Source organism: Epinephelus fuscoguttatus, linkage group LG18, assembly GCF_011397635.1.
Source record: "Epinephelus fuscoguttatus linkage group LG18, E.fuscoguttatus.final_Chr_v1".
Taxonomy (NCBI): Eukaryota; Metazoa; Chordata; class Actinopteri; order Perciformes; family Serranidae; genus Epinephelus; species Epinephelus fuscoguttatus.
In genome coordinates this window covers 27,498,348-27,642,526 of record NC_064769.1, presented here as the reverse complement: position 1 = coordinate 27,642,526, position 144,179 = coordinate 27,498,348, and the positions used below count along the sequence as shown (strand labels likewise).

Genomic DNA, 144,179 nt, shown 5'->3' with positions numbered 1-144,179 from the left:
ATTCCAAATTAGGCCTTTTTCCAATGAAGCATTTTCAGATTAGGACATGTTTAAGAGCATTCTTTACACAGCCGCTCCCCTTTTTAGGGTCAGCTCTGTTTGTTGTCATGGATGCATTTTAAACACACCGCCAACAGTTTGCAGGGCTTGGGTGGAGATGCAAGCTTAAAAGCAAAGTGCACATTTCTGGTGGGAAGGGGAGACACACCTACTTTTAAACATTATGAAAGACTTTGATATCAACAGGTTGCTGGGTGTGCACAAATATCGCATCATTAACCTTTTAAGAGGGTGGACGAAGGCATGAAAGTTGGAGGCTGTGCTTGCATGGTCCAACAAGTGTGACACCAGTAGGAAACTTTGAGAAAATCTTAATTTGATGCAAAGAAGCAAAACAACAAGCAGTTTCAGCTGTTAAACTTTTCAATTTTTTGACATGATAAACAACATGTCAAAGCATGTTAATCGTAGTACGTGAGGCTGCATGTAAACAGGAGTATTGGAAGAATATTTATTTTCATTAGGCATTTCATTAGGCATCTTAAAATGAATATTGTATTTTTCGGAAAGGATGCAAAAACTGGATTATTTTCTGCATGTACATGTAGTCACTGTTCCAGGTAGTTAGTCAATACATTTGCACGACATAATGAAGCAAACACAAACTTTAAAACAAAACATTTGTGGTAGGATTTAGGTACAAACACCACCTGGTTATGGTTTGGAAGAAGTCATGCTTTGGCTTAAAATACCCAGTTTTGTGGGCACAATCCTGGTGGCAAAAACAGTGAGCTCTTGGTAAAAAACAATAGCTTTTTGTGCCACTATCCCCGCCAACAGGTGGCGACAAAACACCCACATTTGCAGCCTAAAAAGCTGCTGGAAACACACATTTGTTGTTTCTTGAACAGAGGTCTGCAGTACTCTGCAGCTTGGCAGGTGTCTGACTTGGGTGACACACCAGACCATTTTTCTGTAAACAGTATGATGTTTTTGGTGGGTGGGGCTTAACTGGAGGCAAAACAATTCTCCACAGACATTAGCTACAGCTAGCTAGCAAACTCTGTTGGTTTGACAATGGAGGAAGACGATGCGAGTGGTGCATTCAGAAATACTGTTCAGTTATCCAGAGCGCCGAACTCAGTGCAGCAGAGCACCAAGTGCAGTGAATGAGTGAGTGACTTAACCCTTCGTTAATTCATATAGAAATATGAAGCTCCGTTTGTTCTACCAACAGGGCTCTCATTTTAGTGTAGAGCGTCAGACTGGATTTACAAACGCATGTTTGGCGGCAGTAGCTCAGTCTGTAGGGACTTGGGTTGGGAAGCAGAGGGTCGCCTGATCAAGTCCCCGTCCGGTCCAAAATATGGAGCGTGGACTGGTAGCTGGAGAGGTGCCAGTTCACCTCCTGGGCACTGCCAGGGTGCCCTTGAGCCCTTGAGCAAGGCACCGAACCCCCCAACTGCTCGGAGCACCTGGACAGCCTCACTCTGACATCTCTCCACTTAGTGCATGTATAGGTCCTGTTTGTGCATGTGTGTGTTCGGACCTGTGTGTAATTGACAACAGAGCGAAAAAAAAATTGAATTTCCCCTCAGGGGATTAATAAAGTATATGAAATTAAAAATTAAATTAAAAAATGTCAGGTCACTCACTCGCCGCGAGTGTTACTTGAATAAGTAAACACCAGCCAATGAGACCAGACTGGCCGACCCGTATGCTCTCACTCAGTGGATGGATGATTTGACAGGATTGCTGAAGGTGGAATGGTTGGCTCTGTGGTTGATTACTATGCCAATCTTACAAAGGAGGACGACACTTGAACAGTTTCCTTACGTTTGTTTTGCTATCGAAGCTAACGTTAGCTAATGCGCTAAAAAGTTTACAGAGAAATCCAATATTCCTCTTAATACCTTCCCAATTTCTGATTGGTTGGACATGATAACCCTTAATACACATAACGTTATTCATCCCTACAACAGGAAATACTTTCTCCCTAACCTGATATGAAGTATGTGCTGCACATGTGAGCATTTTTGATGATCGGCTTTGTCCAGTCCTTTCGTCCCTTCGCATTTAACCATAGTTGTTTTTCATTTTTGTTGACTGGCAGTGGCGTCTGGTATGTGATAAGAGTTTTGAGCCATGACTCCTTCTATTCTGGCTCCCAGTAACGCAACAAGACGACATTTTAAGACTCCTATGTAGTCTACAGCCCTGTGGTGGTGAGTCATGTTTTGGCACCAACTAATGAAATGACATCATCACATTGGCCCTAAAATGGTGTATTATGTCACATCAGGTATGATATATATGAATTGTGCAAATGTAACATATTCATGGTTTGCAGAAACATACAATGCCGACATTTTCTGCCAGTTGGTCTGTTTGTCCTCCTGAGTTAAACTAAATAACCACAAGAAAAGAAGTTAATCAAAAACAAAATGGAGATCAGGTCAAAGCTTATCTGAGAGATGCTCGGTGGTGAGTTAGTTTGTAAGATTTTAATTTTTAGTTTTTCTTTTTCTGTTTTGGTGAACATCCTGGGACCATGTTGGAAATAAGTGTTTGAACTTTAATATGTTATCCAGTGGATTCAGTGTGTCTTGTTTTTAATAAATTAATAATGTTGAGGGGGAAAATGAATAATCTTCCTGACATGGCAGAGGCTGTAATTAGAAAACAGACCCGAGAGACCATGTCGAAGGGCTGGATATTCTCAGACGTTATGACCTCTGCCTCATACACAAACACTTTAACACACACACACACACACACACACACACACAAATCAAACCGCACAAAACCCCGCAGGCAGACAGGAGCACACTCAGCACACCCTCAGCCGGTGTTTGGTCTCCTACATTCCTTCCTTTTGTGAGCCGCAGTTTGAGTTTCCCCCCCTCTCGTCCCCCTCTTCTGTTTGACATTCCTTCCTTTTATATGCCTTTTCTTTGTTAATTAGCCTGAATGTTTTTATTGCCTGGCTAATTAGCATAGCTTTACAGTGAGGTGACACCTGGTTCTGTTTCCCATGCTACAGTACAGTGCCATTAACCAGCCTGAGGATCGTTGCTGTATGGTGGCTCACAGACGCCCGCTCACATGGTTTGATGGATGAGTAACTTTGGCCCATTAGTCATGCAGTGCCACAAAACGGCACCACACCCAGGGCTGAGCAGGTCGAGACGGCCGATTATCACCAATGACAAATGAAATGACACTTGCGTTTTTTGTAAATTTCAGTTCCGAGCTTCAGCAGGGCCTCGTTCTCTCTCCTTCATTCACATATCTGATCTGTAATCTTTTTGTTGTATTGTATTCAGATTACTGTGTTTGTATTATCAATTGCCTTTTTTGTAGACATCTATATGTTGTCAACTCCTCCACATTTTGTAGCCATTGTTTAAAATAAGAAAATTAATTTCTTGTCACCCCCAACTTGTAAAACGCCAAAGCTTGATCAGTGGCCCTAAAAACCAAACTATGACACTCTAGGTACCCTTCCAGCTTTGCTTTTGGCCATTAATTTCAAGTCTATACCACCTTCCTATCAAAAGTTATTCGTGAACATATACCTTCCCGTTCTTGGACCTGACTCCTAGAGTGTCGAGTTCACCCACTTCCCGATGTCCTTGAAGGTCGAGGGTGGGCTCTATCGACGCGGAAGGGCCGAAAATGGGCGAGTAGAGCTTGGTTTCAAGTCTATACCACCGTTCTATCAAAAGTTATTCACGAACATACCTTTCCATTTGTGGACCTGACTCCTCGAGTGTCGAGTTCACCCACTCGCCGACTTCCTAGAAGGTCGGGGGTGGGCTCTATCGATACAGAAGGGCCGAAAATGGGGGAGTAGAGCTTAAGAGGCAGCCTGTCAGTTTACACTTGTTGCATGCATTGTGTCTCATTCATGAAAAGTGAGTAAATCTGTGTGTAGATTTGCACATAAAAGCCTACTCTACTAAAAACCTACTCCGGATTCAGGAACGCTGCAGGAAACTCAGATTTGATCGTAAACACATGTGCATGATCATGAAAGCCAATCCATCGTAAAGTGACAGCGCGCTCCAGGTAATCAGCAATTAGCATAAATCCCCGCCCATGAATATCCAATGACCACCATATAAGGGGGTGTAGGTGCATCCAGTCGACCTGTCAGTCATGGCGCAAAGAAAGAAAGAAAGACAAAGAGAAAGAAGAAAGAAATTAGAAAGAAAATTTTTCCAAAGCGGAGATCAAAATAATTTTGGGTGAAGTGGACTTAAGAAAAAACATTTTATTTTCTTCAGTTAGTAGTAGTGTGACAGGGACAGACAAAGCAAAGGCCTGGAGGGAGGTAACAGATGCTGTTAATGTTGTCTCCGTGGAACAAAGAACCATGTCAGAGGTGAAGCGTAAATGGTTTGATATGAAACTGGAGGCAAAGAAACACATAAGCACACACAAAAAAAATACAGCGGTCACCAAACAAACAGAAGATTCATTTGTGGGGTTTTGAATGAAGTGGGAACGGGAAACCAGAGATGTTTTGTGCGTAATGGATAAACTCTAAATCAGTGATGGCTGTTGGAATGTAGAGCTATTAACATTTATTTTAACAAATGATACGGATAACATATAGCCTACAGCAATTTTGTATGCATCGTCTTCAAATTATTTGAATCTTAATAGCCTAAAGCTCTGTTTTATACAACGTAAATTAAACATTTTTCAAATCAGATTTATTCATTCAAATGATCAAAAAGCCACAAAAAACACAAACAAAAAAACACATGTTGTCTCAAATAATTCTTTCAGCTGGCGCATGCTCCTTCGTGGCTCCACCACATGCTGCTCCTGCTGAACTCAGGCACCGAGGCCGAAGAGGCTGTGATGCGGCTGTCCTTACGGATATTCATCATCATTCAACATGTAGAAAGAACGTGTAATCTATTGAGTCGATTTACATAGATAATTCACAATCATGAACCTAATCTGGATCTTAAACCTGCTAATTGCCAACTAATTTAACTAAATGTGTTTTTTTAATATTTTTGTCATGTTTAGATTACGTGTTTCAAAGGCATCTGTGTATTGTGTGCATAACAGAGCGCAATATGAATTAAAATTGTAATTTCCAATAGCGACAAGCAATATTTATGTGCTTTACTAAATTTACACAAGCACTACGAGTGGTCAGGAGCAGGAGTAGATTTTGTTAGTAGCTACGAAAAGATCGGAGCTACTAAAATATTGATGAATGCGGACACGCACGTAAATTTCCGTCTGCGAACAGTTTACACACAAATTCCTTCTGCTCACGTTTCATGAATGAGACCCATTGTGTCTTGACAAAATAAAGTTCTGTTTTCACAGGAAATGTACATTTTCTGCTCATTAAATGCATGTAGATTCTTTTTTTGCAGAATTCAAGCAAATAAAATGAGGCAATTTTAAGAAAATACAAAGAACAAAAAATAAAACAAAGATGAAATACAGTCACTAAAGCAGGTAAGCAAAGATTGGCAACTAATTGCCCTTTAAATTGCACTGAGGAACACCAAAAATCAAACAATTAGAGTAATGCAATAATAAACATAGAATGTAAGTAAAACGTTTCATATTAAGGTTTCTTCCTCAAGTTTAGGCAACAAAAGCATGTAGTTAGGTTTAAAAGAAAAAGCAAGGTTTGGCTTCAAGTAAGTGTTATACAGTACAGGCCAAAAGTTTGGACACACCTTCTCATTCAATGCGTTTCCTTTATTTTCATGACTATTTACATTGTAGATTCTCACTGAAGGCATCAAAACTATGAATGAACACATGTGGAGTTATGTACTTAACAAAAAAAGGTGAAATAACTGAAAACATGTTTTATATTCTAGTTTCTTCAAAATAGCCACCCTTTGCTCTGATTACTGCTTTGCACACTCTTGGCATTCTCTCCATGAGCTTCAAGAGGTAGTCACCTGAAATGGTTTCCACTTCACAGGTGTGCCTTATCAGGGTTAATTAGTGGAATTTCTTGCTTTATCAATGGGGTTGGGACCATCAGTTGTGTTGTGCAGAAGTCAGGTTAATACACAGCCAACAGCCCTATTGGACAACTGTTAAAATTCATATTATGGCAAGAACCAATCAGCTAACTAAAGAAAAACGAGTGGCCATCATTACTTTAAGAAATGAAGGTCAGTCAGTCCGGAAAATTGCAAAAACTTTAAATGTGTCCCCAAGTGGAGTCGCAAAAACCATCAAGCGCTACAACGAAACTGGCACACATGAGGACCGACCCAGGAGAGGAAGACCAAGAGTCACCTCTGCTTCTGAGGATAAGTTCATCCGAGTCACCAGCCTCAGAAATGGCAAGTTAACAGCAGCTCAGATCAGAGACCAGATGAATGCCACACAGAGTTCTAGCAGCAGACCCATCTCTAGAACAACTGTTAAGACAACTGTCCAAACTTTTGGCCTGTACTGTATATATTAACGTAATGTAACATCACATGACATGTGTCATAGCTACACATAATAGCAGACTATGTTATTAAAATAACTGAACTGATGGTGTGCCCACGAGGTCACCTGGTAGAGCAGGTGCCCCATGTACATACAAAGGCTGTGTCCTTGCTGCATTCCAACCCACAGCCCTTTGCTGCATGTCGTCCCCCCCTCTCTCTGACCCTCTCATGCTATATCTGTCCTTTCAAATAAAGGCAAAAAGCCCCCCCAAACAACAATAAAATAACTCAACTGACTTTTGGTTTCACAGGGGAAACGAACAGTGAACTCCTGGGTAAAAGTCCGATGTTTGTTTGACCAGTCTACCTCATATATGCAGCTTTCTGGCTCTTCATACTGCGGCAGTTGCTCAGAGTGTCAAAAACATGCTGCCCCGAAACAGAAGTCACATTTCAGTTCATTCCCCGGGTTTAGGAGTCACACTTAAATGCAATTCTGATACAGTGGAAGTAAACCCCAAAGACATCTGTATGTTCTTTTCACAAACTATTACATGCACTGTGACAAGAATGTTAGTTTGAGATTTATGCACCACTTATTTGTCTTGCCAATTTTGTTTTGAAGGGAAACATAATTGCTGTCTGGCATTTTTTTTTTGTGTGTGTGTGTGTGTGTGTGTGTGTGTGTGTGTGTGTGTGTGTGTGTGTGTGTTTGGGAAATGCTTCATTTATAGTATTAAATGGGTGGCTGGGTGGATGTTGGGCATGCAAAGTACAAGATTTTAATCTTTGAACAACAAATATATAGCTTTATGTATATACACATAAATATTTGGCTCAATGAAGTCCTAATGATATCCTACAACACAAGGGCACTGTAGTTTTAGCAGATATAGCAGAAATAGGACATTTGTTGGGGACTATTTTATTCAACTGGCGGATTAATACACATTTGATGCACCTGTGAGTATATTCAGCAACAGGACGGCGTACGTGGGATTCAGACAAAATAAACTACAGTGTGTGTGTGTGTGTGTGTGTGTGTGTGTGTGTGTTGTTGTTGGTAATCCAGTCATCCAGTACAAGTGTGGCTCATTGATCTGTTTTTAATAGTGTTTTGGTCAACAGTGGAGCTCTATGGCATTGTCTCTGAAATGGGGGTTGAGGTACCCCTTGGGGCACTTTGGAGTACTGCAAGGGAGTATGTGAGATTTATTTTATTTTATTTTATTTATTTATTTATTGCCATTTAAAAAATACCAATGAGTGAAATAGCTATAGGTCAGATAATAATAATCATAATTAAAAAATAATAATAATTTTAATAACAATAATCATAATCATTCATCTAACCGCTTCATCCTCTTGAGGGTTGCGGGGGGGCTGGAGCCTATCCCAGCTGACATTGGGCGAGAGGCAGGGTACACCCTGGACAGGTCGCCAGACTATCACAGGGCTGACACATAGAGACAAACAACCATTCACGCTCACATTCACACCTACGGACAATTTAGAGTTATCAATTAACCTAGTCCCCAATCTGCATGTCTTTGGACTGTGGGAGGAAGCCGGAGTGCCCGGAGAGAACCCACGCTGACACAGGGAGAACATGCAAACTCCGCACAGAAGGGCTCCCATGCCCGGGATCGAACCGGCAACCCTCTTGCTGTGAGGCGAGAGTGCTAACCACCACACCACCCTAATCATAATCAAATATTTATATTAATAATAATAATAATACCACATTTGATTTTTCTTATGGCCAGCATTGTATTTTACCTCTTTATATAGGCTTTTTCTTTTTATATCAAAAAAGATTTGCGCTGGTCAGAGTACTTGCCTGAGAAAATATTTCAGAGGGAGTAAATTATGAAAAAAACCACTGCTGTAGCACAGGGGAGTTAGACATATAAGCCCATATTGTTGGATCAGTGCATTGCTCTTTTTGGTCTGTTAATGGGGTTTGTAGACAATATAACCTGACTTATCTTTTGGCCACTATATAAGTTGTGTAATGTGTTAATATCTCTCTGGTTAGAATTTTAAAATGTCCAGCTTCTAGTGTTGCATGAAAAAGAGACTATGGCAGCACTGCACATATCACACATACTGCCTTATCTCAGTTAAAGTGGACCAGAACAACTGACTGCAGCTGTCAGCAAGTGCAGAAAGAAAATGTTGAATAGCTGTCAGGAGTGATGGTTCCTGCGAGTCAGATGAATAAATTTCTCTCTCACTCACTCTCACACATTTGAGGAGGGAATACCTAAAAGTTAATTGCAGGAGGAAAAAACTATTTATATGAAATTACTCAGGGTCCGACATCTCCCTCTGCCTCCCTGTAAATTCATAAATCACATACAGCAGATCGCTGAATAATAAAATCAGCATATTTCAAAGCATTTTGAAAAGCAGCGAAAAGCTCAAATTCTAGTGCACATGCTCAAACTAGAAATAAATTTGGCTCGGTCTGGTGGTCAAAAGTTGAATCAGGAGGGGTGTGGGGCGTACAGATGTTACTATGCCTCAGTTTCTCACAGTGCTGGAATGTTCTGGAAATGTTTATAGTCTGTTTACACTGAATCATGCTGTCTAAAGACATGGACACATCCATGTCTCTCACGTCAAATCAAAGTGTACTTAAAGTCCAAAACAATGACGTTTTGCTTTTTTTCAGACGAGTCTCGGCAGTCAGCCACAGTGGCAAAATGTTCCAGTCTGCTGTTTCCATACTGTGCTGTCAGAGCTCCAGTCTATAATCCAAACTCACACAGCAGAGTGAAAGTGAATATTTGTCTTGGCTTCTAATGTGTCAGGGAGAAAATTAGCCATGTGTTAGAATAACAGCGTGTGTCAAAGTCCCGCGGTAACGTACAGGCCTGCTGCTCGGGAGGAGAGAGCCGAGATGTGTTTGAAGGGAAGTTGGAAATATGTCATGCGCTGTCAACCCTCTGGCAGTTAGGAAGCGTGTAGCCGAGGTCAGAGGTCAACCATTTCCTCAAATCAATACTTCCCCCTGCTGAACAGAGACCCTCCCTCTCCCACTAACAACCTCGGGTATACATGGTGAAAAGATCTGAGGGAAAAAGACTCTGTACTGTACCAGAATGTAAAAACACACCATTACAGGAGGAATTCAGCATTCAAGTTTCAATTTAAGATGATTTCTGCAGTAAAAAGTATTTAAGCTTTAACAGAATTTACTCTTTTCAAAAAACTGTTTTTACACAGTGTTAAATTCTTGTTGTATTAACATATACAGTAACTACATGAAGTTACAAAAAATTAATAGATTCAGAGAAAAGATTTTTTATAATTTTGAATCAGGGATTCAGGGAAAGGAAGAAAGGGGAGGGCATGAAGGAACACATTAAGGTGGGGAGGAACTGAAGATAGGACAGAGGGAAGGAAGGAAAGAGGGAAAGAAATAAGGAGAAAAGGAAATTAAAAGACAAAGAATGGAAAGAAAGGACAAACTGAAAGAAAACACAAAAGTAGAAATGATGGGAAGAAAAGAAAAGGAAAGAAAAAGGCACAGCAAAGCAAAGTCTTGTAAAGGTTCACAAAACACTTGTGTATTCAAGCTGAAAGGCTGGGATACCTGCAAAATTTATCTCATGTTGAATGTAACATTTTCATTAGTGCTAGTAGTAGTATTAAAACAAAAATTGAAGATGCAAACCAGGGGCACTCTTTACTGTCTGGATGAGACACACCAGGCTTTCAACAAACTCCAATCTGAACCCATCCCTGTCATTATTAGACGGTCAGAGCAATAGACACAGTATAAAGAACAAGACAGTCCAGTTAGGGCAAATGGAAGGGGCGATGGATGGGTCCAATGAGCACAACTTTGACCCAGGAGACCCGTGTTTGTGTCCCAAGTGAAACAAAATTGAGTTATTTGGTCATATGATTTTTACCCAGGGTACCTTGCATGTTGTATGTGGACGTGGAAAGTCCATGACCAAATGTCAATATGTGACGAGGTCGGAGTGAGAATGTGTTGGGTTTGCTGGGGGCATCTGTCTAAGTATCAAAATATGACGAGATAGGGATGAGCTAACATTGTCGTGAACATGAACACTAGTACTGTATTTAGTTACTCCTCTGATTTTGATGTCATGATATTTTGATTCCTCTCAAATTTATATGTGATGCTGTAGGAAAAAAATATTTATAGGCTCAAAAAACAGCTCAGAAACCGGTGGACTATGGTAGTTACGACGGGTCCAATAGTGTATGCACATATTGTCTCATCACATAATCAGAGACTTGGATAACATTAACATACATATTACCCAGCAATCATCATGGCATATCAGTATAGCATGAAAAATACCAAAAAACATTAGTAATTGTTCATTTAATTTAGAATAAACATAATTAAGTCATAGATGCTATTGACTATTTTACAAAAAAAAGAACATGACAGATGTGTTTGCCTTTTCCAAGGGCATATATGACAAATGGCACTGTTTCTAATTCAATGAGAGTTCTTCTTTGAACAGGCTTATTTCCAAGGTGACAAGGGCCCATTCTCCACCAAACACATTGTTGGGTCGAGGCCCCCCCACCTTACGGGCTCCAGTGCAGCTGCACTGCCTGCACTGTTTATATCTATGCCCCTGCCCGACACTGAACACTGTGTATTACAGATTACAGTAGCTCCACAAACAGTGGATTACTGGGGGGAAAAAAAGCGAGTGGGGCGGTTGGATTTCCTTCGCCCAGCATGTGCTGCTGTAAAGGATCCCACTAATATCTCACTCCGATGCAGCTGCTGCAGTTCAAGATCAGAACTTTGAGAAACAGAGCCATGCTGAAGGCCATGGTTTATAGTGAGTACATTTTATCCCCAATTCTCTGTTTTCCCATGCACACGGGAGAGAAGTCAGTGATCTGTGAAGTCGCTCAAAGGTGAAATGTTGGACGAGACTTGATCTGTGTTGGAGGAAGTGGTGCTTCATCAAGAGGAGTTATAAAACAAAAATCATTTTTTCAGTCATGATACACAAAAAACTGTGGCAGCAGGATGATGTGTCGGGATGTCATTTTCAACCCTGATTCAAACTCTTAATCTAAAGTAACTTCTTCTCACTGTCTGATGCATCACTAATGTAGAGAGAGAGAAAGCAGTCGCCCAACAGGTTGCAATATAACCACTCTTTACATTTTCCTTGATTATGTCTGGTAGTTATTGTGTGTGACCAAGTATCACTGAAGAAGAACTCTCATCAACCCAAGTCGTCAAATACCACCACTTGGTCAAAGATTTCGGCGTCATATGGCGACGAAAAACAGGCATCCTTTCGCGGCGGAATGCAAAGCCATTGGACAGCGACAGTTAATGATGCAACCAAGCAGCTAAAGCTTGAAAGGCCACCAGACAACAATGCAATTTAATGAACCGCAGGGGTCCCTTGTGGGATGGGTGGGCTTTTGCTGGTGGCTGGTATTTGCAGTACCCAGGAAGTGGACTGGGGACTGGGGCCTCTGGTTCCCAACCCAAGTCTCTATGGACTGAGCTACTGCTGCTCCCAATATATATATTATACACCATTCTGCATAATGAGTACTTATACCTTTGGTACTTTTAACATATTTTAATGCCAATACTTTTACTCATATAAAATTTTGATTGCATGATTTTCTCGCAATGGAATACATCTACATTCTTGTACTGCTACTTGAACTTGATGAAAAGTTGATGAAAAGTACTTCTTCCACCACTGTGTGCTTGTGCATGTGTGTTTCCATGGTTACCAAATGGTATATACATCATTAATACATCACCTTGACTTTCCATACTGAGACGATGGCTCTATTATGGGTTTAGCATATGAATTCATGCCTAAATTCATACATCCATTTCAGTCAGTCAAAAGCACCAGGAATAATTGAACTGAGCCTAATAGGTTAGAACAGCACCCTAAGTGCACAAGAGTAACATTTCATTGACAGACAATGGAAGTACAGCACATCCTCCTGAAACGGGTGAAGCTTGTGACTAAACATTTTTCTGTCCAGGGGTCCTGAATCAGAGCAGCAAGCTTTTTCTCCTAATGTAAAAGAGTTGCATATGAATGTAACTTGTAGGAGACACTGCTGGTATTGTCACCTCTAGTTGTTGGTCTGGGTTACAGGCCTCTTGTCAGACAGATCTTTGATATTTTCAGTGATGTAGGCAGGACTTCTAGCCACCAGCATCAGAGACTCTACGCCAGATTTAGTGTCAGTCTCAGGTTGCTTTTATCCGGCCACAAAGAACAGGCAGTGTGTGTGAAAGCAGGTCTCCCCGGCAGAATCAAAGATGCTGCTGGCTCTTTGTCAAGACAAAGACGTAATGAGATCTTAGCCATTTCTGAGTCGGCCCCTGAGAGTTTCCCCAGCCAAACGTCCGGGGCCAGCCGCAGGTCAAGCCTCTCCTTGTGATTTATGTTCTTCCTTATCAGACATAATGAGTGTTCTTACAATTAGCTGGAGACACGCTATCAAAGTCCAGCTCCTCGTCAGCTCTGACCCTCGTAGACACAGCTGCCTCGTAACAACTGCCGGGGCGAACCCAGGGTTTCGGTTTTAATGGGCGGAAATCACAAGTCGGCCCGCTGCGGCCGCGGCTCGTTACACCGCCTCATGAGAGCAGCTCACACCTCGTCACTGCAGAGCATCAGCTTGGTATTTTGCTGCCCGCATCCTGCTGCGACCTTTGAGGTTTTTAGTGGGCTAGTAAATCGGCTTTCTCTGTACCTGCTCACCACTCGTAGGTGTCAATGGTGGTGATTAAAAAGAAGTGGGAGACATGTTACAGGTGCCCTGAGTCATAAATTGGCAACAGAATGTGTGAAAGAGGTGTCATGACCTCCGTTGGTAACATTTGAATTCACTAGACAGGCTAATATGCTAACAAAAGTAGCATTTTTTTTCTTTATTTTTTCATTTTTAAAGCATTTAACACATGTGTGCATAATACAAGTAAAGCACCTACACTGACTGGGAAATATACTGTAGCAGAGAGCACTGGAAATCAACCACTTATCAAAACAGCCACTGTTTTGATAAGTATCTAGTTAGATATCTAGATATAGATTAACATCTTACCTGATTAGTAGGTTAAATGGCTGACTGAAAATCCTGGATATTGTTTATAAGCCACTGGCAGAAAGTGTACTAATGTACATTTTGACATCCTGCTATGGGCATCTCAGTTGTCAATAAGATTTAAAATAAAGACTTGAGGTAGAGAGGCTGGGAAACTTCACAACCAGCTAAGGGGATTCAAACTGAACAACAAATTTTGATACACTTTATTTCCTGGATGAGCAGTTTGACTAGCTGCCCTCTGGGAGGTATGGACGATCCAAGCAATACTGGGCCAGAATAAGTGATATTAATACTGCTACAGACATCAGTACTCCTTCAGCAGTCTGAGTTAGACAAATCAAATGGGTATCCTCCAAAGTTACAGACTGTTATGTACCATATTTCCTGTTAGTGTCTCCCCAGACAGTGCTTCCTTGCTAAACTGTGGAGGAGGGTTGGTGACATGGAAATATAGGGATGGTAATAATTTTATACTAAAAAGACAATAACATGAAAAGATGCCTGCTTGATTTGATATGAATATAATCCACATATTATATATTATATATATTATATATAAAAGCTGAACATTGTTATAGTTTTCTGACAGAAATAAGAGTGTGGATTTTGTTTCCCTATCACTGTCCTTGAAATTTGGCCAGTATGGACATGAGAAATAAGTACAGCGACCAACTATGACGTTCATATGGACATATTAGTATTGTTTTCAGACATGAAAAATGTCTTGGAGAACAATGACAACTACAGTGAATAATGACAACTACCAAGAACCATGACAACCATGACAGCAACCAATGCCGAGGACGACAATATCTACGAACAAAAACAAGTACTGAGAACAACAATGACAACTATTGAGGAACATGCCAACAATGACAACGACAAATGCAGAGGACGATCACATTTAAGTTCAATTCAAATAAACACAAGAAGTTTGTGCTCTAAAAAAAAATAAATAAATAAATAAGTAAATAAATAAATAAATAAAAAGGGATCAGCACTCAGTGAATAACCTCCTAAGCCCTACGACAAACTATTATGGCAAGGCTTAACTATACAGACTAATGAGCAGTGATAACTAACATGTCTTTGGGGTCATCGGGTGGGAACCTCCTTTCACCGGTGTTTCGTCTAGTTGGTCCCACGACACCTCCAGGAGGCTAGACAGTGATCTCTGGCGTCCCAGAGACACTCCCCTAATGCCAGGTCTCACTGCTCCCCACACTAACCGAACAACCTCCTTTACCTTACCTATATTACCACAGAGGAGGTAGACCCAGGGAGGGAAGCCTTGTTAGGCTATCACACTCCCCCGCCGGGTTAGGCTGTACAGTCTACCTCCCCAAGACGAGCCCTCACAACAATGACACCTCCAGGAGGCTAGACAGTGATCTCAGCCCAAACAGAACAGCACTGCCACCTTCAACCAAACCCAGGCTCCGTTTATGCGAGCTCCAGGCAGAAGCAATGCTGATACTACCTTTACTAGCACATTCACCATACTCTATTTCACACGCTACATAGCATAACTACAATGTAAGCTAAAGTTAAAGGAGATAAATGAACTCACAGGATCAGCAAACACACTCACTTTACAGCATGGTCTCAAACAAAATGGATTCAGATAGGCCACTCCCACACTTAAATAACCTTCCTTCCTGGATTTCCTCCTTACATACACATGGCTTTCAGCTCAAACAGCACTGCCATCTTCAACCAAACCCAGGCTCCATACATGCGAGCTCCAGGCAGAAGCAATGCTGATACTAGCTTTCCTGTCACATTCACCATACTCTATTTCACACACTACATAGCATAACTACAATATAAGCTAAAGTTAAAGGAGCTAACTGGACTTACAGGATCAGCAAGCACACTCACCTTGCCGCATGGCCTCAAACAAAATGGATTCCAATAGGCCACCCACACTTAAATACTTCCTCTTCCTGGATTTCTCCTGACAGGAAGTGGATCTCTCCACCTGATCTCAAGGAGTTATGTGCCCTGCTTAGTAGTTCCCCTGCTGGCCCTCAGCTGACATTATTTCTTCTGTAATAGATAAACTGGCTGCATTTAATTGCTTCATCTGACATTTCCCTCACTGTCTTCCTCAAACTCTGTCCTGACTCCGAGTTCCCAGGAGTGAGACAGTTGATCTTGCTATGAATCCCCTACACCCCACTTCCACTGGACAAATCCTAGTCTTCCATCCTCGCTGCTCAGCTTCTGCTCCTAAGTCTGCATATCTAAGCTTTTTTCTTTCATATGCTTCTTCCACTGAGTCTTCCCAAGGAACTGTCAGCTCGATGAAATAAACTATCTGTTGACTCACTGACCACAACACTAAGTCAGGCCTCTGCCTGGTACAGACTATTTCCTGAGGAACAACAAGCTTTCCCCCTAAATCTACTTGCATTTCCCAATCACAAGCACCTTCTAGGCGGCCACACCTTTGCCTCCTCACTAACTTATCCCTTCTGTATTTCTCCCTCACGGACAAACTGAATTACTAAACTCCTATCCTTAACACCTTCTGAATTCACCTGTCTTCGTTTCCCTTCTATGCCTGCAGCTAAACATTTCAACACCTGATTATGTCGCCATGTATATCGGCCTTGTGACAAGCTAACTTTGCAACCTGACAAAATATGCTTTAAAGTTGCGGTACGTGAACACAATGGGCATGACGGGTCCTCATTTACCCACAGTTTTAGGTTCTGGGGGGTTGGTAAGACATCGATGTAGCCCCTATCAGGAATCTAATACGATTCTCCTCCATACTCCACAGGTCCCTCTAACTAAGCTTCCTCTTCTCTACACTTTCCCAATTCAACCACTGTCCCTGTGTAGCCTGGGCCACTACCTGTGCACCCCTTACTATCTCTTCCTGTCTGCGTATCTGTTCTACAACCAGCTTTCTTTTATCTTTGAGGCCTGCTGTATTCCATACCGGTTTACCTGAGCCAAGCCCCAGGCCTCCCCGGCCAAACTGAACATTACCTACAATCTCTGCATGTCTAAGAGCTGCCTCTGCCTCCTGAACTGCCGATCTTGGGTTCCACTTCCTCCCCTTGGTTGGATTTGGAACCACACTCCTAACTACCACATCCTTACTCCCAGCTAACAAGAGCTCTGTCCTGACCTTGGTACATTTAAATTCCTCTGTTAAACTAGTTACTGGCAGCTGAAGTATCCCTTTTCCATACAATGCAACACTATTTAGGCATCTAGGAGCGCCCAACCACTTCCTAATGTAGGAGCTAACCAACCTTTCAATTCTCTCCACAACAGTTATTGGAATTTCATAAACTGACAATGGCCACATTAACCTAGGATATAGCCCAAATTGCAAACACCACAACTTCAACTTTCCTGGAAGTTCTGATTTATCTATTCTATCCAATCCTTCAGCCACATCTTTCTAAATTTCACCACCTGTTCCTTATCATTCAACTCTACATTGTACAACCTACCTAAGCTCTTTACTGACTTTTCCCTAATTGTTGGGATGTCCTCGTCATCTATGACAAACTTCCTATCACTTAATTTCCCTCTACATATCGAGATGCTTCTAGATTTACTAGGCTTGATTTTCATGCTGGCCCACTTGAGGTTCTTATTTACCTTCTCTAGTAGCCTCTTTGTACATGGCATTGTTGTGGTCACCAGTGTCATGTCATCCATGTAAGCCCTAACTGGTGGAAGATGCAACCCATTCTGCCATCTCTCCCCACCTACCACCCACTTAGAAGCCCTGATGATTACTTCCATTGCCATAGTAAATGCTAACGGAGAAATTGTACACCCTGCCATGATGCCTATTTCTAGCCTCTGCCAACCTGTTGTGAAACCTGCTGTACTTAGACACAACCTAATATCCTGAAAGTATGCTTTCACTAAGTTAACAACTACCTGTGGCACTCTGAAGTAGTCAAACGCACTCCAAATGAGGCTGTGGAACTGAACCAAATGCATTTGCAAGATCTAAAAATACTACGGTAGGTCCCTTTTGTTAATCTTCGCTGCCTGAATCTGGTGCCAGATCATGCTAGTATGCTCTAAACACCCTGAAAAACCTGGTATTCCTGCCTTCTGCACCATGGTATCTATTAAGCTATTCCTTTCTAAGTAACTAGCTAGTCTCTGCGCTACTACACTAAAGAAAATCTTCCTCCACATTCAAGAGAGAAATCATCCGGAACGGGCCAAGGTCCACAGACTCCTTCTCCTTAGGAATGAGGACACCCCCGCCCTACGCCATGCTCTTGGTATAATTTGTTTTTCCCAAACTATTCTTAGCTGTTTCCACAAAAATTTAAGGGTATCAGGCGCACTTTTATAAACCCGGTAGGGGACTCCATTAGGCCCTGGGGCCGAAGAAGCCTTTGCACGCCTGACCACCTCCTGAACTTCCTTCCACCTAGGTGGCCTGACATCCATCTCATGCTCTATCCTCCTAATGGAGGGATATCAGGTGGGAAACCTACTATCCTATTCTTCTCCAAATCTGAATATGTGTTTCTCAAATATTCTTCAACCTCTAGCCTTTCTGCTTTAAGCTGCCCTCCTTTTCCTGGCTGAACAATCCTTTAACAAACTTAAAAGGGTCCCTGAAAAACCTGTCCTAGCATATTCCTTCTTCCTCCTCTTTGTCCTGAGATGCTCTGCCCTTCTAAGAACTGCTAGCCTGCTTCTCAACTCCTCGTGCAACACCTTAATTCCCTCCCTTTCTTCTTCTGTAGCCTTTTTCCACTGCTTTCTTAACTGTCTCCTTTCCTTGACTAACTTCTCTATTTCTCTCTGCCGCCTAGACTTACCTGACTGTACCCTCTCACTCCTCTTTCTCTCATGCACCCCAAACCTCTCTACACCATATGAATACATTATATCTCCCATCTTTTCTAACCTTTCCATTGCATTTCCTCTAAGCCTACTCAAGATTACTGACAAATCTCTATTAACTATCTCCCATTCTTTACTGTCATTTGCTCTAGGCCATCTAACTCTAACCTTTGCTCCATGGTTCTCTCTCTGGCTAGCATACTGGCCTCAGTGTCACCTGCATCTTCTCTTACTACCCCCTCCTCCTCAGTGGCAGCGTTACTGATATCCTGCGAACTGTGGTTTTCTACCTGCCGCTGGACTTCATCCGACTGACTCGACTGACTTCTTAAGAAGTACTGATCAATGCGGCTACTCTGCCCTTTCTTTGCCACACTTCTTCTTTCCTGATGAGTTCTGAGGCCTTTCACTGATGTTACTTTCTGCCAGCCGCAAGGACAAACCTGAAGCATCTTGTTCTCAACTGTGCTACTTTTATCCTCTACAGATGCGCCACCTTGCCCTGACTGCTGCTAATTCTAGCACTGGTGGATAGGTCCGTGCCCCTATCCTTCACTGAGTCACAGATCCAAGTCATAGTCGTGTCCGCTCCAATGTCTGTTACCGTGTAATCCACCTGTGAGTCATCTTCCACCCTGCTCGCTGACTCTTGGGGTATTTTTCCTAAGTTGGCTGTAGCTAATTTTTGGTTGTAGTAAGGCTGCTAGGCTCACCACTGCTACCATGGGTTGCTAACCCATGCCAGCACCATTGGGGTCTTTTCCTCCTGTCAGCTGTCTTTCCAAGCGGTCACATGGTCTTTCCCTTGTTGTCAGCTGCCCTGTTCACAGCAGTCACTAGCTGGGCTAGTTCTGAATTCAAATAAACACAAGAAGTTTGTGCTCTAAAAAAAAATAAATAAATAAATAAGTAAATAAATAAATAAATAAATAAAAAGGGATCAGCACTCAGTGAATAACCTCCTAAGCCCTACGACAAACTATTATGGCAAGGCTTAACTATACAGACTAATGAGCAGTGATAACTAACATGTCTTTGGGGTCATCGGGTGGGAACCTCCTTTCACCGGTGTTTCGTCTAGTTGGTCCCACGACACCTCCAGGAGGCTAGACAGTGATCTCTGGCGTCCCAGAGACACTCCCTAATGCCAGGTCTCACTGCTCCCACACTAACCGAACAACCTCCTTTACCTTACCTATATTACCACAGAGGAGGTAGACCCAGGAGGGAAGCCTTGTTAGGCTATCACACTCCCCGCCGGGTTAGGCTGTACAGTCTACCTCCCAAGACGAGCCCTCACAACAATGACACCTCCAGGAGGCTAGACAGTGATCTCAGCCCAAACAGAACAGCACTGCCACCTTCAACCAAACCCAGGCTCCGTTTATGCGAGCTCCAGGCAGAAGCAATGCTGATACTACCTTTACTAGCACATTCACCATACTCTATTTCACACGCTACATAGCATAACTACAATGTAAGCTAAAGTTAAAGGAGATAAATGAACTCACAGGATCAGCAAACACACTCACTTTACAGCATGGTCTCAAACAAAATGGATTCAGATAGGCCACTCCCACACTTAAATAACCTTCCTCTTCCTGGATTTCCTCCTTACATACACATGGCTTTCTCAGCCCAAACAGCACTGCCATCTTCAACCAAACCCAGGCTCCATACATGCGAGCTCCAGGCAGAAGCAATGCTGATACTAGCTTTCCTGTCACATTCACCATACTCTATTTCACACACTACATAGCATAACTACAATATAAGCTAAAGTTAAAGGAGCTAACTGGACTTACAGGATCAGCAAGCACACTCACCTTGCCGCATGGCCTCAAACAAAATGGATTCCAATAGGCCACTCCCACACTTAAATACTTCCTCTTCCTGGATTTCTCCTGACAGGAAGTGGATCTCTCCACCTGATCTCAAGGAGTTATGTGCCCTGCTTAGTAGTTCCCCTACTGGCCCCCAGCTGACATTATTTCTTCTGTAATAGATAAACTGGCTGCATTTAATTGCTTCATCTGACATTTCCCTCACTGTCTTCCTCAAACTCTGTCCTCAGACTCCGAGTTCCCAGGAGTGAGACAGTTGATCTTGCTATGAATCCCCTACACCCCACTTCCACTGGACAAATCCTAGTCTTCCATCCTCGCTGCTCAGCTTCTGCTCCTAAGTCTGCATATCTAAGCTTTTTTCTTTCATATGCTTCTTCCACTGAGTCTTCCCAAGGAACTGTCAGCTCGATGAAATAAACTATCTGTTGACTCACTGACCACAACACTAAGTCAGGCCTCTGCCTGGTACAGACTATTTCCTGAGGAACAACAAGCTTTCCCCCTAAATCTACTTGCATTTCCCAATCACAAGCACCTTCTAGGCGGCCACACCTTTGCCTCCTCACTAACTTATCCCTTCTGTATTTCTCTCCCTCACGGACAAACTGAATTACTAAACTCCTATCCTTAACACCTTCTGAATTCACCTGTCTTCGTTTCCCTTCTATGCCTGCAGCTAAACATTTCAACACCTGATTATGTCGCCATGTATATCGGCCTTGTGACAAGCTAACTTTGCAACCTGACAAAATATGCTTTAAAGTTGCGGTACGTGAACACAATGGGCATGACGGGTCCTCATTTACCCACAGTTTTAGGTTCTGGGGGGTTGGTAAGACATCGTATGTAGCCCCTATCAGGAATCTAATACGATTCTCCTCCATACTCCACAGGTCCCTCCAACTAAGCTTCCTCTTCTCTACACTTTCCCAATTCAACCACTGTCCCTGTTTAGCCTGGGCCACTACCTTTGCACCTTACTATCTCTTCCTGTCTGCGTATCTGTTCTACAACCAGCTTTCTTTTATCTTTGAGGCCTGCTGTATTCCATACCGGTTTACCTGAGCCAAGCCCCAGGCCTCCCCGGCCAAACTGAACATTACCTACAATCTCTGCATGTCTAAGAGCTGCCTCTGCCTCCTGAACTGCCGATCTTGGGTTCCACTTCCTCCCTTGGTTGGATTTGGAACCACTCCTAACTACCACATCCTTACTCCCAGCTAACAAGAGCTCTGTCCTGACCTTGGTACATTTAAATTCCTCTGTTAAACTAGTTACTGGCAGCTGAAGTATCCCTTTTCCATACAATGCAACACTATTTAGGCATCTAGGAGCGCCCAACCACTTCCTAATGTAGGAGCTAACCAACCTTTCAATTCTCTCCACAACAGTTATTGGAATTTCATAAACTGACAATGGCCACATTAACCTAGGATATAGCCCAAATTGCAAACACCACAACTTCAACTTTCCTGGAAGTTCTGATTTATCTATTCTATCCAATCCTTCAGCCACATCTTTTCTAAATTTCACCACCTGTTCCTTATCATTCAACTCTACATTGTACAACCTACCTAAGCTCTTTACTGACTTTTCCCTAATTGTTGGGATGTCCTCGTCATCTATGACAAACTTCCTATCACTTAATTTCCCTCTACATATCGAGATGCTTCTAGATTTACTAGGCTTGATTTTCATGCTGGCCCACTTGAGGTTCTTATTTACCTTCTCTAGTAGCCTCTTTGTACATGGCATTGTTGTGGTCACCAGTGTCATGTCATCCATGTAAGCCCTAACTGGTGGAAGATGCAACCCATTCTGCCATCTCTCCCCACCTACCACCCACTTAGAAGCCCTGATGATTACTTCCATTGCCATAGTAAATGCTAACGGAGAAATTGTACACCCTGCCATGATGCCTATTTCTAGCCTCTGCCAACCTGTTGTGAAACCTGCTGTACTTAGACACAACCTAATATCCTGAAAGTATGCTTTCACTAAGTTAACAACTACCTGTGGCACTCTGAAGTAGTCAAACGCACTCCAAATGAGGCTGTGCGGAACTGAACCAAATGCATTTGCAAGATCTAAAAATACTACGTGTAGGTCCCTTTTGTTAATCTTCGCTGCCTGAATCTGGTGCCAGATCATGCTAGTATGCTCTAAACACCCTGAAAAACCTGGTATTCCTGCCTTCTGCACCATGGTATCTATTAAGCTATTCCTTTCTAAGTAACTAGCTAGTCTCTGCGCTACTACACTAAAGAAAATCTTCCCCTCCACATTCAAGAGAGAAATCATCCGGAACTGGCTAAGGTCCACAGACTCCTTCTCCTTAGGAATGAGGACACCCCCTGCCCTACGCCATGCTCTTGGTATAATTTGTTTTTCCCAAACTATTCTTAGCTGTTTCCACAAAAATTTAAGGGTATCAGGCGCACTTTTATAAACCCGGTAGGGGACTCCATTAGGCCCTGGGGCCGAAGAAGCCTTTGCACGCCTGACCACCTCCTGAACTTCCTAAGAACAAAAACAGGTACTAAGAACAACAACGACAACAGCTGAGAACAACAACACATACCAACAACTACCAACAACAATGACAACTAACGACAACACTAAGAACAATGGCAACTACTGTCAACAACAACTACCAAGAACCATAGCAACATTGACAGCTCCTGAGAATAATGACAGCTACCAAAAACCATGACAACAATTACGGTTTCTGAGAACAAATGCCAACAATGACAACGACACATGCCAAGAACAACAACCATGACACCAAAGACAGCTTCTGAGAACAATAACAACAACGTCAAATACAGAGAACGACAACATTTACTAAGAATAAAACAATTACTAAGAACAACAATGGCAACAGCCGAGAACAACAACAACAGCTACAGTAAATAAAAACGACAACTACCTTCAACAACTACCAAGAACCATTACAACACTGACAACTCCTGAGAACAATGACGGCCACCGAGAACAACTACTGAGGACCATGAAAACAATGACAGCTACTGACAACAACAACAAATGCTGAGAAGGACTACATCTACTCAAAACAAAAACAAGTACTAAGACCAACAACAACAACTGAGAACAACAACACATACCAACAACAATGACAACTAACGACAACTAGCGGGAACAACTACTGTCAGCAATAACTACCGAAAACCACTACAACACTGACAACTCCTGAGAACAATGACAACTACCGAGAACGACAACTTCGACAGCTACTGAGAACAAAGACAACAATGAGAAGTACAGAGAACAACAACATCTACGAAGAACAACAACAGCAGCAGCAGAGAATGCAGCAACACATACCAACAACAACGACAACTAATGACAACCACTGGAAACAACGACAACAACTACTGAGAAAGACAGGGCTTCAGCAGTGAGCTTTGCTGCTTGGACCTCTGAAAATGATGAACAATCCATGAGTAAATGAACAACAAATTTAGAGGGATATCTATATTTAACCAGTAATTACTAAAAGAAAAACCTCTTAAAGGATATGACAACTATTGTGTTTTTAGTATTTAGTATTAGTAACTTTCTATAATATTACAAAAGCAACATCCCTTTACTGAGGGAATACATGAAGTATAATGTGACCCTCAGATCAACTCATTAATGAATATAAGGAGTTCACTGCTCAGACTGTATTCTGAATGTGTGCTGTCTCCATGGTTCTGTTTTTCATTTATCATATAAGCCCCAGAAGAAACAGGAAAAAAGAGAATATTCCTCTTTCATCCACTCAGAAGAAACGAGCACTGACGGCAGAGTCACCTTTCATTTTAATAACTTTCATAAATTATAAATTGATAACCATGTTTATTACAGCCACAAATAACATTTGTTTCAATCACCCTTGATTCTTATCTCTGAGTAAAAACATTATTTATTAAAAATCACTCTCATTCAGTAATAATTCAGTGTAACAATGTCCTCATTTCAAACCAAATCCCTGACAGCAGAAATGAAATATTAATGTTACAAAATAAAGATCAATCTAAATACCACAGTAGATGAAAACACAATGTGTTTGAATTCACTGCCCAAAGAATTTCAATTAACGTTTACTGCCTGATGGGAAACCTGATGTCGAACGGCACCACCCAATCCTGCAATATGTTGGGAAATAATTTAGAAACCTGCAATGACGACTTGTTCTTGTGCCTTTGTAATACTTTGCGAACAAGCTGCTTTATTGGTTCAGGGGTCTCTTTACAGAGCCGCATTTCCTGCTTCATTTTCCATCATAAATGTAATATGAGCTGTACCGCCATAAAAATGACAGGTGGTGACATATGTTTTTCATCACAACAGATAAAAGAAACTATGTTGGCTGAATTATGGTATGTATATAAGATATTTCATTTCGTTCAAATGAAAATGACCCTGTTTAAAAGTCTCCGTTGTGCTCTCCTCTCAGTCAGCCAGTCATCTATTGTTTCCTCTGAGCTAATTAATATCTCCATGCCTCAGGCTCCCAGCATGCATCGCTGCATGTTGCCCACAGAGCCAGACTTCCTGGCAAACTGGGAATACAGAGGGACACACATGTTCACAACTATGCACAAATAAACACACACACACTCACTCACATGGAGTTGCAAAAGACAGACATTTCCCTGTGAGTCCTCTGCAGGTCTGCCAAGAGCTGCGGACATCAAACAGTGAGAGGACGTTTTAATATTTCATATTTATGTCAGAAATTCAGATGGACCACTTGTCATCCCTCACAGCTGTTTGCTTGTCAACACCGATCCCTCCTAAAAGGAGCAGTTCTCATGCAAAAGACTAATGAAATTTAGGTTTTAAACTATATTTGACCCGTTAGTTGAATGTAAAAATGGTGATCCGCCCAGCACAAGTGATTGCCATGAAATTAGCTGCAGACATTTATTGTTCCCAGAGGATGATTACGAATGTTCTCAACAGCATGCTCTAGCACTACCATCACCACGCAACTTAGGGGTCCATCACAACACATTCTCGCTCCGACCTCGCCATATATTGTCTCTTGGTCCACATCGACATATGACATGCAAGGTAGCATGAGTGTGGCTGCTGGTGACGTTCTGGGACGCCGTGTCAACTTCTGCCTGTTACTTACAATTTATCTTTCAAAATACACTTCTGTTTTTAAAGGAACTCTAAAGTTTGCCTAAGTCTCTTTCAAAATAAATGTCGGTACAACAAAAATGGTTAAGTTTAGCCAACACTTGCATGTGGTTCGGTTAAAGGCTAAAACACACTGGCGGCAAACGCAGCACATCAAGAAATATGCCTCTATTAATTTTGATGTAACACCCCACATCAGTGGCGGCTAGACATACGTCAGCGCTCCTGGGCCACTTTCTGCCATAGTCCCATTTCCAGCTTTGCTGCCCTTGGAATTAAATGGTGGGAGACTCAGTGAGGTTGAGAAACCACACAGCCCACAGTCCCGTCATTATAAAGACAATGGCCAAAAAGATATTGCCTGGCCAGACATAGCTGTGAAGATCGGCTCTTCAGGTGAGGAATCAAGTTTAATTAGGGGCTATCCATGCATGATTTTAAGCTAATGCATAGGTGGAGGAAGTACAGATCTTTCAGTAAAAGCAGTCATAAGTGTGTGTGGTCTCTTGATGAACTGCAGTGCCACGCATCCAGTGTGTGCTGGGGATGGCACTTGACGTGCATCACACGAGGCGCCGCACTGCGGTGGCGGCAGTGTGTTTTTAGCTTTAGGCAACAAAAGCATGTGGTTTGATTTAGAAGAAAAAAACAGGGTTTGGCTTTACATTTATACAGGAAGCAAACATTGACTTCTCAGGTAAAAGTCGGTGATTGCTGGACCCTACTAAGACTTCTCACTTCCTTAACTTACATTTCTGTCCTGCTGCCTTTCCCCCTGACACCATTGGGCATCGTTACACACTGAGAGTGATGGCCGCTTTATGCCGCAAGAAAGGACAGCTTTTTTGGTCAGTGTCAGACTGGGTTGCCCATTATGTTCCCACAAAATTTTCTGAACACATTCATGCTCCCCAGAGGATAAGCTACAACATTTCCGTTCTGGATGCTCTGACCTTTCTTTTTTCTTAAACATCAGGCTAAATCATGTTGACCTTTACACACAAGAAGCATCAAAGCCAGAAAGTTGTTGAGCGCACTCATGGTCTTCATGGGATGAACCTCTTATGGACCAGCCTTGATGAACTTTCTTCTAACTCAACACTAAACTCAGTTTTAAGTATGTGCAGTAAATTAATTGAACTGTACTGTAAATGGATTTGGAATTTCAACATATTTCTCCTGACGAACATGTATGTATGCCTAGATCATAAGTTTTAAATCACTTGGCAATATTCCCCCTATTTTGTTTGTTCAGTTGCCCCTTTTTAAACTTTATTTAAAAGGATTTGTTAACACCTGCAGTTGCTAATGATAACAGCAAATGTGGTTACAGGTCCCAGCATTCTGAGGGAAACACTCTTTCAGCTGCAACTTTATCAGAATGACAACAGAGGAGCAGCTGGTTTATCTGTTTACAGCCCAGCCAAACAAACTCATGTTGTTTTAATAAAAACGTCAATCAGTAATCAGCCTTTTTCCATCATACTATGAGCAAGCGCAATATAATGCACGTGTGGTTTTCCACACAACAGCAGGACATTGTACAGTTGGTTAACTTACTTTTTTAAAAACTCTATTTTGGGGGACATTTTATGCTTTGATTAGAAAGCTGATACTAAAAGATAACAGGAAATGAGGGAGAGATAGGAAACAACATTCAGCAAAGGTCCTGAGCTTGAATTGAGCTCAAGACTTTGCAGTCAGTGCAGCTGATCTGCACAACGACACCTGGGCACCACAGTGGATCATATAAATGATATGCTGTCAAAACAGTGTGGAAAATGACCATGTCTTGTTTTTTGGACACACTTTGGGTAATCAATCACAACTAGCACCAACACAGCCTCAGTGACAAATGCATTGTATTTCCTGTGACTGCTTCACAATAAAAACCACCCAGTGTTTCATTAGTTGAACAGTTTTACTGTGGAGCAGCAGCAATCAGAAATGTTCAGTTTGCATTAGTAGTAAAGCAGCTCTGACTACTGGAGCTTATAGACCATTTTAAGTGAGGGTGCCGGGCTGGGTCCACATGTGATTATAGGTGTACCGAATATATAAAGCACAAATGTTACACTCCAGCACCACTCCCATAGCTTTGGTTTGCCAAAATATAAATAGAATGTGCTTTAGCACTGAATGAATATTCTTGTGTGTGATGCAAATAGCTAATCAGCCAATCACGTGGCAGCAACTCAGTGCATTTAGGCAATGTCTGCTCTGCTGAAGTTAAAACTGAGCATCAGAATGGGAAAGAGAGGTGATTTAAGTGACTTTGAACGTGGCATGGCTGTTGGTGCCAGACGGGCTGGTCTGAGTATTTACTGGGATTTTCACACACAACCATCTCTAGGGTTTACAGAGGATGGTCCGACACAGAGAAAATATCCAGTGAGCAGCAGTTCTCTGGGTGAAAATGCCTTGTTGATGCCAGAGGTCAGAGGAGAATGGCCAGACTGGTTCAAGATGATAGAAAGGCAACAGTAACTCAAATAACCACTGGTTACAACCAAGGTCTGCAGAAGACCATCTCTGAACCAACCAGCAGCAGAAGACCACACCAGGTGCCACTCCTGTCAGCTAACAACAGGAAACTGAGGCTACAGTTCACACAGGCTCACCAAAACTGGACAATAGAAGATTGGAAAAACGTTGCCTGGTCTGATGAGTCTGAATTTCTGCTGCCACATTCAGATGGTAGGGTCAGAATTTGGTGTAAACAACATGAAAGCATGGATCCATCCTGCCTTGTATCAACGGTTCAGGCTGCTGGTGGTGGTGTAATGGTGTGGGGGATGTTTTCTTGGCACACTTTGGGCCCCTTAGTACCAACTGAGTATGATTTAAACACCACAGCCTACCTGAGTATTGTTGCTGACCGTGTCCATCCCTTTATGACCACAGTGTACCCATCTTCTGATGACTACTTCCAGCAGGATAACGCACCATGTCACAAAGCTCAGATCATCTCAAACTGGTTTCTTGAACATGACAATGAGTTCACTGTACTCCAATGGCCTCCACAGTCACCAGATCTCAATCCAATAGAGCACCTTTGGGATGTGGTGGAACGGGAGATTCACATCATGGATGTGCAGCCGACAAATCTGCAGCAACTGTGTGATGCTATCATGTCAATATGGACCAACATCTCTGAGGAATGTTTCCAGCACCTTGTTGAATCTATGGCACCAAGAGTTAAGGCAGTTCTGAAGGCAAAAGGGGTCCAACCTGGTACTATCACAGTGTACCTTCTGACATGGCTGGAAGAGCATGAACAGTAAACAGAGATTGGCATCAATGAAATAATGCAAATAGCAAAGTTATCTGGATCTAGAGCACGCACTTGCTGAGAAAATGCCAACAATAAAATGTATAAATGTGTTTTGATTTTGTGTAAATCTTAAGAATTACAACTTTAATTTAAAAATCAGGCACGTCTGGCTACAGCTGTGTCATCAGCCTGTAAAGCTGGAGAGGTTCAGAGAGAGGGTTAATATTTTTCTAATAAATGTTGAATGCTGCACAACAATAAAAATGCAGCCATAAAAAAGGCCTTGGGAGAACTTAACGTTTCTCTTATTAATCTTGTGAAAAGTAATACTCGGTGTGTTCAGGGTGGACATGAGCAACATTACATTACATGGATCGATGTAATGTCTGTTCTGGCTTTCATGTGGGGACTTTCTGTGTCCTCCTGTGACTCACTGCCTCCTCTATCTCATATTTCCTCATGTTTCCAGGCCTGCATTACCCACAGTGCAGAAACTGCTCTTTATGGATCGGCCCAAGCTTTACCAGAGCCATCAATTATAGGACAGTCAGACACAGCCGATATTTGGCCATAACTCAGTGAAGCGGCCACGCAGGAAGCAAACTCCTCCTGCAGCATTTAGCCAGCTAATAATGATTTAATGGACGGGCTTCGACAAAGATAAACAGTAACCTCATTCTTGACAAGAGAAGCTACTAATTACATCATAGAGTACAGGCAGAGAGAGGGAGTCTGTCTCTACATGAGCAAATAAGCGGGTGCATACTGTATGTCTTCCATATGGAGTCACCGAGCCCCCGGGCTGCAGCTCTGCCTCTGGAAACAAGACGACGGCAGACCGCAAGAAGGAGAACTTCCCAGGGAGACGTGTTTGAGCCGACTTTGATCATTATGAGCAGGAGGGGGAAAAAAAGGGCCGGCTGATGATCAACAAACTCATCATAATGAGCTCTGATTTCATTTATGATCATCAAAGGCAGCTCATCACAGCACGCCCATTGAGAACTTGACAATAAACTCAATGTCCCTGCGACGAGGCACAGACAAAACATGCCAAGATCCATTATTTGAAATCTCCTCTTCAGTATTTTTGTAATGAAGCATTTCAGATTCATAGCAGGGGCAGATGCTTTGGTGGTAAGTGTAGATATCCAGTATAAATTTAATGATTATGCTTCTGCAATGATGACTGTATTATGCAGTTGACATCTCTAGATAAGTAATCTACTCCATCTCCTGATGCCCTGGGAGAAATAATTTCAGTTTGCACAGATGATGATGATGATGCAGTTAATACAGTGTAGTTTGAATGTTGATCAGGCAGCTTATCATTTTCCTCTTCTCTTTCTCTCTTTAAATCAGTGGTTCCTGACCTGGGGGTAGGGGCCTGACAAAGAATCAGAAGATGGAAAAAGAGGGTCTTGAGAAACATGTAAAAAAAAAGAAATGTATATGTTTTTCAGACTTTTCTCAAATCTGTTTTTCTTTTCTTTTAAAACACAAGAGAGTTTTATCTCTTACAGCTGGCTGTTCTCATGCACTTAGTATGTTTTCCTACAAAAAGTAATGCACCACAATTCATACTCATCTCACGTAATATTGAGCCAGTAATTCATGCATCACCAGTGTATTTAGGAAGGCTGCGATCATGTGACCAATACACTGACGGAAGTAAAAAAGGAAGCGGTCCCGGGTGGTTCAGTTAGGAGGCAGGTTGGGGGTAGAAGGTGGGTCACAAAACAAGATTTTCCCCAAGAGTCCAGTGTTCTAAACATGTGAACTTTAATTCATTTAAGGGTGCTTTCACACCTGCCCTGTTTGGTTCGGTTCAATTGAACTCAAGTTCATTTGCCTCCAAAGTACGGTTCGTTTGGGCAGGTGTGAACACAGCAGTCACACTCAGGTGCACACCAAAACAACCGTACCGAGACCTTCTTGAAGAGGTGGTCTCAGTCCAGGTACAAATGAACTCTGGTGTGGTTCATTTGTGGTGAGAACATGTTTTGACCTGGATCTGAACCAACTGCAGTCACATGACACATTGTTTGGGTCAGAGTCCTGCACTGGGTCGGATACCCGCAAAAACAGCTGATTTGCGGGTGGTGTTTTAAAAAAAAAAAAATTCCCGGGTGCGGATCTGGGTGGAAAAATAACATGCAGGTCGGATCGCGGATTTTAGATAAACACATCAGTCATTAGTTCGGTAAACTACAGATAACTATCTTGGTCATTATTTACTCTCTGAGGATCGCCTCTGCTATTTCACAACGGTCATTGGCTCAGCTGTTTACACGCGTTTCACCATCTAACAACACCACCGTCTAACGAGCGCCGCTTCCAAAACAGTAAATAATTATTTAGGTATTTGAGAAATAAGTGGATAAAACGTACAACTATCACTTTATAATGTTTCTGAAGTGTTTCCCTGATGGATTACTTCTCTCCTCGATGGATTCTAAAAACAGGTGACGGCTCGTAACTGCTGAACATCGCTCTGGACAGAAAGTAAGTCTATTATTACACATGTAAAGTTCCTTTACATAGATTAAAAGTTTAAAAGCATTAAATGTAACAAATGAGTGCTTTTACACTCGTATGGGAGGAGAACACAGAGGGTTGATGATGGAGCTGAAGTCAGGTTTTTATTGTGAGAGCTGCTTCATTCAGGTCGTTGTTTACTCACTGGCACCTTAACTGTAGCGATATGCTGTTCAATATTCAGCCAATATGACCCAAAATGATTCATTTAAATCCGGGTTACGGGTCGGGCTGCAGGTTGTGTTTCAACGGGTTGGACCGGGTTGCAGTACTAATTGGCCTGATGTGCAGGTTTGCGGTTTGGGTGCGGGTTTGTACGTCCCCGGGTCAGGGCGGGCGGATCTTGAAAATTGGACCCGTACAGGACTCTGGTTTGGGTTAAACATGAGCATGTTACAGTCCTGGAGGATTATTAATGTGCACCTCCTCCTGTACTGCCTTAATATGCACATTCAGCACATCCATTGCATCAAAACATTGTTTTCTAGTTGGAGCCGCGCCTCGTTTTCAAACTGTATGGTTTGACTAAAATGAACAATGACAGCAATATAGTCCACGATGAGCAGCGCTAAAATCAACCTGCGTAGTTGTCCCTCCATTGTGACATTAGAAAGTGTCACATTTATCTTGCAAGTGTACTCTTCTTCAACGTTTGCTTTACTTCCTGGATTTTTCCAACATGGAAATTCTGACCAATCAAGATCAGCTTTCTCGCACAAGGCATTTGATTTGGTTGGCTTGTAAATGCTGCCGTGAGAACACGAACCAACTCTAGACAATTATGCAACTTTGTAACAAAATTAGTCCCTGATTCAGACCAAAGCAAGACAACTCTAGGTCTGAAAGCACCCTAAGGTACGCTCGCACCGTGTTTCTTTTCCTAAACCTAACGTCCGTAACCTTATCTTAGGGATGTACCACATTCGTGGAGCTCTAGTTCGTAGGATATCATACAAACTGTTGTGTGAGGTTACATTGCGTTGAGAGTTTTAAGGTAAAACAATCTGAGAAGAGAACCTTTACTCTTTGGCCGAACTGCTCGCAGTCAAACAGATGCAACCAGTGAAAAGGGGGAGTCAGCATAACTTGGCAGTAGAAGCTTGGAAACCAGTTCTCTAACAGTGAATCTAATAGAAAGCCGATGCAGTGCTAAAGTTATCTTAAAACTGAAACCGCAGTGTTATGGTGGTGAAATCAATTGAAAATATTACCCAACTAAGCACACTTTTCTCCCTGTGGCCATAATATGATGCTTCTTGTAAAAATAAAACTGTACAAATGTTACAGAAAGTGTTCCCTTTCATTTAATTTCCCTGGTCTGAGTTCGGCCCTGTGCAGGCCTGAAGCCCAGGGTGAAGACATGAGCCTCAGCGCTGTGGTTTGGAGCTCCAGTTGGTCATTTTCTCCTCTTATTTGTCTGCTCTGTAATGTTTGACATTCATACCACCCGTACTGAGGTATTTTTTGAGCGAGGAACATACCGTAGACCTATATTTATTCAGTGTAGTGGCTCGACAATTATTTGTTGGGATTTTGTGTTTGTTGCAGTGACTTTGTAAACATATAATTTAACACGGTTCTCTGCACTGTTTTGTGACTTTGGTTTGAAAATTGTTGACGGTTTCCTTTTTTGTTTTTGTCTGTGTGTGTGGGGGAGAGAGACAAACTTTGTTCTGTATGGAGTCCGGCAGGTGTCAGGAGCCAAATTTTATTTATTATTTTGGTTTGTTCCCAGTATTTAGACCACCTGTTCGTCACCTGCTGGACTCTGTAATTACTATTATTTTTCTACTTTATTTTTTTTTTTTTTATTGTTTTTGTGGTTTCGCTTTTGGTAAACTTGGATAATATTTCTGTCTTTGAAGAGTGTCTTTTTTTAATTTTTAAATGTTTGTTTTTTTGGTTTATGTATTTTTTATTTTGCTCAATGCAATTTTTCAATTGAATTTTAATTATAAAGCCCAGTATCACAAATCACAATTTGCCTCAGAGGGCTTTACAGTATACGACATCCCTCACAGCAAATATGGAAAAACCCCAAAACCCAGGAAAAACCCTTTCAATGGAAAAAAGAAATGTTATGTGTACAGGATTGATCAACATAATAAATTTACCGTGATCCATATGACAAAATGATGAATTAAGAGCATAGCGTAGCATAAGCATAGCAAATCAGATTGTTGTCTCTTTTTTTAGCTGAAATGTTGTTTTTCCACTTTTTCAAAATGGTCTTTTTTGCGATATGTTTAGCTTTGCACCTTAAGGCCACCATATATTCTACAATAATCAAATTTAGCTCACCTAACATTTAATGCATTGATTGAATTAACAGCACAGAGGAGTCAGTAGCGCACAACTTTTACCCAGAATGTATCACTCTGTTGAAATAGCCCCATGGAGACTGGATCATAGCAAGTGACGTATGTATCTATCAGTGTGGCCAGTGCGGTCAACAAACTGACTGGCTTTAGTCATAATTACAAGACGAAAAATATGGTGCATGGAGCCCGGTCTCTGCTGGCTGCTGTGCCTACGCTCACATTCCTGGTTAATCCTGTCATGTTGCAGTGTTTGCCTAACTAACACGATTTAGCCCGTGTGCACTGGGCCAGAGCCCTCACTCCACGCTGCAGGAGACTGAGTGGCATATTAAGTTATAAACAGACCAACACATGGAATTTGCCATTTTCCTTTTTTGCTGTGTTTTTTTTTTTTGTCCTTGTGCTTCCCTGGAAGTCGTCCCAGACAGTTATGTCTTTCAGCAGGATTACCAAGGACTAAAAACACCCCAAGAAACAAGAGAGGAGGCTTGTGCGGGCGAATCAGACTTGCTCTATTAGAGAAGTGCAGGGGATATTTATTACAGCTTTAAGCAGCCGGCAGTGGAAAAAAGAAGAGACAGGGATGTAGGGGATAACACTTTTTGAAATATTACTCTAAGTGGAATTAATTCCTGCCTGCTGAGCGCCTGGACATCCCAGGTGTTACTGTGAAAATACCATCTGGCTCATTAATTGGAAGTTATTCCAGACGATTACTGATACCCCCGAGGACCGCAGTCCACTCTCTCTGCACGCATATTGAATTGCATAAATAAGACACCGCCACGCCTCGCCCCGGGGAGCGGCTCGACCAGGTTTTTATGGGTGAACATTGATTATCAACAGTTCAAGGTAGTTTATGCACATTGAGCAAAATTCACAGGTGGGGGAGAAAATGAACCCTCTGAGTGAAAATATGAAAGAGAAACAAATTGAAGCTTTTGGAGTATCCAGACAGAATATAACTATTATTTTAATTAAGTTTACATTCACAAAGGTTGCTCTGCTGTCACTGGAAATGAGGGTTTTTTTTTTCCTGCAACGTGAAACGAGGCAACAGAAAATCAGTTATTTTTAGAACATAAAATGATTGTTTGGCACCACAGATAATTGAAAAGTTCATATTTAGATGCAAAAAGAATATACGAATACCAATCAGTGTTCTGCTGAAAGTTAACGAAGTCAAGGCAATCAGTTTCTTCACTTTTTTCGTGATTGGTAAAAAAAAAAAGCACATTTCAATTAAAGGACTGAATCTGTAGAATATTTAAAACTGTGTAGTACAATTCAGAGATTCAATAGAATGTTTCTGATCATGCTTTGTGTAGATAAATCTGATTATTTTGTGTGATTAAAAAGGTGGACAATGTACAATGAGTGCATGTATGTAAGACCACAAGAAGAAATTGGGATTGAAAACCAGGACTTTTTTTTGCTCCAGAGTTACACCATTACTTCAAAAAAGTTAGGATTTTTTTGGCCACTTGGGGGCAGCACAGTAAACTGGACACAAGATTAATCACCTTCTAAAGCTAATATGGCGAATGTATTAACAAAAGTATATATCTCCAGCAAATGGAGCAAAATTAGCATTTGGAGAAACTGGGCAATGCACATTTCTGAAAACTGCTGATACATAACATTTGTACGCTATTATGTTGCGGATATGTTGAAACTTTACGTTTCTTTACCTTTAACAATGGTGGGGTTTATGTGTTAGGTTTAGGTGCAAAAACCACTTGGTTAAAGTTAGGAAAAGATGCTGGCTAAAAAAAATCAATTTTTCATTGCAATTAAAAACAGCAATGGATTGCCACAACCAGTTTTGTTGTTTGTTAGTCTTGAACCGTGGTCTACAGGTGCCTCCCAATCCACAATCCCTTCCACCTCCAGATGATGAAGACAGCTCAGATACTATGTCACTTTAGAAACATTGGCATGATACATATGGAATCTAAAATCACTTTCTTTTTGCTCTGTTTTTGGTCTCTACCAACTCTAGCTCTTTAGCTGCTTAATGGTCCACTATGTTCACTGGCTAGCCCCTTTTCTCTTCTGTGCTGAGCAGAGACTCTACAGTGGGTTTATAAGAGCTCTTTCACCGAAAACAGCCTCCTGCTGCATCTGGAAATAAGGTTGATGAGAGCACTGAGAGTGAATCAAAAAAAAAAGTTGTGGCCATAAACTACTTGTTTGCAGCAACAGCTGGAAGAATATCAGGGATGCAGCCTTTGTCAGTTACACCCCAAAGCTATGGAACACACTACCTGTAGATATCAGTGAAGCTAGCTCGATAAATATTTTTTAAAACAAAGCTAAAAAAGTATCTGTTCACTTTAGCCTTTAACTAGCTATGACTTCCTGATACAGGTCTGAAACTTTCTTTTTTCACTTCACGCTGCTGCAACTCTTTTTTAAAATCTTACCTGTTTTTTTTTTATAATTTATAGTTTTACAACTCTATGATCAGTTAATCCATATTTTAAATTGTTTTGAATGTCTGTTTATATTAAACTGCCTTGTCTGTTTTATGTCCATTTTCATGTGGAGATTTGCTTATAAAATCAAAACAGTGAGCTGAAAGAGGCTAAAATGCTGAAAAGCTGGGGTGAACTGAAGAGTCGTGTGCTGCATTTGTAAGTACGAGCGACAACTTTCACATTCCAAACAATATTTTGATAATTTTTTCAAAGGAAAAAGATGATTAAAGCCACTTTAAATTAGAGGTTTTATATAATAATATTAGTGCTGACAAACTACAAAGTTTATAATGTCTTCATAAGCCAATGATTTTTTTCTTTTATTGGCACAATCTGACTAGTCGTGTTAATAATAGCAGTTTGCCAAATCAAAGCAGCTGATTAATTTGCAAACAAACGCTTGAAAACCATGAAATGAGCTCACCATGAAGTTTGGGGGAGGGGTCATCAGTGTCAGTTTGATCCTCATCTCAGTGGGTCTAATGCGTTTGCGGTCTACACACTCATCCCTGAAGCTGGTGGCCATTGATTAGAAAGAGTCCTGCCCTGGATCGCCCCCTGACACTCGGGGCAGGGCATCAGTTCTCTGCACCTCTAACCCCACTACTTAACTATGACCCTGAGAAACCCCAAGAAACAGACTCCCACTGTTGTGTTTTAGCTTAGCTCACAAAATACATCCATGTTTTTCTCCTTTTGCGGACAAAGAAGCTGGGAACGATTTTCGGTTTTCCTCCTGCTGTCCTTCACAATAGGAGGTCCGCCGTGTCCAACTTCAGTTCAGACTTCTGTGATTTATAAACCACTGGAAACAATCAGAAGGCAAACGTTGTCAATATGGTGGCCAACTTACATTCTTTTAGCTGATGAATTGCAGATTCACAATCGCCAAGCTTACCCCATTTTCTCCCCAATTACATGGCAATTATTTAACATTAAGTTACAATCTTAAAGAAATACAACTGACACCTAATGACTGCTGCTATAATACCAATTACAAATCCATTCTGGCATCAGGGCGTAACGCAATGTGACTAATAGAAACAGCAATAGACAATTAAAATGTGTGTTTAAGAACAGAGTGAATGTGAGGGAACGTACATAAGGAAGCAATAAAAACAGCCCCAAATGAAATCAATAAATTGTAGCCTTAGTTTTGAAAGTCTTTTTCAGGCTCAGGCTGACATTATAGGACTAATAAGGACTAATGATAATTACAACTCTGTAGTATAGGACAGATATTTGGAAAAGCTCAATTTTTTCCATAATGAGACAAGATGCACTTAGATCAGAAAATAAGAGAAGAAGAAAAGGGAATCATTTTAACAAGGAAAGAATAGGCAAATACGGATAGTTTCCCAAATAAGTCTTGCTAAATTAATTCTGATTTTGGGGTACAAACATAAAATACACTGCGCTCTTAGCTCCTGTGGAAGTCTCTCTCCGCAGACTTCATCTCCTTGAAGAGATATTTACAGGAATAGATCCTCCTTTGTTGAGGCTCATGTAACCACTGGTCATACCATAGAGAGTTTTATTAGTAAACTGTAACTATAAAATGAAAGGCTGTTTTGCTGCCTCTCACAGCAGCTGGAGTCAGAGAGAAAAATAACTTAATTCAGTGGGACGACTACTGCCAACATGTTACTCATTTCACTTTAACAACTTTCACCATCATTATGTGAACTGCATATATTCTAATCCTCACTTGAAGAAAAAAAAAGTGTTGTGGAGCGTAGTTCCTGTGGGCTCCGGCAACACTAAAGCCCTGAGCTTGCCTGAGAAGGACTAAATGCACAAACCTGCTATTTTCAAATATCCCATGGAGACAGACTCTCACTGCAGCCTGTTTTATTTTGTTCTGAAAATGTCAGCGTGCAGCCTCATTCTGTGGGCGATAAACGAGGTGCAGACTTCCATCTGTGTCACTGATAATGAGGAAATACAATGAATGCTGGATGGAGCAGTGAGTGACAACAACCCTGCCCACATTTAAGAGTACTGTTTGCAGTAGAAACCCTAGGGTCTAGGTACCATGTCTGAAGGGTTACTTTTGGTTCCAAAGGTACCATACTGAAAGTGTTTGGTGGAAATGGGGCTTAAGTGTTCCTGCAAAAATAATGCACCAAAATTGGTACATATTCCATGAAAATTGCAAGCCAATAATTTGTGGATAGCCCACATATTTAGGAAGGCTGCCATCATGTGACCAATGCACTACTGGGAGTAAAGAAAGAAGTGGTCCCTCTAAAGAGGCAGGTTGGGGTTGTGGGTGGGTCACAAAACACAGGACTTCCCTCAGGAGACCGGTGTTCAGAACCGTGTGCACTTTAAGTGAACTTCAGTGATTCATTTTCAGGTATGTCGTCACCAGGTTTCTTTTCCTACACTTAACCACAATAACTTTACTTGCCCAACCCCCTACGTAACTTTATGTCAAGTACGTAACTCTATGGAATATTGGCTGTTGCCCCTAGAGGTTTACTGTCTTCACACCGATAGCTGATGGGAGCTGACTGATGGGGCCAGTTGATCAGTATTTCCTGAAAAGAATCTCTTGAAAATTCATAATGCTGCCATAAATTTGCCTGTATGTTCTACCTGGCTCAGTTTGGTTTCTTCGACTTTACAAATGTAGATTCAGCCTTCAGCCTTCAAGTCACAACAAGGTCAACAAGAGATTGGGAAATTCCCATTTCAAGGTTCTCATTTTTAAAAACTGAAGACATCTGTTTTCACACTGGTTGCGGTTTTCAAAAATATGTATTTTCAAACCCCACAAAGAACCTGAAGACAAATATCTGGAGTCTACTTTTAGCATCATAGATACAGTCTCATTCCCTCCCTTCAGTTTAACTTTAGCTCTTCGGAGCCTCATTTGGGAGTGAGTGATAGAAACTGTCGGTCAGAGTGTTTTCACAGATAATCGATGCGATCGCCCCGCAAACAACCAATCAATCGTCCAGATCCCCGCATCATCCGCTCCATCCACCACCCTGAGTGATGGTGACACCTGTAATTGGATTCACTCCGCGAAACAACGGAACAGAGGAACGGTCCGGGAAAAAATGAGACAATTATACACAACGGCAATGCGCTGCGCGGCGGATTTAGACAAACTCATATTTATTCTGAGAGGCAAAGTGAAGCAGAAGGAGCGGCGGGCACTCTTCAGAGGTGTTTTATTGAATTTGTCAGGCTGTTTCCTTCTCTGCGGCCCAATCCTTTCCTCTATCTCTTCTATCCATCACACACACACACAAACAAACTCAAAATGATGGGTTTCTCCCTGCACCCCAGGGCTCGGTCGACCCCTGCACCAGATTAAATCTGACACTCATGACCAACTCTGACAGGGGGAGAAAATACTGTGGGTGAGGAAGGGGGGAGGTGGGAGGCAAGGGTGGAGGAGTTGAAAGGGGGCGGGTGAGGTGGGGGTTGAACGGTAAGTTTAGAGTGACAGACTAATTAAGGCTTTCCTGCGTGAAGCTTTATTTTCATATTTACTCCAGAGTATCAGAAGGCCAAACAGCTCTGTGACTGGACCAGCTTGGATTACACACACACACACACACACACACACACACACACAGAGCACTCTTTACCATAGCTGTTACAGAGAGCTGACAATAGCTGGCAGAGATAGGATCGACACTTGTGTTCGAACCAGAGAAGAAACTTGATATCGTCAAACTGAGGAATGGCTCCCTCTTCTGGTTGAGAGAGAAACAAACACATCCTCAATGAGGCATCACACACTGATCGGGTATTAAATGTCCCAAAACAAAAATACTGTTTTCCAGAATAAAAGAAATATCCAAATGGGACTGGTGTTTTCTTAACTTATAGTCTAATATCACTGATACAGCATCAAGGTCAAGAGAAAGCACAAAGTCCGGAGTAGACTTGTTATCTATCTCTGCAACACCTTTAATTCAAACGTGAACTAGAGAACATAAGATTGGCTTAACTGAAGTATTGTCACAATGTTTACACTTGGTGGAATCTACATTTTATATATTTTTTTTATGTAAATAATTTATTTTAATGTCATTTTATTCTTGAGACTCAAGTTTTTTTTACTTAAGATAATGTTTGAAATTCAGATCTATTTTATCTGAAGCTCATGTAATTGAGAATCATGAATAATAATATTAAGCTTTACTAATATAGTGGTTTTCAAAATAAATTTACAAAGAGCTTTACAAAAAATGGTTGACAGTGGGGTAGAAGTGATTAAAAAAACAGTTTAAACATTATAAAAATTGGGTAAAAGGAGCTACACGTGAGAGAGTAAAACAAGTAAAATAAATAGATCAATAAAATAAAAGTTACTAGAATGCCTATGTTTATAAATAACAAGTTATTTACAGGTAAAAGTTCAGACCACAAAGGTGATATATTTAGTCCATTTAAAAACATAGACAATAATAAAGATACTTTTTATATAAAATATTCAATAATAACAGCCATGACACCACACTAACTATCACATTGCAAAATCTTGTTTAAAAATATTGTAGTCATAATTTAAAAGTTATTCATAAAGTGAACCAAGAACAAACTCCTGTTCTTGAGCTTTGTAGGTATCATGTAGATTAGATAGTTTGGATAAATCTCTTTTCAGAATTATGGAGTCATTGTTTCTCTACATTAATAGTTTGCTAAGTATATACATATTTCAGTGCCTTTGATTTGACTTAATTTAATTGAAATTAATAATTAGTGTCCTCAAAGTTAAAAAAAAAAAAAAAAACTCTTAAAACTGAAAAAAAGAAGGGGGGTGATTAACTTTATTATCATCTTTATTCCATTCGTCCTTGGTGCCTCAACATTCCTGCCATTAGAACATTTTGATTTAATACTTTTATTATTTTTGCATAAGAACTTTTTAGGGCTTAGCTGCAAAATAAAATGAAATAATTAAATTTAATTAAATTATTTTTTTTTAAAAAATAGGGTTGTTATTATATATCTTGGTCCACAATCCCATTAAAAGAAAACTGTCACTGTATTAGTCCATCTTTGACTTTCTGACCAAGTCTATAACACTCAAATCCAAATCTTTTAAAAACTGGTTACAAATATATCAGTTTATTTTTAAAAAGCGCTCCGCAATTTCTTACACAGCTGTTCACTGTATGTTTGTGGAAAAACAAATGTACTTTTTCAAGAGATTACTTTTAGCGGTGGATTAATCCACATTTGGTGCACTAGTGAGTATTTACAGCAGCAGGACAGTGTATGTGGGATTTAGTCAAAATAAACTACAGTGTGTTTATTCATGGTAATGCAGTATCATGTCACCCACTGCAATGATGTGGCTCATTCATGATTTTGGTATTCTTTTAACAGTGTTTTTTTTTTTTGACACCTTTTTTGGATTAACCAAATGTTTTGGCATAAATCTTTTGGTACACTCTTTAAACTCGTCTTAAAGCACAGTAAATTAAGTATTCTGAGGGTTCCAAGATTCATTTAAGGAAACAAATTAGGTTATTCAAGCATGAATTACCAAACCGAGGTGATGCAGTATATTCGGAGCACAAATTTAAGCATACAAAAAAACTAATTTAAGGAATGATTTATCAAAGATTCCTCCACCTAACCAAGCTTTGTTGTAGCTACAACAGTATTTGATAGACTGCCCATGTCAAAGCATTCCCAGCTACAGCTGTAAAAACCTGTAGTCAACCAATCCTGATCTCTCCTACCAGGTTTTTATTTCCAGATTCCTCTGAACGTGGATGCAAAAACACGCTGACAGAATTTTACAGCCAGCACATGGATCCAAAGAATCTCACACGGTGCAAAAGAACAACATGTATCGGGCAAGACAATATATCACTCCAGAAACACTGTTTACATAAAACATTATATATGCACGTACGTCATGCAGTGAAGCTGCAGCTGCAGAGGAAACGGTGGTAAGTGACCAACAGTGTGTGGCTCGGTGTCTCCTGAGAAGTGGAATGAGATGAGGTCATATGAAAAGTATATCACTTTAAAGAAAAAGGAAAACATCCCCTGAGAAGGCACACAAAGGGGCACACGCACCTGAAGGTGGTATCACTGTGGAAGATTGAATGTACAACATGTTACTTTACTATGAATCATGATACATCTATTTCCTGTATTGTAGTTTGTGACTGATCTCTCCCTGAGGATAATTACAGCCTCTACAGTTTAGCTTTTCTCCAGTGATTTCCTGCCCCGTGAAATTAGGCCTAGCTGAGTGCATTTATCATCCCATTACCACAGTCCTGGTCTCTAAATATAGATCCAGGTCTGGAAGGAGTGGAGAACGAGGGCCAACAATGCCAACAACAACAACACCAGCAATCACACAATCGGTCACCACCACTTGATTACAGCACTTTAGATAACCCGCATGTTTGAAAATAAACTCGACCTTTGTCTTAACTGTGGTTTGACTAATCGTGCTGAGCTTAAAACTGCACCACCGTTCTGCAAGACCGTTTCATCTAGTACCATGAGCAAAACTGCATTGATTATTTATTAATTGATAAACAATCGATCTCCGTTAGCTTAATCTTTATGTCTTTTCTTGCTGGGCCTTTTTAGAAGCCCTGTTTTAAGCTGTGTAGAAATGTGATCTTATCCCTACTCGTCATATTTTGACACTTGGGCAGCCTTTTGCGCTGCATCTTGACGCAGAATTAAAGCAGCTGTTAGGTTTTGGCAACAAAACTACTTGGTTAGGGTTAGGGAAAATGCTAAATGGCAAATGGACTGTACTTTTACAGCACCTTTCTAGTCTTCTGACCACTCAAAGTGCTTTTACACTATGTCACATTCACACACTGGTGGCCAAGGCTACCATACATGGTGCCACCTGCTACTCAGTAACCATTCACATGCACTCACACACCGATGGAAAAGCCATCGGGAGCAATTTGGGGTTCCACATGCCAAAATAATACAAAACTCACTTTAGTTTCAAACAGGACACCAACACCAGTTTCCTGGTCAAAGTCCTGTGTTTATTGGACTTAACCACCCTCGGCAGACTTTCTCACTCTTTATACTATGTCTTTTGCTCTAAACATCTAATAATGCTGCGGTTAGGTTTAAATCGAGGTTGGTTGAAGGTCCAGTGCATCTCACACAATGCTAAACGATGCACTACTGTATGTGGCTGTATGTGACACCAGGGGCCATAGCCCAAGTGACGTCTCTTGACGCCATGTAAGTGAGACCAGGCTGTGTTATCAAGGATAACTGATTATTGAACATGTATAATGGCACAGATAGAAGACTAAACATGAAAAAAGAAGAGGGTGGCACCATAGGAAAGGTCATTAAAATCAAAAGGGTTCATACTCTGGGGAACATGATGGTTAAGAGTGAATGTTGTGAAAATCTGGCCATGGAATATTGATATTTCATGTGTAGAAATGGAAACTTTGGTGTTAGTGGTGCTCTCATCACACATGATGGGTCCACTAAAATCACTTGGATTCCTCCTCTGGTGACCACGAATGTTTACAATAAGCAGCAAGTATTTTCGATTCCTTGTCATGGACAAAGTGTTGGTTAAGGGGATTTTTGTTCCAATATTCAAACAAAAGGAAAACTCAACATTAAACTTGACATTAAATTTAAAAGGTTCATCCTCTGGGCAGCATTAATGTGTTCAGTAGATTGTATTAAACATTGTCCTTAAAGAGACAGTTAGCCCCAAAATCATAAATACATATTTTTCCTCTTACCTGTAGTGCTTTTTATCAATCTAGATTGTTTTGGTGTGAGTTCCTGAATGTTGGCGATATCGACCATAGTGTCTGCCTTCTCTCAGGTACAATGGAACTACATGGCACTTGGCTTGTGGTGCTTAAAGTGCAAATTAATAATGACAATACATTTATAAAACTCAACAGCAATGTCCCTCTCCAGAAATCATGACCTTGTTGTCAGCAGTTTCATATAGGAACTATTATATTTCACAAATTACACCTGCCATCCGTATCACTGTGCATAAGGAAGGAATAGCACTGCAGGTAAAAGGAAAAATATGTATTTCTGATTTTGAGATGAACGCTCTTGAAGATCTTAATTTTTTATAGCCGCATATGTGGAAATTTTAGACCTAATGTGTGCAGATCACAACAACAATTCTAAACTGTCTACCAAGGAGCATGGCAATCTATAGACAATTTATTGGAAATCCATCCAGCAGTTTTTAGGATACCCTGATGTAGACCAAAGTAATGGTCAAGAAGATCAAGGCACATTAAACATAAAAACTGTTCATCCTCTGTGGAGCATGAATGTGCTCAAATCTAGAGGGAATCTCCACTCTTAAATTTTGATATAATTGGGTACAAGTACAAATTTCGACCTAACGATGATGTGGAGGAGAGGTCAGGAGGTTAACAAAGCATCGGACTAGCAATTCATCCTCTGGGGCTCAAGAATATCTACAGCAAATTTCATGGAAATCAAGCCAGTAGACTCCATGTCTTGGGCCAGTGCACTCGTCAAGGTAAAATGTGTCTTGACCCTCAAACAAGGCAAACATCAAGACCTTACCAAATCGTCCTTTAAGTTGACCCTACAGCCTTGATATTATACAGGTACAGAATAAGAACATGTATAATGACATGTAATAGGTCTATAGGTTTATTTATTTCAACATGGCACCGCAGTTATGAATAATGCAAAAGGGCAATCAATATTGTGAAAGAAACAGTCCTAGAGTCAATGTAATAACCCTGTGGAGGCAGGACATTACTCACATACATATGAAGGCCTTAAATGCATATCTGGGGAGATGTTACGTGCATCTCTGGAGCTTTTACTCCCTTTGCTTTATGGTTAAAGATGAAATTTCTCAGGCGTTTAAATTATACACTGCTTCATTAAAACAAGGGCTCTTATTCAGCCTTTTCTTCCAGGAAATATGTTTCATAAGCAGTCATTAAAATTTAGTTAGCATGTGTGACAAACTCTCCAGAGAGGTGCACGCTAGTAGCATAAAATATGACCGTGGCATGTTTGACTTTAGTGGGGAAATGAGGGAACAAGCACTAACACTTAGCGTGATGTTTATTTGACAAGGTTGTCACTCCAAAAGGAACCACTGGACTGACCTATAAACACACTTCACCTGCAGTTTAAACAATGTCGAAGCTTTAACACTTTGTTTTTTCTCAGAGAACAAGCCCTCCTTTTTATTCTCTCCATTGTATCAGTAAAACAGCAGGGGAAGAGTTTATTTTGAAAAGGACAAGTAGGAAAACATCTTTGAAACGACTTTGACCTATGGCTCTCAGTTGAGGTTAGATTAAATAAGGTGGCGGCGGTCGTATCAAAAAGGCCTCCGAGGCCATCAGGAGTGCGTCATTATGTCGGTGGGAAAATGCAGAGAGGGAAGTGAGAAGTGATGGGGGTCACAGTGGGGTCGTGACATGAGGAGTGGGGCCGATTGAGTGAGAGGGCCCCAGGGGCTTCTGTCCATACATGAGCCTCCTCGACCAAACAAAATATTTCATCTGAGCACCTCAAGACTTGTGTTCCAAAACACATACATATATCCAATATGTGGACATCTAAACAAGTCAAATCATGCTGGAAATGTACAGTGCTAGACAGTGAAAGCCATTTTCATCTTGAAAACAAAACATCTGCAAGTCTCCTGGAAAGTGAGGAAAACACATTTTTCAACGACATAATTTATTTGAAGGAGAAAAAACACTGCACTGCTTAAAGGATAGTCAGGGTGGTGGACCAGTTCCCTTTCACTCCAAAAAAGCTAAACTGAAACAAACAAAAAGCAAGTTTATCTAGGTTACTCTGTGGATTGCCATAAAATTTTCTCCCAACACTTCAGGTCTCCAGATGCAGTAGCCGAATGACTTTGGTGGTCCCCTGACTCTCTCTCTGTAGCACCACCAGCAGGTCAAATCTATCGACTGTTCCCCGAACTATCATAATATCTACTTGATGGATGGCCATAAAACTTGGCACCGACATTCATGGTTCCCAGATGATGTAGCCTACTGACTTTGGTGATCAGACATTAATTGATGATGATTTGTAATAACCTCTGACTTTTCAATTAGCAACATCACTAGGTCAAAATTTCATTGTGTTCAATACTTTGGTCTATGACTAGAAATGGCATTTCCATCAAACTTAGCTATACTGTGAGTTTGGTGCCATGCCATTGTTCAGACGGCTCATAATTCCAAAGTCTCAATAATGCAAATACTGCCCCACTTAAGTCAAAGGCAATGTGTCCAACAGCCTGGTGCCCAAGAAACAAACCCACATTGCTCCAAAGGCATGATCCACCCTACCCTAACCAATCTCATGCCTAAACCTGATCAAGAGTTAGAGTAGGGTAGGTAATGCCTAATGACGGCATTCTGTATAATTAGCTATGTGGTTCTGTTTGGAAGAGTTTTGGAGAAATGCACATTTTCAGGACACTGGGCTTTTGGTCAAATTTTTGGACTACAGGGGCTTAGGAACTGTGAGCCATTGAAACAGTGGGTAGTCCTCGGGTATTTATGCTGATTAATCAATCAATAATATATTTGTCAAGGATGGATCAATGTACAACTCCAGTGAAATGTGATCCCATCAGCTCCTTTAACCTGTGCACTGTAATTTAGCCCTTTTTTGCATCTTCTTTACATTGTTTGCTGCTGTTTTGCCGGATGGTTCTGGTAATCCATGGTTTGTGGTTCTGAAATGATTTACCGTTTGTTCATCCTGACCTCAACAAGATGGCCAGATGGTTACTTCTCCCAAACATGGGCAGCCCCGCTCTGCAGCTGCCTCTGAACAGCGTATAGCAGTGATCCACAGCAGGAACAGGACAGCACCTCACAATATTGCTGTCACACCAATCCTTATTCACTGTAACACATATGCCTTCTCTGCTTCTCTTGCCAGAGTCCTCTGCTCTGTTGGATTGGCACATAGACGAGCAGCCTGCTGGTTGAATGGCACTGTCCAGGATTTAGCAATGTTTCATTAGACCAAAAGGATATTACAGTTCCTGATATCCAGTGGAAACAGATGTGGCACGGAGGTCGTCTAATTTTTTTTTTCCAATGCCTGTGCAATGGCGAGCAGGATGCTAGTTTAGCTGGTGCTCAGTCTCCTCCATATTTCCTTGATGTTAACTGATGTAACGTTTGAAAACCTCAACTTAGCCAGCTAGCAGCTAGCTCGCTAAAAGTCAGCAGGAGGAGAGGTTACAGACTGGTGAATTGACTTCCTCATCCAGTGAGTGACTGCCACATGCCACCACCATCCAACGGCAACCACAAAAAGCAGCACCAAAACTTGTCAAATAAACACAAGAGCCTAAATTTAGCACAAATGAAGCTGAGCTGACAAAGAGGCAACTGGAAGCATCCACGCTTACATCTTATATAAACACGATGAGCAAAATGTTGGCATGCTGACATATTGAAGTAAGATGGTGTAAATAATAGTAAACATTACACCTGCTAAACATCAGCATGTTAGCTCTGTTGTCATAAGCAGGTTAGCACTGTGACGTTGGTACTGAGTTTGAAGCACTGCTGCTAGCATGACTGTGGATTGTCTTGTCGGTTCGACCACAGGGTTTGATGAAAATCCTGCACATAATGGCTTTAAATACCTATTTTTAAAGAAATGTATCTAGTCTCACTTTGCACAGGTGGCAAAAAGTTTCTTACTGGCAGACTAATGAAGCTACTTGTTAGTTTACCTTAACAGCTTTGCCCCAGAGGAGTCATAGCCGGTCTTGTGATATCCACGTCATCACACATTGGAGACCAGAGATGCTGGAAGAGATCTAATGCCTCTTTCTGCAAAACAATATGGATTAGAGAGACAGGCTGAGTCTTTGAATCAAAAAAGGAAAGCATTAAAAACCAGTGAGACCAGGGAGACTTCTGGGGCCAAAACGGTCACATCTGAAAGTAACAAGTTCCACCACTGGATTAAAGAAAGAATGGAAATCTGAAAACAGGCAGTGGGCAGTAAATGTGAATGCAACAACAACTCCTGACTTTCTGCAAGACTAGAAAAGTCAGTCCTGGTAAAATAAATATAATCTGTCAATTAAAATCACTCTGATAATGTATAAAGTATAATTGGATTAATTATTTTCAATGTGCTTGAGTGTGTCTGTGCATGAAGCAGTAAACTTTGAATACCTGTAAGTCATCAATCCGTCCATCCACCACTGATCACTTCTGCAGTTATCGTCCATTTGAAGTGATCCTCATCCTCTCAGTGTGACTCCACATCAAATACACGCCCGTCCCTTTTGTCTTGATGTGAGCGAGGATCCGACCAAACCTGCTACGATCTTCTCTTCCCCCGTAAATGTTATTCCTGCTCTCTCAGATTTCCATGGCAGTATCTGTGTCGCCTCTTCCTGCCGAGAACTAACTCAAAACATGTTTGCCTGTGATCCGCCATAACGGGCCCAAATGGTTATTTATTCATTAAACAGAGGGTTCATTTTGGCTGGGAAGAAGATCTCAGAGGTTCCTGGACAGGATCAGGTATCGGTCATTCCCCGAGTGCGGAGGAGACTCTCTGGATCGCCAGGAGGGGAGAATTCCTGAGAGGAAAATAATGTGTCCATGTGAATGCCAGTCAAGTGTGTCAGTTGATGAGAAAGCATGTTTTCAGTTAAGTCCTGACATAATAAACACTGATTAAAGGCCTACAAATAGTCTGACTATGATGGTTTAGAAGTAATGAGAAAAATATTATACTCTTGATTAACTTAACAACTCTGAATAGGAGATAGAGGGGGAAAGCCAGCATTTTGGAATATGTACACAAACTGGCTCTGCAATAAAACCATAGTATCACATTATATCTATAGGGGATGTTATATCCACCATTAATCAAGAATATTACTTTTAATGACCTTTCCATCTTTTATAAAAGGAAAAAAAAGTCAACTGAGTGAACTTGAAACAAAGGAAGGTAAAGTGGAAAGCTAGTAGGTCTTTTTCATGGAAGACATTTTGTCATGTCAGGAACAAGAGTGTAAATTTGAGTGTAGATTTTCACACACAACCATCTCTACGGTTTACACAGGATAGTCCGACAAAGAAAAAATATCCATTTTTTCCATTTTCACAAATGGCCACCATCCATGATGAGCAGCATCAGAAAAACATTGATTTTTTTTTTTTCCACGCGAAGCTGCTTTTTTCAGTATTTTTACATGTTTAAATCACTGAGTCTTTTTTTAAAAGGATGAGACCTCTGCACATAACTTGGCTTCTGGTAAAAACCACCTGAACATCTGGATCATAAGTTATCAGAGAGAAAAGGTGAGCACACAATAGCAGGTGCTGGACTAGCAGCCCGTCTCCAATATCTGAAAAAGTGTAGGAGAAATATTGATTTGTAAAGTGAAACTGCTTTATTTAGTGTTTCTGCTGGTTTACACATTGTTCATTATACATTGTTTAACTTGTGTCTTAGTAGACTGAGCATAATACTTGTAGTTTGATCGTTCTTTACTCTGTTGTCATGCCATTAATCAGCCACCATGACGTCATGTTGCAGCATGATAATGCACAGCCCCATGGTGTAATGATCCGTACACAATTCCTTGAAGATGAAAACATTACAGTTCTCTCATGGCCTGCATACTCACCAGATATGTCACTCTTTGAGCATGTTCAATTCCTGCCAGTATCCAGCAAGAGAAGTGGGCCAACATTCAACGGGCCAAAACCCACAACCAGATCAACTCTATGTGAAATGGTGGTCACACCAGATACCACCTGATTCGTCACACCTGTGAAGTCATGATGCTGTTTAATCAGCATCTTGATGTGCCACACCTGTCAGGTGGACGGATTATCTCGGAAAGGGAGAAGAAAAGTCTTTTGTGTGCATAAATGTTCTAGATATTTAACTTAAAACTGTGAAAAATGAAAGCATAAACAAGTTAGGGGTACTTCCAACCCCACTGATCCACACAGGGGGACCAGTGGAGCCTTGAAGACCTTACCTGGTCCCTGTGCCGTGTTGCCTGTCTGAGTCCGCAAAGTAATCTAGTTGGGAATTCCTGCTTGGACTTTGTGTTGAGATTGTTTAATCTAAACTTATTCCTAATTTACATTTTTATTTTATTTTAGGGCATGTTACATTTAACCAAAACTGCCGAAATTCAGTGTGTTGGAGAAACATTTGACAGGCAGTGTCAGTAAATAGGCCATGGGACAAAACCCAGCTGCCACCGGACATTAACTTAATGTCACACTAATTTGGTCGGAATGAAGATCAGGTTGACAATATTTGAAATGTTAGAATTTCACGTTGTGTGGATGTTAACATTAGGACTAAGCGAGTACACCATTGTCTGTTTCTGTATTCGTATTGGTGCGACCAACAAAATGATGTATATCCATACCTATACTATGAACAGGTGATGTTAAAGCTGGAAGTGGGCAGGACCTAAGTTGGAAATGGGAGGGGCCTAACCTGAAGTTGTTATTTTAAGCCTGAAACTGATATGGGTTCATCAGAAATTGCTATATTTCTCATAAAACTATTTAGAAGACAATCCCAAATTTGAGCTTTTGAAGACAATAATATGAGCTGAACACACCTACCCAAACTAGGATTGTCTTTTATCCTCAGTATGGAAATTGACACATTTTACTCAAATGATACTCATGCTTGTGGAAAGTACATTATCTGTACCGGATATTCGTTTCATCCAAGTACTCAGCTCAACTCTAGTTATCATTATGATGTTTTGCAGACATTGGCTGTTAGTCTCCATACCTCACAACTAAATGTCATTGTTCTACATCAAGATGGCTTTTGCAGATGTTTTTGATCACTAAACAACACAACTGAAACATACAAAATGTCAAAGTTGTATGTCGCCAGTATTCTTCGTCAGATCGACGTTGGCATTAGCTGTTGTCCTGACACTGAACAACCAAAACTCAATTAAATATCAACATCTAATGACCATGGTGGTTGTGAAAGGAAAAAAACACTAAAACAACAGCAAAACTGCAGAAACTAAAAATGTACATTACAAAGCTTTAATGACAAACCAAGGACTGACAGAGGTGACCTGTTGTTCAGGTAATCCTCGTTAACAGAATGACGAGCAGCTCCCACAAATCCATTTACAGGCCTGAACTAAATGACCCACATGTGGAGTTGCTTATCCAACTCACAGCTCACTAAGAAATGCACCCTGGTCAAGGTCTCCACTGCAGCTGGCCCTGTATGTTTAGTCTGTCTTGCATGGTGTCAGAACTGATATGATTTCTGTGTTCACTGATGTCAAATGAAATGTTATCTCTTCAAGAAATACTTCACATACCATCCAATCTGTACTCAGCGACCGCTACTTCCTACTCATGTTGCTGCTGCCGCAATGAAAAAATAAACTTTCTGCCTGCAACTTACTTCCTTATAAATATTGCAGATATATTTTGCTATTATGTGAGCGTTGTGGCTTTGACCCTACAGTCTCAGCATTCAGCTGGCTCTGCTTGTTATTATTTTATCTTTCTGTTAGAGTCATTAAATGGTGTCTTCAGAGACCCAGATATAAAGCAGACTCTGGAAGAAAATTGATTGCATTTCACACTGTGGACAGCTCAGTTTACAACTGTGCATTGCTTGTAAATTTGTATGTTAAAATAGGTGCATTATAACATGACCACAGAGAATACTTTATTCTTCAGACGAATTGCTTCTGATGATCAACTCATTGCCACCTTTCTAGGTTTCCAAGTGGGTGTTGGTATGGCAGTATGTCTTGGCACTGGGGTAGCAGTAGCTGGGCTAGTACCTCAGGTCTATGCACCTCTACCCCCTCTGATGTCCCAACAAAAAGGAAGACCACATCATGTTGTCCTCCCAGAAAGGTTATCCATCTCTGAATAAAACTGGAAACACGTGGTTTCCTGCTTTGTAGTTTAAAATATTATCTTTCACTTTTCTGTATGCATCAACAAGGGCGTTCCATTTCCTGACTGACTTATCAGGACAGAAAGATATATTAAAACAGCTGTCTAACTTTCTTGCTGCATCTTTTCAAAGCTGTTTTTCATTGGCCTCAGCAGATTTAAATTATGCATTTGTGTCTTTGAGTTTTTGGGAGAACTTTGTCTTTAGTCTGGATGTGCTGCTGCATCAGGTCGATTAAAAACAGAGTTTGGTCCTTGATATAGCTCTCATTTGCTAGCATGGGCGCAGGTGATGCTAATGGGCTGGATGTGGCATCAGTGTTCTCACAACACTATTAATATTATTACCATTTTTTATGATGATGATTATTATTATTATTATTATTATTATTATTATTATTATTATTATTATTAATAATAATAATAATAATAATAATAATAATTATGATAATAATAATTATTATTATTATTATTATTATTATTATTATTATTATTATTATTATTAATAATAATAATAATAATAATAATAATAATCATATTATTATTATTATAATTATCTAACCTGTTATGGTGTGAAAGTCTCCAGCCTCAACCATGATTGTGAAGTCCTCATTCAAATAGTATGTCTGGTGCCATGTCATAATTCCGACATCCCATTATTCCAAAAATTACCCATTGTTCCGAAATCTCAATGTTTCGACATCCCATTGGTCCGACCATATTAAACCCATTGTTCCGAAGTCCCGTTGTTCTGAAATCTCAATGTTGCAATGCAAAAAGTTGAAAAAACAAGCAGCAAGGGAAAGCAGCAAGAGGCCGTGTTGTTTACTGTTGCCATGACGACAATGGTCGGTTGTTTTGAGGAAGTAGAAACGATGTTGAAATTTAGAATTTTAACCCAAACCATGATCTTTTCCTAACCTTAACCAAGTGGTTCTTGCTCTTCGTAACAATGGGTTTAGTATGGTCGGAACAATGGGATGTTGAAACATTGAGATTTCGGAACAATGGGATGTCGGAATAATGGGATGTCAGAATTATGAGCAGACCCCATATGTCTTGGGGTCTGCTGCATTTTGGTATAACTGACTGAGAAATTGAGTATTCCTCCACGGACCCACAAACATGTTCATATTCACGTCCAAATATACTTAAAAAAAACAGTACTGTTATCATATTAGCCACAATTGACGTCTAGGATCATTTACTTTGAACATGAAGAGACACTGTTTGTCCGGTCACTGTTCTAAGTCACAGATTTACTGCACACTGTTTCATAACATTTTTTTCCACATAAATAGGTATGTAAAGACCTAAGAGCAAAGATAAAACCACAATTGGTTTGACAAATCTTTACCAGTGTTTGAGGGCAAATGTAACCAAAAAGTGCCGTTGTTATTGCTTGTAGCCGTTTGCGGTATCGTCAGCTGGACACACCAGAAAGTTTGAGGAAAGTTTACAAGTGTTTTTGTAAATCATGGTTTACACATGCATTGTAAAAAGTTGCAGTAACAAGCCGAAGACATGGAGCAAAGTGAAGTTTCACGTAGTTCCAACGAGTAATACGGACAGGATGAAACAATGGCTATTTGTGCTAGACATCAACCCCAACACGCCTGTGGAAATGGTCCGGAAAATGTTTGTGTGCTCCTGCCATTTTTTACCGGAGGACTACAGTGAAAGGATGGAGCGCAGAAGCTCAGGAATGGTTCAAACGCTTTTCTTGAAAGATACTGTCATACCATCTGTCGGCATCACTAAACGAGCTGACGTGATAAGTGATCGTTGTGTATTTTCCTCAGCAATCTCTCTGCATGAAGTTAATGTTACAGCAGAGTAACATTAGCCTACAACCCAAGCATGGTAAATAAGGCTAAAATGCAAATGTTGTTGTGGTTATGTTACGAATAAGTGCTTGCCCAGAGCATACAGTGAAGTGACTGGCATTACTTCTCATTGTTGGGAATAAACAGACTGCTAGGGAACATTTTCTCGTTGTTCCGTCAGGAGTTGTGGTGATTATGACTGTGGAGTTAGCATGTTCTCCCCGTGTTCCGGTGATTATTTTGAGGCGTACTCTATATTTATATTGCACAGGTGTACCTAATAAAGTGGCCAGTAAGCCCCACATTTACACCACCGGCTCTGGGTCTCCCCTCAGCCCCTGGTTGCTCAGCAGCCTCAACCTCTCTTCTTGCTCTCTCTTCTTCCAAAACCTGTAACTCTTCCTCTATATATTCTGGCTTCTTCTCAACAAACTTGTTTTGATGACGGGAGTAACTACACAAAACATACGCTGTTTGAAATCACTCCACCCAGCAAGTACTGTATGTCTGGAATGTAGCTCCGGCTCTGCATTTGGCTTCAAAACAACTCTCTCGTAATATTACATTATTATTTCATAGCGTGGTGAATGTGTAAGCTACAAGTTGTCCACTAGAGCGTTTTGGAGTCATTTGATGGTGTATTTGATTAGTTTTGAGGGAGAGAGGGACGTGTACCGTTCACCTCCATTTTAGCAGGCAGCTCTCGATCTCTCCACCGATCTCAGAACAGCACGCACTGACAATTAAAGGTAATGTACCTACTCATATGACTGTAGGGATTACGGCAATAAGCGAATTTGCCAAAATGTTGAACTATCCCTTTAAAACTCAACCGGAGTCAGTAATGATTGATGAGTTTTAGAATAAGGTTACAGCGCTAACGTTAGATAGTAACGTTAAAGTTACTAGTAAGTGGAAACGCACAAGGAAGATAACATTAATGTTTCAGAGGCTACGCTACAGTAGGCTAACGTTAGCCATTAGCAACTGGATGCAGTCCGAGTGCAATGATTGGTTGGAGTTTTCTTAGAACCATATGAGAATGGTAATGTGTTTTTATCTCTGGTGGAATTCACTTAAATTTTAGTGTGCCATCAGCTTATTAATAGCATTTTAACCTAAACAAAAAAACAACTTTACTTAGAATTTCCACCTCCAGTAAGGTTTTTTATCCTCACAGAGTGGAGGAGGTGGGGTTTGCTCTCACCAGGTGAGCCAGGTGTTACTAATACTAGTTGATAACAATGCATTACATGGTATTTTATGTGCACAGATAGAAGGTGGACAGCACTGTGTGTATAAAAGAACAGCTTTTTTTTCATTGGTATCTGACGCCAGAAGTCTTTGCCCAAGCGCTGGTTTCGGCAACTTCAGAGTGAGACCGAGTTGCCAGGCTGTAGACTCTCAGTCTTGTTCAACTGGTATACTGTTTCTGTGTAACATCTGTATGGTTGCATATACTGTAAATATACTGTACTGTTGTTTATGTAAAAGTGCTGCTTGACAACAGATTCTTGCAAGATTCATAGTATTTATATTACAGTCAGTATGAAAATGGAAACTCAGCTCTGTTTAGTTATTTTTACCCAGCAGCAACAAGCCCTTTCAAGTCTTTTCAGAACCCTAGGCCAACATGCACAACAACCTCCTGCCTTCCTTCCTCAGGGCTAAAGAAGTGCCGGTGCCTTGGGGCCCGGCGCTCCTGGTCCTGATTGATTCTCTAATAAGGAATGAACAGCAGCGCCTGGTACTTTGGGTAATTGTCATATTTGTCACCCTCAGAAGCGAGCTGAGGCAGTGAGTGTGAGCAGCTTCTGTGATCTAATTGGACAGAGTTATCAGACGGTGAACAGCAGCAGCGGAGCAGCGAGCAGTGGTGATCCATATCCTGCTCCAAACGAGAATGAGGAGTCGTTAAGAGAGACAGAGAGACATTAGGAGCATCACACACGCATCAATTCACACACATCCTCGTAAACACACACACAAACACACACATTCACAGTATCATTTTGATTTTAGTGCCAATATGTCTGCGAGGATTTATAGCCAAGGCTGGTTTACAAATCTGCACGTGGACATTCATCCACACCTGAAATTCACACCAGAAGCAACACTTCATTCTACTAAGTGCTATAAAAGCACAAACACTGTTTTTGCTCATGCTCAATAAAAATCTGATTTTCGTTTTTTTAAGTATTTGCCAGTTTAGTTTTTTTTTCCTATTAGATTTTGCAAGAAAATGAGTTAAAGCACAAAGGCAAATAGTAACGAATGACCAATGAAGTGTATTTAGCTTCAGTTTCCAGGTCTTGGCGTTGTGCAGGCTGCCTCACAGTGACACTGTCATGACTTAATGAGACACTTGAATAGAGTAGAGCAATCAGGACTTTCCAAAACAATCCATTTAAGTGTGGAAAAAAAAAAGTTGTGAAGACAACCAATGCATCCTCATACAACGGTTCATATATATTCTAACAAAATAGTGCCCCATGAATGATGTTACATACTTTACGTTAAGTTACGTAGGGTAGGTTTAAGCAAGTAAAGTCACATAGGTTAGGTTTAGGCAATTTAAGTTTCATTTGTAGGGTTAAGGGGAAAATGGTTATTGCTGAGGCAACTAAAATCACATTGGTAAGGTTTAAGAAAAGAAACCCAGCTGGGCCTCTTTAGGTTTAGGCAATTCGAGTTATGTAGGTTAGGTCTAGATAAGTAAAGTTACATAGCTTAGGTGTAGGAAAGTAAAGCCCATTTCAGACCTAAGATTTGCGACGACATGAAACCATTTTATTAACCATTTTTGATGGTGTCTCCTGCAACTCAGCTGGTCAAATCGCTGGTGGCTGGTTTTAGAATGAAACCTCATCACCTGTTTCTAATGCCAATTGGCTTGGGGTAAAGTCCACTGGTCAAGTCGAAATGACCACAGATGGTTTGGTAGCTTGCTGCAGCAGGTGCTCCGTCCCTGCCGAGCCCTCTATTTCTGTCCTCACGGTGTACCCATGTCGGACGTTGTCCCTGCTGCTGCTTGCTGTATGTGCTTATGCCCCCTCACACATACACGTTCTCATTGACTGATTAACTGGCGCTGGTTATTTATATTATTGTGGCCATTTATTATGAATACAGTCCATCTGATGCTCATTTTGTTAATGTTTTTTGCCGCGTCATCACTACTACAATGTGGCTGTAGCCAGTATCTCACTATCACTATCCTCTTGCATATTAATTAGCAATCAACAAATTATATTCAGCCACAAAATAAACCTGAAAAGTTGCAAATCAGAACAGAAGTACAGAGAGTTGTTGGTCTGAACCAGCAGGTTTTTAGAACATTGCAGAACGGCACATTGCAAGTAGTTGTTTGATTCAACTTGCCTCATTGCCAATCTTAAGTGTGACCTGGGCATGAAGTTACTTTGGTAAGGCTTAAAAACAAGTAAAGGCAAGTAGGTTAGGTTTAGAAAAGGAAAATGGTTCGGCATTATCACATTACACACTTAATGTAAGGTTACGTAGGTTAGGTTAAGGAAAATGTACCTTAAAATAACTCAGAGTTCACTTTAAACAGATCCAAACACTGGTCTCCTGGAGAAAGTCCTGTGATGTTTGACCCATCCACCACCCAGACCTGCCTTTTTACACAGACGTTCAGTTTTTATACTACCTCCTCCTTCACTCCCGTCAGTACATTGTTCTTGTGATCGCAGCATTCCCGATAACATAGGTTATACACGTATTACTGGTTCATGATAACGTGAATTACATACAAATTCTGGTGCATTACTTTTTGAAGATACATGTACAAACAGTGCAAGAGAACAGCCTGAGACAGCATCGGGACTGGGACGTTTAATATCTGTGTTGTACATCTACTGTAAGCTTGTAAGTATATACTGGAATAAAACCAGAGAGCTACAGACTGGCAGACTGCGTAAAAGGACATGGAGCGCCTCCTCAACAACATGCAAAAAAGGAAGAGGCTACCTTGTTTGAGAACTTGTGATGAAAGAGTTTAACTAATGTGTGCGTGTCTTCTTAAATAATTTATGACCCCCTGCAGCTGTGCAAATACCAGTGTTGAGCAACATTCCTCACTGCAAATGACGGCCTGAGTTTCAGTATTATAATGACGGATCAGCGCTGGATAATTCATCTGAGGGCCCTAAAATATGCAATTACTCTGCAGTTGCTCCAGATCCATCTATCAAGGTGCTCAGCAATTTGCCTAGAAAAGGCAACGCTTTTATCAGCACAACAGTAAGCGATGTGAAGTTATGGACTCACATGTTTTGTTGTTTTGTTCTTGCTGAGAAGGACAGAGGTCTGATCCACGACAGGAAACCAACACTGAGGGAGGAAAATTGAAAAATTCCCTTGCAGTGAAAAGCCAAGTGTTCAGTTTTGACCTCTGACTCCAGCGACGAGGAGGAGTGAAAGAACATTTTCCAAAACACAATCAATCCATCCTGAAACAAAGAAAAATTGTTCCCTGAAGAAAAATCTAATGTCCAGGTCTCTTAATGTCTCATTATTCTGTCAACACAAACTCTTGGCTCCTGCAGTGCTTTGGAAAACTGCCGTGATTTGATTTCATTTTTTATTGCTGTCTGTCAGGAGTCCAACAATGCCAGAATTCCAAGGCTTTGAAAAGGAGACTCTTGCTGTAATAAGCAGAGGTATCAATCACCATGTTTGCCAGAAGAACTGTTTTTTTCCTCGCCTCTTCTGCTGGAATTAAGACTCCAGCCTGTGATTGAGACGTCTTTGTTTCTCAGTGGGAGTTGCAAAATATGAAGGATGGAAACAGCTGATGAGTGCTGATGACTAGTGTTTTCTAGGTCAGTAGTTTTTTAACCTTTTGTACCATACACCCCTTTGGAAACAGAGGAAAAGCCATGTCCCCATTCCACTAAAGCTGATATAACTTTTATCACCTATAATACAACAGTTAGCTCCGACCAAGCAATCTGATTACTCAACAGGACATTGAGAATGAGCTTAAATCAGGGCACCTTGCTCATCACTAAAATGTTACTTCACCGTTTCCATAGCAACGCTGCAACTGCCAGAGCTGGATCAAAAACCAGGGGTAAAAAACTGATACCTCATGGATCGTTTTGTGGTTCATTTTGATTTATACAGCAGACTTAGTTTTAATAAGTGTTTGAAAGAAGATGAGAAGAACAGAAAACAAAAAAACAAGATATGTTGCATTGTCAGATGAAGAGCTCAATCAAATAGAGAGGTGTAGGAATGAAGTCTGTACTGTCATGTTCCTGGTCTAAGCCAGCTTCACAGTATTTCAGACAACAAAGTTAGCAGTTTATTAGTCTTCAGAGAAGGTATACTCATTGACCCTAAACTGAAGATAAAAAAAGTGAAACAAAAAGCACATCACTAACCTAAACCCCTGCAATATGAAACAAGAGAAAAGAGCATGGCGATGCCAAACAAAAAGGGCTTCTTGCTCCGACTTCAGCTTCTTAAAATTGCTCTTAACAGTGACCAAACACAAGAATACCAGAAAAGTACTGGGAAACAAAACTCAAAATTGACCAAAACACTCTTCTAAATAACAAAGTTAATGCGTTGCCTGCAGTTACTTACAAACAAATTTACACACACAGTCTAAATGCTGTTTTTTGTTGGCAGTGACAGAGGTGAAAGGAGGGTAGAGCTTCTTTCAGCTGGAGTTTAAAAAGTCTTCCATCATGCAGTGGACCAATCCAGTGACAGCAATCTCTTTGAATGATCCAGTCAGCAATCACCAGCTGCCTTGCATCATCCACTCTAACTCAAACTCATGCACACACTCTGAGGGAAGGACAGAGACATCTGACAGATCACTGCAAAAAAAATACAACCGCGTCAATACAAAAATGAGTTGGGTACATCCTGGTGCTGCTGCTGTTGCTTTGCTACACACTGGACACGTACACGTACACAACTCATTACAATCCTGATAATATATAGCCTAATGTGTAAATAAATATTGGTAAACACACTGAAAGTCAACATTTATTGAACTAAAAAATATGAATTTCTTTTGTCTTTTCAAACAATCTGAAGCTAGTCTGGGGCCGTTAGTGGCCGTTTTGGTAAGGAACCGGAACCAGGGCGAGTGAGACAGGATCCGGAATTTGATGGATGCGCCTTTCCATCAAAATAAAAGCACCAAGCTAATGAAAAATGCGGTGAAACTTTTGATTTAAAGAATATAATTTACAAGAAAAGCCCCAAGCCATTAAGTTAATCGATTTTCTTACACCCCTCATCACCCCACATCGATGGTGTGCCAGAATTTAACGTTTTACTTTGTTGAACACTTTTACTTTGGTGAATTTGGTGAATTCCGCATCTGCTCTATAGACCGGAACCAGAATCCAGACAAAATTCAGAGTGAATAAAAACCAGGCTCTTCACTTTATGTGAAAAGCCTGGTGACAAGAAGCTAATCTGAAGCTGCTTAGCAAAAAACACCTAAAATGTGTTACTAAGATATCTTAAACAACAAATTACCAAACAAGTGCTCATGATAGGCTGTTTCTTGCAGCTGTTATAGCAATGTCGCTTGAAAATTCTAAACAAACTTCATCAATACAGGCTAACTAAGTGATTTTTTATTGAATCAGCTGTCATTAATTAATATAATTTATGGTGCTGTTTGCTGCTCGACCACTCCAGCAATGCAGGTGCATGCCTCTGCACACCATTTGGCTTTTCATCTTGGTTTTTAGGGGCCAGAAGTGACCATATTTTGACGAGAGGGTGAAGCTGACTCACAGAATTCGCAGACAGCTTGTCACTCAGGCAGCCCCATCCTTTAATAGGCATAACTTTAAGCCTTAATAAAACAAACGGTTGACTTCCATAAATGTTCACCCTCTGTGCAGTTGTCGTAAATGTTAAAATTAGCCACAGAGACCAAAACCTGTTTTTGTACCAGGCTGTAAGCATGTTTATTTCTGCTGTTAATATGCTGTTAGGCATTTTAACATGGGGGTCTATGGCGATTGAGCCAGCCTCAAGTGGCCATTCACGGAATTGCAGTTTTTGGCCTCATATTTCAGCCCCAGAGACTGAAGTTTTTTTGTTTGTTTTTCAGATCCTAAAAGTATGTGTTATTACCTTTTGTTTTGGCACTGAGCCTTCCCATTGGAAAAACTATTCAGATCTCCTTCTGGTTCCTTCTGCGGATGGCGGCATGATTGAGGGCTGTGATAATCGTCAGTAATAAATAAGGATGACAGTGTACACATTCAAACAGTCACTCCCTGAAGGCATTCCTGATGTTGCACTCACGAAAAGTAACAGTAAAGGTGGGTGAGGAGTGAAAAAGAGAGCTTGGGAGAGAAGTTGAAACCCTGCCAACTTTCATACCTCTGCACACCTGCTTTAAGTAGGTGTGTTTGTCAGATTATCAGTTTGAGAGAGTAACAGAAGTTGTCAGACACAGCTTCCATAATTCATACATGTTAAAGGTGATTCCATTATAAGAAATGAATTAAACCTTTTATCAATGTAAAATTAATTGTAATCCCCCAATAAAATGTATGCAAAGTAAATTATCTGAACAAAGGATGACAAGAAAAAAGGTCACTCAGTTTGTGAGTGAAGCAGCTTGAAAACTCAAACACAGCTTTGAGGAACAGAAGTATCTTTACTTCGAAAGCTTAAAGAGAGACAAAAGGTAAACAGGGGCACTTAGCCGAAATCAAATCTGTGAAAACGACTGGGTATTTCTCCATCTATCAGTGTATGTGTGTGTGTGTGTTGCTCTGACCTCTGTGGCGTCTCAGCAGTGCTGTAGGACAAAAACAGCTCATCAGCAAACACACCAGAGTTTATTTACTCCTGCTAACCCACTCAGCAGCGTCTTTGTACGGCAGATGAAGCCTGCTCCTTTGATATCCATTACCGCATTATTCGCCGCTAATATCTCTGCCAGCATTATGACTGTAATTATGACTGTCATTCAAGCCGGGCTTTTAACATAATTGAGTCATAAGAAATTAGCATAAAGGCTAATTTGTTTGATTATGCGTGAATTTGGGGAATTATGGGGCTAAATGATGACGGCTGTGTGGCAGGTTAAAAATGAGCTGTGGGGAAATTGTTTAAGGAGCTCGACAGAAGTGCAGCGAAGCAGCCGCTGTTCATAATGTGTCCGTCATGCCTGCACATCACCGCCGTCCTGCTAAAGCCTCGTAAATCCAGTCTTTGACTTTCATGGTTTAATATCAGCTGGAGGATCACACGCTCCTCTTTAAATCCAGCTGCTGTCAAAGGTCGTCAGCTGACATTTTGTCGACAAACACACACATATGTTAACTACCTCTAAATGACATCACCCTTTCAAAAACAAGGTAGTTCACCTCAGGAGGTTAATCCTTTAACCTTATAAAGTCTGCAGTAGAGATGGTCCGCCAGGGCCTTCATTGGCATTTTTAAATATTGTGATGTCATGTCTTGGATTACATTAAATGCTTCATATTCCTAAAATCTGTACAACCTATGCTAAAACTTTTTGTAACTCAATAAACCATAATAATTCTTAGATTTACTGAAATTGTGTCATTAAAAATTAGCAAAATCTGACACGTTTTTCATCAGATTTTGCAAAATAAATAAACAAAACATATTGATCCAAACGATCTTTGAGTGTAAAAAGGTAAACAAAATATTATTCAACACTCCATATGTATTTGAACTATGTGCATTATTTAGTTATTGAGTTATGCACATTTGTATGAGCAGAGTACAAAGCCGTTTTGATGGTTTCATGATTTATTCCTCCTGTGCTACCGTGATTTTTTGCATGTTTTTGCACCACAAATCATGTAGCATAATGACATCATCATGACTGCACAATACGATGACATGCAAGACAGAAGCCTTAGCTTTTTGCTGCAAAAATAATGAACACTCTAGCTATTATGGTTTTTGTTTTTGTTTGATTTGAACAAGATCATGCAAACATCACTCTGCCTCAGCCGTCTGCCAGACATCTGTTCTTAAAGGGTGAATTTGAAATAAATATAAACTATACCTCGTCACTGGTTGAAGGTGAGGTTCAAAACAGACTTTAAGGCATGAAATACATTTTGGTCTATATGTATTATTTTTTGCCATTTTAGCTTGTATTCTCTACACTTCTGGTGTCTTTCAGTCGACACTGAGATTTAGGCCCAATGTCCCCCATAAGGCCTAATGCCGCGTTCACAACACATGATATTTTCATCCGTTCCAACGATCACTCTGTGAGATTAGGCAATTATGGAGTTGTAAAATTGTGCTGTGATTTGGCCGACAGACATGACAGGCTAGATGTTGATTCACGACCAGTCATCCCTGGTCATCTGTCATGATGTGCGTGATGTCGTCGTTATTCTTGTCCTATTTTTATTATTAATACTATTATTTCAGTCACTGTGGCTGTTCATGTGCCAGCTGAAATGTTACTGTAGTAACGTGAAATATCAAAAAATCTGGGGTGTTGTTGCCATACAACTGTCAATGGCAGCAGATGGCTCTGTGTTACTATTGGTCAAAGTGACGGCGGGAGAAGTTGTGAATGACAAAAAGAAAGTCAAATATGCTAGACTTACTACACACTACTAGACTTACGACACACTACACAAGATAAAACAATGAATTATCGCACACAACCCACATTGTCATTCACAATCCAAGCCGATACTGTACAACACTGCTGCGGGCTATAATCAGGCTGATATCAGTCGCATAATCACATACAATGTGAATTATCCATGGTTTGTAAAAACATAGGCCATTTATTCTGTCAGTGGGTTTGCAGTAGGGGGAGACTTAGGGACCAAAAATAAACTGCTATTTAAATGACATAATGTTATTTTCAATATCTTCATGCTGACTTGCCCAAATTTGTGAAAATCATGTTTAAGCACACTGAAGTCTGAAAAAAAAAAAATCACTAAACTGCTCTCATGTTATGCAGCACACCTATTTTGTTTGCTAACACAGTATGTGCAGTCGGCTCCTCTGCTCGAGCACTCACCCTTTTCTTCTACATTTATAGACCCCACTCTCTAACCGCGGACACAAATGGAAAAACTGATGGGCTTTCCTTCACAGCTTTGTATCCATGTATAACATTACTGAGGAGCATTTCACTGAGAAGGTGTACTTCAGAGAGAGAGAGCACCTCCAGTGACACCAGGGAACAAGTACAAGTGTACTGAACCATTGCTCGCTTGTATTTTACTTCTGAATACCGTGGAAACTTTTTTTTACTACACTGGAATCAAAGTTCGGCTCCTAAAGGAAAGATGTATGAAACTTTGAATTCAATTACTGTGCTGTGTGTGGTTGAAAGAGGCACACAGTTTGTACTTCAGAGAGTCTAACAACGTATAAAATCCATTACTGAGTCTATACATGGACAGGAATCATATAATCCTAATATTGGAACGTCGACACAAAACAGCAGCAGCATGGACCATATTTTCAGCATCTTCTCGACCTCATCCACATCTTAAGTCTCTGTGTTGATGATGTGCTGTGTCTCTGTTGACACGCAGGTTTTCAAACAAACTTAATTACCATTTGGGCCACAGGGCAGCAAAGTAATGAAACATATTACAACATTAGAGCAATATGAGGTGGGAAATGAGGAATGAGCCGCTGAGAAAGGTTCAGACGGAACAGGGTTTTTACCTTGAGGGAGAATTTGTGACAGAGTGTTTTACTCAAGTGAGTTAGTCGTTACAAAAAATACTTTTTTTCTAACAGACATGCTTTGTTTTACTTTGACAGTAATACATTAAAAAAATAGCCAAAAAACGTCTCTAATCATGTCCAAAAATATTTCATCCTAACTACTGAATGAACACAAAAATACAAACAAAAACATTTTACTCATCTTGAAAAAAACTAAAATTGTATTTATTCATTTGTGGATCAATGTCCTTATCCGTTCACCTCATAAAATACACAATAAACTTATTCACACTGTTTATTGTGTCACTGTCAGCAGTTTTTGCAGCACATTTAGCTTGAAAAAGGAGGATATAGCATAGGCCTATGAATTCACATGGGAAAAAAAAAATTCAACTCATCAAATCCTTGTTCAAAACTGAAGCAAAACCCAGACTCCAGAGACCGTAGACAGAATGTGAACACTAAATTCTCCAAAAAAAATAAGGAAAAACAAAAATGTACATTCCTCAGACTTGTTTAATTATTCTTTATTCTTCCGACCTCATTATATATTTGCTTGGTCATGGACTTTCCACATTCAGATACAACGTGCAAGGTACCCTGGGTGCGTTGGTGGTTGACATCTGGGACGTCGTGTTAAGTTCTTTCAAAATACACTTCTGTTTTTACGGGAAATTTACCGTTTACATACAGTCTCTTTCAAAATAAATGCACTATGTCGGTACAACACAGCAAATTGACATTTTTTTCCCTTTCAGAACAAAAGCACATAGTTGGGTATAGGAAAAAAGAACAGGGTTTGGCTTTATAATCTGAGGGGACACAAACACCACTCTCCTGGGTGAAAGTCAGTGTTTCCCGCCCACCCCACTCACATTTTCGCCACCTTAACTTTTGTTCTTGTCCCACCACATTTCCCCGACGCTGCCAGGCGTCATTAGGCTATAACTGCAATCAGCTGCCTATCATGCTGACACTGAAGGATAGGCTCCAGCCCATCCTTCAGCTGGTCTAGAGACAGACAACCATTCACACTCACATTCACACCTACGGACAATTTAGAGTCACCAATTAACCTGCATGTCTTTGGACTGTGGGAGGAAGCTGGAGTACCTGGAGGAAACCCACGCTGACACAGGGAGAACATGCAAACTCTGTACAGAAGGGCTCGAACCAGGAACACCTCTTGCTGTGAGGCGACAGTGCTAACCACTACACCACCGTGCCGCCCAGTGGTTATGTCCGGCTGCATTACATACTGACGCCGCCCAGCTGCATATCATACCACCACGACTGGTGCCATCTGTTGACTAGCAGCATATCAACCCAAAAGATAACATCCAGCTACGTTACATACTGTTGCCCCCTGGCTGCCTATCATACCCCCATGAAAGGCAGCCATTGGCATCAGGCGTCTGACGCTGAAATCACTGACAAAGCGACGATATTCGATGATTTCAGAATAAGAACAGGCTGCCATGCCATAAAGAAATGGTTTTGAGGTGGACAAACTTAAATGTCCTGCACGGAGTTCTAACCTCAACATCATCCAACACCCCTGGGATATACTGGAGCTCCACTGTGATCCAGGCCTCATCACCCAACATCAGTGTTGGACCTCAGTAATGCTCTTGTGGCTGATTGGGAGCAAATCCCTGCAGCCAGGCTCTAAAGTCTGGAAAGTTTTCCCAGAAAAGTGGAGACTATTATAACAGCAGATTAATGGTCTTATTTCTGAGGTGTCCACATACTTTTGGCCATGAAGTGTTAATGCGACTAGAAGTAACACCACACAGCTGTCCCAAAGCAGACACGCGCTCCTTTCTTGGGAGAGTTTAGCCGTGTTGAAGCACCGCCGTCTCTCCCCAGAGTCTGTGTTCCTCACTTGCTGCAGGAGGCTTTGTGTCCTGCAACACACTGATACTCAGAGTCAGTGAAGCGCACGAATCCAATTTGCTGTGTGGGAGCATTAGAGTATTAGACTCCTGTGTTAATTTCTTCCTGAAATGACTTCCAGTCTGTTCTGTGTTCACCCTGGGACAGAGGGAGAGAGGGGGAGGTTAAAAGAGGAAGAAGGAGGGAAGAAAGATGGAGATGCAGACAGAATCGGGAGAAACAACAGAGATAAAAATAGAAGCTGCAGGAGGGATAGGCAAAATAACTTGAATGGAATGGGCTGCCGCCTATAACGTTCACTAATGTAAGCACATGGTAACAGCTGAAGGTCACTCTGATGACCGTATTACCATTTCCATCAACTCAAAGCTTCTGTCATCTGAATTTTGGCAGTTGGACAGTCGGGTGAGTGTGTTTCCACCCTCTTGTTTTTATGTGCATTTTCAATTTGCAGTTGAAATATTGCAAAAAAAAAAAAAAAAGGTTTTCGCTTGGCTGATTGTGAGAAGTTGCTGTGCAAGCAAAATGCAACAAAGAGCAATGGAAACAGACTTGGATAAATTGTGAATAAATTATAATTTACTTGAAATATGTGAAGCTTCCACTGGAGGAAGGAAAAAATTGTGGCACATCAAGTCTGTGTAGCGAGGAGGAGAGTGTTTCGTGTATTTATCTGAGGAAGCTTACAAACAGAAATGCCATATCTTCATCATATTTAACATATTTTTTTTCCATTGATTTGAAGTTTGACTGGAGCTTTTTTAATGATGTCATCACACTGTCATAAAACAATCAGAAGAAGAAGACAAAGTTTCATGGGAGAATTAGCACCACCAACTTTTGTCAAAATGTGCACATCTCCTAATATTCCTGATTTGTAAAGCCAGGTCTGGTCACCTGTTCAACTGCTCGTTAATGCAAATAGCTAATCAGCCAATCACATGGCAGCAACTTGTAGACATGGTTAGAATGACCTGCTGAAGTTCAAACTGAGCTACAGCAGCAGAAGACCACACCAGGTGCCACTCCTGTCAGCTAACAACAGGAAACTGAGGCTACAGTTCACACAGGCTCACCAAAACTGGACAATAGAAGATTGGAAAAACGTTGCCTGGTCTGATGAGTCTGGATTTCTGTTGCCACATTCAGATGGTAGGCTCAGAATTTGGTGTAAACAACATGAAAGCATGGATCCATCCTGCCTTGTATCAACGGTTCAGGCTGGTGGTGGTGGTGTAATGGTGTGGGGGAGATTTTCTTGGCACACTTTGGGCCCCTTAGTACCAACTGAGCATGGTTTAAACACCACAGCCTGCCTGAGTATTGTTGCTGACCGTGTCCATCCCTTTATGACCACAGTGTACCCATCTTCTGATGGCTACTTCCAGCAGGATAACGCACCATGTCACAAAGCTCAGATCATCTCAAACTGGTTTCTTGAACATGACAATGAGTTCACTGTACTCCAATGGCCTCCACAGTCACCAGATCTCAATCCAATAGAGCACCTTTGGGATGTGGTGGAACGGGAGATTCACATCATGGATGTGCAGCCGACAAATCTGCAGCAACTGTGTGATGCTATCATGTCAATATGGACCAACATCTCTGAGGAATGTGTCCAGCACCTTGTTGAATCTATGCCACCAAGAATTAAGGCAGTTCTGAAGGCAAAGGGGTCCAACACGGTACTATCACGGTGTACCTAATAAAGTTGCCTGTGAGTTGTATGTTAGTCAGTTCACTGCTGGATTTTTATCCTGAAGGGCCAAACACCGATCTGTAGAGCTTTGACTTCTGAAGATTGAATCAGAGTTATGAGAACGTTCCCTTCCTTCTTTGATGTCAGTCCATGAGCCATGACCTTGCTAGAATAGGTCCGTGTTTCCTTGTGATATCCAGTTTTTAAAACAGGGTCATAAATACACATGCAGTAACCTAACACGCTTTTAGTGCATATCTGTTTTCCTGGTGCTGAGGATCTATTGGAAGAAAAGCGGCTGGATGTCTGACAGAGACAGAAAAAAGTCGACAGCACTTCATTCTGAACTGTGTTTCTCAAGTGGAGCAAAACGTAGCTGTAAGTCAGCAGCGTCTCACGGTGCTTTACACTCACTCATCCGACTGTCCTCAGTCTAATGGACTGTATATGAACTCAAGTGCTTGGACATGTTCGTTGCTTGCCGTACTCCACCCTGAACAGCAGATCTGTGCGAGGGAAACACGGATGAATCTCTAACACGGTCCTCCGACCACACACAGATCCTCTATTGACTCAGTAAACACTCGCTGTGAGCTGAACACACAGGCAGACTGATGCTCCCTCGCCTCAGCCTCCTGTGTGGGTGGTCTGCTTGTTGGAACGCAGGGAGATGCAGGCTTTTCCTGCTTCCTGCTGCAGCCGACATCAGCAACAAAAACCAAAATTCAACTTTAGTGTATGTCCAGGAAAAGGTTAAAGGCATATAGCTAATGTGACATCAAAGAGTACACACTAAAAACACACACATACTAAAAATGTATGGTATGGCTGATGGATGGTAGGACTGCGGTCACTGCACATCCAGAGATGGAAACTACGTCTTTTCACTGTGCATCTTTCAGTGTGGCAGGTAGGTATGCTGACTGAAATGCTTACTATGAGATAACTGTTTGCGTTATTGTGCTTGTTAACAGCCGGGAAACATATGCAGATAACGTGTAAAGGAGGAGGGGAATATCCTCGAGTGCCAAAAAGGTATTTGAGGAAAAAGAAGGAAGAAGAGTTCAAACATCGAGCCTGATTTATTAAAAAGGACTTGAACACACTTGAACTCCTGATTTTGCACATTTTAACCGTCACATTTAAGGCTCATTTATGCTCCCTTTACGTACGAAAATGTATACGTCCGTTTCAAATGATGTTACCGTCACTGCCCACATACTTCATGCGTCCTTTACGTTGGCATGGATGTTAACCAATATATCCACCAGGAGGCAGCCCAGCGTCAAGTTTATGACAACAACAAACTCAAAAACAAACATGGCGACTGTGGAGGAGATATTGATAATGTACCTCTTGCATAAAAGACAAAAGCAGAGGCAGCGTTGTAGGAGGCGGTGGTCGGTGAGGCCGTTAAATACATCGCGACTGGAGGATGGAGAATTATTTTCTCTAGTGCTGCCGATGAGAGAAATTGAATTATTTCTTCTTCGTGTCTCACTAGAGCTACGTATTGGGTAGTGACAGCAACACTACCCCATGGTTTCCGGTGGTACTGCTCCATTTGGCCCGTATCTGTTTGCGTTATGGAAACATGCAGAAATACGGACGAAATGAACGCAGAGCACGGACAGAAGGCTCTGTCCGTATCTGGATCCATATTTAACGTTGAGCATAAATGGGCCTTAAGGACGACTGAATGAAAATGGTCATGAATCAGTTCAGGAAGGACCCAAGTGCAGAGCAGCAGGCAGGTTGAGGTTTAAACATAAAGCGAGTTTTAATGCAGCTGATAAAAAAAACATCCAGAAGAAGCAGGTAACCAGAAGTCCAGATGAAAGCAGAACCAAAACTAAACAACACAATGAACTTTGGTAAAAAATCCAAACAGAGCACAAGACAGGAAACAGAGCAGGGAACTACACCAAGAACACAGGGATGAACACAGGATGAACTGACAAGAAACAAAGGGAAACACACAGGTATATATACACAGAAAACTAATCACAAGAATGAGACACAGCTGGAGTAGGAGGACACGGACAAAAGGAGGGAAATGGGGATTGGCTGACAACAAGGGCGTGGAGGGGAATACTAGGGTGGAGCAAACAAGACTAAGAGCTGTCGTGAAGGGAAGACTCTGGGAACAGGGAAGGACTAACGAAACAGGTGGAAGACAGGTGTGACACAAGATAACATTATATCAACAAAAACCCAGGATCATGACAGAAAACAGTTGTATAGAGCTTTGTTAAGTCTGAGACAATAATCATGATGATGTCAGTGTGATGTCATCAGGGTAATCTCAGTTAGAAACCACAGTTTTTACAGCATTTACAGAGTTACAGGCTGAAGGTGTGACATTTGAAAGAAGTTGTTTATTGGGGCCGTTCTATATAGATCTTACTGCTAGTAAGACGGTAGGAAAGACAGGAAGTTGTGCAAAATTACTCAGCAACACATCATGACACGCCTCTTGGAGGCGGTTCCACCAGTAGCGGTCTCGTACAAACTCAGAGGACTACAAGTTTCGAAAGACTGACGAAAGCAAAGATGGCTGCACCCTATATTTTCCGTAAGTGGCTGTGCTCTTTACTATTATTTTTACTGTTTAGCAAATTTGAGTCTTCATTTTAATTACTCGTACACATTATAATGCCTTATGGGAATGCTTTATGATGGGTTGTTGTGCGTGGAATGTCGTGTATGTGTTGTTTAACCATTGGTGTTGGTGAAAGTAGCTAGCAGTGTTGCTAATAATAAAGGCTTGCTTTCTTGGAGGCGTCCATCTTTGTTTACCTTTAGGTCGTAAATGGTACAAACGCAAACGGAACACATACCGCCAATTTGAACAGGAAGTTACGACATTTTACGACATCATCTTGAGTCTCACCGCTCGTAGCAACGTAAATGGATCACACAGTAATGATGGATGCTATGGAGTGGCATTATGGGAAATGTAGGATCCAACATTTGTGGATCATAACCCAGGGATTAAAAGTCAGAATAACCTGGCCTCTGCTGCACCAATTTTGACCATTCTCTCTGATCTGTCAAATGCAATCTTTGAAATAGCTCCTTAAAGGAATGCTTCACTCCTCAAACGACCTCTTGTATATCAGTTACACACCCCATGGTAAGTTGAATTCTTCAAGAAAAATTTGTTTTTCATGAATGCCTCTGGTGAATGAAGAATCCAAATACTAAGAAAATTCTTGATGAATTGAAGTGAAAGGGGTCCACGATTGACAACAACAAAACGTAATCCAAATATATGCATTTACAAACTCTTATACAACTTGTGCAGTACAATCTAAGTCTCATGTATCCAGTCGTATGCTCAGTAACACACAGATCTTTCCGGCAGGGAACTGAACTGAAAGTGAAACTAATCTGTGCTCTCTTTAAAACCAGACTCCATTGACAAAAGCAGTAATTTTACCTCACTGAACACAGGAGCGGCTGGTCTACCGCTGCCTCAATCAGTTAGTTAGTTTGTGTTATTGTGTGACTTTGGGGTGGGGACTAATTCTAATACTAATAACTAACCCTGTAAAACACCAGAGTTTGAACTCCCACCCCGAGACGACAATGCTAACCACTGAACCACTGTGCCACCTCATTTAATACATCATTTCTTGAATGTAAATATGTGTATAGTATGTGCACCTTTATGCATATGTGTAAATATGCTTGTTCCTTTTCTCTTTTTCTCTCTCTCAAAAAATTTTGGCACATGAACTATTCCCATGCCTGCTCATCCTCCCAAACAGAAATCATTCATTAACAAATTAAAGTAAAGTAATAAGAAAAGTTAAGATATGTAAGGCGCCAGACTCTGTTCATATTTCATTTGGATGTAGACTGCATTATTATTTCTCCCAAGGCTCAGGGTTCAAACAAATAAAATAAATAACTGAAATATGCAAAGAAAAGACAAATATCAGAGACAAAATAATCGTTAAGAAAAATAAATGTAATCAAGGCTTTCAGACACAGAGGTATTTTAAACTGTTTGATAAGAGGCAAAGAAATGCAGGAAAACAACATCCAATATCACAATGAAAAATAAAACCAGACCAAAGCAGTAGATAACAAATTCAGTTGCTGTGGTAGAGAAATGAGTGGCTGTGTATCTGTGACACTCAGTGGGTCTGTATGTCAGTCAGCATGCTGAGTGTCAAACACACTGAAGAAACATCATTTCGTGCTCTGTGTTCAACTGAATACTAAGAATTATTTATAGCGTGCAGCTCCTTTATTCTCCTTTCTGAATGAAATGCACATGCTCATCATAGTCATTTTTTTATATGATTGTCTGATATCAGCAGTTATATTCAGGACTTGCTGTGATGCAGGAGCAGCTCTGAACCACTAGGTGGAACTGTTGCTGTGTTCATCATCCTGACTGGAGCCATGTATTAATGATGTATTACAGCCTGTAGTACCACTGTTGCACCACTAGATGGCACACCACATACAGACAACATCCATTCATTCAGCTGGGAGTGAGGACATGATTTCCCTCATTCATATAAATTCAGACTCAGTGCAGCTCTGACTCACTTGTGCTTCTTAACTTAGATTAACTTTTATAATCAGTTTATGTTGCTGATACTACTTCTGCATTCACAGTACAGGACTTTTACTTGTAGTGAAGCACCTGTACAGAATTGTATTGGTACTTTTATTGAAGTAAAGGATCTTGTCAGCTGTTCCACCACTACACAGATGTGTAGACAGGGAAAATGACCCTTCAGTGGATCTGCTCAGCACTCTAGACAGATTCAAACTTTCATCACAAATAGACACTGCTTCATGTTAAGGGCTCACACAGCTTACACATACATTTAGCCTACTCACACTTTTTAGGGTTGGTTTACCTTTGACATTTTTTCCTCAGTAATTGACAGGACATTCAGAAGGGGAACTTCTTCTCACCACCTTCTCATCACAGGAAAACAGTCAGTACAGAACACTAATGTTTTTTTAAATCTGTATTTACTGTAGTCTAATCATTGTACTGCAATCAGGCTTCTACTGTTGCATTTCTGGACTCGTTATTCTGCACAAATCAAATATGAGACCCAAAGTGATGACCAAAAAATGTAAAACGTGACATTTTGTAATCATAAATAGATAAAATAAACAGTATAAAACATTAAACACACTTCCTCTTGCCTCTTTTCACAATGTAAGGCAGAAATAAACAAGGCAAATGTTCAATGAGGATGTCCACTGTTTATGTACTTTATGACAGTGTGTAGCCTATTTGACAATTAGTATTCAGTCATTTGAAAGCAGGCTGTAGTCTATATTTCTGTTTCAAAATGCAAAATTTAGATGTTTCTTTCTATTCTTAGAGTTGTTAGATGCATCTTTTTCCACTGATTAATACCACTCTGTCATAAATTGATTCATCTGCAGAGCAATAATTCCTCTACTGACTGAGAAAAGCAAATAGTATGATTGTGTGAAACAGACCATTTTCATTCACTTTCACCAGGTGATTATGGACCTGTAGAACACCTATATCGAGCAAATAAATGAACTCCAACTCAGAGATACGTCCAACATAACTGTCTTTGGGCCACGGAAAAATAGACAGAGTCAGCTCTCACCTTGAATCCCTCTCTCTTATAACTGAGAGTCAAGCAAGAAACTTTGGTGTTACTCTGGGCTAAGATTTCAATTTCCACAGCCACATCAAATCTGTAACATAGTCTGCATTTAAAAACATTGATAAAGTCAGAGGAATAATGTCATAGCAAAGGCTCACACACACTTTTATTTCCAGTAGATGAGATTACTGCAATGGTCTGTTTGGCAACTTCAGCTTATTCAGAACGCTGCTGTTAAGGTTCTGACAAAAACTAGGAAATATGTAATATGTAATATGTAATAATCCTTATCCTGGTTATCTGTCACTCAGAGAATTGATTTCAAAATCTTGCTACTTGTGTATAAATCATTCTGTGGCTCCGCGCCCAAATATACCTCTGACGTGCTTGGAACCTGGAATAACCTCCCAGATGATGTTAAATCATTTGAAATAAACATATTACCTTTGCACCTGTTGTCTGCATGTTTGCTCATTTTAATGATTTATTTTTTTTAAATTGTAAATAATTTAGTAATTACTTTTACCCCTTATATATTTTTCTCTTTACTGTGTTCTGTAGCCTTTATTGTGTTTTACATTTCATTCCTCTTTAAGGCACTTTGAACTGCTCTTGTGTATGAAATGTGCTATACAAATAAAGCTGCCTTGCCTAAGTTATATCTAAAGTGATTCATGGAGATTTTCTTTGGAAAACACGCTTAAAAGTTGATATAGGACATTTTGGAGCCCCACATGTAGAGGTAACCTGAGGGGAAATCCAACACTAATCAACCCGACACACACACAGCATCCTGATGCACTAAAACAACAAATTGCCCTCCTCCTACCTATCTGGCTAATTGAGACACTGCATTAATGACAACACCTCTGCAGCCAATCAGAAACCAGAGCTGTGTCGCTGGGTAGAGAAAGGTGCAGAGCTTGCGCTCCTATTGGCTCTGGCTGGATTTCTTTGAGTGATTCCTGAACAGATGATGGGGCTGCACCATATGGCAGACCTCTGGGACTCCTTTGTGTTGTGACTGATGTGACTCATGTCAACTTTAAAGGCTTCCTCCTTCACTTTAAGACCCTCCTCCCCCACCCAGCCACCCTCCACCCCTGCTGCTGAGCTGCAGGATGAATGGGGAGTCAGCTCTACAGTGATCAGGCAAAGTGTGCCTTTCGTTTTGTATACAACCTCCCCCCTCCTCCTCCTCCTCGTCACCCCTGCAGCCCTGCAGCCTGCACACTCACAGCTCCAGACTTTGTTTTTGGTGAAAGGGACCGTCTCAAATGTCCCGTGCAGCCAACAGCAGCTGCTCCTGGACCTTTCCATTCTTCGGCACAAAAGAAGGGAGAGGGCCGGGGTCTCGGTGCACCTTTGTGCAGGGCCCCTCCTGTCGTTTTTCTGCTCTTTGTGCCCATTGAGGAGGGCGTAGAAGTGTTGGCTGGAGCTTTTGTCTGAGTTTTGTTTTGGTGAGGGTGTGCAGTGGATGAGGTGGGGGCAGTACAAGCACATTTAGCCATCTGATCTGGTTCTATACAACACACATTGCATGTATGCACACAGAAACTGCAATGCAAGTGCCAAAATAAATGCTTACATGGCACGTTTCTGCAAACCACATATATACGCTACATTTGTACTTTAAAATACACATTTTTGGGGGCACAATCCGTCTGAAAAAGCAGCAATGACTCAGTAAATAACAGCTGCTCTTCATGCCAATGACTCACTAAATCACAACCGTTTTTGTTTGTTAGTCTTCAACAGTCACCTGCAGCTCAGTGTCAAACCATCCACCATCCCCCAGATGGCAAAGTCAGCTCATATCCTACTATATCATTTACAAGCATTCATATGAAATGTATCGTATCAGTGGTTTGCAGATTGTCCAATGCCAACACTTTCTTCTGTCAAATAACCTGCAGACGGCAGATGTGTGCTTCAGCTCTATGCCCAGCATACTATGTAGCTTACACCGTTGTGTGCATTGATACTTGTGCGGTGGTGTGTCTGTGTCACTCTGCAGTTACACCTCCAAAACACTAGTCGGCGGTGGAATTTCTGTGAAGTGCTGTAAAGTTTTTTTGATTCAAAACACACATTAAACACACATTAAACATGGCTTAATAGAGACAATTTCAAACACAAGTACACAAATCAGATTCACTATAACTCGCAGCATTCACAGACAAACACTTGTCTTTATCTGGACACATTTTCCCCACAAATACAACATGCTAATGTTTTTAGCACAAGCCTATGGCATTTTACATTGTATAAATTAGCCTAGCAGCTAGCAGGTATTTCCTCTTCTCATATAAAACCAGGGACAACAGCAACATTTAACAAAGGTAATGTTACATAATTCGGCTCCATTACAACTCACAAGGTTCACTGACAAAACAACTGTCTTATACTAAACACGTTTTTCAAACAAATTCAACATGCTAACGTTATTAGCACAAGCCTATGGCATTTTACATTGTATAAATTAGCCTAGCGATGAGCTGAGATTTCATACACTGATATGAAGCCAGGATAAATCACACACAAGACTTAAAATGCTATTTTTGTGGAGGCTTTATTGTCTTCACAATTTATTGCTTCTTATCTGTGAAATTAAAGTAAATAAAAGCTTTGTTTCCAATAAGGGAAATGGTTTCAGCTTACAAAAGTAACTAAGTAAAACATGTACTTCTGGGGAGGTGCACATCAGGCTAGAGAATGGTGTCACCTCTGCATCGACGCAGAGTCTAAACTGTTTCAAACAATGAATTTTCACACTCAGGATTCTGCCATGTCAGCCATCTCAAACACAATAAACACGCACAGACAGTGTTGCTGCTGTTTCTGAACGAGGCCCTTGAGGGCGGCTCCAGCATTGAATTGAAGAACCAGACCAGTGTTTTGGCAACAGCTGGCAGCGTGCAAGTGTGTGTGTGAGTGTGTGTGTGTGTGTGTGTGTGTGTGTGTGTGTGTGTGTGTGTGTGTGTGTGTGTGTGTGTGTGTGTGTGTGCATGTGTGTGTACTCTCTGAGCCCACTTTGTGTTTACAAGCTGTGTCTGTTGATGTAAACAGATAAAAATAGTTTCTCTACGTTTATTTACACTGTGGTTACCTTTTAAAGATAAAATCAGATACAAACAGATGTCACTCCCAAATAACATCGAATTATCTTGCAACCATGCAGCACTGTGTGTACAAAACCACAGCTTTTATTCTGAAAACTTAACAATTACATATCAGGTTGTGACTTAAATACCAAAATGATAATGTTTGGATTATCACATGACTGTTTTTAAAGATTCAAATGGAGGAAAAAAGTGTTTGAATGAGCCGGAGAGGAGCACCCTGAGCGGCTGCAGCTTTGTTAATGTAATTAGTGATTAGATTCATCATGAGCTGACACAGGCCGAACTGATGGCTATCAGAGACAGATATTAGCATCAACAGCTGATGACTGAGGGAATGGGCGTGTTTGAGTGTGTGTGCGCATGTACACACATCTGACTGAATGTGCACGCACAGAGTTGCACGTGTGTGTGTTGTGACCCACGGCACACCAGCAGCAGGCTTATGGTAATGGCACAGGGCGACATTAGCATAGTCAAAAAGTGCATTAGCATAGCCATCAGACAGAGAGAGTCAGCAGACATTAACCTCTGAAACTACCCAACTATGAGCCAGCTTTATAAAGTCTACTTGTCCTGACAAACATTTCTCCAAAAATATAAATAGCAGAATATACAGGATATAAAATGGAGGGGATGAAGTTTGAATATTTCAGTCTCTCTTCAACTCTTAAAACAAGCAAAAATACATTTGAGCCGGAGAGGATGTTGATGCCCGTATCCTAGGCAACCTGCAAACCAAAACACCAACAATAGAAAATGAAACACACACACGCACACACACTGAGCCTGCAGGCCGTCAGTACCATCTGCTGCAGCTCTCCAGCACACAGAAAAGACTTTGGGAGGAGGAGGCTTTTATATTGAAAGGACACTTGAGAAGCAGCATGTGGCCGCAGCAGCAGAGCGTTTTATGACGTGGGGTTGAGACAGAGGGCAGCCGAGGTCGTTCAGGGTGACAGAGTTCAGGCAGAACATTGAAGTATTTTTACTTTTTTGATTAAGTTAATCAGCAAGAGAGCTGTTTCCACTCGTTTCCAGGCTCTATGCTAAATTGAGCTAACTGCAGCCTGACTCCAGCTCTGTACTTCACATACAAACATATGGAGATTTGTATTGATCTTCACATCTCACTCTGAGAAAGAAAGAAAGTCCAGAAATAAAGTGTTGAACTATTCCATTACGTATTTTGCTGCAATATTTTGTTGAAGTTTGCCTCTGCAGGGACTGTGTTGTGTTGAGCCTCTGGATGTGTTTCTGCTGACTGTTGGGGGATGATGTTGTTAGTCAGGATTTGCTCCTGAATGGATGAATGGCAGCAGGCTTGTGCCAGGCACACTGCCTCTTCCTCCTCCTCCTCCTCTCTCCCTTTCTCCTTATCATTAATTGGACAGCAGATGGAGTGAGTGTTTAGTTGGTTGTCCTGGAGATTTAAAGGGGTAATTGCATTTCAGCTGGCCCTTTTTTTCCTCTCTATTTTGACATGATGAGTGTGTGCGCGTGTGTTTGTGTATATGCACATGTGAGGGTGCAGCACGGTGAATGATGAAGCTGATTCAAGTTTTATCATAGCCTTGGAAAAAAAATGTTTTATTCTGGTGAAACGTTGCATCATATCAAATTGAATAGAGCCACTTAAAAGAAAGAGAGATAGTGAGGACAAACATTCTTGTACTTCCTTGTGAGTATCCTCACCCTAATCCCTTATCAAGGATTTATATTCCTGTGTTGAGTCGGCGCTGTGCCTATGACCTCCTGACTATTTTTGGAAGCTGAAACCATTTCCCTCAGTGGAGACGAAGCTTTTTCTTTACTTTAATTTCACAGATAAGAAACAATAAATTGTGAAGACATTAAGGCTCCACAAAATAGCATTTTATGTCTTGTGTGATTTATCCTGGCTTCATATGAGCAGAGGAAATATCCGCTTGTCGCTAGGCTAATTTATACAATGTACAATTGTGTGGAAAACGTGTTTAGTATAAGACAGTTGTTTTGTTGGTGAACCTTGTGAGTTGTAATGGAGCCAAATTTTGTAACATTACCTTTGTTAAATGTTGCTGTTGTCCCTGGCTTCATATGAGTAGAGGAAATATCTGTTAGCCGCTAAGCTAATTTATACAATGTAAAATGCCATAGGCTTGTGCTAAAAACATTAGCATGTTGTATTTGTGGGGAAAATGTGTCCAGATAAAGACAAGTGTTTGTCTGTGAATGCTGCGAGTTATAGTGAAGCTGATTTGTGTACTTGTGTATGAAGCCATGTTTAATGTGTGTTTAATGTGTGTTTGAATCAACTAAACTTTACAGCACTTCACGGAAACCCCACCGCCAACTAGTGTTTTGGAGGTGTAACTGCAGAGTGACACAGACACACTGCACAAGTATAAATGCACACAACGGCGTAGGCTGCATGCATAGGGACTGCATTGAGCTGATGCACAAATGTAAATCTGGCTTAACCGCTAACCCTAACATTACCCATCACACCTAAATGCCTATCACCAACCCTTACCCAAACCCTAACCTAAACCTAATTCTAACCTGAAGTGAGGACACCAAAATGTCCTCAGTTTCCAAACTTGTCCTCCCTCTGTTGTTTAAAGATGCACTTCAGTGTGGGCGTGTGTGTGGTGGTCACAGTGGGGCGTGGAGGCTGCAGCAGCTGTTGACTCCACAATAGTTTGCAGTGACAGGCAGCATGCAGGTCAGAGTGACTTTAGAGTTTGGATCCAAACACACAAAAGCTTCTTTAATGTTCTGAATCACAAATGAGTCAAAGAGAAGCAGAAGCAGCGTGTGCCAGGAGCAAAAGATCACCTTCATTATGCTGCACGTTCAGTGTGGTTGGGTTTTTTTTCTTGACTTTACCCATGATTATAACAGAAGTTGTAGCTTTATTTGCTGACACTGATCTCATTGTAAAGTTAGCATGACGTTTTGTTGCTGTAAACACACTCAATCACTGAGCTGCACAACATGAGGAAACATTTCACCGCTCAGAGTAACTGTCAAATAAGTCGAAAGAGATCTTACAATACCCCTGCATAAAAAATGCATTTATAAAAAGAAAAAAAAAATAGGAACTAGAACAAAGTGCTAAGATGCTCCTGGAATTTACAAGTCTAGAAATTTCTTATCGGATTATGTCGCCCCTCTGGGTGACCGTCTGCTATGTAGCATTGTGCTAATTCTGCTGTTCACCATCAAGACAGAGAGTGTGCATGCTTGTATTTGATTGGTGAAAAAAATCTATGTTTTTGACTTAAGTAAATGCACGTTTGTGCCCGAGTCAGCACCCTGCTTTGCCAAGAAAGTCATTGAAATGAATGAGCAGCCTGCATTAATGTTCATTAACATTCCTTTAAAGATTCTCTCATATGTTTGTGCAGTAAATATGCAGCTAAAAAAAGCTGAGCCAAAAAGCTCAAATTGTTATTTTTGCACTTCAGCTGTGGAACGGATTTAACAAACAAGATAAAAAGGTGTTAGATGTAGAATTGCCGGGAGGTGGATTTTGCTACCTTTGGACAAAGCCAGGTTAGCTGCTACCAACATTAATGCTAAGCTAACCGCCTGCTGCCTCTAGCTGCACACTAAGAGACATGAGTGGTAGCAATTTTTTAATCGAACTCTTAGAAGGATGGCAATAAGCCCTCTTATGTCAAACTATCCCTTTAAATTTGGTATTCTAAGTGCAAAAAAGAGCTGGATTTCACAACAATCCTACATACTATTTAGTCAAAATGCATACATATTCTAAACTACCAACGTAAATGGGTAGTTGTGGAGGATACTTTACAGATTTTGCTGAAGCATTGCATAGTTAGAGGCAGAAAACACTCATGTACACACATGTATTTCAAATCAAAGCCTCTCCAGAGCTGAATTGATGTGTGAAATTTGTAAAGACATGACATGTTTGCTGCTGTTTTGAGTAGCAGACGGATTGTCGGCCATGTTGGTAAAGGCTCATATTTGAAAGGTCAGGAAACTTTAAAGAAATCCCCCCAAAAGAGTGCAGAAAGTCAAAAAGTTAAACCAGACTGGAGCAGGTTTGCTTAATTTGGACTTAATTCGTGCTTCAGACAAATTCAACTTCATATGAAAAAGTCAAAGTGCAGACAGAGGGTGATATTGAATTCAAAAATTTTATTTCTACGCTTTAAAAATTCAGACAGGCAGTGAACAAGATACATCATTAGACATCAATAAAGCTGAGGTGAAACCCTCAGGAAGTACTACAGTTTCGGTTTCTTTCATATTTCAGATTCATGTACTTATATTCTTTTTATTTTAGCACTTTTTTTTCTATCAGTGTTAACTATCTAAAGTGAAACCTTTAGATGGTATTTTCCAATATTTTTAAGGAATATTTTTGTCAGTTAAATTTCTAAAGTGAAACCTTTAGAGAATTAAGACAATTCTGGAAAGTGGGAAACATTTCCGCTGATTGCAACTGTTGTCATGTTGCTCAGCAAAGAGGACGTCTTCAAAAAGTCCCTTTTCAAAAACGCCTCTTCCTCAGCACCGCTTCTTCTCCTGCTGCGCGTGCTTTCAACGTGCGACGTTGGCTCTGTGGCACAACTCGCATCTCCTTCCTCTCCAAACCTCATCCGCACAAAGAATGAGGGTCAATGCGTCGCTCTTGTGGCATACCCGACCTCATTCACATAAAGAATGAGAGTCATCTTGGCATGGACGGGACAAGAGGCGACGGTTCACGGGGAGGCCCCTCGGGCCGGCGCCGTGCTGCCTGGACGGGAATCCTCCTCAGGAGTGTCCAGGGATGAGCAGAAACAGGCTCATCCTCTTCATCAGGATGAGTATTTCCAGGTAAGAAGCTTCACAGCTTTTGAGCAAGAGAGGAGCCGAGGCCCAGATCAACGCTCGGGGAGGCTGATCTCAGGAACCCAGTCGTTCAGACGGCGGCTCTCCTCACAGAACAGGTGCAGCTTCTCCAGAGCAGGGTCCTCCCAAGACCCATCAGCTGGGTTCTGTTCAAACAGGAAGAGGAAACAGAGTTTAGCCACGTGTGTCTCTCAACAAAGCATCTCATATACACTTCAGGTATGATTCAGACTCATATTATTGAGCTCTACATACCGTGATGAGGACACAGTGGGCATCTTCAAGCTGCTCCGCCTTGTCACCAACAATCTCAGCCAGACGCTGCATGTTGCTCACTCTGACGATGCTGATGTCGTTGTCGAAGCAGAAGGACTGGATGAGGGTGAAGTGGATCTGCAGAGCGATGTCACACTCAAACTCCTCATCCATGGCCAGGACGCAGAAGGACACACTGTCCGGGTCACTGTGGATAAAGAAAAGTCTTGTTAGTTCCTGCTGTTTAGACGATGAACACAGTGGCTGTACAGAGATGAAGCCAAAGTTGTATTTCAGTCACATTCAGTTTACTTACTCAGTCATGATTTTAGCGCTCTCATAGACTCCAACAGTGAGTCGATCTTCACCCTGAGCACACAGCAGAGCTTCCTTTAGAGATTTTCCAGGAGACTGCATGGTGATGCTTTAGCTTACAGTTTGGCTGATGTGATCAGAAAGTCCAAAGAAGAGTGTTTGTGCTGCCTTCAAGAGTCTGCCACTATTTATACCGCTGACCCGGCACACGCTCAGTCTCTCATTGGCTCCTTGGGGTACAATGGCTACAACAGACCCGCACCCCTCTCCCCACCCTCAGGGACGCGTGCCTATAGAAAAGTCTTAGAAAGTCGGGGGAAGCTTTGGTTGAAAGGATCAGATGTAGAAACTCCCTGACCTTTAAATGATTCTTTCAGCTGACAGGAATAATGAAACCACACAGGGAGAGCAGACTGTCGTCGTCACAGTCTTTAAAGTTCTGGAAGAATTAGTACAGACCGATAACTTCCAGTCAAGAGGACCGTGTTCACATCTACAGTACTTTACATCACAGCAGAACATTTTGCAAACCATACAATTGTGTTGAAGATTTTGATTTTCTTTTGATATTCTATGCAGCCATTGATTTCCATCCATGCCATTTTTTCAGATTTGATATTTACTATGATTGATTCCCCACCTTAAGCAACTTTCAAAAGTCTGCTATTTGATTGTCATACTGTACAGAAAAGTAATGGAAGTCAATGGCTGGAGCAGTACAAAACAGTTGAAGTAAAACCTTCAGAAAATTCTTGGTTTGTTGTTTTCTTTCCGTATTGTTCATTTTTCTCCCTGTAAAGCCATTTACGTTACATTATAACTGCACAGTCACACAATTTAGGTTCAAACTTAAGCTTTTTTAACTGGTATATGTATTTACCCTCCCAGTCAAGTCAGCCATTGACTTCCATTCATTTGTATTCAAGGTGAAAATCAATTAGCAGACTTTTGAAATTAGCTTGAGGTGTGAAATCAGGTAACCTGAAAGTTCCTTTAATTCTGGTCAAATTTTAAATTATGCAGTACAAACTTTTTAATCACTGTAAAAAAGAATCCACTGGTTTAAATTTTAAAAAGTGAAGGTAACAATGTGTGTGCATCTTTTTAAGTAGTTTCAACTCTGGCATCATCGAGTCAATCCTATGAGTCTCTAATAATCTGACAAGCTGAATTTAGTATATTTAGTATAATTTAGTATTTAGTATAACCAGCATGACTTCCTTCGACTTCGAAAAGCTCAATCAAGCTGAACCAACTTCAAAAGCTGTGGTGATATTTAGTGATCACACTATTTTATTTAATATTGTAACTTATATTTGAACTCAGTCCTGCTCAGAAATGTCAAATGTTTGTGATTTTGACATCTTAAAATAACACGTTAATGAAACAAACCTATTTTTTTTTTATGGTGAAACACATACTTAGTTCAAGCCTTATCCACTACCATTTTTTAGAGTGCAGGAATCCATAGTTACAAATGATAAAGTATATAGGTTTTGACTTCAACTCTATTACCATGCAATGGTGATGTAACTTTGACAAAAAGTTGTGACCTGATGTTCACTGTGATTGAACATGTAACACTAAAGGTTTCACTTCATGTCACAGTTAACTACTTTTTAAACTGAACTGTTTTGTTCTTATATCTGTAAAACCACCACAATAAAGGTCTGAATTAAGTATTGTCCTCTGACTGTTCTTTAAGTACCTCACCTATGATTAAAGTTTGTCAGACTGAGTCTCATGCTGACTTTTGTTTGTCAAACATCACCTCTATTTTACATTTTTGACATTTTACCTCTGAATGTCCTCTTCCTGCTCACATGTAGACACTGTTTGCTAAAACTTGCAAAGCAATGTTATGGTCCTTTAAATGACTCTGATGAAGGGGCCAATTTTTCCACATCTCTACCATAAGAGCATAAAATTAAAGATAATATTTTGAAGGCTAGAGCATTGGCACGCTGCACTTCGGTAGTTGTAAGTGTCATAATGCACAGATACCAACCATCCTAATTGCACACAAAACTCATTCAACTCTTTCATACCTCATGACCGATTTCACTGCATGAACTGTTTTTTTGTAGAGTGGGCAGTGGCACGCGCCGCTGCTTTGCATGCGTAAAGCTCGGTCCCACTTGCGACGCGTGGCATCTGGAGATGCCTGCGTGCTTTATCTCTCCCGTCTGCATCACTCTCCATAGCAACCGAGAGATACCATCTGTCCCGGGGGGGAAGGTGAAGAGGGTCGACAAAGGAAGTCAGGCAGCACCTGCTGGGCGTGATGGCAGTTTTTACAATCCGCTGTAAATATGATTATGAAGTTTTGAGGTTGGACAAAATCAGAACGCAGAAGTTCAACTGAATCACTCTGAAGTTTATTGAGTTGAGTTTCACCGCTTAAAATATGTATTTGATAGATGAAAAATAACCAATGATTGTGCTTTTTCAAAACTAAACTTCTATGTTCCCAACTTCGAGTCATATCTGCACACACCAGAGGCCATATATCCAAAAATCCTACCATGCAGCTTCAGACACGTTCTGTCCTTACAAAGAGTTTCAGTGAGTCGCCTCAGGTCACCAGAAAACAGCTTTGACCACCAACACCTGTCGTGCGCTGCCGGGGAGGCCTCCGTCTGGCAGATGTGCTTCAGCAACAATAGGTCCGTATCGATTTGCACGCGCCTGCCCTGTGGCCATGCAAGCGGATCCTTCCTAAAATAGCTCAGTGTTTGATGACTCTCTGTCAGCTGGATACGAATCAAACTTTGGTCCAAATGTAAGCCTCGCGGCCAGCTGATGTTCAGATGAATGTTCAGCACGCAGACAGAGAGTGAAATAAACTAATGATTTGTTGCTGCAGTAAATGCACAGATAAGAGTTTTGTTGTTTCACAAAACACACTTTCAGCATTCTTGCACGTGTTTACAGCTCACACTCAAGGTGATTTTTATCTGCCTTTACGCGTCTGGCATCATTTGGAGATACTCTTTTTCATTGTGAAAGTTTAGACCGTAAGCTCTTCCCTTTTGGCATTCAAATTTAATCAAAACTCAGACAACAGGCTGGCGAATGTGGAGACTTGCAGACAAAAGATAGGCGCGCCCCGGGGTCGGGGCTGACCTGGGTTTAGGAGAGAGGGAGGGGGGGTCCGTCATAGCGACAGTTCTCCATCTGCCGCTCTGCTTTCCGCAGAACAATAGCGCTGAATCAATCACCGCCAACCTGTGTCTCCTGCACAGCCTCTCCACTCCAGCCCCCATTTTTTATTTACGCAGCAGTGGCAGCAGGCCTGACCCGATGCAAGATGTGTTTTGAATTATTATGCAGACAAAAAAAGAGTCAGATAAGCACGAGCTGTCGGGGAGAAACTGGGGCAGATGACTTAGAGCCGTGCGTAAAAGTTTAGCAGTGCCTAAAAGTGAGCGTGAATTAGTAGATGGTTGTCAGAAACAAGTTTATTTAAAAGCACAGATAAGTACATTTAGTAGACCCACGCACCAAATACTTAATATAACCATGTAGAGTTGTGCGTAAAAGTTTCGTCGTGCGTAAAAGTGATAGCTGGCTTTCAAAAACAAGTTTATTTAGACGCACAGATAAATACATTCAGTGGACCCACGCACCAAATACTAAATATAATCAGAGTCGTGCGTAAAAGTGATGAAAACTTACAAAAAGCTGTCCGAAACAGCTGAAATAAAACCACAGATGACGACATTTGCTGGATCCAAGCCCCAAAAACCAAAGTGCAATAAACTTCACAAGTTCTCCTTTAGAATTCAGTCCGTGTGGGCCCTGAACTCCCCAGAGTAAATAAATAAAAAAGCGAGCAAGGATTTTCTGGACAGCTGATAGCCACGTGGTCAGCATGGGCCAGCAGCGCAGATTGCGCAGCATGCACAGCGTTCTGGCACGCGCTGGTCATTTGCATTTGTATGGGGGACCGTGATAATAGAGGGCTTCTGTGCGCACAATGGGGCCGTTTTATGGCCAGCCTCTAGTCCACAGATGGCATCATCCACCTGCCCTTTCTCTCTGCTGCAGCGGGGGGAGGGGGCGCTTCACACTTTCTCCGTGTTGCTGCTGAAATACTGGCACCAAAAACTAAAATCCAAGAAACTGTTCTGAAAGTTCTCTTTTTGTTGGAGCTTAAATTTAATGTTTTGAAGATTGCTCGTGGTGCGCAAACTGAACTGTAAGTCGTTTTAGTGTCTCCAAAAAGGAACACTTAAAGATTCTGCACGTTTCCAGAGTTCTTATGAATACATATAAAGGTGCAGTGATGCTCCTCATCAGTCTCTGCATTTAAATAACACCGGCTGTGTTTCTCTCATTTGCACAAAAGTGCTGCACAGTAATCAAACTTTTTTTTTTTTTTTTTTAAATGAGGCTATTTTTAGTTTCAGTCTGCAGGCTGCTGCGCTCAGAGGGGGAGCGTGCGTGGCTCCATGACCCCCATCAATCTGCCACGAGCCGGGAGTGTGACAATAGCATTATCATACCAATACACCATTCAGCTGCGGCCAATCAGGGCGCAGCGCTTTCACTGCGCCGCACGAGCTGCAGAGTATAAAAGAGGGAGGCTGCAGGACTGAAAGCACTCTGCTCCCTTTCGGATTTTACTCTCTGACCAAACTCTAAAGATCTCCCTGTGCGGAATATCTTCATCATCTTCATCATGACTCTTGAGGAAGTTCTGATCCAGAAACCCACCGAGCGTGCTCAGTGCACCGGCCAAGCCCTGGAGGAGGTCCTGGTGTCCGCTAAGGACAACGACTCCCTCACCGTTGGCGTCTACGAGTGCGCCAAAGTTATGAATCTGTAAGTATGAGACTCTCTGTTGCAGATTTACAGCTATCTACATTTTCATTAGTTATATCAGGCAGAATATTGGATGGAATCTCATGCGCTCTTTTGTTTGGTTTCCACAGTGACCCGGACAGTGTGTCCTTCTGCGTCCTGGCCATGGATGAGGAGTTTGAGTGTGACATCGCTCTGCAGATCCACTTCACCCTCATCCAGTCCTTCTGCTTCGACAACGACATCAGCATCGTCAGAGTGAGCGACATGCAGCGTCTGGCTGAGATTGTTGGTGACAAGGCGGAGCAGCTTGAAGATGCCCACTGTGTCCTCATCACGGTATGTAGAGCTCAATATTATGAGTCTGAATCATACCTGAAGTGTATATGAGATGCTTTGTTGAGAGACACACGTGGCTAAACTCTGTTTCCTCTTCCTGTTTGAACAGAACCCAGCTGATGGGTCTTGGGAGGACCCTGCTCTGGAGAAGCTGCACCTGTTCTGTGAGGAGAGCCGCCGTCTGAACGACTGGGTTCCTGAGATCAGCCTCCCCGAGCGTTGATCTGGGCCTCGGCTCCTCTCTTGCTCAAAAGCTGTGAAGCTTCTTACCTGGAAATACTCATCCTGATGAAGAGGATGAGCCTGTTTCTACTCATCCCTGGACACTCCTGAGGAGGATTCCCGTCCAGGCAGCACGGCGCCGGCCCGAGGGGCCTCCCCGTGAACCGTCGCCTCTTGTCCCGTCCATGCCAAGATGACTCTCATTCTTTATGTGAATGAGGTCGGGTATGCCACAAGAGCGACGCATCGACCCTCATTCTTTGTGCGGATGAGGTTTGGAGAGGAAGGAGATGCGAGTTGTGCCACAGAGCCAACGTCGCACGTTGAAAGCACGCGCAGCAGGAGAAGAAGCGGTGCTGAGGAAGAGGCGTTTTTGAAAAGGGACTTTTTGAAGACGTCCTCTTTGCTGAGCAACATGACAACAGTTGCAATCAGCGAAAATGTTTCCCACTTTCCAGAATTGTCTTAATTCTCTAAAGGTTTCACTTTAGAAATTTAACAATGACAAAAAAATACTCTAAAACATAAAAAAATAATAAAGAAAAACAAGTTTATTCTCTAAAGGTTTCACTTTAGAGAATAGCTGAATTAATTTAATGTTAAAAAATAATAAGAATTTGTAAGATTGTCTTATAAACATTTAATTATGTGCTCAAGACAGTGATGTTTAAAAAAAATGAAAAGATTTGTCTGATTCTGTTGGAACAATGTTTAACACAAACTAATGTATAATTTTCTAACAGTTTCACGTCAGAAATTGTTTGAAGTGGAAAATGTGAAATAAAAAACACAGAAGTAATATCAGTGGTGTGATGTGTTTTCACTTTCTCTGCAAACCTCATGCTTGCATTGTGTGTCAAGTGTTTGGGTGGAGGTGGAGGTGGAGGAGCAGGAGGTGGTGATGGGTCAGGGAGGAGGGAGGGTGGGGGCAGTTACGCAACTAACAAAAGTTTCAAACTCAGCAGATTTGCATGGAAGGCGCTAAGGCCTGTCATCTGCTGGCTGCTGTCCCTCCTCCAGCAGACCTCATCTGCATGTGTATGGCGCCGCGCACAATAGCGCAGCTCCCGGGGCCTGTCAGCTCCAGCGGTCCGCACAGAGCTCCTATTGTTCGGCCTGCAGATGTCTCCGCAGCCACGCCGCGCCATCTGCCGCTTCCTGCAGGTGGGGGTCGGGCAGGGGCAGGGCTGGGAGGAGCCGGTGGGGTTAGTGAGTTTTTGCAGTGCCAGAGGGGGCAGGCAGAGGGGTTGGGTTTTGGCTGGTTTGGACCGGTTGTGGAGGTGGAGAGGGGTCCCGAGTATCATCTGGTGTCCTGCCAGCTGCTGTCGGTACTATTATTTACTCGCAGGCACTTAGTGAAACTTTGGTAAACAAGCCGCAGAGACGCGAGCTCGGCTCTGTTTGGGTGCAGCGTGCAGCCACCTGCTCCAAACAATGAGTGACGCATTAGTTTTTTTTCACCACTTTATTTAGTTATTTAGTTTTTTAATTAACAATAGGAGTCTTTAAGATACAGGATTTGTTTAAGTGGGTGTAAGCTTCCCCATCTTCCTTTAAAAAACATACTATAATATTTAATAAACCAACTGTGTGCACCCACAAGACTGAAAAGCTACAATGAGGTGCACAAAAAAACAAATACAAAATGAGTCATTTACCAATGCACTAAATGCTTTAGGGCTGTTTGGCTCTGAATTTTAAGAGCAGCTGTGACAATTTTAAAAACTGGAGGGGTCCCATGAAAAGTTACATGAGGTTATGTTTATTTTTCTGAAATAAATCTCCAAGTTTTGCTCGCCTTCTTAAACATACTGGATATCTTCACCTCTTCAGGCCTCTAAAAATCATTCAAATCAAACTATTTGAGAGGGAAAAGTCACCCTTTAGTTAGCTATAATTCTGTTTAATTTCACCAGGCACTTTAACTCATACTTTAGGCTATCCCATAAAGCTGCATTGGAGCAAATGAAACACATTTATCAAAAACTACAAGTCACCTTCCCATAATGTAGAAAAAAAAATTCACTATAGCTTTTAATTTCATGTTTGTATAAAAGAAGTATAAAAACTGTTCTGAAGCATCCCTACCAGTCTGTTATGAGAGCACGCATAATTTAGATGTGTGTCTGAGGCCCCTGTAGGCTCGAAGCCCCTCCCTCTTGGGGTCCCTCACCATCCCTCTGACGACCGGGGGACTGTCGCAGCCCCTCCTTTTCTGGGCTCGGTGCAGCAGGATCCGATAAACCCCGGTGACCGGGTTGCGACTGTCTTTGATCTGGTTGTTGTTCAGGTGCTCCCGGGTGAAGCCGAGCTCCTCCATCGAGCTCCTGACCTCCTCCTCAGTCTGCTCCTCCAGGTCTCTGCGCTCCGAATCCAGCAGGTTCTGCAGAGAGCTCGTCGGCTCGGGAGGCACCAACGACCAGGGGAACTCCACAGGTAGGAGCCAATCGCAGCCGAGCATCTGGTCGACAGCGTAGCGCTCGGCGGCGACCCCCTTCAGGATGCCCTTGATGAGCCTCTGGCAGGGGCCGGGCACCCAGGGAGGGATGGTGTAGATGCCTTCGATGATGCAGCGCCGCAGCTTCCCCATGGTCTCAGCGCGGAACGGCATGGTGCCGGTCACCATGAAGAAGAGCAGGACCCCCATGGCCCACACGTCCACTGGGGGCCCGATGTAGCACTCATCCCTGAAGAGCTCCGGGGCGGCGTAGGGTGGCGAGCCGCAGAAGGTGTCGAGGGCGAGGTTGCGGTTTGAAATCCGTGTGCTGAATCCAAAATCTGCCACCTTCACACTGCCGCTGCTGGTGAACAGGACATTCTCGGCCTTCAGGTCTCGGTGGATGATGTTGAGGTTGTGCTGCAAAACAAAACACACATTTCTTAATATCACACTGATCTGACATTAAAGATTTTCTGTAAGACTCTTTATTTATTTCAAAGTTGTATTTTGAAACACATGCCTTTAACAAATATTGTGCCATATTGCTGTCCAGCCCTTGTCCTAATAGAATAAATTATCACAACTGCATGGTGGGAAAAAACAAACAGAATTTGAGCTCAGTTATGTTTTAATTACACTCACCATATATTTGATGGCAGACAGGATCTGGGCAAAGGTGATCTTGCTGGTGTTGTCTGACAGTTTCCCCTCGGTGCAGATCCTGTTGTGGAGGTCTCCTCCTCCTGCGTACTCCAGCACCAGGTAGAGGCGGCTCGGCGTGTCCACCACCTCGTACAGACACACCACGTTTGGGTGCTGCAGGCACTCCATGTTGCTGATCTCTTTGGAGAGCAGACGCTGGGCCTGACTGTCCAACCTGGTCTTGTCCAGTATCTTTAGGGCCACTTTGTCTACAAGGAGGACAGCAAAAGCAACAGTCTGAGTGTCAACAAGAACTCAGACAGGGTGCTGGGTGGCCTGCTGACCACTTTCTTATTCACAGTAACATTGTTTTGTACTTGTACTTTTGTGCTTGTAAGTAAGGTGCCACAGTGCATAGGAAAGCATAAAAAATGCCAGGGGAGGATCCCTTGGACCCGCTGACAGAGTCTGAGACTAAGCTCCAAATGTCCTCAGATCCTAGAAGAATTATAAATGAGTCAAAAATACCAGAGCTATTTTTCATTCCCAGTGCATCCCTGGACTAAACTACTACGAAAAAGTATTGGTAGATTAACCAATAATGAAAACAGAAGCTGTGGTTTTACTGAGGACTAGAGTTCTGCTACCCGACCCGAGTATCAGGTTTGGAGTCGGGTTTGGCCTCTTTCGCTATGTTAAACATTTCTCTTTGTCGCTGTCTGTGCCAACTGTCTGGCACATTCAATGCCTGGTGAGGAAGAGTGTGTGTAGCTAAGCGTTGCATAAGTCTTGGAAGCTGATGTGTGGGTGTTACCTTTAGGCCTGTACAGAACACTACTAACAGAAGGTGTGCAGGTGTCCATCTCTTTCTTCTTTCCCATGTTGTTTAATAACAGACTGCATCCAGTTTAACTGTGTATGACCACGCTCCACTGCTGATCATTTTACCAAGATATAAGATATTCACAAGGTTCTGAGACTGTCTTATTTTGTATATAGAGGGGCTAAACACTTAAGGTGCATGGATGAGTGGAAGGATCCCAGGCTAAGGGTCTGACAGCATGTACACCGACCTTTAGTCAGAGCATGGAAAGCCAGTTTGACTCTCGAGAAGGTCCCAGAGCCGATCTCCCCGCGGACCTTGTAGAAGCCCACCCTGCGGCCTATCATCAAGTCCTTGATGGTCTTCTCATCCTTGCACATGTCGGTGGTGAGCTTCTGCAGGGGGGTGAGGCGCAGTGGGGCGTCGATGTCATCATCTGGGCCGACCTCAGAGCTGTCTGTCAGGCTGTAGACACTGTGGTGGCGCCTGGTCGTCACCTGGTACAGGCCTCCAGGCATTTCTGCAGCAGGCTGGAGATGTGGTCATCTTGAAAAACACAATGATGTTGTTAAGTCTTTACCAGCTCCTGGTTTGAACACACAGTGGTTTGTTTTTTGTCTAAAATAACTGATAGGATGATTAAAAACAGCATAGTTGCTTCACTCTCATCTAAACATTAACAGTAAATATTCAGGTAGAAATTGTGTTTTAAGTCTTAATGAGGAAGCAAGTGTTTGAGATTGAGTTATGTGCTCCATGTCACCCTTAATTAGGAATATCTAATATTTTAAAGAGTGCATGCAATCACATTTCCCCTTAATTTTCCCTTAACATCACAAATACTCTACACTTGCTTCTTCTAGTGCTTAAATAGAAGCATATCACATAACATTTTAAGACTACACCATTAAATACGAATTATTCAGATGTCTTATGCAACACTTTGTAGTTCACATATTACCGTAAATTCACAACAGGGTGTCAAATTAAATGCTTTTGAAGATGATCTTTAACCAAATTTAGGTCTGATTCTTGGACAAATGATCTTTTACTTCTTCGAGCAATGCAGGTAATTATGAAGTAAATAAAGTATCATATATGTGGTCCTGTGCAAAGGTAGTTCTTATGGTTATTCGAGTGAGTTAGGTCAATCTATATTCTGCAACAGGTAAGTGCAAGCACAAAAGGAAAGGACAGTATTAGGGTCAGTGGTTGGTTTACAGATTTGTAACACCAGGAGTAAGGACTTGAAGACTACGACTCATTTTCACAAACATAAATTAAGATGGATAAATGACATTAAAAATAAAATGTTAGTGGCAATTAAGACCTGTAATTAAGACTCTGTAATGACTTTGAAGAGCTACTTTTTATATGTTTAAGTAATTCTAAGACTTTTAAGGACCAGCAGACACTCTGCACTATAGACTAGACACTTGCAACCCCTTAAATGGATGCAAAAGCTTAAAGAGATCCAGAATACAGGTTTTCAAATTCCTGCTCTGCATCAAAACATTGCTGTAGAATCCAATGCATGCAGCAATACGACAAAGTTGTTCTTTTGGCCCAGCAGCGCCCAGAAAAATGAATTTTCTTCACTTACATGCTGAAGTCTGACAGTTTGTGCCAAGATCATTGCAGGCGGTCCCAATAAACCGAGCAGCACGGTGCAGTCATCGTCTGTGTCTGCCCTCTCCAACAGACTACTGTACGCTGATTGCTGAGAGCACAGGGGGGGGGCGTCTGTCAAGTGGACAGACAGTCAGAGCCTCCCTGGCCACACCCCTCACCTCTGCCTATCTTCATCATCTCCTCCTCCTCACTGAACAAGGATCAAGGTGGTGTCATGAACTCTAATCCTGCTTCAATTTAGGACTGTGCCAATCCCTTCAAATGGCTAACACCAGTTTGGGGCAGCAAAAATGAGGCCAGAAGGACGCAACGCACGACAAATGTGCACAAATATTGTATCCACAGTATATACAAGCAGTTTGGTTTGCAGGTGTAGCAAAGCCCACCTGTGTGACACATGGCCGTGTTATGCAGCCAAGGTTGATCTCTAAGCTTTTGTGAAGATGAAATGTTATGCAACGGTGTTACCCAATGTTCCCATAAGGATTAGCTCTCTGTCCCCTTTAGACGCTGGCTGAGCAGCGCAGATAAAGAGATTACAAAGCATGAGGTCAACACTTCACCAGGCACTGCATCTTTGTACAGGTGTGTTGTCCCTGTGAGGGACAGTGGAGGGGCAGCTGGGAGAAACACCAGTCAGAGGACATCAGGAAAGTTAAAGAACACATTCAAATCTGCGCTCTGTTAAATAATACAAGTTTAGCTTTGCATTACAGCCCAACTGGTGCAGCGTTTAGCTTGTTAGCTTGTTGTTTTTCAACTGTAAAAAGTCCCGCTCAGTACATATTTTGGTCAAAAGAAAAAGCCGCAAGAAAAATGTCTGCATTGAACGTTTCTGCAAACCACAAGTATGTTGCATGTTTCAGTCTCATATACTACTTAACTTTAAATCCAGTGATATGATGTGAGGTGACTTTGTCATCTGGAGGTGAAGGGGACAGTGGATGGTGAGTCACCTAAGCAAGATGCCTACCAAGTTGCAAACCACTGCACAAGACCAACAAAACAAACTGTTTTTTTCCAGGGGCATTTTAGACACATAATGTGGAGGGTTTTTGGTGATCAACTGCTATTTTTACACCACGAACAGCAACTGTTTTTGCTGAGACATTGCTGCATTTCCTTCTGGACGACTGCAAGGAAAAGCCGTTGTTTTTATAATGCCATGGTTGAGATTTCTGATGTGACTGTGCCACAAAAAGTAGCTGTATTTTATCATAAACAAGTGTTTTTTTGTGCATAAATCTAGCCACGCATTAACCACAGCGGTGTTGAAATTCTGAGTTTCTACAAATCCACAATGTACTAACGTATAAATGTGACATATCCATGGTTTGCACAAACGTACCATGCAAATACTTTCTGGCAACAGGGTTGATTTGGGAAACTGCACTCGTCACAATTTGGCATATATGCTTTAGAGATGAATTTCAAATATGAATAGATTCTGCCCCTTCATCTTTAATTTCTGCTCTCAATTTTTCAATTACCAGAATTATAAGCAAATATCAGCCAAGGTATTGCTCAGATCATATTTTCTGATTATCAAATTTCTCCAGTGTCAGTTTGGCTCCAATGAGTGCAGGCTGGGATGTGAAAACTCCAACATCTTTCAAGAGACAGAGTCATGCTCAGGAAGACTTCAAATCCAGGATACCTGCATTACTATGAATGATCTCACTGAACACTTCCCTCTCATGTTAAAAATCAAAAGCTGACGCATATAAAGACGCTGATTTTTAATAAACTATTCAGGTAGATGTAAAAGTTTTAGGCTATTGAGAAAAGCAGATATTTACAGACCTTTACTTTCCTAAACATCACAATGGAAAATCATTTAACACAATTTACAGGAAATAAAGATCAAGAGCTTTACTTTTTCAGAAAGTTTGAATTAAATGAATCTGACATAACCAGGATAAATGAATGGGAGTTAAATGGTTTGTTTTCTTTGAATGAACGGAGATAAACAGGTTTAACTCCCTGAATGAGATTGGCCTGCCAGCTATCTGATTCACGAGGTGCACTCCTCCTTCTTCAGTGCCTCCTGCCCGCCCATGCAGGCGTCTGATTGGATTAAAGCCTTAGACAGGAGTATGGCCTGTGTTTACATGTGCTCTCTGTACTCTGGTCACCTGCAAGCAGCACGGTGAATCTGCAGAGCTGAAGTATGACAGTGCAAGAGAAGCAGTGTGGTCAATGAAGTGATCTGTAAAATAAGTCAACAGCGCTGAGAAACAACTGAATTTTGCTTTGAAACGAAACTGAAATACAAATCGAGCCAAATGAAATTAAATAAATACGTAAAAAACAAGCCCCCCTGAGAAGTGGGGAGATTGATGCACCTGCAGAGCCGACAGGTCAACAGCTCTCTAGCCTCTGACCAAACTACATCTTTCTCCTCTTCAGACGGCTGTCACTCAAGCCACTGGCTCGCTGGTTCTCTTCCAGCTCTTTGATTCTCTGACGCAGAGCCACAATCTCCTTGTTCTTTTCCTCCTGGAAGAACTGCAGCTTCTGAGGACACACACAGTTAATCCACACACACTACGCTAAAGAGAGGCATTACAAACAAGACATACAACCCATTTCTCAGAACAGAACCACACAGCTGACAGTGGATGACCTACAAAAACAACACCCACGAATTCTAAATCTATTGTTCAGTGACTCTTGTGAATGGCTGTACCAGGTAAAGGACTGTGGTGTGTGGTGTTTATATTTCGGGACTGCTCATCAAATTTGTTCTGGAGCTGGAACTATCTAATGTTTTCATTATCATATTATGATTTCTGAAATGATTATTTTCTTAATTAATTTAGTGTTCAAAATGCACATCACAATTTCCCAGATCCCAAGGTGACTTTCAAAATGCTATTAAATTCACAATGACATTAAACTGAGAAAAGCAGTTCACATATTCGTGAAGTTGGATCAAGAGAATGTTGATGTGATGAGACACAGCTGCTGACAACAGAACACACACAGAAAATCTGTGTTCCACTGAATGCAAGGTGATATTAAGAAGTGGTGCAATTGTTTATTTAATGCCTATTCAAAGACAACCATTTCTACACAGTTTCCCATTTCAAAATTCTACACTTGACACCATTGCAGTTGACTTTTTATGTTGGGTTGGGCCGAGCAAAGAGGAAGTGACTTTGCACAGGCATATGACTTACAATCGCCACCTTCCACATGTAGGAGATGTCTCACTAATTTTCGCAAAGGTTGTATCGAGCTTTCCTTTCCAACCAGGCTTTATATTTGGGATGTTCAAGGGAGCCCTTGGACAACTTGAATTTACCCACTGTGGCTGTTCAGTTCAGTCTCCTACGCAGAAAGTTTGACGACACTCTGTTGTCAAACATCTCCGCCCAAAGACGAAGTAAACTAAACATTGCTACCCATACTCATATTTTTTTCTCTTCACATTGAGATTTTTTTGTCTCTTTTATAAATAAGAACCAAAAATTAATTGAAAAAGTAAAATAATTGAATTTTGACGAGCCTGTGCAGCCTTGTTTATTCAGTGTCCCTGGAAACAACCATTAATGCAGCCATAGAGGTTTTCTTATGCAGAAAATATAGATTAGTTATTTGAGATGCTATGTACTTAGGATATTAAAGATAACGCCGCATTTTCTTTCAAACTTATCTGGTTGCAGATGAGCATTCACTAAGGCGGCTTGTTTTTCAGGCTGTGATGTACAGTTGTAGCTGCAGCTCTGCATAGGAGTGTGTGTTGACTCACACGCCATACTTCTTGCCTTGCTTTCAACAACATCAAGCTTGCTTTGGCCACACAGTAGTAAAGCTTTTGTTTATCAACCATTTACAATCTCTAACACAACTTGTGCAGTGATTATCAAACATGCATCTTTTTTTCCATACTCATCCAGACCTAGAAGTTACTAAAATCAACGTTCATACTTTTCTATACTGCATAGGAACCCTGAAAGACCCAAGTGGATGCAATCATTCATAAATTTACTCTGGGCAGTGCAACCTGAGTCAAAATTATGTCTTCATGAGTTGAAAATGCCTCAATTTCAGTAAAATACCTTGTTCTTTTCCTTGGTTTTATGAAAGGGAAAACTGTTTTGTGTGCACACTTCACAGATGTGTGGCAGTACTGCTCAACCAGATTCCTGCTGGTTGGAAAGAGGTGTAAGAACCAGTTCCTAACCACTTAATGAACAATATTCACTTGTAGAAACAAGTCTCATGAGTCTCGCTGCTAATAATAAAGACATTTATATATGGGGGAAGGGGTTATATTGGGTCTCAATGAAATAAACCAATAAATAAAATCACTATATGAAGCCTGCAGTATTAGGTGATAGTTTGGCAAGCTGAACTCTTGCATGAAAACACAAAGCACAGCCTGAGATGCAGATGACCTAGTGTGAGGGGGTTCTTTAATATTCCCTCCACTTAGGTTTTCAGTCACCCCTAAACCACACAGCAATAGACAGCACAGAATTCAGGACCTACAGACTATGGTTTCTGGCTGATATTTGTTAACACGAGGTCTGCATTTTGTTAAAGAAGGATCAGAATGCCCTGAGTGTGCCTTTTCTCTCCTCTTTTAAGCCCTCAGAAAGGTTGTTGTCACACCCTGATTGGCCCAGAGAGACAATGCACCAAGCTGCTCTCCATTCTTAATCAGGAGTCAGTACCCACACTCTGCACAACAGGTGATCTGTATTACCCTCTAATCAACTCAGGGGACATCCAGCAAAAATGGGAATTAAGCAGCAAGTATAAAATAATGAGGGACAGGGGAAGAGCTTTCAGCCACACCATATCTCTATCGTTGTATCTAACATTTAGCCTTTTTTTTGTTCTAAGTATGAGCCGGTTTCCTTTTTGTCTTTTCCAGGTTTGACTCTACAAGAGCTTGGACATTTTTCAGAGCACATGGGACCTGGGAAGACAGCTCAAGCTTCCTGGCAAACGGTCCCTTCAAAGACCCTGTAAGCAGCAGTTCCACTGGGGCAAAGCCAGTGGCTTCACTGAGCGCAGGGCTCAGGACAAATTGCAAATCCAGTAACATAATAAGCTGTCGTGCCTTTTAGAGAGCACTCAGACATGTAAGTCTGTGGATGATAGACAGCGGTGAGTTTCTGGGTAACTCTCCAGCTATGACAGAGCTCACTGAAAACTTCAGACGTGAACTGAGGTCCCAGTAAAGATGACTCCTGCAGACGCAGCACCCAGTGTATAATGAGTGGTAAGTTACAACCATGTTCTGCCCTTGTTGGAGAGTGGCTGCCATAAGCGATGAGCACCTCTCCAAAGGAAGTGTTTGACTGCTGAGTCAACGTAGACCCATAGCACTTGCACTGGTTTAAACAATAAATGTGTTGCACATATCAGGGTGACCAAGGACAGTGCTTCAAAAACTCTGCACAGACATGAGCTGTAGTTAGCTAGTAATGCACACACAGTCAGCATATTGGCTGTTTGGAGTAAATAAACATAATCAAATGCTGCAGTGGTCAAATCTGTGAGAGTAACACCAGGTGAAAATCAGGTCTTAATGCACTTTCAGGCTTTGTTTTCCAGACATTTGTCCTTCAGACAAAGCAACTGGGGCATGCTGGAAAGCAGCCTGATGTCACTCTGAAGGTGGGGACTAACAGGATGAGACAGCCAGGTCAAATCTAATGAAATTTGTAGACCAGTACTTGTCGTCATCACTGATCTTGCCAGCAAGCTTTTCAGCCTCCACAGCTGACTTCATGTTGAAAGCATACGACTCCAGTTAGAGGCACAGAAGCTTCGGTCATAACGTCAACACTCAATTTTAAATCAACATTCAGCACAGCTGCAGATAAAGATTAAGATACATGAATATTATATTATTTTGTAGAATTGGATTCCAGAGGTGGCTGCGTAAGATTGTTTCCGAATTGTGTAATTCAACCATTTCCAATAACTTCAGAGTGTGGTTAAAGGGATAGTGCACCCAAAAATGAAAATTCAGCCATTATCTACTCACCCTCATGCCGAGGGAGGCTCAGGTGAAGTTTCAGAGACCTCACAACACTTGCGGAGATCCAAGGGGAGAGTGGGTAGCAGCACAACTGCACACCTAATGGCTGACGGCGACCCAGATTAAAACGTCCAAGCACACATAAAACCACAAAATATCTCCATACTGCTCGTCCAAAGGCAATGCCCATGTCTCACAGTCTTGCGCAAGTGCACACACGTGAACGCGGTGCACAGAGAGGCAGTTAGAGCTGCAGGCTACAATGAGGCTAAAGACAGAGTTCACATGACGTTTTTCCAAACAACTTTTTATGTCGGGGCTTCAGGACACTTGGATCACTATGGACGAGCAGTATGAAGATATTTTGTGGTTTCAATTATGTGTTCTTGGACGTTTTAATCTGGGGCACCGTAAGCATCCATTAGGTGTGCAGTTGTGCTGCTACCCACTCTTCCCTTGGATCTCCACAAGTGTTGTGAGGACTCTAAAACTTCACCTGAGCCTCCCTTGGCAGGAGGGTGAGTAGATAATGGCTGAATTTTCATTTTTGGGTGCACCATCCCATTAAGTCCAAAATTCAAAATTTCTTGAAAAATATGCATGCAGTAATTTTTATTTAACGATATTTGGCTTCAATCCAGACTCACTGGCATTAAGCCATTCAAAAGCAGAATTTTCACTGCAGTCAAAAACTGTTCTCCTTCCTGTGGCACCCAAAGGGAGGCACATACCTGTATTAATGGGGCGGTCTAGTCGCAATATCACAGCACCATAAATTACATTTATTCATGAAAGAAAGTTGATTCAATTTAAAAGAGGACAAACCTATTTAGTCCGATGAATCATTTTATTGAAACTGAGGATTTTGTTCAAGGATCTTTTTTATGGTGATGATGTAAAAAAGAAAATATGAAGACAGACACTTGAAGCGTCTTGCAGGATCAAACATCATAATCACTGACACCTACAGTTCTCCCCTCACTCCTACAAACTGTATGAAAAACTGTATGTTAAAAAAGGTACTGTGTGGGCTGCTCACCCTCTTGAAGACACTCTGTGGAAGGTTGGAGCCATGTTGTTGTTGCTGCTGCTGTTGACTCCACTGAGCTGCTGTGCTCTGAACTCTGGTTAACTTTGCACCAAACTGCCAAAACGTACAAAGCAAAACACAGACAAGCTTATAGAAAAGCTGAAACTGGTTAGGACAGGTAATTTACAGTTATTATTGATTGACAGGAGCTTCATATCAACTGATAAATATCAATAAATCAATATTACTCTATTCCTTTGTATCAAACACTTGTTAGGAAGAAAAAGTACATTCTTGTGACTTTGACTGTACATGCTTAATGACAAATTAACCCCAGCGACACTATTCAACATGAAGTATAGCTTTCAATTTACCTCCATCTGTAGCTTGAGGAGCTCACTCTGCCTCTCCCTCTCCTGGTCCTTCAGCTTCTTCTTCAGCTCCTCCAGATCCAGATCTTTTTTCTCCAACAGGTTCTTTACTTCAGCATCTTTAGCTTCCACTGTCAGGAGATACAACAGCAGGCCCCAGACACACACACTTTACTTACATACTATACACATTTAATTTCTTCTCCTGTGCTGTGGGCTGATATCATTGTTATTGTTGCTATGCAACTCTCACATTTAGTAATGTTTCACAGGAAAATGAAGTGGGAAATGCTTCACGCTTACATTGCAACCACAAGTGTTAAATATAAATTTAAGAACATATCTGATCCGCCTTCTATGTCTTGTATGAGGACTTTACGGCTGTAGGGAGGTTATATTGAGCATGTTTAACAAAGTACTCTGAAACATCTTATAACATCAACACCGTCACTGCCTAAGTGTAAGAGATAAGATAAGATGAGATCCACAAGCAGGACACAATAAAAACATAAGACATAAGCATGAAAGAGTTAAACATGACATAAAAAACATTATAGAATGCAAACCCTCAAAAGTAGTAAAAAAGCAGCATGGAGGCATTGTGAGGAGTATTGAGTGATATTTGGCCTTACACTGAATGCAACCCTTCCTGTGGGCATCCTCCACCTCTCTCCTGCACTGCTGCCTGACAGTCTCTAGCTCCCTCTTGTGTCTCTCTCTTTCTGCTGCGATCTCACTGATGAGCTGCTGAAGCTCAGCCGCTCCATCCTGATGAGAACATACAGTACAGGCCAAAAGTTTGGACACACCTTCTCATTCAATGCGTTTTCTTTATTTTCATGACTATTTACATTGTAGATTCTCACTGAAGGCATCAAAACTATGAATGAACACATGTGGAGTTATGTACTTAACAAAAAAAGGTGAAATAACTGAAAACATGTTTTATATTCTAGTTTCTTCAAAATAGCCACCCTTTGCTCTGATTACTGCTTTGCACACTCTTGGCATTCTCTCCATGAGCTTCAAGAGGTAGTCACCTGAAATGGTTTTCCAACAGTCTTGAAGGAGTTCCCAGAGGTGTTTAGCACTTGTTGGCCCCTTTGCCTTCACTCTGCAGTCCAGCTCACCCCAAACCATCTCGATTGGGTTCAGGTCCGGTGACTGTGGAGGCCAGGTCATCTGCCGCAGCACTCCATCACTCTCCTTCTTGGTCAAATAGCCCTTACACAGCCTGGAGGTGTGTTTGGGGTCACTGTCCTGTTGAAAAATAAATGATCGTCCAACTAAACGCAAACCGGATGGGATGGCATGTCGCTGCAGGATGCTGTGGTAGCCATGCTGGTTCAGTGTGCCTTCAATTTTGAATAAATCCCCAACAGTGTCACCAGCAAAACACCCCCACACCATCACACCTCCTCCTCCATGCTTCACAGTGGGAACCAGGCATGTGGAATCCATCCGTTCACCTTTTCTGCGTCTCACAAAGACACGGCGGTTGGAACCAAAGATCTCAAATTTGGACTCATCAGACCAAAGCACAGATTTCCACTGGTCTAATGTCCATTCCTTGTGTTTCTTGGCCCAAACAAATCTCTTCTGCTTGTTGCCTCTCCTTAGCAGTGGTTTCCTAGCAGCTATTTGACCATGAAGGCCTGATTCGCGCAGTCTCCTCTTAACAGTTGTTCTAGAGATGGGTCTGCTGCTAGAACTCTGTGTGGCATTCATCTGGTCTCTGATCTGAGCTGCTGTTAACTTGCGATTTCTGAGGCTGGTGACTCGGATGAACTTATCCTCAGAAGCAGAGGTGACTTTTGGTCTTCCTTTCCTGGGTCGGTCCTCACGTGTGCCAGTTTCGTTGTAGCGCTTGATGGTTTTTGCGACTCCACTTGGGGACACATTTAAAGTTTTTGCAATTTTCCGGACTGACTGACCTTCATTTCTTAAAGTAATGATGGCCACTCGTTTTTCTTTAGTTAGCTGATTGGTTCTTGCCATAATATGAATTTTAACAGTTGTCCAATAGGGCTGTCGGCTGTGTATTAACCTGACTTCTGTTCAAGTTCATAAAGCAAGAAATTCCACTAATTAACCCTGATAAGGCACACCTGTGAAGTGGAAACCATTTCAGGTGACTACCTCTTGAAGCTCATGGAGAGAATGCCAAGAGTGTGCAAAGCAGTAATCAGAGCAAAGGGTGGCTATTTTGAAGAAACTAGAATATAAAACATGTTTTCAGTTATTTCACCTTTTTTGTTAAGTACATAACTCCACATGTGTTCATTCATAGTTTTGATGCCTTCAGTGAGAATCTACAATGTAAATAGTCATGAAAATAAAGAAAACGCATTGAATGAGAAGGTGTGTCCAAACTTTTGGCCTGTACTGTATATCTAGCTGAAATCATTTATAAACCATCGTTTGGAATTGCTACCTAGATTTAAGGTTTTGAAAGGCACCAAGAAGCTTTAGTAAGAAGATATAGTTATGGAGAGAATCAAATTATTATGATGTCACACTGAAATGTAATTCAGTAGCTGGAGTTACGAGGCAGAAAAAAACGTACATTTTACATAGATTTCTTCTCCAAATATGGAGCGAAGGGTGAATTATTGTATGGCCTTCACAGCGACTACAGAAATCACAAAGCTTAATATTTCTGTCAGCGCACAGTAATAATTGAAGGCAACTCAACTGAACACATTTAAAAAAAAATCAGTTTTAGAGCTTCTCTCGTCTGGATTTTGGGAGCAGGACAGTATTTAGACAAAGTTTAGAAAAATAATGATGACTAAACCAACTGGACACTATAACGGACCCTGAGAAAATGACACCATTGTGTACAGCCTACAAAGACAAATTAATGTCTATAATTCATATCACAACATACAGAGAACAGTAATGTGTCCACAGACCAGCTATACAGAAATAGAAACATTAACCCTTCAATTAAACTTCCTGATTCACTGCTGTGTTCAATTTACATAATGATAAATTCTACCAGTGTTCAGTCCTGCCTCAGTTTTTACCTCTGCTGTTCTTTCATTCTGTTGTTTCAGGTCCGCCATGTCGTTCTTCAGTCTCTCATTCTCCACTACAATAAACAGTTTCAGAACAGTCACAGGACGCAAATCCCTTTATACATAATTAAGTGAATTACTGTATTTATAGGGTTATTTACATTTTGGATATTAGATGGTTATCACACCGAAAATAAGACTTTTTCCACTTCAAGGCAACATTAAAAACAACAATAGCAACGCTTATAAATCTAGAACTGGAAGACCATTTATTTGTTGTGGACCGATTTATTCTTCCTTGACTTAATCCTGCGCTACATGAGTGCTTAGGATTGGCTCCATGCATATTTATTTCCCTGCTTAAGACCGATTAGAGTATTGTAATTATCCAGGTGCATTAGTGTATATTATGTTTTTAAATGTGTGTCTCGTGGGTTATTGCATTTACCTCTGAGGTTGCACTGCTCCTGCAGAGTCTGCTGCAGTCTGTTCACTGTGACGAGAAGACTGTCTCTCTCTGCAACAGGTAGGTCGAAAGAATACTCTCTGTGGCTATGAATCTCACCTGCCTTTAATGTATTAGAAATTATACTATCATATATCAGCTCCTCTGTACATTTCAACAACGTTTGCTGGACCGTGAACTGTAGATGCCAGGTCAAAGTGTCGTTTAGCAAAATCACCAGCAGGAGGCGACATATAAACACCAAATCAACTGCCACAAGGATCCTAAAAACACTGCAATTAAAACGTGAAATTAATATAAACCCCCAGTTCTCAGATGAAAGAACAAAAGCTCACCCTCAATCAGACTTTTCTCCTTGGTCTGGGAGAATTTCAGGAGTCTATTAGCATCCTCCAGCATGATCTCCAACATGCTGTTTTTGCCATTAAGCGCTGTAATTTTCTGTTTCATAAAGACAGGTGGAGATGCTGTTCACTCCAGACAACAGTAACTAATGGGCGCTGTAATTGCGGGGTATACATTAAAACATCCCAGATAATATGGTTTAAGTTTTAGTTCAGTGTCTCTTAACTCCTTAGTCTAACAAACAGACAAAAGGGCATCCATAACTAGCGAGAGTGAGTTAGCATAGCTAGCTAACGATGACGTTACCTGTTCCAGTTGAGTAAACTCCGACATAAACCTGTCAAGATTAACACAGTTTAACTTTATCATTTTACTTGTCTGAGAAAGAGCAACGACTGTAGTAAAAGGTAATAATTTCGTGCTACTGCTTCGGTTAAATTAAAGCTAAAGTTACACTAACTAGCTTGAAAAAATCTTTAACCGTTAGCTAACAAGTTCCGCTGTTTAAGCTAGCTTGTAATTTACATTATGCGCGTGCTGGTAAATGGCTATGCCTACGTGCGCATGCGCGTCTTTAAGATATTCATGTACATTTTCAGATGGCCTATTTTAGTACTTCCGTTTAATGCACTTAATACTTTTCTTTAACATTTCAGAGTAAAAAATAATATAGATTTGAACATACAAAATGTAATGCATTTCACAGACCCATTTATTTAAATGTGTGTGTTTACGTAGACTTCAATAAATGAATGAATAACTTTATTTCGAACCCAAAAAGACATAAGACAAAGATAACAGTGTCTGAAAATAATTAGTAAAACTTATGTCCTTACCCCTTTCTTACATGTCTTCTAACTCATGTCAACAAATTCCCAAATTTATTTACAACTGATATACAACTATCCCCAGTCTATTCGCCACCCAATTAAAAAAATAAGAAACCCAATTTATTTACAGTCCAAGTTCCACTCAGTGTTACAAAGTAAATATGCACTCCTCTAACAGAACCTTTCCTCATCTATATATCTGCCAAATATATCTTTTCTGCAAAGTTTTTTTTAATGATATGCAATGCATATGATCAACCACTTTATTTAAATTCCAATACAGAAGCCATATCTTGTAATTTAGTATTTTCCCTATGCAATTAGATTAAATTAGAAAACTTTATTAATCCCCAGTGGAGAAACCCATTTACCACCAGAAGCCACTGGTACAGACAACAATGTACACAGTACACTGACAGAACACAACAAATACTAATGCACAATGCAACAAATAAATGAAGGCAGTTCTGACAAAATGATCCTCTAGATGTGGCCTCAGCTGTTGCTGCTGCTGGAACAAAAGTCCTTCTGAATTGCTCGCTGAATGAGCTTCTAAGTCTGTATGAAAAACACAGTGTAATGGAAGGCTTTTAAATTACAAATCTGGTTTTAGTTAGACCCTTATTCTCTTTGCTAAAGTGACCTCAAGTTAGTGGAGTGAGGCCAGTCACTGCAGCCAGCCTTTCTGATAATCTTATTGATCCTGTTTGTGTTACCTGCAGTGATGCTGCCTCCCCAGCAGAGCGCAGCATAGAAGAGGACACTAGTCAAGATACCCTGATAAACATGTAGAAACCTGGTAGAAACCTTCTGCTGATGTCAGAGGATGTAAGAATAAAGAATTAAAGAGAATAACCTCAACTGAGCTCTGTTCAATAAAACATCAGTTTTATCATTCCAGTTTACTTTACTATCTAGGTAGACATCAATATATTTGTCCAACTGGACAATTTCTGTCTGCTGATCCTTTATTACCACTGAGAGGACCTCCTCCCTCTTTTCTGGAAACCAGTTACTAGCTCTTTGGTCTTCCTAGCATTTCATTTCAAAGAAATTGCATCACAGCAGCTGACAAATGATACAACCTCTCTTTTGGCAGGACAGGTCATTGCCTTGGTTCAGTAGACAAACCAGGAGAGTGTCACCCCAAAACGTTTGGATGTTAAGACACTTGCCTATTGCTATCGTCAGCGGTATAGAGCGTTAATAAGAAGGGGGATAAAAGAATGCTGCTACTTCTGCTAAAAAAAAAAAGACCTATACTTCCTCCATCACTGAATGAGTATTCCTCTTTGTACACTCTGAACAGAAATTAACTGCAGTCATCTTTGCGGTCTAAAACTATCTGATATTAATGAGACAGGCAAAGTAAAAGGTATGAAAATTGTTTATTTGTAACACCTGAACAGTTAAAATGCAATAACCGTAAAAATTCAACACTGATGACCATGTACCACCAACTTTAAATCTGCATCATATGCACTGTCAACCAGAAACCAACCTAAAATATACAAACTTTAATAGTCCATGCACTCAAAAAGAAATACTGACTTGCAATCCAAATTATTTTGGCTGTCAGCCCTGAAAATGTTTCACAATTTAGAACAAAACTAAGACACTATTGTATGTTCCATTTGATTCTTTTACATGCGAACAGCTCATGCTTTATTTTAATCATATGTTGGCAGCAATACCCCAATAAAGGCTGATTGGCAAGTAACATTTTCCTCATGGCCATTTTTATCTCAAAGCCTGAAAAGGAATGTTACGAAAAAACATAAAAATGTTGGATTCATAAAAAGACGAGACTATATCATGATGACCTGAAGCTTCTGATATGTACAAAATCACCGTTATGAAACATGTGACCGTAGATTAAATGCACTCTTATTTAAATTCAATACTCTTATTTTAACATTGAATGAAATGACTACCTGTGATGTCGAAGAGGTTACTCATAGTGACAAAACTGCAGGGAATTACCACCAACTCTGCAGCGCTACAGAACTTTAACGCCTCTTTTGGCAGACGCACAAACTCAGACACAAGTTGGTGAAGACAGTGAAGGTGCTGAAGAGCCAGAGATTTTCCTCAGGAGCTGATGGACCAGACCACCAAACCAGAGGAGGTACAGGCGAGTGAATATTGAAGACGACTCCAAATGAATGATAAAGTTTGCCTTTGCCCTTTTCACAACTGCAGTAAAACAAAGTCTGATGTGCTCTTCCTCCCTCATACCAAACTTCCAGCTTTACAGCTCTGTCAGAGGGAGCAGCGGGAGGTCAGAGGTTGTGGCAGGACAGACACAGCTATTTTAGGAGACCTGATATTCAACACTCAACCATAGGACCCTCAATAGTCGATCTCCAAGACTGTCTTCAAGCTTTTATGTGCCTTTGGGAATAGTCTTAGCCGTGAAGAGTCAGCGCTGATCTATGGTGTGATGCTTCCCAAAAGGTCAGGGGTCAGGTAGCCGTCTGGTGACGGCACGGTTTTCGGGATTATCAGCTGGGGAGCAGGTGTCGAGTTTGGTGTAAGTAAGAGGCTGTTCTGCATGTCAACACCTTCGACCACGGTGTAGACAGGTGCAGGGGAAAGAGGGGACATGGGGGTGGGATCTGATTCGTGGTAAGGGGAGTCTCCTCCTGTCTGGCAGGGTTCACTCATGTCTCCTGAGGACGATCTTGGGCTCATTTTTCCTGCATTGAGCTCTGAGGTGTAACCTCCGTGTTCTGGATTCACCACCAGGAGCTGAAACTCTTTCTTTTCTTTCTCTTTCTCCGCCATCTTCTCTTTCTCTGTGTCTTTGCTAGTGGGTTTCTCCACCTCAGTCTGCTCTTCTGGCGACAGCAGCACCTTGCCTGATGACCTCACCTCACTCACCTTGGTGTACATTGCCTCTCTGCCTGGCGCTACAGGAAAAGGCTCCCCAGCTGTGGGGCTCTGGGCCGGGGAGTTTGGCTCGCAGGGTGTCAGGCACGCAGGTTCCTTACTGTGGATTTGATTGGGGATGAGAGGAATGAAAGGGGATGGTTCAGGGTCGCTAGGGAGATCTGGGTCGCAGCAGCTGGCCCGGCCTGAGTCGTCATCTCTGAAGCCGATGGACAGGGGGGAGCAGTTAGAAGACAAAGAGCGCTCCATGAGGCAATCCGTGTCCAGGTCTGTGAGTCTGTCGCTCTGCTCCTCGATGTCCAGGTCGATGAATTCCACCCAGGGGTCGTTGTTGTACAGCTCCGGCCTCAGATCAGGGGGGCCGCCCAAGATGGATGTCAACTCCCTCAGCTTCCCTGTCTGTGAGGTCAAGAAAATACAGTTGATAGACTCAATCAACATTGCTCTCATCAAGTTATTGTTATGAACTGGGAACTAAAAGGAGGTCAGACGGGTAAAGAAACACGAGCAGTCCAATGATCAGATGGTTATACACAAGCCTGCAGGTTATTCAAACCTTTTTATAAGTGAAAATGTTCTTCCTGGTTCAACTTGGACCTATTACAATAACCACACACTTAAGATGAGCTCATTTTACGAATTAAATGGTTTAGATAGATGCAATAAACTGTTGGCTTGTGTAAAATCTGCCTGACCTTATCCTAGCAACTGGTTTGATGAGCACAGTTCTTTCATTGTTGACAGATACAATGGCCAAAACTATGAAAACAAGACTCTTGTTGCAATCAACCAGAATTTCCCCTCAAGGGTAAGTTCATCCAATGAACAAAAAAACCTATTTTCTCATTTACTTGTATAAAGACACAAAGACGTAAACACAAGAACACGTGAGCACCCACGTGCCCTCACAGACACACACCAATGTCTTACAAACCTTCACCAATGCCCAAGAGAAACAGACAACAGATACAGGCAATAAGTATCCCCGAAACCTTTTTGAGTTCGTGAGTTTTGGCTCCTTCTCCAATACAGTGGACTCAAACTGAATTGAGTTAGTCTTGCTCAAATTCTCACTTCAAGATCAGCACTGACTTGCAACAGCTATAAGTAAATTTAAAACGCAGCCTACTTTGAATGTCATTTTTAACTTATGTTGGACTTTAGGCACCAATAACATTGCATATTAATATTGTCTGTGTCACACTGGCAAGCAGATACATAGGGTTAGATAACTTTATAATTTACAACTACGAATTTAGAACAGTTGGCCAGTGTAGGCTGTCATTATGCGTCCGTTACAGCGTTACAGTTTCATCTGCTCAATAATCAGGTACCATTACATTACCCGATGTTGACAGTTTCACCAGCTGATGTCACAGTTTGTTGTCGCACTAGCTGTAGGTCAAGGTTGTATAGTTCTCACTTAATCACAATGCATTGTCCTACTTCATGTATCCTTGCTGATTAACGCAATTTGGGCCTTTGGACAGAATAGAGCTTTTTACTGATTGGCCACAGGAAGTAAAAACGTAATTTTCTGCAGCAATATTTTGGTTGGTATGGACTTTACGCCATAGCAGCAAAGATGAACCTTATGTCCCTGTGGTGCAACAAATCATTGACAGCTTTACGATCAAACTTACTAGTTTCAACTTATCATTTACAACCTATGTAACATTAGGAACTTCTCTCAGGATAACACACAAACCTCACTGTGGTGTAGGGATGGATACAAGTAGTGGATTAACTAATTACTTCTACACTTTTTGATCCTTTTTTTTCCTCTGTTTGATCTTTTACCTTAATGGGTTATTTGCACAAGTGAAAAACAAGTGTGTCTCACAGCCAATATGGCAATCAACAATGCTGTATAAGCCTGACAATATCCTGTTCTGAAAAATTACATTTAAAGAGTGTTGACTTTGGTTGTTATTTCTGGCTTACGTTCTGATAACTTGCTCTACGTCTTTTGCCCGTTGCCAGGCAGCCAACTCTGCATGGGTATATATGCAATATCTATTTTATTATCCGCATGGCTAACTTTGTGTTGCATGGCTTGTGTGTGAGTGCACATGAACATAGTGCTTACCTGTGACTGTATCTTTTAACATTTTATTAAGACCCACATAATGACTATTGTCTTTGCCAAAAGACTGCAGTTGAAAATTAGCCAGCTGGCTAACACTGGCACATTTACAGAAATGTTGATTAATGTGCGTTGTCCTTACAAATAAAATAAATGAAAATAAATTAAATGAAACTTGGCCATTGCATATTGACATCAGATATTGTTGAGTGGAAAGAGTGTCATTATGAGCTGTTTGTAGCCTTATTGTTGCTAGGCTAGCAAGTTTCTTCAAGCCCATTTCAAGTGAGATCTTTTAGAATAAGTGAGCCCTGAAAGTCGAAGGAGTTGTGTGAAGTAATATTATCCTTTAAGTTAAAAAGGTGGGAATGATGACAAAATCTAAAAAGACTGAGGGCCAAATTCATAAAAGGATTGCGTGGCTTTTGCGGCTGCTAAACCGGTAAAAATGGAGCAAACAGATACTGTCTAACTCACAAAGCACGTGCAGAGGGTGAAATGCTCCATTAACTGCGCTGCCAAGCAGATTGCGTCTCGGTGCTCCGGTGTTATTTGCACATATTTAAATGAGGTAATATGCATATATTTGGCGCAAAAATTGCCCCTTTCTATGCAAATGAGCCTCATTGATAAACAACGTCTAATTCACTAACACCAGCGCTAATAGCCACACGCAATTTGAGTGAAGTAAATAACATCTTTAGAAAGCTGGTGCAAACTGGGCGCTCCTCTGTGGAAGCCTCTCGCCCAGACTTTCCAGTGATCGTGGCAGCAGTGATCATCTGTTAAATCAGTCAGTTGGTCAAATCCACAGCCTCAACCCATCCGACACTGTTAGACTGACTCACCAGCAGACATCACTACATGAGGGTATACAGTATTCAGTACTTTGCCAAACAAAGTCTGCCATTGTTCTGCCACGGTGTTCTTGGCGCAAAGCAGGCATTTATACTTTGCCATGTGGCTAACTGCAATCAGGGGCAAATCAGGGGCAAACTGCACTCAGCTGCCAAACTTTGTGGGCGTGCTTGTGCTGGTATATCATTAGCGCAATATCCTTTGTGAATAGGACGTTAAGACGGAGCAAACTGCGGGTGCAAGTGAAGTGCAATTCAAGGTGCTATCAGCGGCTACAGTTCATTCTTTGTGAATTCGGCCCTCAGAGTGTTAAAAACCTTAAAAATCTCAGTCAAAAGCTCCGCTGGGAAAGTTTTCTATGGGCCTTGATACATTTAAGGCCCTGACACAATGGGTGACCATCGGTCAAAGGGCCATTGGCGAGCGTTTGCCACCCTTGCCTGTGTGGTGTGTCCCACACTGTTGCCCCCATTGGTGCTTTTTTTGTCTGATTCAGCATTCAGCATGTTGAATCGGCACTGCCAAAGCTAAAGTCAAGAGGGAGTGAGACCAAAACCAACTTGTTACATGATGTAAGCATATTCTATTAGCTATTGAGCTCTTTAGTGTGAAGCCCACTAATGTGTGTTCACATTTGTGTATATTGGTTTAATATTAGTTGTTTAAAACAAGCCTTACTTATTAATTGTTCATTATAAATTCATTTTGTTTTGTTGTGTTTTTTTAAAAAAATGCTTATTTATACCACAAGTAACAAATTAGGAAAACCAGATGCAGTATAGATAATTGCCACGTTCCTGCCAGTAGGAGGCACTGTGAGCTTGTGGTTTGCCTTCATCCTGCTGTCTTCCCTCATAACTGAGGAAGATTCAGCAAAGACAAACCACGTCTCCCGTGTCATCCTTTGTTTTCTTTTGTTTCAGGTACGTGGTATGTGAAAATGTAATGAAAGTAACTGTAACTGGTGGATAAATATTTGAGGATAATTTTGCATTAGGCACGGGTTTGTTTGTGAGCCATGAGATAGTATTTGAGTGTTTTCAGACTCGTCGCCCGCCGAGGAAGTGGTGGTGGCGGCGCCATGTTCTGTCGTTGCTAGCAAGTAGCTAGATGTGGAGGGCTAGTGTGGACTGCACAACTATTTCTTTTGGTTTAATACATACCATGGTAAACTCCTTGATTTATTTTATTATGTTTAAAGGTTCATGTTGTGTGGAAGTGGTTTGAGAACTGGTTGATGGGAAATATTGAAAATCCATATGTCAAAAGTAATTGAGTAAAAAGTATACAAATTCATTAGAAATATGTTTGTTAAAAAAAGTTAATATGTATGGATTGATATAGTAGTTAGTTAAAAAAAAAGGTTAAAAGCTCATGTCTTTTTACATGCTATTGTGTAACATGTGAGTCCAGGAAATATTACAGTATTCTCTTTAAAGTACATTTAAAGTGCAATTATGACCAGTGTTGAGCTGAGACATGGAAAGGTGACATGAAGATGATATTGTGACGAAAGGTGGTTATTTTTAGTTTGATAGTGTGTTTTGCGGAAAATGTGTGTTTTATGAACACTGAAATATATCTGGAAAGACAATACATATACAGTGTGATGCTGAGTGAATATTAAAATGGACAGTGTTAACAGTACAGTGAATGACGTGACGTAAATAAATATAACTGAGGAAGATTCAGCAAAGACAAGCCACGTCTCCCGTGTCATCCTTTGTTTTCTTTTGTTTCAGTTGTTCATACAACTGTATACTGGTGCTGCAACCCGGTACCTGTAACATTAGCAGTTTCCTGATGGTTTTTAATATTGCTCACTAGCGCACTGTAAATATGCTTCGCTCTTTCATCACTGGATTGTGTCGATAATGTGCTAACTGTATGACTAGCGTCAAGACGGTCTCCTGGTTTTCCTTTTTGTATGTCGATCACAGATGACCACTGTCTGCTGGTATGGAGAGTTATGTTTGGCGTGTTCAAGTGCAACTTTTTGTCCGAGACACTGCGACGTGAGGCGACACGGCGTGGGCCTTCTAGTTCTCTGACGTTGGTTTGGTGTGTCTGGTCCTTTAGATGAAGATTCACTTCAATACAGAGTGTGCTAGGACAAGTCATGGTCAAGCATAATAACATGTAAATGAATACCTTGAGTAGTTCAGGGTCAATCCCTCTGATTTTAGGTCCAGGAACAGGAGGCAAAAGAATCACCATCAACCTTGGGTATAGAAAAAAATGAAACCGACATTAACACATGAATAGCAATAGCAAACAAAACACGCTTGACTTCAGATCTCAGTATTAACAGCAGATAATCAGCAGATGTATAGAACGTCTCACATTTAAACATTTTTGAATGACATCACTGATAACACAGACACAGAGTCAGTTTTTCACGGTCATGCAGCTCACACTGTGCTGATCACTGAGCAGCATTCTGTACGTCCTCGTTTCTCAGTGATTTTCAAAACCTACACAGAAATCCTGATGTTGCGAAGAACTTACTTTTCCTGCTGCGATATGATGACTAACATCAAGATGGTTACAAGACACAAGGCACCGAAGATGAGCAAGGCCACCACTGGGAATCTTGACACTGGGGAAAGAAATGCACACAGATTAAGACTATATACTGAATATATTACTCCATAATGAAAATGTATGTTAAGGTTTTATGTGTACAAATGTATAAACACTGGACTTTGAAGCCAATTTTACATAATGGCCAAACTGTGGATGTACAACTTCTAGGTACGTCACGCCATTGACTTACATTGGGAACGTGACATCTGTAAATCAGTGGATACATTTTTTTGGGCATCACAATGTGAAATGACTCGTTTCAGTTATTGGGATTTGATCCATTTGGTCTGATAACATTTTGAAAGTCTAGAAGAGCTGCACGATCAAATCATTTTATCCCCATTCAAGGTAGCAGAGCGCTTAAACTTGATATAGCCTACTCGGCTGGTGGAAGTCTCTAGTGCACTTGCTTTATGGGCCCATGGATGAGGATCCAGGTCACTTGAAATCCAGGAAGTCAAACTTTTCTGGCTTCTTATGCCACTGACCAGCTTTTATAGGAGGGAACAGAGCCCAACCTCTAATGCTGTATCCAGCTCTCTTTATACATCCAAATATCTACTTTACTGATGGCATCCCAGTCAGCCTCAACTGTACAAATGTTAGCATGCTAATATGCTAAATCGAAATGAACACATTAAACATTATATATGCAAAATAGCAGCATGTTAGCATAGTGATGTTAGCATTTAGCACAAAGCACAGCTATAACTATTGCCTTCCAGAGCAGCTAGGATGGCTGTAGCCTTTCAGTCTTGTTACATTTGAAATGTTGATTACATTAAAGCTACAGAAATAAAATGCTGCTCTTGTCTGAAATAAACAAAGCCTTTGAAAGCAATATGTTTAATGCATTAAACGGCTTTCTTTTTGGCTGCCATCTTTTGTTTGCGTAGAGAAATGGAGGCACACCTTGGAAAATGGACCAACTTTACGGTTTGCAGAGGGAAACATGTTTTGTAGTAGCAGGATGGGAATGTGCAATATGAACTCTTTGATATTCAAGCATTATTTAGGCATAAAAGGACTCCCACATGGCTACTGGTGCATTCTGATCACAGCGTTAAGAAGCTCTGACAGGTAATGACTGGAATATCATTTCTTTTTCATGTATTGATTCTGACAGCAGACGCAGGGGGGAGCTATTAGACGAACTGTAAGCAGGAATATTGAGACGACTATTCACTGTGACAAGGACACTCGGCTGCAGCCTCTACAGATATAATGTATATTGAAAAACCCTTCTAACAGCATGTGTAACAGCTCTGTCCACCCAGCCTATAAACATGGCAGTGAGTGTTTACCTTTCGATGGAACGTGCACAAACACAGAGTTGCTGAACTCTCCGAACTCTTTCCCACCAAACATTTTGCACCGGACCCGAACCTCGTGATTGACGTTAGTTTGAAGCCCAAAAATGGAGCGATGTGTGCTCGTCACAAGGTCGAGCTGTGGTGAAGAAAACAAGGTTCAAATATCAGACGCAGTGCTGCAGTATCACATCTCCTTTAAGACACATTCGTGCTTCCTTTGACGATAAAAAGTTGGCCGTAATTAGCTTAAAAGACACCCACCGCTTCCCATAGGTCAGAGTTGACTTGTCGGTACTGGACCTCGTACTGCAGCCTCATCCATCCCGTCCCCACATCTGCCGACTGAGGCGGCTTCCAGTTCACAATGATGTCATAGTGAGTGCCGGTCAAACTCACATTCAGCAGCGTCCAGTTCACACCAAATGGAGGATCTGGTTGCACTGCAGGCAAGGCAAGGCAAGGCAATTTTATTTATATAGCACCATTCATACACAAGGCAATTCAATGTGCTTTAAAAGGGAAATACTTTAAGATAAAACATTAAAGGAACAATAGATCATTAAAAACAAAAGCTAAAAGCAAGAAAAACAGTGCAGAAAATGCATTTAGGCCAGAAAATAATAGTTTTATCATCTTCTTTTATACCACATGGACAAAAGGAAGTGAACACCTTAACACTACATCCAAATGTGATTGCTGAACATGTCTTTCCAACCACCTCCTCCTCAAATTGTTGTTGCAAACTTGGAGGCACATCATTGTCTAAAATATCATTGCCACGATGTTTTGACTCATAACTTTGAAGGTGTAGATATCTGTTTAGGCTCTTCCAACAGGTTGTAGAACAGAAGCTAAATCTGGGAATTGGAGGAGAACATTGGTACTTTTCCAGGTTGCAAATAAATAAACTTAAAAAAACTTAAAAGTGGAAACGAAGTGGAATATGGGAAAACCTGACATTGGTTTTGGTCCAGTTTTTATCAACTTTCTCTTATCTAGATCATAACAGAGGGCCGTTAAACTCACCAATGTCTTGAACGTTGAAGCTGTTCTCATCATAGAGGATGGCTTGATCCCTCGAGCTGAGCTGGACAAGGTAAGGCGTCCAGATGGATGTGTGGTTCTCATTGAAAAAGCACTCATTGGGCCTGTCGGTGCTGTAGTGAGGACACTCGCTCCACTCTTTGGGAGGAGCATGAGGTGATCTGCAAGACAGGAAAGACAGCATGAATGAGAGGAAGGAGGTGACAGGAAGCACCCTGATTCAGAAAATCTACTCAAAGCATATTCTAAATAGATAGCTGTAGATCCTGACAGGATATACAGAGTATAATCTTTCAGCTATTCTAAAACCAGTAGTGCAGATTACAGTGCTAAAGGAATGTTTGGGGGGTCGTTCAGATTAAAAGTATTTTTCCTCTGGGGAGCATGAACGTGCTCTGTAGGTTTCATGCCAATCTGCAAATTAGATTATTAAATATCTAGTGAAAAAAGTTGACATTTAGGCCTGAAGGCAGTGGTAAAGAAAAGTTTATGAGCAGGGCTGCACTCCTGATTGAATACTGACTCAGAAAGTCCTGATTCGATTCAGTTCAATTCAGTTCTTGAGGATTAAACCAGTGGTTCCCAACTGGTCCCGTCAAAGGGTCTAGATTTCTCCTTAGTTGTTCGTTCAGGGTCCACACAGTTTAATGTAATTCACGTCATACCTGTGTTCGGCCATGTTGCCGAGCTAGTTTGCTGTCTCTGTCAAGTAGCTGTCCGTTAGTCATTCAACCTTCAGCAGGAAATGGCACTTCGAAATACTCATCTTGATACAGGTTGACGGTCCACCTGCTGGGCATTGCTGCCTGACGCACCTCCGCCAGTGCCTTTTATGTGTCACTAACACCTGTGGGCCTATGCGGGTCATCAGCTGGGGACCACCGCTCATTAATGTTTTGCTCCTTTAACCCCAGTACATCTCCTGGTGAAGGAGCAATGGCAGGGATCTCTCCCTGCCACCCCCTGCTGATGCCCTAGGTGTTGTCCGGCCCCCAACTCCTACACTTCCTCCTTAACCACAGCCAGAAACTGCCTTTTTACGCCTCCCCAGCCAGTTCTTTATTGGCTTTCCGATGCCCCACTCCTGTGCATCCCATGTTGCCGAGTAGGCGAGCAGCTGAGGAACCAACGAAGCCCCTACACCCCACTTCGATGGGGCACGTGACGGCTTTCCAGCCCGCCTCCCTGCAGTCTGCCGCCAGGTCTGCGTACTTGGATTGCTTCCGCTCGTGGGCAGCCTCCAGACCCTCCTCCCACGGGACAGTGAGCTCGACCAGCAGGACCGTTTTGCGAGCTTCTGACCACAGGACCAGGTCTTGCTGGAGCAATGCTTCTACAATCTCCCTTGGGAACTGGAGCTGTTTCCCAAGGAAATGGCACTTCGAAATAAAAGCTATGCGCCAGAAATTCACTGTACTTCAAAATAAAGTGTGATTTTTCCAAACAAGTCACTTGTAAGAATGACTCACAACCTACTTTTGGACCGCGACCCATCGGTTGGAAACCACTGGATTAAACAAGTATATCGTATAAACTCCAATATTATGTCAGAATTTATTCGGGGCACTTCAATGTAACATTTTAGTTTTCTTCTGCATAAAAAAATATTGTAAATAACCTTCCCTGTTTCGGGACTAATCACTTTGGTAAAATGTTAATTAAGGGTTGCGTTCACATTTATTCTAATGACTTATACTTGACTTATTGAAAAAGTTACAGGCCTAATACCCAGTTGAGCTAAAGTTTGTTAAAAACGCCCAGCTTTCTTGTAAAATTTCCAAGAATTTTCTAAATATTTTACCATATATTTGTGTGTGTTTTATTGATGTTTTTATTGGAACTGGTGGATTTGGGGCTGAATATCAAACAGAGAAGGGGAGCCAGAAAAACCAATACAGTTTCAAGGTTGTTTTCTTTCTGTTGACAATTGGAAAAATACAGACTAATACAATATAGGTTATAACCAGGTTTATCCTTTAACCAGCATCTTTAGGAAATTTCGTGGCCTTTAGGTGCATTTTTTAAATTGACAAACCCAAGTTTTTTAATGTTAAACTGTTTGATAACATAACATGATTACAGCCACAGATAAACTTAAATGTCACAGCTAAGTGTCAGCTTGAACTGGACTTTTGCCTTGTCAACACAGAGTGCTGGTGCAGGTGCGCCACATGCCTGATAAGGCTTAGACTCAACCATGTGCACATTTAAGCTGTAAAAGCAGCGACCACGCTTGACCTTGAAAATGTGGGTGACGAGGGATTTTATGAAGCTGTTTACGACTCTAACCTGAATTCACTTACGTGCATTTTCTAACAACAGACACTTGTTTCCCCTCTGTCCTTATCAGACACAAACAGACTTTCCATGTATCAAGTTCTTTCTCTTTCCGTTTATTCCTAAGATGCTCTCTTTATCTGTGTCACACACACCACGTTTTGCAGTGAATTAGAGCTGCAACGATAAGTCAACAATTAAATTAATCACCAACTAATCTGATTATTGATTAATCACGTTGAAAAGTGAAAAAGTAAAATTTCTCTCATTGCAGTTTCTTAAATCTGAGTATTTTCTGGTTTGACTGGCTTGACTCCTGTGAGACAGTTAACTGAATATTGTTTTATTTTGGACAAAACAAGACATCTGAGGGCATCATCTTGGGCTTTGGATAACACCATTTTCTACATTTTACAGACTAACTAATTGTCAATCAAAATAACCATAAGTTTTATTCTTAATTAGTTTTCTGCATTATTTTGAATTGTTACGATTCTTTGATGTCTTATAAAACATTTTTTCTAAATTCAATTTTTTTTATCCTTTTTTTCCATGCACTTTGTAATTATATGTACTCTGCTAAGTTGTATCCAAATAAAAACAAAAGACAATCTAAAAAACAACAACAACAACAACAAAAAAAACCCTCTTCTTATCCGTTTCCCTTTTGTTTATCTCTAACCTTGACTTGCTTAAACATACAGATAAAGCACATATATCTGTTACTAATCACAAAGTTTGTCCTTTACTTTTTGTTGATGTAGAATAAGCGGAGAGCTCCCGGCTCGGAGAGGCTCTGGGAAGTGCCGACATTCCATCTGCAGCGGAAAGTCTCCATGTTGGCAGAGACGCAGCCAGTGAGGTGTGGGTGTGCATCGGGGAGGACTGTGGGGAACATAGACAGAGAGGAAATTAGATAAAAGGAAATGAATTACAGATCTAATTATTTCTATTACTGCAAAGATCTTTTCAACTTTCTTTTCTTCGCTGCAACCATTGTGAGTCATCGGTGCCTTTGAGGGTGGGCTGTGCTGCACTTCAGGGACAGGAAAATATCTGTAACCTAAGTCTCTGAGCAGCCAAGCCGCAGGGCGAACATCAGCACTTTCCTGGAAGTCATTTTACTGCTCTTCAAGGAAAAGCTGCAGCTGGAGAGTTTACTGCCACGGCTGTCGTGGAATGAGTTATTTGCTTTCTCTGTACTCTATGTACAGAAAGTACGACTAGGATCCTGTTTTACTCGCTGCATAAAGTCAAACCGTGTGTGCACAGAGCACGTTCCTACAACTCTCTCTTGCAGCAGACCTTGTGTGTCCTAATTCCTGCCTGCATAAAGTGAGTTCACACTGTCAGCTGGACACATTTAAGTATACTCAAAACAGTTAGTATATATACAAAAAAATACTCAGTTTTCAAGTGTGCTGTAGATGGACGATATCTCCTATCTCCTACAGAAAGATTTAGGGGAAGAAGAATGTGTGGAATAGAAAAGCAAACACATTCTGCAGCTTTAATTAAGGTCATTTCTTTTTATAACTGTCCTTTGTAAATCTGTAAATCTCACACACGTGTGAGTTGTCGATGGTGATAACGTGTGTCAGCTTCTTCGAGTGTACCAAGTGCAGCACAATGCTGGTATACGACAGCAAAAAGACTGAGACCTTGACACTTAAGAGGCACATGACGAAGGCTCGCCATGGAAAGAAAGACGAGAGTCAGCCTTCAATGTCCATGTTCATATCCTCAAAAAAAAAAAGTCAGGTTTAAACCAGGCTCGGGCTCGTAATTACAGTTAAAGGGACGGGCCGGGCCGGGCTCAGACAGAACATGCATGGGCTCGGGTGGGGTCATGCTGGATTTTCTAAGCTCTACTCTGCATTAGGTTTCCCTCAAAACGTATTGCATTGTAACAATGTATACTGAGAAACTTCAATAACAGTATTGTCCCGTCCCTTTTATTAGCCTAGTGTAGCTACACATTTTGACAAATAAAGGCATGTCTCAATTACAAGCCTGGTCTGGTTGCCAAGCAGTTTATTTTCATAGAAGTTCTTTGGACATATAAAACCAGATTGTTGACTATCGCTTAACGTTAGTTAGCTATTTAGATCGCACATACAAATATAAATGTTTAACCTTTTGTCAACAGAGATGCTACATATCGTTAGCTTGGTTAATTTCATTTGACTGACACCATGAGCACCAGAGAGGGCCGTAAGTCATTTGGATTTAGTGGCATGACGAAAAAACAAGTGGTGGCTCCCTTCTTCTGAAGCTGTCATATGTGTCTGTTCCCCAATAACTTGTTGAGTTATTTATATTCCTTTAGTCCATGACCAATCAAAAGAATCAAGAGTTTTTCGTAACAATGAATCCAAGTTATAAATATTGTTTTAACAGGGAAAAGTGGTGTCGTGTCAGTATGTCTTCGTGCTGGTATGAATAAACAATTTTATTGTATTCCTTGATCTTTGCTGAGCAAGAGTTTTGTGCAAAGGGAATTAAAGACCTGTCCCATACAGACGCCTGTTGAGTTCTGTGATTTAAGCAATTATACACCCTGGCTACTGACTGAAGTTTTGCGGTGTAAACATAATTTCTAGAGGACAGGGCTGCTTTTTTAGAGCATCTCACAGTCCTCACAAGTGGATTGAGTTTGCTTAACAACCTTTCTGCATGACTCGCTACTGTAGCACCAGAAGTGAGGCAAATATATTTGTTTAATGTGGGTGAACTGTCCCTTTAAACAAAGAGCTGAGGGGGCCTTTTTCTATTCCCCTAAGTAAACACTGCTGGTTGTATTACCAGGAGGCTTTGTGATCAATGATTCTGAGGACAGCAGCAGCAGGCAGCTGACCACATCAACACATCAGAGAAAAACACACGCGCCCCACGCTGGCTGAGAGCCGAGATGTGTGAGGACAAGATGGCTCCTTCACAGCTGAGAGGCAGCGCTCGGAGCAGATGATGAATACCTCTGGCCCGCTTAGGGTGCTTCAGGGAAGGGGAGTTACAGGTTAAAAATAACCTGTTTACCAGATCCTCCTCGGAACTCTGCTTAGCTCAGGATTAGGGGAAAAAATCAATTTGACACTCAGCTATGCGGAGCATTTAAATGGCTCATCATCATGACACATGGGGACATTCAGATGGTTTGTAGGTTGTGTCATATTGATTTACTATACATTTTTTGTGTGTGTGTGTGTGGGGGGGGGGTGTTCGAGTACTTACAAGTGCTCCTACTGTGCTAAGTACAATTTTGAGGTGCTAATAGTGGACGACCTGTCAGTATATGCAGTAAGACGACAGAAATGATCTCACATCTCATTTTGCCATACACAGCGGTAGCTACTCCTGTAATATCTCTCAGGTGAGTAAGGGCAAGTCAAGGGGCAGGACTACATGGCTATCTTGGATTGACAGGACTGCATTAAAGTGATGCAATAGCTTCAGCATGAAAATGTATTGTTGACCTTGGGAGCAGAAGAACAGAATCATCTTCGCTCAGACGCCCACCACTTTAGAGTTATGAAATAATTTGATTGGTAATTCATTCAAAGGGTTTGTCAAAGACAGACATTCAGATCTGAGCTTTTTCTGTGAACGGATCTCAAATAACCTTGTTTCCAGAAAATAGCAGCCCCCTCATTCTGCTACATCACATTTCGCAGGAACTTTATTTGCAACCTTGTCTCCAACAAATGACGTTTATATGCTATTGAGTTATATAAGCAGATACATTTCTAGGGAAAATGCCACAGCTGCCTGGATTGTGATACTTGGCAACATTTTTTTCTTGACTGATTGAAGAACCATGGGTATTTACTGCGTGGCATACGTGGGTAGGTGGTGGTTGTGAATGGTGGGCGTGCAGAGTGCAGAGGTTCGCATCCTGAGTCCCACTTGAGGTTTGGGTTGAGCAACAAACAAAGCACTTAGACTCAGGGAAATATTGTGGTTTCAGTTCGGCAAGTAAACATCAGACTTGTTCCATGCAAAACACATATTTAGCTTACAAGCATTTCTAGAGATCAGAATACCAAACGGTAAATAATAAGGAGATAGATAAGGAAAAGTTGATCAGGTGAAGGACGAACCCAAGGTGATATGTAAACTCATCTTCATTGGTCGACTACAAACATGACGTATCATCTGAAACATGGAAGTAGCTACATGCCCATTAGCCCACAGCGTCATTAACAGGAGGCTCGCTCAGTGTGTGACGTGCACTTGTAGATAAAATATAGGCCTATATTAATGAAGGTTCATTAGAACGGTTTTGTATTTCTCTGTAATGTAGCACAGTGTTAACAATGTTACTGACACTATTCTTTAGTATAGTAAAGATATATCATTTAATGGATAAATTAATATCGTAAACATGCGGGCGACTTGTCGACTAATGGCCCTAAATGACGACTATTGGTTGACTAGGAAAATTCTTAGTCGGGAGCAGCCCTAATCATGTATGATTGTGACGTCAACTATTGGTTTGTGGACTCCAGTTTCGAAGCCCTGAATTTGGCATTTTGGACGTCGCCATCTTGGATTTTTGGAGCCAGAAGTGACCATATTTGGACAAGAGGGTGGAGCTGTGAAGGCGCGAGGGGTGGATCTGACTGAGAACTCGAAGACACTACCGGCAGCCAGTCTGTCAGTTAAACCAGCTTTACCTTCATTATGCATAACTTTGAGCCTCAATAAAATATGAATGAGTGATTTATATGAAATTCATCCTCCGTACAGTTGTCATGAAGGTGGGAATTAGCTAATGAGACCAAAGACATTTTTTATACCGGGCTGTAAATGTGTTTATTTGTACTGTAAAGTAAAGTTGGGCATTTTAACATGGAGGTCTATGGAGACTGACTCACATTTGGAGCCAGCCTCAAGTGGCCATTCAAGGAACTGCAGTTTTTGGTACCTCTGCGTTGGCTTTATTTTTAGCCCCGAAGGTTGCCGCATGATTAAAATGCTACTTACACAATAATGCATCAATACAGGTGATCCCATAATATAATATATAGAGTTAAAATGATTAAGAAGCTAAATCAAGTTAATTTTGAAGGATTTTTTACATTCAAATTATATTGACAATACGAAATTTAATTGTAGTGTAACCCTCTTTTTTTGATTATTTGTGTGCCCAGGTTCTTAATTTTTTAACACATCCCAACTTCGGGGTACAGCAACTTCTCTTCACTGTTAAGCACGAGGGTCTCTTGTGTATCATTCATACCTGTCCCCACAAAACAAGGGCAGGAAGGAACCAATTAGCTCATAACCAAGGGAACACAATGACTCCACTTAAACACTGCACATGAAAATGAAACAACAAACAAAGTACTATAAATCACAATAAAAAATAATAATTTACCACTAAGTAATGCTGAATCTATTACTACTTAAATATAAGTAATGTACTCATTAATAAATAACACAGTATCTTGAGTAATAAAAATAACCTAAAAATATAATGTGTGCAGTAATTATGGTTACAGTAGTAAGGCTGCACGTTAATTGCAATATTATGAAAATCACAATATGGCCATGTACAATATCCAAATCTCACTAAAACTGAAACTCATATTACAAACACACTATCTGTGAAAACAGTCGCAATATGATTTTTTTGCCCTTGAATGCAGAACTTTTACTTGTATGTATTTTAATATTGAGTTTTTTTAATTTACAATTAGGTCTGGAAACTTTTTCCACCACAGAGTGAGAGTGGGGGAGGCATATAAAGAGAACAAAAAGGCGAAAAGTGTATTGCTCCATGATGCCTATTTCTGACCTGGTGCACCTCAACATACAAGATCAACTTGCAAACCTTCATTTTTGTGCTTGTGTGCGTGTCAAAGTAAGTGCTGCTGTGTTTGCTCAATAGCTGCCATACAGAGTTCACCCCTGGTGTAAGTAAACATGTGAAGAGTGGATGCCGAGCTCTTTCAGAACGCAGCCTGCAGAGCCACAAAACACACACAATACAAGACGGTAATATCAATTTACAATGGACTCCTCGTTCTGAGGCAAACTGCCGCAAACCAACGGAGTAAACATGTTTACAGCATGATCTTTCTCCGAGTGCTGCTGACACAGTCTATTTTGGTGTGAAACAAAACATCCTCACTCAATCTGTTTTGATAAGCTCAGAAGCATTTCCTTTCAGCTATGGTTTCGAGGGGAGCAGGAAACAGCAGCTAGGATTAATTTCCTTTGTCAGACTCTCTCAAACCTTCAGCAGAGCGCATGAATTATCAGGTGGAACACAGCTCACAGTCTATAGTGTGTGTTTGTCTTATTATAGCGTCTATTAACATCTGCACAATATGTTGGTGGGAAGCCATTAAAGTCTTTCCTGTGAGCACACAGGGCAAACAGTTATTTAGAGAGTCACATGTTTAGACATCAATCAGTGCACTCTCAGGGGGGATATACCTCATCGTCTGCATTTAGAAAAAGCCATTTCCCTCCTTGGCTGAGAGCCACAATGCTCTCAACAATGATTACTGAACCTTTTACAAACCTAACAAGCCTTGTGGGCAAAACATGGATGGAGAAAAAAGATTGTGATTGTGTAAAGTGAGGAGCGACAGTATGGCCTTGTAATCACATCAAGAACCAATGTCCTGATTCCTGAGTGATATTAACAGTGGTGCTCAGGTGGTGTGGAGGAGGAAACACGTGTTCACCCCTGCAGGGACCATTCAATTTGTGGAGGTAGCACCTCCGGCGGCTGGTGCGCCAATAGATTTGGGAGGTGACGGGAGTTATTTTGAGTGACCCTTGTTCTAAAAGTCCCTGTTGTCCTGTCATGGATCATTTGAGTTGACTGACGGAGACTTCAACAGACATTACTATAATTATTATAATAACAACAGAAACATGTATTTGATATAGCACCTTTCACAGAAGTGCTTCACAAAATACAGTCAAACATGCAATCAATAAAAACAAAGGCAATATACCACAAATAAAACAAGGCAACAAAAAGAAAGCACTGAGGCCCGATAGAAACATATCAGAAAACAAGCGCTAGACAATTCAGGCTGGGACAAAGGCCATTTTTGAAAAGATGGTCTTCGGTTGTTTTTTAAAATTTTCTAAAGAGACCGCAGACTGCAAACCTAAAGAAAGAGAGATCCATAGTGTTGGAGCCACGACTTCAAAGGCACGGACACCTTTTGATTTGAGTCTGGAGCCAGGGACAGTCAGTATGTCCTGTTTTGAAGACCTAAGGGACCTACTGACAATATATGGATGGAGGAGATCGCTGATGCATTCAGGTACCTGACCATGGAGGGCTCCACAACTTCAGTAACATCTAGTCACCAAGCTTAAACATCCCATTGCCTGCATTACTAACAGCAAGCTTAAGCTACAAAATACACTTTGTAGAAACCTGATAAAAGATCCAGCAGTTCAAATCAGTTCATGTCAGATTCTGGGCCAATTTGGATGCATCAATTCAAATAAATCACTCTAACAGCCAATGTTACTGATTCCAGTTTAAAACATCCTCCGACCAAAAGACACTATAAACACAGAAGGCACTATAAAACACACAAACCACAATCCACATACCATAGTGCATATACCACAATACAAACATCACAACATGTCCCCCAATACATCCACTACAACAGACATACCACAATACGCCAGGACACTTACACTAATAGCCCTTAAAGGTTTGAGCGCATTCAGCTCTGGTTTGCTTTCAACCAGCATTTGACCTTTGTTGTGAAGGATCTTAAATCTGTAATCAGTTTGATTTCACTTGGTAATGTGTTCCAGTGCTGACAGCCCTTTATGGAAAAAGCTGATTGTCCAAATGTAAATTTACGATATGGTATTTTACAGCTGCCATTCACGCTGCTCCTTTGTTGCTCTATTACTGTCTTGTCTTTGAATTAATCTGGAAAAAGGCCCTGGAGCTAAACTGTTGATACATTTGAAAACTAATTTCAGGAAAGTTAATAAAGCTGTCAGAGCTGAAAAGATTGTATCGCTCTAATGTGCGATAGACAGGCTTTTTGTCCATTATTTTCAGTGCCTGATTGTATAAAAACGTGAGATGTCTGATTGTAGGTGATGATGCTTGAGCCCATACCCCATCACTGTGGGGTCTAATCGCAAAAGACTCGTCACAGCTCTCATACTTATGTGCACAAGTAAATAAATATCATTGTCTCTCAGAATGAGTCTCTCCTGACTGAATTAAGTTTGTACTATGAGCTGCAAACTGGTCTACGTGGTAAGACTGAGTAGGTAGCTTGCAACTAGAGGTGTGCCATATCATTGCGGTATAATTTTTAATATCATGAAAAATTCCTGTTGTGATACTCGCAATATTTCGACTTGTTGACTTATTGACGTCATACTGTTACCCACAAGAAGCATGGCTGAAAGCGAAATTATTACAGACTCTGTGGTGGTTCCAAATAGAGGAGCAGCTTCAGTAGTGTGGAATAAACTGTGGCGTCCTGAACGTTTTATGAAAAGCCCCGGACTTCTCAGACTCTTTTAGTGAGTTACTGCTCAGAGGAAACTCATTCAGCGGCTCCTCTGGCAGCAGCACAACGTCTCTCCCTCTCCTCTCTCGCTGTGTGCACACGGGAGTCAGAGTCGTCAAGTGATTTTGTCATAAACCCCTTGGTAATGTAAACCTATGTGACACTCACGGCTCGACAAAAAACTACATATATGTGAACGTGTGATAGTTGTGGTATCGTAACAGCCTGTCACAGGTTACAGTGTGATGATTAGAGGAGACATGGCAGAGCAGAAAGAAGGAAATCACCTGTTAATTTATATATATATAGATCCCAGGGGACATTTTTTGTATTTGGGAGCTGTTTAAATGTGTAATTTGTGGTAGATTTGCATTTGTTGAACTATTAATATTGTATACAGAATCTGAATCTCACTCGTTCTCAGATTGTCAAGAATATCATTAGCGCAAAAACACCCTGAAATGTCGTTATATTATTTTAGGGCCCATTTTTTTCACCCATCCCCTAATTGAAGTATTGGATGTAGCTGGTAGCTGCAGCCACTGGGTTCTTCTGCCCTGCTGCCGCCCATTCAGAATAAAGAACGAGTGGCAGCTGAAACCATTTTGAGCACATTTTATTTCAAAAAGGACAAAACAATATTTTTTAGCACTTAGCCCTCCTTCCCCCACCTAAAGTACTCCTCATTTATCTGGTGTTTTCTACAATTAATTCAGCTAACGTCGCTAGTGAACAACTTGTACCCAGCCAGCATAGCTAGCCTTGTCTTCACCTCTCTTAGAAAAGACTGAGATCATGAGCATATTAAATTTATGCATGCTCTCCAGTTACATGTAGTAGTGTCTCCTTCTGGGCAAGCAGCCATTCACCACAGCGACACCAGACCTGTTTAAATCACTCCACGTAATCTGAGATGAAGGCAGTGATTTAGAAATCTACAGGCTATTAATGCTGGAAAACTACCAAGTCTGCATTAAAAAACTTAGCTGAGGCACCACTGATTTCAAGGAAAAGTTTGGCCACAAGTTGAAAGCTTTCACTCCCATTATGCCACAGGGGGAAAACATGCCTCAACACGGCAGCCTCGTTCATAGAAAACCAGAGCTAAATAAGTAGCAGGGGAGCAGGAGTGGAGGGGAACACTCTGTCCACACCTCCGTTTAACTACTGACAGCGTTACGTAACAAGACGAAGCACAGGATGTCCGTGAGTGACTTTAATGGTCAATGCAAACATAGTTTATATCTGTGGACAAAATACAGCCCGTGTATGCAAATACACAGCCTTTCTACTGCCGCTGAGGGGCTGTTTGGTGGAAAGGGGGGCCTCTACACACTAAACAGCTTCCCATTGTTCCGCAGTAGAGTACTCTCTGCACTCCAGAATTCCTGGGAAGCCACTTCACTAGAAATCTGCTGGGTGTTCTCTGTGGCTCTGTGCTGAGGGCTTCACTGTTGTGCAACACGTTTCATATTCATTTGAATACCTAAGCAGCGCAGTAACCATGCAACTGTACATGTTTTATATTATTCTGGGGGCTGAAATCATCCTGTGGCCCATTCAAAGCACATTTATCTAAAAAATTAGTTCCATCTGGTGTTGAGCAATTTCTGTTTCCAAACCAAATGAATAAACAAGAATTGAAAATCTGTGTATCAGGAGAGACCAGATGCCAAAGAATGCATCATAAATGCCAAGCATAAATCTGCAAACAGCATGACATAATATGTTAATGTATATTATCTCATAAACAGTTTAAAACCTGTCTGACATCTTCTAATGCAAGCACATGTTTAAGTTACCAAATAAATGCTAATATTCATAAACATACCTTGCTCAGAGGCCGATTCCAGCGCCGAGGCAGTGAAGATGTGAAGAAAGAAGAAGAGCATGGTGAAAGCGGCAGCCATGGCGTTGAGCTGTGGAGGAAACATGTGGCGAATGTTACTTTCTAAGTGCTGTCCACACAACCCATGAAGGCCCAGCCCACCACCACCATTAAACACTCCTTAAATTTCCTCAGAGGAGAAACTGGGTACACCCATGATTACACCGTATTAAGTCGCGGACGTGTAAAGTGCTTTAGATAAAAGCCTTCATCATATGACCACACATTTCAGTGTGTAAACCTCGCTCTGCTGCACACACAACAGCTTATCTGCTATCAGGTTATTCTATATGGCAATGTTCAGCTGGAAGAGCTGTGTTCCCTGCTTTGCAAATATTTTGCTTGATACTTGAAATCTGAACTCTTCAGGGACAGGAACCCAAGAAAACCCTTACAGCCTTATGAACCCGTTGAACCTGTTAGGCTGAATAAGACTTACTGTTCTACTGCTTTAGGATATTCAAGTTCATAAGGCTTGCAGTTTATTTGACCTCTACATGTGAAGTCACAGCTTTGGTCGCTTTAAAATGGTTTCTTTCAGATTTTCATCAAAGTCAAAATTACTGACACTTTAACTGATATCTGCTCTCAGTTTTTACACTTGAAATGGCACCAATTTATTTTAGGACCCTTTTCTGACAAGTACCGTTTTCCCACCAAAATTGCTGCATATAAGCATGTTTTTAAATGCAGGAAAACTCGCCAAAAGTAGACATTAAGATTCCTTTACCATTGCTACCAGAGTCATGTACATGGCCCCATTGTGGACGAGTATTTTTTTTACTGGTGTGTTACTAACCCAGGTTAGTAAACAGTAGAAAGCAGCATGGAGGCTAGTGAAAATGTTACAACTGTTACTTCTTGCAACTACAACTTGGTGCCGACTAATTTGGATGTTCGAATGCTGTTTGAGACGGATGGGATTTGTAGAGGTGCATCATTGAATAGTGAGAAAAGGATCGAAGAAAAGGGTAGAAAATTAGCAGGTGTTGTATTTCCGAGTTGATAAATGAGCTGTAACTACTGCAGAGTCATTTGTCCCGGGAATCAGTGTTTCTCAAATGGTGAGCCTTGTAATTTTGTGATGACCAAATATTATCTTTTTGTATTTGACTGGGCCAATACAAAAAGTTATTAATGAATTTTTAATTGACTGTATCAATATGTTGTGTGCACCCATTCCCTAATAAAGAAGTAAACTCCGGCTAAAAGATGTAATTTAATTAAATTTAATTTAATTTAAAAAAACCTTCACTGGAAGCCTATTTATCACCATTGGCACGTGGGAGTTGTAAGTGTGTGACACATCTAAAGCCTCTAATGGCAGCCAGTGTGAGGGATGGTATGATTTAAAAAAAGAAAGCCGTAAATGTGGGATCACTTTATTGTATGGAGCAAATTACATCAAAAGCACCAGCAAAGATGACCTACCGCTGAAAGAAAAGAGAAAAAAAAAAAAAAACGGTAGACAGTATCATGAAAGCTACCTGTCTTATTTTTTCTTATCTTTATTCTCTTATACCGTGATAAGAATGATAACACACGTTATAGAAGCTATTGTGTACATATATAAATACAGGTGTGACTTGATATTTTGGCAAGACTGTTGGTGTGTCTTGGGCCATGAATAAATGGTGACTAACTTTTTTTAACTTAAGACAAAGCCAAATGTTAGTGGGTGTAAGTGGCTTTTTTGTCCAGTGGCAAAGGGGCTTTATAAGCCAGCTGACACTTCAACTGCATTCACTTTGTTTGCATTTCAACTATTACTCTGAATTCCTTTCAGCAGCTTCACTTCAAATAATACTGTACTTTGACTTCATCAGTGCTTTAACTGAAACTGTCACTTTAATTTCATTCTGCCACTGTCAACTTCTTTCAGCACCGCTTCAACTACTACAACTGCACTGCAACTTCACACAGTGCTTAAACTTCAGTTGTCACTTCAGCTTCATCTACTTTCATACGCTTTAAAACACTATGGTTCAACTTCGTTCACTCACACTTCAACAACTGGCACTTCCATTTTCACTGCCACTTTTTTAGTAAATCTGTTCAGACTGTCACTTTGACTTGTTTGAGCACTTCAACTTCAGCTGCACTTTTTAAAATGAAAACCTACAAAGTCTCACCATATTAGGAAATAAAAACTATTTCAAATGTTTCCACTGCAAGTTTTCAGCAATGACTTGTACATTTTCTCCAGAAAAGTTTGACCTCTTTAATGTTTCATTGCTTTTTACATGTAATATGACATAACATGAAAAAGAAAATCAAAGTGATGAATCATAGTGCACCACACTTATGAACAGCAGGGAGCAACAGCAGGACTAAATCAGAATCTGAGCATGTTTTATTCATACGATCTTCGTGGTATTCGCACTGTTTATCTTTCCTGGAGAGAACATTTTTCTTCTGAACGTAACATCCATCTCCAGCCAACAGCACTGGGCTCCTGCCAACACATGTGAAATCCATCCCCAGGACATTCTGGGCCTCATTTAGACCATGTTAACTAGTCCCTGTACAACATAGGGATTTATGGATTCATATTATTTTTCATCATGTAAAGAAGAGCTTTTTAATCCAGACGTTGGGCCCTTTGTAAGTTTATGATTAGGATTCGCCAGGTATCAGTCAGATTTATCATTTAAAATATCATTTAAAAGTAGTACATGTTTGACGCTCAGTTTTACTAGATTACAATAATTCTGTCATATTTGTAATTTGCTTAATCAATAATACTTAGATTTAAAGTGAAGTTTTCTTTTTAACTTCTCATCTTATTCGAAACGTGAAAAAATGAAGGGTTACATAAAGATTCAATGAATTGTAAAACATTCTTTAAATATCTTTAATAGCCAAATATGAAGGTTACTTGGAAACCGGCTGATTAGAATATTGGCTGATGACTGCTTTTTGTACCTTTGTGACAAACAATCATGTGCAATATTTACACTGTAGATACTTTTAACCTCTGTCTTTTAGTGTTTTTATTTATCTTATAATTTGCTATTATAGCCATTATATAGCTGTGTTCATGTTTATGTCATGTTTGGCTTGTTGTCTTGTTTTATCTGTTTTTTAAAGCACCCATAATCTCATTATATTCAATGTATAATGACAATAAAGCTTTCTATTCTATTCTCCAATAAGTATACGGGCCTTAAAATGCCACCATCAGTCAGGCTCTTCCTCAGGTTCGCATGCAACATTCTAAAAGCAGTTACTGTGACATAATCTTTCACTATTTATTTTGGATTAAGTGGAGGTTAAATGCATAATTATATGTATCTTCACTGCCAGACAGTGACAATGACAATGTTCACTTTCACCCAGATAAACTCGCTGTAGTCACACAGCTGAGAACAGACAAGTGTTTACACTGTGGGATGTCTCACACTGATAATACACACTAACAGACTCGACTTGCTGAGCACGGCAGAAACTACGAACATATTCAAGGTCGTGGCGGACAGTCTGGGAACACCTTGAGGTAAAATTTGTAAATGTGCTTAATTGACATTTTGTCACTATTTCTTTTTATATGAAAATGTTTTTATTACTTAAATTACTTAATCTATTATTTTATCTTATTATTTATTTATTTATTTATTTTTTATTTATTTATTAAAAAAAAAAAAAAAATATATATATATATATATATATATATATATATATATGTTTTTGTTGTTTTTTTAAAGGTGTTTTTTATTTGGTACAAGACATATCGTGAGCAAAATAAGATGTGAACTCCATGGCTGAGTATTTCCACCTTATAGCTGCAGTGTACCAATGACCAATGTCTCAGAAGGTGGATTGGTCACAAGCCTAAGGAACCACTCCTGTCAGCCTCTGAAGTGGAGCTCTCTGATACACTACAGCGAAACAAGGGGTATCAGAGGAGAAGCCAGGTGAAGCTACGCATCAGTAGTTTGCAATTTACGTTTCATTTCCACTTCAAATTAGCTGCTGATCAGGACTAAGGCTTATCTAACCATTAGCAACACATTAGCAGCTGGAAGGCTCATGGTATCTATTACCGTTTACAAGCAGAGGTTTGTGTGCCCCAATACTGCCACAACCAAGACACCTCATTACACTGGCTATCCTTTTTCACACAGAACAACGTCAGCATAATGCCAAAACAGTGTGTGATTTAAGATAGCATGCCGATGTTCTGGAAATAAAAGGGACGTCACTAGACACTAGACTGGTGTGATGTATAGCATACGCATCAGGCAGCACATTCTAAACAATAACAATGGCATCACATGGCAATAATCATCATTTCCTGTCCATGTTTTACAGTTGTTGATCTGGTTCTCTGCTCAGAGGATAAGGAGCTCCTTAACCTCATTGTCTCACCAATTTGTGGACATTTTCAGTTGCTGTTCTTCTTTTTTGAGTTAGCTGCTAAATGCTTCTAGCTGCGTTTTAAATCTCCCACTGGAGGATCGTGCACGTAGAATGCTGCCAAAACGTCACACCCATTCTGTCCTGCAGGCTCACATTTTTCCACACAGACTTCAAACCAGCTTTGTTACTACTTTCACTGGCAGCTTAAAGGTGGAACAACTCCTTACCACCTTAAACAGGCTGTGTAAAAGAGGAATGTGATAAGCAGAGTCAAAGGAGAGCAGGTACACTCGAGCTGCAGGCAAGCCAATAAGGGGCAGTGCTACTTTGCATATTCATAGTTCTGTGCATACTAAATGAGGTAAAACTGTAAAGTTACATCTAAGCCATTTTAAGGCATTATGTTTTGTTTTTTCCATGGAGAAAACTTCTCAACGTGTCATTTTGATGAACAGAGAGGATTTTTTTTGGTGTTAAATCAATGCCTAGAGGGGAACTTTAAAAAACAGTATTCCCATTCTGTCCACTTTGAGTTTGTTCCTCAAATACAACCCGAAACTGTCGCTGATAAGTTGACTTCAAAGGTTATGGCAACTCTGGAACCTAAAACTGGGCTAATGGGACATAAAGATTGAGAAACCCTGCTGTAAAGTGACACAGGAATTTGACAGGAGGACACAAAATACAGAACGTGCCACTGTTTTAATCACATAATGTACAAAATGTTCTTATCTGCTGATACCATGCTGATACTATTGTTATTTGCGACTTGTGTTTAGTGTCACGTGAACTGATGTTTTGGAGAAGAAACCTCAGATAGCCTAAACAGGCGTGAGAACATATTTTTCTACCAGGTTAGCTGTGGTTCACTGTGTGCAAACAGGAAGATAGGAGAACTCCCTCTCAGGTAATCAGGTCTGTTGTTGCAGAATTTTTTTGCATATTCATGTACCCTTGGTGAGTTTGCACCATACACAAAAGAGCATTACTGTAGATCTGAGTATGTTTGACAGAGGTTAAATTTAAGTTTTATTGTTATGTTTCGTTTGCATTGCACATTCCTCATTAATTAAGGTCAATTAAAGCCACATAATTTAAATAGTGTGTTATGTTGGCCCTAAAAAGTTGACTTTTTTTGGTCATTTAGGGACAAAGAACAAGTAAAAAAAAAAGGCACTGACATATTATCACCTTACTAAGTTGTGACTGCAGCAAAAGATGGCTTACTTACCAAACTTTAACATTCATTAACATCCAACATTTATCATGAATGAATAAATGAATGAATGAAGCCCAATTCTCACTCTGCGTTTGTGGTTTGGCCTCTATCAACTTCTGGGAGAAATATCTGGCTCTTGAACTCCTATGTTTTTGCATCACGCATGCATGTAACAACACATACAACTCATTGAGTCAGGCTCCGGAGCACGACTGAAGTTTCGCTCTCTGCGTTCTCTCTTTTATGCTGGTGAAGATTCGAGAGAATCTCCACCCAATTCCTTTAATCCTGCCCACCTAAACCCAAACCTATTGGTGGCAGATCCTTTTCTTTTTAGCCTTTTCCCATCTGGTCCAAATCTATTGGTAGTAGGCCCCTTGGGCCCTTGTCCAAACATGACCTAGGCCTGGAAGTCCCCAAATTCTCCCACCATTAGATTTGAGCTTGGTTTCAGTGTGGTGTATGTGTGCTCTTCAATGTGAATGCATAACCCTGTGTTATGAATACATAAACTTGTATAACATTGTTTTATCACACATAGATGCATAACAAACAGTTTTATAGGAACTGGTAACATAAAACATGGTTATATGAACTTCACTCTTAATCAACTTATGCTGTTTAACACTTTAATCTGATTAAAGATTAAATCTTACACTACATTAGGAAATAAAGTAATTATTAATGAACAGTATTTCCTTTAAAATTACACAATAATATCTCCTTCCAAATTTAATTTCATGAAGTCTTGAGTGCCTAACAATATTTAAAGGGACAGTTCAATTCAATTTAATTCAATACAATAGAACTTTATTCATCCTGAAAGAAATTCTTGTGCCAGAGAATGCTTCAAATTACAGTAACACTGAGTACAGTAACAGCTGTAGCTTAACATTCACAACCAGAACAACCAGTGGGTTCCCCAGGTCAGGATCACTTACTGGGCCCAGTTTTAAAAACAATAGAGTATTAAATTTCTTTATTCATTTGCTTATCCTATTGGAGGTCACGGAGGGGCTGGAGCTTATCCCAGCTGACACTGGGCAAGAAGCGGGGTACACCCTGGACAGGTCACCAGACTATCACAGGGCTGACACTTATGCCTCTTCTACACTGCCAGATTTTCCATGAATGTTTGGCGGTTTTGCCGACAAGCTGCAAGCACACAGAGCCTGATTGGCAAGTTGATCCGAGGTGCCCAATTTTCTGCCTCGTAGGGTAGTCATATTAGCGGAACCTTTTTGGTTTAAAAAGAATGAGGCACCCTTCCGCCACAGGAGGGGCTGTTGATTACTTGTGGGAGGAGCTGTTGATAACGGAGGATGTGCGGTGGATAAACAACTGATAGCAGGAATTAGCGAGCAGCTAGTAGCAAGAGGGAAACGCAAACCTGAAAGACACTGTAAAGATGAGCAACTGGGGAGACAAGGAATTGCGCGCCCTCCTTGCCCTCGCAAACGAAGAGGCCATTAAACGTAAAGTGACTGGGACGGTGAAGGACGGGCCAACTTACAAGAGAATCACAGAAGGACTGACCAGCCGCGGCTTCCCTCCCACGTCACTGTTTACGTCACACGCTGAGCTACACGTTTTGTTACTTGCTCACGCCCCCCATTGCCCCGAAAAAGGCGCATTCTGTATAAACAAAAGTAGGTAGGCGGCATTTTGCTGCACTCCCCGATTTTGTTTTTATACGGCCAATGCTGAAAAAAGACTAATTGGGCTTTCCTGCAAATTTGCACAATTCCTATTCAAAAAGGGCTATAGAGACACAACCATTCACTCACATTCACACCCACGTTCAATTTAGAGTCACCAATTAACCTGCATGTCTTTGGACTGTGGGAAGAAGCTGGAGCACCCAGAGAAAACCTGCATTGACATGAGGAGAACATGCAAACTCCTCACAGAAAGGCCCCTGAGGTTCCAGGAACCCTCTTGCTGTGAGGCGACAATACACCACCATGTCGCCAGAATATTAAATATCTGGCAAAGTATACATATAAACTGTCCAAGCCAGAAGTGTTTTCAACAAGCAAGAGCAAAAACCAGTGCCTCATAGAGTAACAGTAGGAGTAAGATGAATACAAGTTACTAAAAATGAACTAAAATGGTTGGACAAAGCAGACTGTGCCTGATAATCAGTGTTAGATTGTATGATACAACAATGAGAAGTAGTACTGCAAAATATTGAACAAGGTATTGCAAAGTAGTAATGTACATCATATAAAGTACTCGTGCACATAATGTAGGTGAATATTGTTGTCAGGTACAGTTCACCCCAAAATCAAAAAGACCTATTTTCCCTCTTGACTGTAGAGCTGTTTATCAATCTAGATTGATCTGGCATAAGTTGCAGAGGTTGGAGAAGTCAGCCTTAGCTAGCTGATGTTAGAGCTCAACTGGGAGGGATGCCAAAAATCTTTATATCTTGCACTGACACGTCCATGAGCAGTGTCAGGGAAGTTACTCTCACAATGTAATCACTACATATAACTCAAGACCTTCATTTGAAAGTAATAACTTACTTCACAATATGATTCTGTGTAGAGTAATACATTACTTATTTCACTACTTTTGTGTTACTTTCACTAAAATGACCTCAGATGAACTAATGTTCATTTTAACTGGTTGAGGGTCATGTTGTTTCATGGCAGCTAATCAAAGCACAGAAGCTCCAGTTTATTACAGTTCATTTCAAATCCAGTGCTGCAGGTCTGACTCATTCAAGCATTCACATACAGTGGTTACCACTTTGTATTGAACCCCCCTGCTTAAATTAATAATAGCATGATGACATAGAACCATTAAATAGCCTAGACTGGTTTAAATAAATGAACAGCCTTGGACACAGGGAGGGGCAGGCAGAGGATCTAAGTCTGATAATTATGAGATATGGATAAATATTTGCGGGCCGACAATATGAAACACAATAAACAAATATTTAGGTTAGCACAACAAACAGAGTGGCGTGCAATTAAGTAGCTATGACGAGCGCAAATTTACACACCGGAGCTGGAAGACGCACCTGCTGGTTCCTGGTGTGCCAGTCAGCTGCAACAGCACCAGAGAGAGTTATGCATAAGAACAGGACGTGTGCCGGTGTTGCTCTGCAGTTGTAGGGGATGTGAATGGAAACAGATCTGACATATAGGCTACTAACATCACCCAAATGTGCCAATCGCTGGGACAATGAAAAAACAAGCTCCTTATCCCCGCTGCTTTCAGGCAGCTGTAGGACACAGACACAGAGTGGAATACGTTGTAGATGTTGCAGGTGTATTAATGGCAACACATTGAGCATGATAACACACAGTATGGCATAACTCAGATGTGCCCATCACTGGTACCCTTCTGTAATATCACGTATAATGACATGACAAAACACAGTAACCTTGAGATGGCATTTTTTCTGGTGGTGCAGTGGCAGAAGTGGAGCAGTGTGGATCCGTGTGGATGAATGAAATGTGAAAATAAGCGGTTTATTTTGTTTGATAACGTGTTACGTGACACCGTAAATGTAATAATTACCTGAAATCCTATTGGTAACGCATTATATGACTTAGTTACTGCTAAGACATAATATATTGCTGAAACATTGTCCATGAGTAGATGCACACTTCCTTCTGTGCGGAAATAGTTCCTACATGAAACTGCTCATAACAAGGTCTGTGGGTTATCTTGAGTAACTGGGTCAGGATTTCTGGAAAGAGACATTTTCATTGGGTTTTTCAAACAGTTTTTTTTGTCGCTTTGAGCACCACAAGCCGAGCGCCATCAAGTTCCATTATATTCAAGAGAAGGCAGACATCTCTCCGGCTGATATCTCCAACACTCTGCAACTCAAACCTCAACTACGTAGACTGATAAACAGCACTTCAGGTTAAGAGTTCAAGTATGTACTTTTGATTTTGGGGTGAACTGTCCCTTTAAAAGGCTTGTCACAGCACTCTAACACCTGTAGACTTCACTTGTGACATTAAAACCCTGGTAAGCTACTTTTTAAATATTACTAACTTTTCCTCCACTCTATCATCTGCTTCATGAGTTTGTTTTTGATCTGCTCCCCAGTTGGGGCTCTGACCTGTTTTCCCCAGTGTGCTCTCTGAGATTGTGCAAGATTCATGGACGGAACATGCAGATAAAAAAACAAAAGCTGTGACACGACAACAGACAACAACAAGTATGAGCTGCCTGTACTGAAGCAGCCTATGGCATGTTAAAGGCTGTCACATACAGTCGGTTTACACACAGCTGCGTGAACACAAACACACAGAGACTGAAGTAACTCACCGCTGTGGAGAACAAGTGGACAGCAGTCTGCTTCCAGCGTCCTAAAGCTCTCTCAGGTTTGCTTGATAAAGCAGCAACAACATCGAAATCTCTCACACACAGATGAAGTGCACGATGGGTCCGTGCAGTCCGCGGACAGCCTCTGAAAACCAACCGGGAATGTGTCTAACCAAGACTCTTACGGGGTGGTGACGCTGTCGAAGAAACAGCCTCAGTGGCTGGAGCTATGTGTGAGTGTGTGTGTGTGAGTGTGTGTGTGTGAGGAGCTGCAGCACAGCTGTAACAGTCAACCTGTCACTGAGGCAGGGGGAGGGCGACATCTGTCGGTGAGTCTGAATCAGGATGATCCGGATTTGGAAATCCCTGCCCAGGATCAGATAATCCATTTTACTTTTGTGCTGTTTTTTAAAGCAACATTGAATTGGATCACACTGACCCAGATACAAACTTTTCAAGATACCCAAGTCTGGATAATAAGTGCTCTAAATGGATCAACTTATCACAAGTTGAAATCATACACATCCCATCCATCCCCCCTCTCCTTCGGTGTTCCCCAGGGCTCTGTCCTTGGCCCTATCCTATTCGTTATTTACCTCCTCCCACTTGGCCTGATATTGCGTAAACATAATATCCATTTCCACTGTTACGCGGACAACACCCAGCTCTACGTTTCCTCCAAACCCACTTCCACTCTCCCGTCCTTCTCCCTCTGTGCCTGCTTGCAGGAAATTAAATCCTAGTTCTCCTCAAATTTCCTCAAACTCAATAGTGATAAAACTGAGGTAGACCTCATTGGCTCAAAGTCCACCCTCAAATATCCCAGTTTCACCCTCACCATAGACACCCCTATCATTCCACACCAACATCAACAACACCATCCAGTCCACCTACTTCCACCTCCGCAACATCAACCACCTCCGCCCTTCACTCACTCCCAACAGTGCCGCAATCCTGGTTCACTCTCTGGTCACTTCCCGCCTGGATTACTGCAATTCCCTTCTCTTTGGTCTCCCCCACAAACACCTCCATAAACTTCAACTGGTCCAGAACGCTGCTGCCCATATCATGACCAGAACACCATCCATCGGTCACATCACCCCCGTTCTACATCAACTCCACTGGCTTCCCATCAAACACCGTATTAACAATAAAATCCTCCTCCATACATTTAAGGCCATCCATAACCTCGCTCCCTCATACCTGTCTGCCCTCCTACACATCAATATCCCTACCCGGTCTCTCAGGTCTGCCTCCTCCATCAGCCTGACTGTCCCCCCAGCCCGTCTGTCCACCATGGGGGTCCATGGTGCCCCTCGTCTCTGGAACTCCCTCCCCCCTGACATCAGGAACATTGACTCTATTTTAGTTTTCAAGTCCCACCTCAAAACCTACCTGTTTAGGCAGGCGTATGAGTGTTAATGTTTCCTCTGTCTTTTAATGTTCTGCTGCAAACTCTGCACTGTTTTTGTAGGCTACTTGCTGTGTAAAGAACAGGTACAACAGCCAGTGTTAAATTAAAAGTGAAAATTAAAATAATGATGTCAAAATTTTAATTTAAATGAACATCTGTTATCAAACTATTGTTCATTCATGGAAAATTGACTGAACATTAAGCTCTTTTACAGCAGTGCCCTACTTTCATTTTCAATGGGCTAGAAGTAGGCTATATATAGTAATCACAATGCAGTGAAAGTCCATAAAAACAAATAACTAGCAGCAATGTCAATCAAAAATTATAAACAACAATAATAAGCAACTGTTACTAACTGAGGTAACACAATGGTAACTGAGCCCATGGCGCCCTGATGAAAGCCCTTGCATGTGTGGTATGAGGAACTGGATGTCTGATATAAATAAAGTCACCAGCCTGGTTTCAAGACTTAGACTGCCAACATACACACTGCTGCCTATCAACATAGGTGCCATCAAATAGAACAAACAGATAAATGTATTTATGTATGACCGCTTTGAAAGCATAACAACATTGTGTTCCAGCTGGAATCAGGATATTCCTGAATTTTTGGATCAAAGATACCCCAGTCCTTCCAAAATGTTTTGAACCAACACAAACTGAAGGTTTGGTGTGGATCAAAACCAAGATCTGACAACATGATCTCATTTGATTTTAGAATCCTTTTTGTCTTCTGAACCATCCATTTTTAAGATCGGATCCAATTTCATATCTGAAACTGCTGAACAGCAGGGCCCAGGGTCACTAAATCCATCGTGCCTTTGTGTTGTGTTTTTTCAAAGCTACACTCACCCTGATCCAGAAACTTTTCAAGATGAGCAGATTTACATAAATGGGATTTCATACCACACTGTAAGCTAACAAAAAACAATATCCAGCGTGGGGTCACTTTGTAAAACAGCACGGGGCATGTGATGCACTGTGTCGTTTTAACTAGTATAATGTGACAAATCAAAGTTAACATTAAGAAATTTAGTTTGATATTGGCAGCTATTCGAGGGATTATTTGGGGACAAAATTACTTTTCCCCTTCACTGTATAGGCCTACTGAAAGGCACATTAGGCAGCCTAATTACTTTGCAAAACAGAAATAAATGTATCGATCAATTCTAAAGTTTTATTCCATCTTCTTCCTCAAATCCACCCTATGTCCAGCCTTCTGCTGGGATCAGGATCATCTTGATTTACTGCATCAAAAGGTATCCTAATCCTACGAAGAAGTTTTCAACAACACATACTGAAGGTTTGATCCAGATCAGAACCAAAAGTGGAGTTAAGTATTAGCATCAAATGTACTTAAAGTACCAAAAGTGTAAGTACTTACTGTGCAGAATGGCCCATTTCAAAATAAAATATACTGTATCACTTAATTATAATTAGTCATGCATTATAGTGTACATAAACTTAATGTCACTGGTGAAGGTGGGGCTTATTTTAACTAATGTATATATTACTGTGTTTATTAAGCCACAATAATACATCATAATTTGTTTGATGGTTTATATGTTGTATTAATAATATGAATCTAAAATGTAGTGGATCAAAATGTACACTATTGGCCTGCAACTGTGGTGGAGAAGTAGCATGAAACGGAAATATTTAAGTACAAATATCTAAAAATGTTTCTTAAGTAAGCGGCAGTAGGACTACTTCAGAAAATGTACTTAGTTGTATTCCAGTACTGCCTGTCAGTCAGTCAGTCAGTGTGGAAGTGAAATCCATCAAACTGCGTTACAATAACAAGTCTTTCATTCAAAACCGTATCTAATTAAACCAGTGTGTAGTGCAGGGTATACCCACCTCTTTTTCTGGTTGTCGACAGTATACCTACCTATCAGCCAAAAAGCCATCGGAGTATAAAGGACAGTATGCCCACTTCCTCCTCTATGGTGTTCTCATCTACCTAGTAGTACACCCATCTCATCAATACACCACTGATAAAAACTAATTAGCAGTAAAATTCACTTCAGTATAAAAGGTAACCAAGCATCACGTTGTATGTGTTTATTTCAGTCTACAAAGTAACCATCAGGTACATGCAGTAAAATAATATCTCGCTGTGAAACTTTACCACCAAGTATTGATTTTATTGACGTAGATTTAATTTTTTGTCTCTTTTTAAATGTTTATTATGATTATTATTTCCTTTTTAAATGTTTTTTTGTAAGCATCAAGATTTTTTTGATGATTTTTGGAGGATTTTGTGAGAATGTGCAAAATTACAACAGCAGGTCTCAGTGCTTTCAGATATCACCACTCTAATTTTAACTAAGTCCATAGATTATGAGGCATCAATGATTCAATGATACCAAAATATGTGTTTTAGAAATCAATTTTATTGCTATGAAATGGTCTACTACAGCACAAGAAGAAACAAAATTTCACAGGTTAAAATTGCAGTTGAAATGTATGCTATAATGCATTGCCACATGACGACAAATGAAAGGAAATGATTTATGAACTTTTTTACATTGCAAAATTAAAATTTTATTACATCAGTCCCCTACAATGTACATGCGAAGAGTATGAGTCATGTCGGGACTCAGTGATGGGACCTTTGTGTGAATCAGTGACACCTAATTACACTTATTATTAGATGTACTTCAAGTTGAGCTGCTACATCTTTCTGCTGCACAGTGTGACCTCTAGTTTGTCTACGTGTAAATTGAAATGTTCCTCAGCAGTTTCAGAGCAGGGTGTCTCAGCCTGTGGAGTCACATTTCAGATCATGTTCACTCTGAGGTGCATGTGAGTCTCACACACTCACATGCCAGGAACTTGTTTTTTTAACAGACTCTTGGGACCACCCACACACTCTCCACATGCTTTGCATAGCACACACACACACACACACACACACACACACACACACACACACACACACACACACACACACACACACACCGTAAATGGTACTTACTCTAAGTACTTACTCGTATGTGACTTGCTTTGCTTGTTTATTGACTCAAACCTGCAGTAACTATGTTTGGCCACCTGGGGGCAGTGGAAACAAGCTGTGAGCACAACACTGACAGCTAACATGATAAAGCTCACATGGTTATCTTACACATCCAGCAGGCACAGAGCAGCAGTGTCAGTGTCATTCATTTGGAGTCATGTTTCTGACAGCCTGATGAATGTAAGTACATTCACCAACACTTCCAATTCACCATCCTCTGAAGATGATATCTGTCTCTTTAGCTGCCATATGTTCAACTGTGTCTCTAACTGTGTCTGTCTGGTTGGTGCTGAGCCTTTTGCCACAGTTATGGAAACAGTGTGTCATAGAGTTTGTCACAGTCATAAGAGTTGCATGACTCATATATAAGTGATAGCCTTATCATATCTCTGTATTTTTCTAAATCCATATCTTATTTTATCAATGACAGCTTTTCATGCACTGATCAGTTTTGAGATTTTGGGCTATTTGACTGCCATAACAAGTCTTTTTTTAGACTAGTAGAGGGTGGAAGTTCAGATTTCTGTTTTTAAAAGGTATGCAAAAAGTGCATATTAAATTAGATCATGTCTCATTTGCAAAATTAAACACAATTTGGGAAAACATGTATTACAAAATATAATTGTTTTAATATAAGTAATCAACTGGAGAAGTTTTATGGTGATATTTATTGATTTTTTTTTTATCCCAGTGTCTTTTTTTTTTGTCTGAAAATCTATGAATTTTTAAACAAATATTCATAACTTTAAAGGCCATTTTCTCAAAATGAGTTTTTTTTTCTCATAGTCTGAGTGAGAAATTTCATCCTCAGTAGCACTTAAACCAAACACTTTAGTTGTAGGTGTTTGTTTTTTTTATTATTATTATTATTATTATTACTACTCATAGCCTGATTTATATAACATGTTATTCATAAAAACATGTCAGTGATATCCAAAATAAAAGGTTTGGTTACTTTGATTAAAGCTGCAGTAAATAATTTTGGCCTGTAGGAGGCAGAAATGGCCATGATAAGCTGACATATGCACATTTTTGACATATTATTACCATATACAGTTAAGTGATTTATGTATGACTTACAGTAAGTTGCTTTGGATGAATGTATCAGCTAAATAACTGTAATATAATGTAATGTTCTGGTTAGTATGCTAGCAAACAATTGCCAATTTACACATCTGGCAGACACAGAGGAGCATTATTATTACATTGGAGTCATGTTTG

General features: G+C 41.1%; 4 protein-coding genes across 7 annotated transcripts; 1 reads left to right on the top strand and 3 right to left on the bottom strand.

Moving 5' to 3' along the window:
• Positions 1-81,351: 81,351 nt before the first annotated feature.
• LOC125905933 (growth arrest and DNA damage-inducible protein GADD45 gamma-like) lies at positions 81,352-82,329 on the bottom strand. The gene is made up of 3 exons (XM_049604260.1): positions 82,229-82,329; positions 81,913-82,120; positions 81,352-81,803 (listed from the first exon to the last, which is right to left on the bottom strand). The coding sequence occupies exons 1-3, from the start codon at positions 82,327-82,329 to the stop codon at positions 81,690-81,692; spliced, it is 423 nt and encodes a 140-aa protein (XP_049460217.1). The 3' UTR covers positions 81,352-81,689.
• A 3,425-nt stretch (positions 82,330-85,754) lies between these two features.
• gadd45gb.1 (growth arrest and DNA-damage-inducible, gamma b, tandem duplicate 1) lies at positions 85,755-88,053 on the top strand. 2 transcript variants are annotated; one of them, XM_049604245.1, is made up of 4 exons: positions 85,755-86,428; positions 86,623-87,054; positions 87,165-87,372; positions 87,482-88,053. In XM_049604245.1, exons 2-4 carry the CDS (start codon positions 86,912-86,914, stop codon positions 87,593-87,595), a joined length of 465 nt encoding a protein of 154 aa, XP_049460202.1. In that variant the 5' UTR covers positions 85,755-86,428; positions 86,623-86,911; the 3' UTR covers positions 87,596-88,053. The 2 variants fall into 2 exon arrangements, with proteins under 2 accessions (XP_049460202.1, XP_049460201.1); XM_049604244.1 differs by having other exon boundaries at positions 85,755-87,054.
• A 1,005-nt stretch (positions 88,054-89,058) lies between these two features.
• On the bottom strand, positions 89,059-93,889 carry nim1kb (NIM1 serine/threonine protein kinase). 2 transcript variants are annotated; one of them, XM_049604786.1, is made up of 4 exons: positions 93,103-93,889; positions 91,750-92,045; positions 90,677-90,945; positions 89,059-90,451 (listed from the first exon to the last, which is right to left on the bottom strand). In XM_049604786.1, the coding sequence occupies exons 2-4, from the start codon at positions 92,015-92,017 to the stop codon at positions 89,690-89,692; spliced, it is 1,299 nt and encodes a 432-aa protein (XP_049460743.1). In that variant the 5' UTR covers positions 92,018-92,045; positions 93,103-93,889; the 3' UTR covers positions 89,059-89,689. The 2 variants fall into 2 exon arrangements, with proteins under 2 accessions (XP_049460743.1, XP_049460744.1); XM_049604787.1 differs by lacking the exons at positions 91,750-92,045; positions 93,103-93,889 and adding an exon at positions 91,491-91,593.
• A 12,674-nt stretch (positions 93,890-106,563) lies between these two features.
• Positions 106,564-138,760, bottom strand: ghrb (growth hormone receptor b). 2 transcript variants are annotated; one of them, XM_049603971.1, is made up of 9 exons: positions 138,529-138,760; positions 128,601-128,688; positions 119,000-119,135; positions 115,956-116,134; positions 115,191-115,369; positions 114,921-115,065; positions 113,539-113,629; positions 113,182-113,251; positions 106,564-108,485 (listed from the first exon to the last, which is right to left on the bottom strand). In XM_049603971.1, exons 2-9 carry the CDS (start codon positions 128,677-128,679, stop codon positions 107,628-107,630), a joined length of 1,737 nt encoding a protein of 578 aa, XP_049459928.1. In that variant the 5' UTR covers positions 128,680-128,688; positions 138,529-138,760; the 3' UTR covers positions 106,564-107,627. The 2 variants fall into 2 exon arrangements, with proteins under 2 accessions (XP_049459928.1, XP_049459927.1); XM_049603970.1 differs by lacking the exon at positions 138,529-138,760 and having other exon boundaries at positions 128,601-128,703.
• Positions 138,761-144,179: the final 5,419 nt, after the last annotated feature.

What these genes read in the sequence shown, in the direction of transcription:
- nim1kb (XM_049604786.1), bottom strand. Translation starts at nt 92,017, where the DNA reads ATGCCTGGAGGCCTGTACCAGGTGACGACCAGGCGCCACCACAGTGTC. An exon ending in TTTCCATGCTCTGACTAAAG is followed by an intron (nt 90,946 to 91,749) that starts GTCGGTGTACAT and finishes TCCTCCTTGTAG; the next exon opens with ACAAAGTGGCCCTAAAGATA. An exon ending in TGTCTGCCATCAAATATATG is followed by an intron (nt 90,452 to 90,676) that starts GTGAGTGTAATT and finishes TTTGTTTTGCAG; the next exon opens with CACAACCTCAACATCATCCA.
- LOC125905933 (XM_049604260.1), bottom strand. Translation starts at nt 82,329, where the DNA reads ATGCAGTCTCCTGGAAAATCTCTAAAGGAAGCTCTGCTGTGTGCTCAG. An exon ending in AGCGCTAAAATCATGACTGA is followed by an intron (nt 82,121 to 82,228) that starts GTAAGTAAACTG and finishes CTTTATCCACAG; the next exon opens with TGACCCGGACAGTGTGTCCT. An exon ending in CCCACTGTGTCCTCATCACG is followed by an intron (nt 81,804 to 81,912) that starts GTATGTAGAGCT and finishes CTGTTTGAACAG; the next exon opens with AACCCAGCTGATGGGTCTTG.
- ghrb (XM_049603970.1), bottom strand. Translation starts at nt 128,703, where the DNA reads ATGTTTCCTCCACAGCTCAACGCCATGGCTGCCGCTTTCACCATGCTC. An exon ending in GGAATCGGCCTCTGAGCAAG is followed by an intron (nt 119,136 to 128,600) that starts GTATGTTTATGA and finishes TGTTCCCCACAG; the next exon opens with TCCTCCCCGATGCACACCCA. An exon ending in ACTCTGACCTATGGGAAGCG is followed by an intron (nt 115,066 to 115,190) that starts GTGGGTGTCTTT and finishes TCTTCACCACAG; the next exon opens with CTCGACCTTGTGACGAGCAC.
- gadd45gb.1 (XM_049604245.1), top strand. Translation starts at nt 86,912, where the DNA reads ATGACTCTTGAGGAAGTTCTGATCCAGAAACCCACCGAGCGTGCTCAG. An exon ending in TGCGCCAAAGTTATGAATCT is followed by an intron (nt 87,055 to 87,164) that starts GTAAGTATGAGA and finishes TGGTTTCCACAG; the next exon opens with TGACCCGGACAGTGTGTCCT. An exon ending in CCCACTGTGTCCTCATCACG is followed by an intron (nt 87,373 to 87,481) that starts GTATGTAGAGCT and finishes CTGTTTGAACAG; the next exon opens with AACCCAGCTGATGGGTCTTG.